Here is a 144,179-nt window from a genome sequence, read left to right as displayed (position 1 = left end):
ACTTTGCAGTAAGACTGAACAGATTTGACTCTGTCTAATAAAGTTTAATTTCTATTCCTAATATTGGACATCTTACCCCACCAAAATTAAATGTGAAGTGCAGAACTAAATCAGTGCAGAGCTAAATCCAGGATTTCCCTCGTTTTCTGGTTCACCTCCTTGGATCTCTTGCTTATGACTTTTGCCTTCCTTGCTGAAGAGCTTCCCAGCTTCCACCAAAAGCATCTAGATTTCCCTTCCACCTCACTCTTCCACTGCAAGCCTGTTAGTCAAGTGCCCAGGGCTTTCACCTGAAGAAATGCAGTTTTTATCTCACTCTGTCTCATGAGGAAATTGAGTCCGTGTCTCTCATTTCTTTGGTAGCAGCTGCAGCCCTGAGCTAGCAGCAGTGATGATTTGGGCAGCAGGCTACCAGATTTACTGACAAATGGCTGCTGAACTCAGAACAGGGGGAATCTGCTGCTTCTGGACCTGGCCATATTGACAGGTCCGCTCTAACAGGGATATATTATGCAAATCAAGGTCAGGGGTACCGCTTTTCCTCACTGAGCACTTTTGAATTAAAATAACCATGACTGATGTGTTTTGTGTTGAACTCAGTGCTTCCCCTGTGAATTAGACATGATCTGAGCATACACTTGATGAATTGGGACTCCCTGGGGACATCCTCTGTACGACTCAGGTTTACTTTGGCGTTTATGGCAATGGCACTACCAACAGGTCTGAGTGTGCCTGGATTCCTCTCCTTACACCACAGAATTACTGCTGAATATGAGGTCCTATGTGGAGCCACTGCTTGCTGTGAGTGCTGGTCTTATTTTGCTGAATCAGAAGCATTTTTCAGTACTCTTGTTGTTGTTGTTTTTTGGGGTTTTTTTTGTTTGTTTGTTTGTTTGTTTTTTTTCTTCTTTATATGCCAGCCCAAAATACATTGAAATGACTTAATGACAGCTGCAGTGGTGTCAGACCATATTACTGCATCCGCAGGTCTGACCCTCAGCTGTGACACCATTCTTTAGGTGTGTTATCCCATCATATTACCTCTCCCCTAAAATATCACTTACTACCAAATAAATAAAAGGCTATGGGACCATTTGCACACATTCATCTGTGACTGAACTTTTGATAAAAAAAATCAGTCATTAGGTTCAATCTTGTTCTGCATTATCTATCTTTCTAATAAAATTGTATTGCAAATTTGATACCATAAATTTGATTATTTATATTCAGGAAAAAGTGATATGAATACATAGTGAAAAAAGTGAGGAAAATCTTCTATTTAGAGTGGAGGAGTAGAAAAGCAGAAGAATTTTAATTTGCCTGAGTTCCAGTGAGAAGGATGTATTTACCTTTCTTTACCTTGGGCTATATCTCTGGGGCAGGGTTGCACCTATTATAAATTAGCTCAGTCAATCTGAAATCAGTGAAGTTAAACAGATTTATTTGAGGTGAGATTTTTATCTTTTATATCATTCATTCCAAGCACTAACTCCACAGGATCGTGTGACAGTTAATTTGCCTTGGTATTTTGAAGTGAAAGGATGGAGATAGTCTTAAGTAATCTTTAGATACTGAGTTCAATATTGTGTTTACTCTGTTCTTCCTTGCCTCTAAATTTTAGAAAAAAAAAGTCATTTTCCAGTCTGACCAGCACAACCTTCTTTGAATGTCCATATCACAAAATCAGAAAAGAGAAAATGTAAAGCTTTGTGAATATTTATACAGTAAATATTTATACAGTAAAGTTGTTCCTGGACTACCTTCCAAAATATAGACAAATAATTTTGATAATTGTTCTGTTTAATTCTAAATGAAATACGGAGACATATTTTAGGTAGTTTCATTGTTATTTACGTAAATGAAATAAATAAGCGTATTTCTCACAATGTCCAGATGAAATGGTACAAGCTCTCCATAAAACACTGGTTTTCAGGTGGTGATTAAGGCTTCTCTTTAAAGCTTTTCCTTACTGTTGAGTTGAATAAGGCAATATCTATGATGAAGTTTCTGCTGCATTACACAAAAAGTCAGAATTATTTTATGCTATCAAAATCTTCTGGAATGGTGTAAGCTCTGTGTCATCTTGGCTTCAACATTAATCTGCTGAGGAGCCTTGGTGGTCATCCTGCTCATCTCAGAAAAAGTGCATGCAGCCTTCCGAGCAACAGATGGCCCGGAAAGCAAAGAAATGCAAGAGAAGTGTAAATAATGCAGTCATTTCTTTGTTTAGTAACAGCAAAGAGAGAAGGTTTGGAGCTTTTTTTTTCTTAATGCACTGTGGAAGGTTTCAAAAAATTTATTAACTCCTTAAAAAACCCCAAACAACAGGCAAATGACAATTTTTATTTTAAATAACCCATTGATATGCTGAAGCTATTGTATTAAATATGATTTATTTACTGTGTGAAGCTCCAGCTGAAATTTTTCATTACCAAAGATAACAGGCATTGCCATCACAATCAATGGTTCAGCTTGTCAATAAGTACAGGGTGGCTGGTCTGCAAAAGGAATTTTAAAATATGTTTATAGTGAACATACAGCAGGATATCACAGTGCACCTGGACTAGGCAAGAGTCTGAGAATCAGTGGGTGGGGATCAGAAGATCTTTCCAAGAGAACTTTTAATCTACAAAAAATAAACACAGGAAGACAGAACACAGTAAGACCTCCTTCCATACTGGGATTTATTTTATATCACTTTATGTCAGTATTTTAGCTATCCATATCATCAGAGAATAATTCTCCATGCAGAAGTTGAGTTCATACTAATCTGTAAGCTTCTCCCTCCATTAAAGGTCCACGATTCAACCTCCCTATATTTAAACCACTTAAGGTTTTGCTTAAGTTGAAACATATGCCTAAGTCCTGTTAAAACCAAGGAAGATTTAGATGTGGGAATAACTCATTGTTACACTGATACAGACTTAATAGACCAGTAGACATATCTAAAGTGGATTAAGTTGATAGAAGGACCTCTGTTGATTGAAATGCTTTGCAGGGCAGCATCTATCTTCCCTCACTCTGTAGAGACCCCGCAGTACTTGCTAATTTAGCCAAATTCTTTTACCTGCTCCCTTGTTGAATGGGAGTTTTAATACAAAGTAACTAGCTGGGGACTCTTTTATCCATGCAACTACCACAAGTCTCCAAGTGCCACAGCACAGGACTGAAAATGCTAATTTCTTATAAAAATAATCAGTAAAAAAAATTAGCAGTTTGGGCTGAAGTTCTGTTCTAGCAGTTTCCAGAAATTATTGCTTCAGGTACTGACAGAAGTGTTTTCAATCTGAATATTTTATTTCTTTTCTCTATATTTAAACCAATCTGACTAACATTATTAAAAAGATATAGAAGCAATTACTTAATAAGAAAGGCACTTATCTACATACTTACCTCTGTAGTCACTATAATCTGTCTTTGTGGTAACAGGTGTTTTTATAAAGGCAGTAAACACTAAAAAGTTATATTTTAGTAATAAAATAGGATGAAGAAACACTATTTACTGATTACACTATATTTCCATTTAGTAATATTTTACCTCTCATTTCCACATGAGAAATTGGAACCAACAGTAATTCCACAAATAAAGAAAAGGTCTGAACAAAAATGTATTTTTCCTGGACCATTTTCCCTGCAGAATGGGTTTTGGGTGATGTTCTCAGTGTGGAATGTGCAATCGAGATCTGCACTGTAGAGGAGAGATTTGCATCTGCAGGCAGACTGAAAAAGAGTGTTTTGGCATGAGTTTCTAATTAGTCCTCCTTGGGCCAAATTTTTCTCAGGTGCACTAGTGATCAATTTTGCCATTTGCAATTTATACTGAGGAAAGTGAAAGAGGACATCTGTTTTCTTAATTCTGTCCTCATTTTCATACTTTGTTGACAAATAACCTGCAACAATCTAGATGTTATTAAGCTTCCCCTGTCTGGGATTTCTTGAGTTTTATTAGTACCATTTTTTTTGAGAAGTAGATTTGATTTCCTTCAGCATAAAACTATCATTCTCAAATTCTAGGAGGGAAGGAAATCCACACTGAAGCACTCTCTAGCTAGTCCCCTATGACGCTGAATTTTTCAGGATGAATTCGGAATTTATTTCAATTTTAGCCTTGCAGCTCTTTATCTTCTTGGGGTTCAGAAAATATGGCAGACTTCCACTAGACCTCTGCAACACTGAGCCTTGCAGCGTGGTTTAGGAATGGTTTTCATTTCAGGTTTGCAGACTTAAGACTCCCAGGAATGGGAAAATCTGGCGAGTTTAGCTGTATAACTCCAGCTCAAATTCCCAATGGTTTGTTTTTATGTTTGTTTTGGAGAAATTTTTCATCTTCTTTCTGTTAAAATGAAAAAAAAATCAAACATCCAAACTTTGGGTAAATGCTTTCATACTCATAATTCCCATAATGATGGAATCAGAGTTTTTCTTCTAATTCCAGTGGCTGGAGATTTGCAGGGCAGCAGAAGAGAAAAGCAAAACACATTTTTTGAAAAATAATGTGTTAAGTAGATCATGATGCCCACAGGCAAACAAAGGAAAATCAAGAATATGATGCAAATGACAGACTTTATGTGGCTGCAAGTGGAAAAGAAAATGGATGTTGTAGTTAAACACTTCTAGGTGTTAAAGAATCAGTGGAGTTAAGGGTCTGTTCAGAGAGAGCACTTAGTTTTTGCAGAGAGCAAAATGTTTGGAGCCTGGGATCAATTCAAAGAGAAACCCAAGAATATATCTGGGCCTATCTACAAATCACAGAATCACAGAGTGGTTAAGACTGGAAAGGACCACAGTAGGGTCGGTCATCTGGCCGAACCTCCCTGATCCAGCAGGGTTTTCCTGGAACACATTGAAGAGGATTGTCTCCAGATGGTTGTGGATGACTGCATCAATAAAACACAGAAGCTAAACACTTGCATCCAATTGAGGAGGAATGCTCAGGCTAGAAAACCCCTTCAGCCTTCTCCTCTCTGATCGTAATGGATCTAAATCCCTTAGTCTCCCCTCATCTCCCCTCACACATCATGTGCTCTTGTCCCAGCCATCTTTGTTGATGTTTCTCTGGATTCCCTCCAACATGTCAGTGATTTTCTCCCACTGCTGAGTCCAAACCCAGACATAACACTTCCCTGTGTCCATACAAGGGCCAGAGAGAGGAAATAACCATTTCCCTCAATGTACTAACTATGACATTAAAGCAGTATGTGGGTAAGCCCTCATTGCTGCAGAGACACATTGCCAGCTGACATTCAACTTGTTCAGCATCTCATGTTCTGCAAATCTGCTTTCCAGTAAGCCAGCCCCTAGACTTTATTTTACATGGGCTTATTCTCCATCACACAGTGTACATTTGGCTAAAATTAGTGCACTTTGTGGCAGTCTACTTCTCCAGCACGTTGAGACCCCTCTAAAAAACAACCCTGCCCTCCACCCAGACAGTTATTCATCCTTCCTTGGTTTGAATTTAGTTTTGGCACTCTCATGTCAACCTCCAAGTCATTACTTACAGGAAAATACATCAAAGCAGTTCTGATCACAGGAAAATGTCACTCATAGCTGGCTACCAGTGGGATTTCACTGAACCTGCCAGTCCAGTCATTTCGCTACACAGTTTTTTTTCAACACATTTAGTATATTGACTGGATTTAGACTTCTGAATGAAAAAATAGTATGGAAATCTAGTGAAAACCTTGTTACAGTTAAGGCAAATGATGTCTACTGGTCCCACATCCCCTGCAAGACTGCAGTCATTTATTGCTTTTCAAAGGCCTGGATGCAGATTTCAAGACGTTTTGCCCCATGACCTTCCCAGAGACTGAAGTGAGACTTAGAGTTTCCAAGATCCTCCTTTTTGTCCTTTTTGAGATGGTATTGGTCAGCTCCATCAGCACTCTCAGATGCACTTCCCCTGGTCCAATTATCTGGTTAATTGGAAGTCTTTAACTCGGATGCAGAAACTAATATTGGATTGACATTTTCCTAATGGACCCACATTTATAAATTTATCATATGACCTCAATATTCACCACATGGCTCTTTCTAAACTGTATCTCTTTCATCCTGTTAACAATTTTCAATTTCTGTTCTTCTAGCTGTCTGCATTTCTGTAAAACTTCTGTTACCTGACCTCTTTTGAAGAGGAAAGATTAATTTCCAGGCTTCAGATATGTGCGGCTTTTATAAAAATTTGACTGGAAAATTCGGTATTCCCTCTTCTGCTTCAAAGAGAAACTGCACACTACAAATCAGGTAAACCACAGCTAAACCTGTCTCTCTTCCCAAGCCATATGGCTATGCCCTTTCTTGTCCTCTGAGGTCCACAAACATCATCTCATCTAAAGTACACTAAGTCATTAAACTCCAAAATTAGTGGGGCTCGGATCTTTTTCTTCCTTTCATTTTTTTTTCCTACTGTTAATGCCACACCACAAGTACACTCACATTAGAGCCGTTTATTTGCTGAACTGAAAAATCAATGTGTTCACATCTAATTGACAAGCTTAATTTGAGCTGTTGCATATATCTAGTAAGACCACTTTTCATACAGGGCTTTTTGCATGTGAATCTCAGATTACTCCTAGAAGAAACTGGTGTCACTATCTTTAGCTCACAGAAAGCTAACTTGAACCATAGATGCTTACTGAAGTATTTCTGCAGGCCAGAAGCACAGTAAGGATGGCAGTGCAGTCTGACTATGTACTCAACCAATGTTGTTGCCCTTGACTGTCTTAAAGAAATGTTCTTTAAGGCTCTCCAAATCACATCAAATATTGTAGTTTTGAATTTTCAACCCGGACAGCATAAAACACACGGACTTCTGTCCCTCTGTATCAAAGAATCAAAGCCAGGCAGCTACATGGCAAAACATGCTGGGTAACAAGGACTTTCTTGCTTACTAAAGAAGAAAAAAACCCCACATTTTTCATACATTATTATATTTCATACAATGTAATAATGTTATGGGCTTTAACTTATACATTCTCTGAGTATTTTCAGCTTGACTGAGTTACCACCTCATAGATAGGAGACTCTTTTGGGCTAGTAGAAAGATTTTTCTCAAGTCAGGCCTGAATAAAAATAATTAAAACAAACAAACAAAAAAAGATCAGGCAGTATTTCAGGAATGATATATGGATGTAATTGAGGCTTTCTGATATATTTAAATGAAAATAAATACATATGTGTCTTAAAGAACTTAGTTTTAAAAAGACCTATTTGTAATGTTATTCATAAATTAAGTAGCTGGTTTAAGATATTTCTGACCAGATTTGTTTTCTACTGCTTGAACACATGTGAAATATTGTGACATTTTATCTCTCTTGAAAAGGTTTTATAGGGTGTAATTTTTGATCATAGCTATATAGTGCAAAGTCATTATCTAGCTAACATCTCTTCTTCACTCAGGGACACTGGTTTATACAAGGCTATTAAAGAAACTTGTAACAAGAACTTTTTAAAATTCCCCAGTCAATGTTGCCAAGACTTCTAAAATGACTTTTTAAACTTCTTCCTTTGCAGAATTGCTTTATCCTATTGGTCATTTCTATGTTGGATTCTACATTAAAAAATAAAGGATCTATTTATTCTCCTGACACCTTTTATCTCTTTTATCTCTTCTTTAAGAAAACATCTGGCCATTAGCATACTAATGGCATCTCTGCTGGTTCTTAATGGAGCTTCTTTTATCTTTATGGTACCATCTGGTTTCAAGTAACTTTTAAAGAAAAAATGGGTAAAAAAGTTAACCATCCCAAAGGCTGTCCTCTTTGTTGTTGAAAAAAGCTGTATGTAGGTATTACGTGTCATGCTTTGCTGAGTCTCTTCCCCCTGGTGCAGAGATACAATCCTAGCATGGTTTGGGTTGGAAGGGACCTTAAAGACCATCCAGTTCCCATCCCTTCATGTAATGGACAGAGACACCTTCCATTAGACCAGGCTGCTCAGAGCCTCAGCCAGCCTGGCCTTGTCCATCTTATTCCACTCTCATGTCTTCAAAAGTGTCTAGATGCACAGCAAATAATTAGGCATGTAGTGATACTCTGCCTCCCAACTTTTGCAGGAATCTGGGGAGAAGTGTCACATTGATAAATGTACAAAAGTGAAATTCACTTCTTCCCATCTGAATAACAACAGTGATGTTAATAACAACAGTAGTAATAATAGTGCTCACTACTTAGCAGACAAAAAGTTAGGGTAACTCCAATATTTGCCTCCTTTTCCAGCTCATTTCTTTGAAAAAAGAGAACCTGTGCTCTACAGCCGAATGAATCTGGATAAAGTGAAAATGGAATACATCCTCGCTCTTCATGACTCCTCAGGGTAGCTGAGAGAATCAGCTATATATACATATCAGATCTATCTATCTATCTATCTATCTATCTATCTATCTATCTATCTATCTATCTATCTATCTATTTATCTATCTATCTATATCAGTTATATATATGAATATATAACTAAGTACTCAGAAGAATTTTGCTTGCAATGTTTGCTTTGTTGTATCAGCTCTGACCTACACATGCCTATTTCTGTTGGCATCATGCTTGTTGGACCTCCTGAAATGTGGAATACAGTGCCTTTGTTTTTTATGGGAAAATACGTATAAGTATTTCATATATTTTTATTGTACCCTGTATTCTTTTCAGGTAATATCACTTTTGGATAAAAATAAAGTAAGGTAGTGCCAAATAATAAAACAACTGCTCTTGTAAAAAACCAAAAAAAATAAAATTAATCAAAGTCCAAAAGTTTATTGTTGATAAATGTGAATGTTCAAGGTCTTCATGAACTTGAAACATTTTTCAATGTCACCATCAGGCTTTTATTAATAATTACTTGTGAATAAATGTTTCAACAACTGGCTTCTAGGCAAAATCCTCTGAGGTTCATAGCCAACACCTTTAAAGTGTTGAGAGTACAGTGCTACAGCCCTTCAATTTGTACTGATCAATTACATATCTTTCAGTAAGTTCACATATTTTTGCCTGTATTCTGAAGAAAGATCTTAATTGAAAATATGCAAGCCTGTAGTGTATAAAAATTAGATTAAAACACAAAATCCAAAGGCATCTCAAAGACCATTGAGAGGTGTCATGGGCATGCTGCTACAGGTGCACATACAGCTGGGCAGTTTTCTTCTGAGTTCTGATTGTCAAGGAACCAATGATTTGGCAGACATCACTAGGTGGTGCTAGTACATATATCATTCATGCTGTTTTTCTTTAGTGTGCAAATATCGCCCAATCTTGATGAGAAATTATATTGCTGATTGGTTTGGTTATGAAAAAATCCCGGGAAGTGACTATCCATGGAAGTGTTCAAGGCCAGGCTGGATGGGGCTCTGAGCAGCCCAGTCAAGTGGAAAGTGTCCTTGTCTGAGGCAGGGGGATAGGAACAAGGTGATCTTTAAGGTCACTTCCATCGCAAGGTATTCTGTGAAACACAATTAACTGGACATTAGGGGAAATGAAGCTCTCCACCCCCTGCCTTTTCCACAGCTCAGTTCAGTGATGTGTGGGGCTCTGCTGTGCTGCCAGGTGCCTCTGTGTAGTCCAGTACCCCTGGAAGAACTGCCAATGGCTTCTGTCCCTCTGTTGTCTGAAGTGCATTTTCTTGGCCAGAGGCAGAAATATAAGAGGTCTTTTCTCTGCAACCTAAATTCACAAAGTACTTTCCAACCACATCAGGTCCAGTATCCTAACAAAATTTTTACTTTGTTCTATAGTATATTTCTCAACTTTTCTGTAGTCAGAAACCATATCTGATGGGAAATTCTGCACATCCATTTCTGAGGAGAAAAGTCCATTGTGAGGTATAGCTATAACCCAACAGATGCTCTCCAAATCTTGTTACATTTCTGTGCCATGTTTTTCAATATACTGCAGGCATCTGGGGAAACATGTTGCAGACATTTCGTATTTTTTGAAATCACATTAACAATAACTGGCGTATACCTCTTTGAGAAGACAAAAATGATTATGCTGTCTCTGTCTTTGATCCTTCAGTCTTATTATCCAGTCATTTTTTATACCATCTGTAAGAAAGATACTCTTATTTTTTCCTCCCCAAACAATGTTTCTTAAAACACTAAAAATTTAATTTTAGATCTTCTTAGTGCTTTCTGGTGTGCCATAGTGAGCTGTAATAATGATGTTGATATTATTGTCACTACTACTGACACAGACACATAAACAGCAGAAATTTCAAGCAAATTTCGCTGTGCATGTGTGGATATTTTTAGAACATATTGTTTGTAAACATGATTTGTAGAGTATTTTAAAAAGATAAGTTAAGACTGGAGAAAAACTGTGGGGAAGAAAGAAAAAAGGGTTTTTCATCATCAGCTAGTCCTCCATCAAATTAAAAAATATATAATATATAAATGTAAAAAGCACTTTTTAGCTTTCTTCAATAGTCTCTGGCACAGAAATAATAATAATAATATGAGAGGTTAACTGTCTGGTGCAGGGCCAAACTAATGGGTAATAAATTTGGTACATTTCTGCACTTGTCAAAGTCAGTGGTAAGATTCCCTCTGGTATTAGAAAGAAGATCTGACCTGCAGAGTACTCCTGTGACACTAAATACACAAAACTTCCTTGTCAATGTGGAGCTGTGAGATCAGCTCTGTAGATGGCAGTAAGTGATTAGCTGTTTGTAATTGTAATATCAGCATCTCAGACTTTCGAATCATCTGCTCTCAAAATCTGCCACAGTTTTTTTTCTCATGAAAAGAGCAGCTTTTCCCCATTGTTCATGATTTATTTTAATGAAGCTCCTGGAGTTTCTCAGCTCAGTATCACCCTTCTGTTTTCTGGTTTATTGGGTGTGGTTTGGAAAGCCATTGGAATGGTTTCCCAAGAGAAGTGTAGCTGGTTAGTCATCTCTAACTCTAAATATATGTTTCATTTCCAGAATTACCTAGAGTTTAGTGCATTTTTTGTAATTGCTAGTTCAAAGGTCTCCTACAGATCTGTTAGGTTTTTCCTATACTTCATCTCCTTTACTGGATCACAGCAAATGGTTTTATTTTTCATTTGCTGCAGAAGAAGAGCAAACATAATTTTTGTTTAATGTCAGCAAGCTTTAAAGGAGTTGATATTTAACTTGTGTTAATTAGGAATAGTTTTTAAACACATCTTCTATCTCTTTATTTATAGAGGAAAGGTAATTAGAGTAGATAATTTCTAAAGTCATCTCAGTTCTCTGACCACTGTCTTGATTTTAGCATAGGTCACATTTATGAAATGTCAATGTATTCAGATAAATTTGTTATTCTAGTCAGCCATTTTATTTAAATGGTCTCATGAAGATGTGACAGATAAGACTGGATAAAACTTCCATTGGTGTCTTGGGAGGAATTTAAATGGATTCTTCTTTCAAATCTTTAAGGAGCATTCTATATCTTCCTGCTAAAATAACATTCACACTAATCATAGGGAAGCAGTATGTTTGTGCAATTTATTGCTTAGTGTTACAACGAGTCAGATTCTGATGGATCTTATGCTTATTCTACAAATAACTCTACAAATTAACATTCATGACATCACTGGAGTCCCGTGTTTCCATTGTCATTGGTATTTGACACAAAAAGGACACCCCCAAAATTAGCACAGCGTGTTTGATCTGCACATGAAAAGGCACTTGAAAAGGATGACCAGTATCACTGTCCCTTCTCTGCAGATGGAGAAAGGTGGGAGAACAGTCTTACTAAAAAAGTCAGATGTAAGTTCAAATCCTTTCTTATATTTCATGTCACTTTCTCTTCTTTCTCTTCCTAATTCATTAACTCATAATGATCTTGTGTACTTGAACTGGATGATACCCTTCCACATTATTAGTGACAAAAATCTTGTTATAAGAGTCTAGATAGATTTTATGAAGTGTTTTTTCTTTAAAATTTTTTTGGTTGTTGTAATTTAATGTTATTTTGAAAGAAACAAAGATACTATAAAAATATTGCCTCAGTAACTGTTAACATTTTGTTCATTGATGAAGTTTATATTAGCTTTTGAAAACAGTAAATTTTATTAGTATGTTGTTTGTTGCATTTATTACCTTTTGGTAACACAATATTTATCTCTACTTGAAGTTAAACAAAATATAAAATTTATATCTGTCTTAAAATTACTCTCCTTGGGAGCTAATTCAACAGTTCTTCCAAATAGTAATTAATTTTCCTTCAATAAATTGATGAACAAAAAGACCCACTTGCATCAGAAATCATTTGCTCATGGAATAGTAAAAACATGAAAACATGGCACAAAAAATGCTTGTTTTTTTACAACCAACTGCTCTGGATACAGTCTATCTTTCATTCTCATTTTGGTACATATCTAGCAAAAAAATTCTAAGTGACTGAGTCTTCTATTCAGAAAAAACCTTTAATAATGCAGCAGAAAAGAATAAAACCCTGCTAAGTTCTTTAATTTCCTATGAGTCAAGAGATTTCCTTTATCAAAATAAGACTAAAGATCAGTGTCTTTACCTGTGTATGAATCCTTACGAGAATGTCTTATTTTGAGAAATTAAATAGTTTATATAGTTTCCATCAACTGTTTTTGTCCAATTTTGAAAAGTAAGACAAGCTATTGCTGCATGCACTTGAATTTTCTAGAGAAAGTACCCTGTCTCAATTATCATCAACTTTTAATAATCCACTGGAAGTAGTGACGAGATTTAAATTTTAAAACATTCTAAACTATGGAATAGGGGGACATTCTTCACTAATTTAATTTAGAAAAATAATAAGATTGAGGTTTGTCAGACATTTCATTCTGAGGTTGTCCTTTACCAGGTGCCACTGATCTGAATGGTCTTCCTGGCTAGATCAATCTATGGAATCTATACATATGTAGCTAAATATAATCCACAGAAAAATGTGTATGTGTACAGCATACTCTGTGTAGCCTCTAGGGAGAAATAATTTCATATTAAAAAAAAAAGGAAAAATGTTTTTAATCATCCAGTGTTCCACTTTTCAGTAGTTAATTATGATGAAAAAGGAGCTCTCCTCCAGCCTATTAAAAAAATATATAATCTACTTATGCAGATATATATGTTATATAAGATGTTCCCTTTTTAGGTCTAAAAAGAATCAAAGGAAATATATGCTTGCATGTATTATATAATATTTCTTTTTATACAGACAGTACATTGCAAGATATTCAAAAGAACAAATTGTCCCAGCGCTTTTAGCTTTTCAAAAGAAGAACATGAGGCCGTAATACATTTTGGGGTTTTTTTCTCTACTTTGGAAAAATCAGATTCTATGCATGCTAATTTTCCTAAACTCTAACTTTAAAAACCCTAAATCAATCATCCCAAAAAACCCCAACCATCAAATCAACCAACAAATACCACAAACCCAGTGGACCAACAGAAAAGTGAAGCTGCATGTTACAGTCTGAAATCTCTTTGATGGCCTCTGTTGAGAAAAGTGCTGTTGTAGTACCCATCTTCAGCTCAAAAGGGCACAGTCTGATATTAGATGAACACAGATTTTCAAATATATCTTTATCTCTTTAGTAGGATCATTGAAATGGTGAGACTGATCACACTCATGCCAAACTCTAGCAACCTTTTGTCCAACACTAGCTAAAACTACACGCAGAGCTAGATCCTTGAGTGGAATGAAGGATATACTTAAAAGTAGGAAGATATAACGTTCCTAGTGAGAAAAATTCTTCCAAAGTGATGAAAAACAGTGAGATACTCTGCTTTCCAGCAAGTCTTAGGATTTCCAGGCGACCCCTGTGTAATAAGGTCCCTGTCAACACATGCAAGCTGTACAAAAATGAAATTTTAAACCAAGTGACTTTGGATGGCTATAAATGTGGGCTGATGGAAACTGAGAAATACTTAGACACTGCTTTCAAGATAAATTTCTTTGTGCATTAATTTTCTTTCTGCTGAGCTGAACTCTTCTGTGAAGCCTGAAGATTTGTTCAAAACAGCAGGTGTCTAATGTGCAAGAAGACATGTCCTGAGACCTCTGGACTTTTTTTCATGGGGACCACAGTCTGATGAAAGTCAACCTTTAGCCTTTTAGTCCTACTTCACGCCTTCCCAGTCTTTAAACCAGAGTGTACATGGCCTTTCAGGGATACTTAAAAAAAAATAGTTGCTGTCAAACAGTTCAGAAAATGAGTGCCTTCCTCTTAAAATTCTTGGCAGACAGTCAGGTGTTTTTTTGGGTGTTTTTTTGGGGTTTTTTTGTGGTTTTTTTTTTTTTGGTTTTGTTTGGTTTTTGTTTTGGTGTTTTTTTTGTTTGTTTTTTTTTTTTTTTTTTTTTTTTAAATTTGCTTGTATCTATTCTTAGAGTAACTGGAATAAGATGTGCAAGTATTGAATCAAAGAATACATGAAGTGCATTTTTTGGTCAAAACAGTGCATAAATCACAATTTATGAACAGTTGGGGACATAAGTTTTTTATTAAGTCCTTCATCTGGCAGAATTTCACTTTACTTCCATGGGAATTTGCTTTGCTGGAAATACTAAATAGGGAACTGTTGCTCTGGATGAATCAGATGATTATTTCTTTTCTATGGCGGATGACATCTTTGTATTTTGGTGCATATTAACAAAGCATTAGCAGAAATGTAGATCAAGCCCTGGTTACCTGAATTTTTGAAAGCTGACAACATACCCTACAACTCAGGTTAAATTAGGAGAAGCAAATGTATAGGAAAAAATACTACTGCCTACACTTTACTGTGGTGCATTGCTTGTCTCCTGTGGTGTTAGCAGTGTGCCTCAGGTTATTTCCTCATTTACTGCTTGAGCTCAGGGAGGCAATTAGGAAACTTTATATTAAGTAGATTTAACTTCACAAAGGTGAGTATGAAGCATCCCTGTGCTTGGAAAGCCAAATGCAATGTTTTTTTGATAGGGCTAAATTTCTGCCTTTGGGAAAAAACCTAGGTTTGTGTTTGGTTTAATGAAGAACACATCTCATGCTTTCTGCCTCTTGGATAACACTTACTGTAATAGACATATAATTGAGCCAGCTAAGGCAGGATGAGGTGGGTGATACAGGAATAAGAAAACCTAGTCTGAGACACCTATTTAAAAGAGGTATCACATGGGAGGATGAAATGCCAAATTTCTGGACTAATAATCAAAGATTATTGAAGTGTGCTCCAGAGCAGTTCACTATATGGTCTCTCCTCAATGGAGGGAATGTGTTCCTTTAGCAACAAACAGTTTTCCTCATCCTTCAGCAACACCACTGGAAGATTCTTTGACCATAAAAACATTGTTGCGGGGATCTCAGCTGAGACCTGAAGCCTCACAGATACAAAGCTGTGAAGAGCAGAGGATTGAATCCCTCTGGAGATGCTTGTTCCCCTTGTCTATAGAAGGAGCCTTGGACATGTTCTCTGGTCAGAGTATTAGGAGACAGATGATGATGTTTTCTTTACTTTTTTTTTTTTTTTTTTTTTTTTTTTTTCTTTTTTTTCCTTTTTTTTCCCTAAGCAGGTGTAAACCTGCATATATCTCACTTCTTTCAAAGTCTCCTGCAGTCTCCTGCATCACTCTCTGGAAAAGTTCCTAATCTGACACTTTGAAAGTGTGTCACATTCCTTCACATGAAATACATGCATCTTCATTGATTTCGGAACGCTTTGTGTCACATGGCATCATCCCTAGCTGGGGTGTCCTTTACATCACAACATATCCTGCAAATTTACCAGATTCCTTTAATTCTCAAGTAAGGGAACTAGGCTGGTGTAAATTTTGTATATAGCCAGTGCACTGTATCATACCAAAGAAGCTTTCCTGGAAGCAGTGCTCCAGGTCTCAGGAAATTGCATACTTGTTTCTGAACATGTAAACAAATTAGTTGCTTCAGATTTCTGGTGATAAAAACTCTGTAAAAAATTAGTTAGTTAGGATCTACAGACCTTTTTTCATGAAACAGTATATTTTATGGAAATTAAGCCTACTTGACCAGCTCCACAAGTATCACTTTGCATCTGTTGAGAATCTGACTTAGTTCACTTCTCTAAAGTCATTGCTCTCCATGAGCCTTGCATGATACCAGACCACTGCAAAAAGCCGTTTAATTCTCCCTAGCAAAAATAGTTTTCATGCAGCTAACTTTACAGTGGAAAGTGGCATTATAATCCCAACTATCCTTGAAAGGTTTCTTTTTTTAGAGGAAATGAATGAGGTTTTCTGAGGTAAGATGAGGTCTAAGGTTAATGTGCCTGGTTGTAAATTCAGGCAAGGGATCATTTGTTCAGATGGAAAATGATAAGCTGTGGTAAGAATCAGTTGGTTTAAACAATACATTAAGTGACAACAGAAGTAGTATTGCCATCTTGTAAAATACTGCTCTGTTTTTAGTTCATTGTTTTTAATGGATAATAACATGGGTAGAGAAATTTTGTTTGTGGTATCCAAAGGAGAAAATTTATTTTCATTTATGATTTGAGCTATTGTATTTGGGGGGAAAAATGGGGAAAAAAAATTCTTTAAATTGGAAATCCTTTTTTTTAAATTAAAAGTAGAATGACATAGACTTTTCAATATTCTATACTATGTCTACATGAACTTGTTTTATACAAATAATTATTTTCAAACCTCACATACATGCAAACCTAGAAGTTTTTGTATGAGGCTGAATGACCTAATAAGTCATTCACTTCTATTCCTGAAGAAATTAGAGGAACATTTCCCCCCCCGCAACATTTCCCTTTGTAGGAAATGAATTTCATGTAGCTTGTAGCACTGTAGGAACTTGATGGTTAGAGAACTCTTTGCTGAGATGGCAGGGCAAAATCTGCTTGGGAAGCCGGATATGTTGTTACAGAGTTGACAAAAATTACTGCTGTTTTCATTTATGGGTCAGAAATTATATTTACTAGGTAAAATATGTTTACTAGGTAAAATAAATTAAATAAAATCACTGCCAGTAATTTGCAGATGGTCAGTAGGTCTGAGAAGAGTAGGAAATGCTGAACTAACCTGGTGGGATGATACTCTTTGTGAAGTAAGAGGGATAAGTAATAAAAAGGTCCATTTATATAGCTTCTTCTGAAAGTATTTTAAAGTGAGCAGAGCTTGCTTTTGAGTCACTGGGCCACAAGTAGCTATGACTGTTGCTTTCCTCATCAATTCTCCTAGTTCTATTTGTGTGATGTTGTCTTGATGTCTGCTGTATCTGGGCCAGCAGGAGCTATCTATGGCACTAGTGCCTGTTTTGTTACTTTATCTGCATTATTCATAGCATCAGATAGTCACTGAATGTAACTGATGCTCCTGCCTGCTAACACATCACAAATAGTTATAATATTCTTATCAACACTACTATTACTAGTCAGATGGAAGGCCATTTCTGCCTTCCACAGCCTTCCATACTCTGAAAAAAATATTTCACATTGGGAAAAGTGTTACAGTATAGGAACTCAGGCTTCAGTCATCATTTCTCTTCACTTGCTTCTCCTTGTCCTGCTTTCTATTCATTTTTTTACCAAGAAACAGACTCCTGTTGCTCTCCTTGTGCCCCATTTCTGATTCTCTCACATGTTACTTAATCCATAATGTTTTCTATTCTTCCTCCTCTCTCCTGAATCTTTTCATTGCCTAAGCAGTCCTGTCTCAAATATCCCCATGACCCCCATAATTCCTGTACATAGAATCATTTAGGTTGGAAAAGACTTTAAAGATCATTGAGTCCAACCGTTAACCCAGGACTGCCAAGTCCACCACTAAACCATGTCCCCAAGTGCCATGTCTGCCCACTTCCCTGAGCATGCTGTTCATACTTGAAAACCCTTCCAGTTAAGTATTTTTTCCTCATATCCGATATAAGCCTTCCCTGGCACAAATTGAGACCTTTTTTGTGTCATCCCATCACCTGTCATTTGGGAGAAGAAACTGGCATCCACCTGGCTACAGCCTCCTTTCAGATAGTTGCTTAGAGCAATAAGGCCCCCCCTGAGCCTCCATTTCTCCAGGCAAAACAATCCCAGTCCCCTCAGCCACTCCTCATCAGACTTGTGGTTGGGACCCCTCACTTTCTCTGTTGCCCTTTTTTTGGCCATGCTCCTCCACCTCAGTGTCTTGTAGTGAAGGGCACAAAACTGCAGGACTTGATATGTGTTGCTATCTGTCTCCTCCTGTCTCTATCTCATCATTTTAGAGTATAATTTGTTACTGTTTGATTTATTTTGTCCTGTATTTAAATTGCTATTATCTTGATCTAAATTAATCCCACATCAGAATAAAGAACGTTGTGGACTGCGCTTTCTACCTAGGTGTTATGTATCAGTGAATTAAGGAAGCTCCACAGAGGTCTAATCCTGGATCCTGGTTTCCTCCAGGGATAATAATGGTAACAAGCAATGATTAATCTCATTCATTCACACATCACGTTTCTGCCATGAGCTTACTCAGCCAGAAGCAGCTGGTCTGTGCCTCAAATCCACCTTCTGTAGAGGTCCACCATAGTGACTCTATTCCTTGCTCATACAGTGTGTTTGCTTTGGGCAGGGAAGGCTCAGACTCACCTTTTGCTTATCCTCTTGCTCTCCATAAATATATTAGCATGTGCTTGAGAGCATGATCCTAGACAAATGTGAGAAGCAGATGTTACTTGTGATTATAAACTTTGAGAACCTGTTTCAACGGGATGTTTTTCAGTTATTCTTTGCGTGTAACATGTAAGTATCTTAACTGAAAAAATGGGCAATTTACACAGCATACACATCAACACTCACATTTTACCAGCTGTGATTGATCCTCAGAAACCATGAACTCTCTGGGGTTTGGAGGTCCCTTCTCCTTGCTCTGTGCAGGGTCTGCAGGTCAACGTGCAGACACCTACAAGCACCCCAGTAACCACATTTCTTGCAGCCTCTGTGTCACACTGGGTGGGTTGGATCTAACGTGCAGACTGGCACTTTCTGGTGGCTGAAAAAAGCTGACAGAGTGATAAAATAAATGATCTGGCTGCTGGAAGCATAATAGTGTGCAGAATATGCATCTACATATGTTGAATCTTTCTTGGTAATGACAACAGAAACATTTCAACTTGGAAGAGTATGAAAGGCTGACACAGGGTGAACTTGTGCAGCCAATCTTCGTCAGCATTTCTAGAGGGCAATGTCATAACAGAGGGGGAAAAACCCAGCATCTACAAGAGGACAGTCTTCAGGAAGTATTTAAATTGAAGGACAGTTAAAATTTATGACTGAGGCATTTAGGCTCAGGCTTTTCTGATCTTATGTGTCAGAACAAAGTCAGCTGTAAAGCGATACCACAAAATCGCTGCTAATGAATGAGATGCAAGCGTCAGACAACAAAGTTTAAAACAGAGTTCAAGATAAAGAGAGAAATAAATTTATGGACTGAGTACTTGGAGATTTCTGGTTTTGTTTGGCAAGGAAAAAAAAGAAATGTCATCTTTAAAACTCATGGACTTGAAGTGGTTTTAAATGGAAGGGGAAAAAAACAGAAAAGCTGCCAAAAACAATAAAGTTTAAAGCTTCCCAGACATATTTTATTATCTTTTCATAATGAGCATGTCTTTTCCCTTTTTCATTTTTTTTCCCTTGTGACCTCATAGGAACCTAAAACAAAAGATACAAAACAAGTATTCTTCATTGTGATATATTAGGAGAAAATAGTTATAAACTTGTGAGAACTTTATGGAGGCCACATGTCAACATAACATACATAACCAGATATTCATGTAACTGTTCTGCTGCAAAGTATTTCAGAAAGTTTTTAACAAGTGAGTTGAAGAGAAACAACTTTCATGTAGTTACATATATCGACAATATTGCCATGTTGCCATGTCCAATGCCTGAAAAATGGAATATGAAATGAAAGTTTCACAGTGTGTTAAACCTGATGAAAAGGCACACTGAAATCATTAAAGGGCAAATGAGAGCTGCTCTGGTTTGTATTAGCTTGTGATTCAGTCCTTATATTCCAGTGCTTTTTTTGTAAAGTCCACAAAATTTTGATGATAAATCTTGCACTTCTAGGTCTCATTCTTGCAAACATGTATTGCTATATTATGAGATAAAAGACTAGAGGGGAGGTGTCACTGCTTAGGGGGTGAGACACATTGTGTGGTGGTGGGAAGAACTTTTGGGGATTATTTACTAGGAAATGCTTGTGTAATGAACCAGAGGTGGAAAGTGAGGGATCAAGGTGTTTGGGAGGGGTGCTAACATGGAAAAACAGATAAGGGAAAAAAGGGTGAGGGTTGTGTGGAAAATGGCTGGTCATTGTGTGCATGTGGCCATGTCTTGTGCTTGTGTGCATAGCCAGTTTTGTATTCTCATTAAAATCCCTTTCTGACTCCTTTTCTGTGTTACAAATTGCCTATGTCATGGGCACATGAGCAGATGGAGATCCAAGTGCCAGCACTTGGAGAGGACACTGCAAAAGTGACTTCTCTCAGCTAAGTTCAAATCAATTCATTTTATAGTCAATATAGATAAAATTACCTTCTTTATAATGTGAATGTGATGATTTATTTCAGACATGGAATAGTAAAAATTTTTAAGATAAATGTACCAATTTCTCTTCAAAGCAGCCCAGGATGATTTTCTCACTGATATGCAGTTACAGTTGATAATCTGATCCTACCCTAGAAGACAAATATTGTGTCTTGTATTAAGGACAGATGACAGAGAAAATCACAGATCATGATTTACCCTGCTTACAAACAAGTGCTAAAGCACTCATATAAGATTATGCCAGTTTGAAAAATTGTTTATATTTATTAATTTAATATTTAAATATTTTCATTCTTATTCTTGGTATTGGTGCCCAGCTACTCATCAGCCTCTTGAAGGTTAGTAAGATCTGGGGGTTAACATGACTTGTACTACATGCTGAATTGTGCAAGCTTATCTGAAGGCAATAACAAAGGCAATGATATAAAGAATCTCTTCTTCCAGGTTAAGACTTTCCATAGCTTTTCCTCCTTGGTTTCAGATCAGCATTTGCAATAGAGTTTTAGAGAAAATGAGCTGGCTAAACTCCTTCTGTTGATGAAATACTTTGATGACAATATTACAGCTGAGCAGCCAGTGAAAATATTCTTGCTGAATTAATGTCATTGTCCACTTTTGTATGCTCTCCCTTTCCAACCATTAGATTTTATTTTTAATTAATCATAGTTATTAAACAAAAAGAATTATTTTGTTTTGAGTTTTACTCCTAAGCATGTTAAGGGTATTCAGAACAGGGTTGTTTTTGTTTTTGGTTGTTTTTTTTTTCCTGTATATGGCTTTGGATATCTTCAGTATAAACCCTAGAAAGAAGCAAGTGAGCCTCCAGCAAAATACTTGGAAAATATAATAAGCTACACTGTCCTGCCTCTGTGTTTCATTAGGGAGTAACAAAGGGGGGAAATCATACTTCTAGACTCTAAAGACCATGTCTGTTCTCCCCAGAAGTCCAGTTAATTTGCTTTTTACCAGGTGCTTTCAGCTTTTAATCCCTTGTTGTGCTTGTTTCCATCACCAGAGATCCTTCTTTGCAGAACTTTTGCATTTAAGATGCTTCTTTTCAATAGCCTGTGTTTGTTTGTACAATTCTTTCAAAGACAATTCTTGTTTTCTTGTTGAAGAATAGGAAATTTAGTGTTCCAAAGAGAAGCAAAAAGAGTTTCAGCATTCAGAAATCAATGTCAGCAACAATTAAGTAAACAGTATGGTTTGATGGGGGATATTCAGGGTAAATGAAGAGACTGCTTAATTTAGGGAAAATGCGTCTTTATGACCAGTCTTTATGTCTGTGAGAAATCCCAGACATCCACCTAATATTAACCTCCTAATTCCATGTCATCATGAGAAATTTTCTGTATTCTTGACAGAGACGAACATTTAAGGCTCAGATCTATACATGCTTTCTGCTTTACTTCTATTGTACCTACTTAATTAATATCCATGTTTACATAGAAAGTCACTTAAATATCCATGTTAATTAGCTAACTACATTAAGATAGGCAAGGAATTTTAATTTGTCCTCCTGCTTTTACTTTCCTATTTCCTGTGAGATTACTTGAAATGTAGATACTGTGCTTTAGATACTGTGTCTGATGTGGCAATATTAGCAATATTGTAGCATGTAGCAACAATATATGCATGCAATATATTGCATGCAGGAGCAATATAAGTAGCAATTGTAGCAACAACTTTTAAAATTTAAACAGTGATGTCCATCAAGCCTTTGCCTGGATTTGTCTGTTGAGAATTTCCTAACACTTTTCTGCAAATTACAAGTCTGCAAGTGAGAATATGAGATGAATTTATGCAAATGGTATTTCAAAACCTGCCCTGCTACCAAACACTGTATAATAAAGCAAAAAGATTGATGCTCCTCCTGTAAATCCTTTGGGAAAATATGGGCATCTGTTGTTAGATGTTTATTCAGCCTTCAAGAACCAGAGTCAGGAGAACTATTTTACAGTCAATGGAGAAAAAAAGGAACACTTGCAGGATATGTTTTCACTTACCCAAACAGAAACGTGCAAAATGATTCACATGAATCATGTATTTAAAACATTTTGATTTTCCTCCTCTTTTGTAGGAGCCCAGAGTGACTATCTCAAAAGTTACTGGGATAAATGTCCCTGAAGGAATTTGGTTTTGAGGGTCAGGCTGCTGTTTTGATAACACACAAGTGTTCACCTTGAGTTTGGAAACGTGATTTAACTCTCTGCTTCCTGAGTGGAACATTCCCTTATGAAGCAGAGCAAATAATTTTGAGTGGGGAAATACATAGTATTTTCACATGTTGTCCAGCAGCTCTCCAAAATGAGCATACATTTTGTGTTAAGTAGGACAAACTTGGAAATTACTAGGTAATAATTCAGTATGTCCTTCCAGATAGCCTGGATGTTATTCTTAGACCCACTCCCACTATATTGAAAGGTAAGAGTAAAATCATTCAGTCTTTAATGCTGTTATTTAAAATCTACATTCCCTGTGTTCCCTGACTATGGTCAGTCTCTTGATGGAAATTGTGCAATGTCCTACAGAATGGGATTTTTCTCAGAAAATTACCTGGCACCTGAACCTTTGCATTTGCCTATAGATATGTACCCTAAAATAAGACTCCTCTCCCTCAGGTGGAAAAAGTGGCAGAAGCAAAATGAACTGACTGTAACCCCCTTCCTCTCTCTCAATGCTGCGAGAGAAAAGGTAGAGAATAGGGAATAAAGTTAAGCCTGAGAAGGAAGGAGGAGTGCAGAGGAGGCATTTTAAAATTTTTGTTTTCTTCTCATTATCCTTCCCTGATTCTGACTGGTAAAATATTCCATTAACTTTCCCAAGTTGAATCTGTTTCACCCAGTATGGTAACTGGTGAGTGATTTCTCCCTGTTCTTATCTCAATCCATGAGCATTTTCTTATATGCCCTGTTCCCTGTCCAGCTGAGGAGGAGAGTAATAAAATGGCTTTTGTAGGCACCTGATTTCCAGCCAAGGTCAAACTGCCATAGTGTGCAAGACTTTTTCCTCAAACATACCTAAAGAAGATTGGGGCCATGGGGGGGGGATGGTGGTGTGGGGAGATAAATAGAAAAGGAAACGTGTATATACTAAGAACTTATCTACTGGATGTCTACTTGGACTTGCAGCATGTGATTTGCATTCTGACTGTGACAAGTATATTTAAGAATCTGTGAAGTAAAAAGCTGTAATAATTTTTCACCTTTTTTCTATGAAACAGTGATTATTTCCTGATTGACTGAGTTCCCTAAATCATACTGAGTCACACACCTGAAAGAGGGTGCAGCCCTGAATTTGTAGTTGATATGAAGCTATTGTGAGAAGATAATTGCTTCTAACAAAGGAATAACATTTGCTCTTAATTTCAATTTGCTTCTAGTAGAGCCAGTTCATGTAAGACATCCAACCATGGCCATTCTCTATGGAGCCAGAATTGAGGCCTTGTCAATAAAGTTTTGAATTTCTTGCTTTCCTGATGCTAATGATGGAATGAGGTTATAATGTGATAAATTAATCAAAATTATGAACTGCCAAATCATGAATGCATGGGCATGCTTAGTTCAGTGTTACATTCACAATTGCAGCGAATTGTCCCAGATTACAGTTCAACACAGGCCTCACCTGAAATCTGTGAGTTACTGAGATTCATTGTATGTTAAATTAGGTACCTGTCTGGGAAGGAGGCTCCAGTAACTGGAACTGGACTATAAACTATTGTTCTGATGAATTGGAAACTATATGAGTAATGTCTGAAATACAAGTTTTAATCTTTGTCTTCATTAAGTTTACTTATTTTAGACTTCTAAAGTGATTTTTTTTCTAATTTGGAATTTTTATTTTTATTTCAATAGTTTGTTTTGTTTTAAACACAGCTTTCAGTGCTCATAGAGAGAATTAATTGGGTTTTCCCCCCAAATTTAGAGTTTTCTTAAGTAAAACAACACTTTGGATTAGCAAGACGTTAATGAAAGCACATTTTTAAATGAGTTCTTGAAGTTCACAAATTATGTGTATTGGCTAAAGAACCTTCATTTAAGTTTCCTCTTTATTCAGCTCAGTTTTAAAAAAGACAGTTCTAGTTAGTGGTTCCACACTTTGTCATAAATCAGTTCCTTCTAATTTTTGAGAAAGAAATTTTTGTCATCCATTATTAACACTGAAGTATTATATTATCTTTCTACTTTATCTAGAAAATAATTTTTACCTTTTTTTTTTTGAAATTAATTTTAAATAATTCAATAAATAAGTTTGCATACTTGAATTCTGATTCTGAGAGAACTCTTAGAAAATATTATATTGTTCTGTTGGAAAGAGAACATGACCATGTTGGGAAAATATATGACATTCTCTTCAACTTGCTAATAAATACATAACTTCCCAAGAATTCATGAACCTCATAAAATGCATGTTGGTCTGTAAGTGTAGAATTAGCATCCCTCAGTCAACCAAAGGCATTTTTATAAATTGGTCTTTCCCATTAGATCCTTGAAATCCAGGAAAATATTTTATTGTGAATTGATGTTATTGTTTGAACATGAACCCTTCAGTGTTTGCTCCCAATCAGAGGAACATTTTTAGCTCCCCCTCCTTTCTCAAACTTGTCACATGATCTTGTAAAAAACATAACACAGGATTGCACCAGGTTCCTGAAGTAAGACTGAAAATCTCATTGAGGAAATAACATGCTCCTGCAGATGAATTCATCCTGCTGTGTAAGGACAGCCAACATGGAAGACAGATGTGATAGCTTAGAGCGGAATGTTCCCTGGTGTATAATGCAGTGATAAAATGTGGAACACTTACGATATTTGTTATGAAATATGAGATGCTTTTTTTCCCCTAAGGCAATGAAGTAGCTCTCTTGGCTGCCTAAGTGATAAGTTTTTTCAATATCACTAGACAATAAACCACTGGCAACTGCACAATAAATATCCTCTCCAGGTATTAGTTCTACTGAAATTAACCCTTGCAACTTTTCAACAGCCCTGTTGCTGCTGAAGACTGTCACAAATTGTGTATAACCTAAGTTCCTTCAGCAATCAATTGAAGTTAAAGAAAAGCAGTCTGCTGTGGAGGGACCTATATGTACAATTTGTGTGTCTGTACAACCTTCTTGTGGAGTATCCGTAGTTGTGACTGTTTCTCAGAACTGAAAGAGGGACACTTTTCAAATTTTCCATGATTGTATGCTATGGTTTAATGGCATAGCTTTTGGTTTATCTGTTTTAGTAATTTACCCTTCAGTGTTTCAAAAGCCGTGTGTTTTTCCTTGGTAAAATGCAGAAAATACAGTTTAAAACTTCTCTTGACCAGCCCTCATTAATGATGCAGACATTCTTGGCCCTAATCTGTTAAAATTTCAGTGAAAATTTTTCTCCATTCTGATATGTCATTTAGAGATTTATTACAGCTGACGTATTTCTTGGTATACAGATGTTTCAGATTATCATATCTTAATAATGCAAACACTTCTGATCAGATTAAGCATTTTACTTTCATTAGAGAGGAGTGTTGAATGCTCGTGAGTGGACTGGAGTGTCTTGTGTGTCAATTCTCTGCTTCTTATTACCACCTAAGTTCATGGGCAAACCTTACAGCTACATGTCTAAGGGAAACCAGAGGCACTCATGCACATACACAATGCCAATTTATTGTGTTTAATCTGAAAACTCTTCGGTCTTACCCTTGGAATCTGTACATTATTAATAATATATTCATAGTTGTGCTTTGTATTATACTTCCATAGAGAGCCCTAGGGAATAACCAGGTCCTGTACTGGACAGGTGACTGAAAAACTCCTTTGCAATCTTGACAGAGAGTCATCAGCCGCTTGCATATGTGGGAATAGGAAACAGAAATAATCCTTTCACCAGTAGAAAGCCTTTAAAATAATCCTTTGAAACTGGTAAAAGTTGTGTTCATAAACATGGCCCAACCATTTGTAATGTATGTTAATTAAAATGCAGGTTCCTTTCAAAATATAGCCATCTAATACATGTCTATGTATCTATACATACATAAAAATATAATTTCAGTTTCTGAGAATCCTTTTTGAGGTGTATTACATCAGAATGCTATTATTATTCCTATATCACAATAGCATGTTGTCAAAAGGTAGATCAGAGCCTGATGATGCTATGTGCTTTGGAAACACAATAACTGAGATAAAGTCTTGCCAGACAGATGGTTTGGTGAATAACCAAATCTGAAGTCTGAATCCACTGTTCATCTCCATCTTGTTTATAGTTTTGTTTCCATTTGAAAACGCATATGAAAGAACTGTGAAGAATTCAGAAAAGGGCAAAGCAGATGTTGAATGAAGGTACAGTGTGTTCCACTGGCAGAAGAGTGAAACATTGGATGGATGCACAGAGTGTCTTTCACTGAATAGAAAAAGCTAAAAATAGCAGAAAAAGACACGTGGACAAGAGATGCCTTATTGAATCTTTGGCCTCTGTGATATTGAGATTTTCCTTCTATACAAGACGTGGTTGTGCAAAAAGGAACAGTACCCCTTGTTACATTTAGAATGCTAAAAGATGACACGGGATCAAGGACTTACTGGAAAGATTCCTGAAAGAAAACCCTGTGCAAGGTATAAAAAACAAAGAGTCACTGTGATGGAATAGGTTGGAAGGCATGAGAATATTTTTGGGAAATACTGCTGGAAGTTCTTTCCATTCATGTTGCTCTGCAGTAGGCACTTGTTAAGCTAAGATAGACAGACTTTTGGTATGACCTGTCACGGGATCTTGTGTGTCTACTGATGATACAAGCATAATTGTTGACTTGTTTTAACAGAATGCCTATCTTAAATAAACAAAATTATTTGTAATGAACCATACTTTCAGCGTTCCATCACTCAACAAGACCTTAAACACGTGCTTGGTGTTAAGCCTGTGATCCAGCAGTTAAAAGAAAGTGAGAGATGTTTATCAAACTAGTTTTATTACAGTGAAATAGGTTGTCTGAAATAAAATCAATAGAAAGAAGTAAAAAAATTTAAAAATTGTTTTTTCATTTGAATTGTATGGCAATGTAAACAAGTTGCCATGGAGAAAGCCAGGGGATTTACTCCAGGACACTGATTCTGAAAAGGCTCTCATTTTTCTCTGCAGGGCAAGTGATGACAGCTTATTGCAGGATAAAATTGTTCTTGCAGCAAACTGCTACTCACAGAGCAACTGGTGTGCATAATAAATCCACACCCTACCTCATCTCATGATAACATATGTATTCAGTCCTAGCTGAGAGAGATTTTTCCCAGAACTACTGAGTAAAACAATGGATTTTTGTTACCCTGAAACCTCTTGAAGGAGCTTTATGGATTTGCTACCTGTTCTGCAGTCTGACTTATTTTGTTTTATACTGGAACGTATTACATGTGTTTCCAAATTTGAAATGTAGACGAAGCAATCTGAATTTATGTCCTGATGAAATTCACAGATTGTGGGAGGTACCCTGAATAAATCATGAGAGTTTTCCATATTACATTTTATGCTGGCCCAGCTACTATAATGTTTGATTGCTGTAATCACATTTCAGTTAGTATACCTAAGAAGTTAAGAAAGAAGAGCTGTAAAAGTCCATGGACCAGTATAATTCTTTTCCTACTCTGAAACAAAACTGTTAAAGAAATAACTAAACCAGGTAATATACCAGAATTTTGTAATAAGGCAATCAGTAAAATTACACTACAAAGTGTAATTTCTTGTTTCCAAGTAAAACATTCTACATCCACTGCATGTTCCATAAAGGATCTTAGTTGACAAATCTTAATTTGGCTGCGGGCAAAATAATTGTTTATTATTTTAGCTTGGGGCTGTTTTGTTTTAAAAATCAAACACTGATTCTGAAGAAATAAAGCAAGTCATTTTCTCTGAGAACACAGAGTTCCCACTGACAGTGGCTATTAAAAAGATTTAATGAAATCATCAGGAGTTGTTTGAAGCTGGTCTAGGTATATTTTTGTACTCAATCTGCACATCAATATTAATTTCTTAACGCAGATGGAGGTTTTATTGGTACCCAAGGAAGGAAGCAGAAAAAACTGTTTACTGGAACTTCAAATTACTAGCAGGGCACAAAGCCGATGGAAGCGAGTGTGAAATTAGACCTATGAAACACCATGAAAAATAGAATGCAGTAAATACATATGCAAATAGAAGGGGATCTGGAAAACAATTGTGACCAGTTCTATCTATTGAAAATGTATTTCAGTGTCACCTGTCTTCTTCATCATGTCTAAGGTTTGCCAGTCAGATCATTACAGACCTCTTTTTGAAGGTGAAATTATGTCTTTATTAAATCTGATCTTAAAATAAACAGGCCACAATTTCTGAGATTTGTGGAAAAAAAATACCAAAACATAAAATCTCAGAAAAAGGCTTCAAGTCTGATACATCTCCAGCTCAGGTCTTGTGTCTTGGTTTGGAAAAACAAGTATCCATCAGGGAAAACTGGAGTTTCCCTTGGAATGGAGAATGTAAAACCCCTCTCCAAACTACTACAGTTTTGCAATTAGGAGCTTTCAGGCAAAAATATGGGAATAGGAATAACAGCTATTTGCTAGGAATGTTAAAAAAATACAAATGCAGTAGTACCAAAAAAACCCAAACAAGCAAACAAACAGAAGTCCTAGAAAACCCTGACAGAGTCAGAGATATGACCTGACACCCTGTTGGGACACCTGACACCCTGGAAGCAGTCCAAATAATTCTTGGAGTAACAGATGTTGTTCTGTGAAGTAGAGATGATCCTGTAGAACAAAGAGTCCAGCACTGGCGAGATGGGTTCAATCTTCTGAATTCAGAATTCAGTAGAAAACCAGCTAACTTGGTGTTTGGGATGGCTGGTTTTACCCGGTGGAAAGGCTTTGGCTCCTCCCACTGGGTGGAGCATCTCCCAATGGAATGAGGTGATGTTATCAGTCACGTGAGAGGTCATTCACAGGTGATGTCCCTCGGAGGAGGATGGGTGGAGGAAGAGATAAGAAGGCACTGCCTTATCTGGTGTTATCAGGTGTCCCATTAACAGAAAGCATCCGCCCTCTCCCCCCCTAGAGTTACAAGAGATAAAGAGTAATACCTCCCAACTGGTTTCAACAGATGAAAATAGAATACACATTTTTGGTTACATTTTCCAGCCCAAGATGTCTTGTCTATCTCTTTTTTAAAATTTTTTATTTTTTATTTTTTATTTTTTATTTTTTTACCAATGAGATTCATTGTTTATCTTTCTGTTACAGAAAATTCTCCTGAAATCTCAGAGTAAAAAATATCTTTTCAAAATTTATAGTACCTGTTTTGGTTCCTGGGAAGGGAATTTCTTTATATTTGTTATAAATGCCAGGACAATTTATTACCAAATTCAATAATTTGGTTTATTAAAAATTCAAATCACAAAATTTGGAATCAAATTACAGAATTTTAAGCAATAAAAAAACCCCCCACAAACAGCGACACTTACTTGACAGAGTTTCTCCCGGGAAAAAGAGAGCCAAGGGTGACCCATAGACACAGACCCTGGCTGTCTGTGTCTCTAGCTGGGTACACGAATTTGTCATGTTCGAGGCTTGGTTTTTATACTCTTTATTCTGCCTCTGGCAATATTTCCCCATATTTCCCTTTGTTTCTTGGTTAGCTATTCAAACCCAAATCCATCTCTGGTCGGATTGAAAAGAGCTCCCCTCCCAAGTCCATGTGTTAATGTTCAGTTTCTATGGATCCTTATAGTTGATGAATGTTCGAGATATGGGTGATATTGCTTGATGGTCTGTGAAAGTGGCTCCCGAGGTGTGAGTTGCTGATATCTGCTCATCTCAACAGGTCCCCTCCCAATACTTGAGAAGGCTGCAAAGTCTTTTGTTCCCTTCTGAATGGAGAAACTTCCTAAAACATAGACTTTTACCTGATATAAATTTATACAGCTTTATAATTTTCCAATTTACCATAAGAACATGAATTAATCATCTCACGTTTTTCACATATTCGTATAAAGAAAGTAGCCTGAAAAGTACCAATGAGGTGGTGGTTAACATACATCACCTGTTTGGCAAATTGTATGTTAGTGGCAATAAATAGATTTAGGGCTTTTGTAGGGGTACAAACTCCAAGTCCATTCATAGGAGATGAAAGCTGTTCCCAGATTTACTTAAGTTAGCTAAAGCCTATTTAAATACTCTCTGTGAGTTTCACTGCCATTTATTTATTGAACGCTATACCTGGGCATCTCCAAAACCTTTTGTAGCATAGCATATTATAATGCTGCAATACTACGCCTGTTTTATAGATGGATATGTTAGAAACAGGGGTTAAACTCAGAGGCCTCTCAGGATACTTAGGTATCCCATTTAGACATCTCCATTCCTCTGAAAAAAACATTGAAGATTTTAAGAGTTGGTTAAGCTAATACTTCAAATTATCCTCAGTAGGAATAAGAAATAAATATCTTGGAAGGTCTAGATCTAAAGATCTAGCTCTGTGTTTTCAGGAGGAGTGGGAATATAAAATTTTCATCACATTAAGCTGTCTTCCCATGCTAATTCAAAAATTATTTAAATGAATGCCTTTCCAGAGATGGAAAGGAGGATCAGGAATGATTGAATTGTTAACATGTGTTGAATCATTGATGTGGAAAGAACGACCTTCTAAATATAAATAAATTGAAGTATGCCTTGACACTGGAAGACTTTGTATGAATTGAATCTGGGTGATCTCATTTTCATCAATTTTTATTTGGGGCACCAAACTAAGGGTGGATGGTGTTTTCTCCTATGGACTAAAATTCAGTTGTACAGGAGTTTCAAAGGATAAAAGTAAATTTATCACCACAAGGACAAGAAATATGCAATATTTCCTTTCACCAAAAGGACACTCCTGAGAATGACAAGAAAGGCTCTGCTGATGGCAAGTATCACTAGTACTATAGGACTCCCTTTCCTCTGTCCTGAAACAAGAAAAAAATAAGGAGAAAGCATATTAAAATAAGTTAGAAAAAACCTGCTATGAAATAAAAAAGCGCAGGTGAATATGATTTTTTTGCATTATGTGCTCATGGAATTTTCAAGACAAATGTGATTTCAGGATCCAAAAGCAATTTCCGAAATGTTTTGCAGGAAAGGTATGCTCCCAGTAGTAGACAAACCAAAATACCAAAGAGGTTTGTAAACTACTCATGAGGGACAGACACAGCACAAAATCTCACCTTTACCACCCACCCAGCTCAAGATGTCAGATACATATCTATATCCCTAGAAGTGTTCAAGGCCATATTGGATGGGATCCCAGAAACTTGATCCAAGGGAAGGTCTCCCTTGCCCATCGCAGGGAGAATGGAACTTTATGATTTTTAAGGTCCATTCCAATCCAAACCTTTCTACGATCCTGTGATCATATATGAACAAACACATAAAACTCAGATTTGTCTACTCATATAAAAAGCCATCACTGGTAGCAAAAAATATTCTTTTGGGGAAAACTATAAAGCTGTAGATAACATTGTCCTTTTGTGGAAATGATCTTATATTTACAAAAACTGCAGATTACAAAAGATTAGGCAATATAGGAAAAGGGAGAAAGGAAAACAGGAGAAGGAGCTGTAACTAGAGGTCACATAGAGCACAAGAACTTACAGAAACAGATTGCAGCAGCTGGAAAGCCAGGGTGAAGGGTATGGTGTAAGTATGTGGCATTTTCTTTCTCTACCTTTCTTGTCTTCCCACTCCTCCAGTATAGTATATATAATTTGAGAAATCGCATTCCTTATTTTGAATAATACCCAGGGAGCAAGATTTGTTTAGAGAATGTTTTGTCTTGGGTTCATTGTGTCAGTGAGAACTGAGAATCAGCATTACAGTAAAAAACTGTCACTTGATACACAACTCTCAGTGTCTCCTCTCATGAGAGTTCTCTAATTAATATTGTCTTTTAAAACAAATCACTTTAAAGGATTTAATTAACACAGAGTACTGACAGTTTCAGTTTAAGCTGAACGGGTTTCATCAATAAATGCTTTCATCATTCTTTGTTCTTTTTCCCTTTTTGCACTTGTTCCTTGACAGTAAAACGGTTTGCTTTTCCAGTTTAACAAATAGGAAATGTAGCAAGTGATGCTTTGGATTCCCCTTTAAATATTTCTCTATTTAAGGAAAGTACATCAAATTTTGGGATCAGATATTTTATTCACTTTTAACTATTTTTTAAGCATCTTTGCAAAACAGAAGTACTTCTTCATAGGTTATCCTTCTTTATCAAACTTGCTTTTCCATTTTTTTTCTCTGGTTTTCCAGAAAAAAGCTCTTGGTCTAGCATTTTTAACCCAGATAGTACAACCCTTAATGATCATTACGATTACAAAGTAGAAAGATCCACTTCTTTGTATGAAAAGAAGATGAATAGGAGTATTTCAATTGTTGTCTTTCAGATACTCAGAATAAGCTTTCATCTCTCCATCATCCTTTAAAAGATATAAGGGCAGGAAAAAGGGTTTTGTGTTTTCTTAGAAGACTTTTCAGCAGGTTATTAACATTGAGTCAGATTTCTCTTAACAAATATTTCTGCATGTCCATCTGTGATTCTGCTCTCTGTTCTAATATCTTCTATGAGTCAGTCTCATCATCCATCTCATTGCACAGTAGCAAGCTCCCCATCATACACTGACCTTCCTTCTCTTTCCTCAAAGCTTTTAATTTTGGACTGCAACATATTCTGCTTGCTTTGCCCATTCCATGGCCTTTCCATGTCTGCTCTTTTGTGGAAACTTTCTTTCTGCCTTTGTATTTCTTCCCCCTGTACATAGACTGGGAATTGGTTCTCTTGGTAAGTCTGCTTTTGCTTATTTGTCTTTGACCTTTTCTTTGACCGCATTTGTTCTGAACCAATGATTGTCATTGCTGGGAGCTTTTTCCGAGACAGTTTTGCTGTCCTTACTATTAAGATGAATTTCTGCAGGGTGAAATCTTCCTCTCAGCAGTCTCTCCAGTCGTGTAGGGTCAGACATCCCACAGCCCATCCTGTCAATTAATAGAGAATCTATAATGTTTTCAAATTTGCATGGAGATGATGGAGTTTGAATTTCCATCATTTGCATTGAGTTCTGGATCAGAAAAGACCCACACTTTGTCTCTTTGAAGTCTCATACTGCCATCCATAAGAGCCACTGGACACCCCTCACCACTGTTCATGGTAAAATTCCCATATTTGCCGATGGTACCAACCCATTTACTCCACTTACCTCATGTTCATTGCTACTGAGGGTCCATTTTTTAAAATAAGGCTTGGTTGCAATGCTTGGGTTCTTTATATGGGAGCTGTTTCTTGCATTTGTTTATTTTTCTCGTTTACCTCCTATTAATCTCTTTATACTGGCTGGTGCCACTGCACTTTGTGAATTCTATGTATGGGTAATAAGAAGGCACCATATTTTTAAACACATGCTGGTTATTTATTAAACAATGCATTGAGACATTTAGTCTTTCTCCTGTGCATGCCAGCAAACTCTCCTTTTGCAATTCCTGGTCCAACCCCAACCTTAGTTCAGATGATTGCATTGAGATAAATGACTGAAAAAATAAAGCATTTCACACAGAGGGTTAGTCCTGCATCCCAATAGTCTTGTTGTTACTAGGAAATCATTCAATTTAGAATTTCATTTTGGTCAGTGTCATCTCATTACAGTTAATCGCATCCCACAGTGCTAGTAAATTATTCTGTCACTCTTAATTTCAAGCACATCTCAGTGCTGTTATTTAGGATATGTGTGCAGCAGTGTCACTGCTGAGGAGTTTTCTCAAGCTAGGACCAAGGTGCAGTCCAAATGCTTTAATACAACACTCTGACCCAAGTATCCTCCATAATGTATTCATGACACTGCCATGCAGGTGAAGCATTACAGAAATGGAGCAATCAGCATTTAGACTGTAAACCTACCTGGGTGTACAGATTTGCAATTCTGTGATTTATCTTATTTCTATGTAATTTTATTGCATGCTGATACTGGTGTGGGCTGAGACATTAGGAAAAATGTGTAGTGGGAGACTGATTTGGGGGGTTAGAGACCTTGGTTTCAATGTGAATTTGGAATGAGGGGAAGCTAGAAAGCTGCTGTGGTATGCTAAGCACAACAATTCTAAAGGTGACAGGGACAAGAAGAGGTTATAGGCTCTGTCATTCCCTGGTCTGAATCTGACCATCCCAAGGAGGTCTGAATCTATTTCTAGCTCTAGCAGTAACCTTATACCTCACTTTGAACAGCACCTTTCACCTCTATGATAACTATTCTTCTATCCTTGGTCTGACATACCCATTTAAACTGTTAACTATCCAGGTTATTACAAATTTATACCATAACCAATGAAATCCTTTAAGCGGATAATACAGCATCAAATCCGAACAATCAACCAACCAACCAACCAAAACCAACCAACACAACCCCCCCCTGCCCAAAACCCCCAAATAAACAAAAAACTCATACAAACCCAAATAGGCATCACAAAACCTAGTCTTGAATTTTATCACAAGATAAGAGCAGGAAGAGAAAACAACTGCACTATCTTTAATCCTTGCAAAACAAAATTTTGCTAAGAAAGGTCTCAAGTCTCTATCAACTTTGTCCTGATAATATCACTTTTCTGCTTTTGCTATTAAGAAATTTGAGTCCTGAGAAAAACAAAGAACAAAAATTGGTGTGTGATTAAAGGAAGACAAGAGTGGTACCTTTCAAATTATTTTTATAATTACAACAAAGAATCAAATCCATCCATAAGGAAGATCACTATATAATGAAAAGAAGCACATGATTATTGACCAAACCATATTGCAACTTTGATGCCAATTTAATAATATCACCACATGTGTTGCAGTAAAACTAAAAGAGGAGATGAGCATCTGAACTAACAATGCTTCTGCATCTGGAAATGTTACTTATCCTGTTAGAGCCACCTTGTCCTTATGACTCTGCCCTCTTGATTTCTCACATTTTCATAAGTGATTCACATGCAGACTTCTGGTGAGTGACTGTAAGTAATTTTTCATAGTGACTGTAAGTAATATTTTCTCAGTTGTTCTCTCTTTTTTGGCATCAGACTGTGGTAGTGGACTGCACAACTAGCTGTCTCAGAAGTTTTGCCTCCCTCTGGAGCAAACCTGAGGACTCAAAACTTACTTTTTCCTCCATACATTATAGTCAACTTTGGGAAATGAAGTGACTAGGAGAAGATACCAGCAATCTCTAGGCTCTGCAGATGGTTCTGTCATTGCCTCCCTGTTCCGTGATTGAGTTTATTGTCCCACAGTTGTCTTGGTTTCTGTTGCTGGCTGGTGGATCTCCACAGACGTTTTGCTTCAGTATCTCTGCAATATGAATAAAAGTGAAATGCCTGCAGCTGTCTTGGCATCCATTTCATGCATAATGATTCCAATACCCATAGTAATTCTAGCAAAATGTCCCAAAAGTTACTCCATGATCCCTCTTAAGCCAGCAGTACTGTCCTTCACTGCATGATTCAGAGCACTTTATAGGAAGTGTAACCTTCCCTGACAACTCTAGGAACCTGACATGACACATTAAGAGTACTCCCTGTTGTGTCTGCTTTCTGCTTAGCATTAAGGATTTGAGTAAACTCTGTAGGCTCAGGGGCATTTTCCAGAGCTATTAGTGCATTATGGCATAAATATGGCTTTCCTTACTGCTGTAAAATTTCTTACTACATCCTGCCCTAGGGATGCTTTGGGGCTGTGTCCTCTGAAACTGGTAAACTTTGTGAGGACAGAACCTATTCCAGAACCCATCCACGAGTTTTTCTTTCACTGGCCTGTCTACTTTTCCATCTTGTGGTGAGTTTCAATCTAGGATATTACAAACCTGGTTATGTGCTGATACTTCAGGGTATTGCAAGTAAGTTAGAGTATGCAGCATGAAAAATATATGTGTGTGCCCTGGCATAGTATAACCATAAATGTATGATGAACACTGCTCAGCTGTGTTGGAGAAAAATGTTTGTTGCCTAAAATGCAAATAGTGCTGAGTGTTCCACTTCTCCTTCCAGGTAAATCTTGCAATTTCTCTGACGCTAAATCTTCTGCTCTTCCTCTGTCATTGACACTGCACGGCCTAATCTGCCCATGACACATTTTAACTATCTTCCAGGCAATTCAATCATTCCAATGGCAGGTCTTTTCAGGCCCACATTTATTGCATAACCAAATATCTTTGTCTAACTGCAGTTGGCAAGTAATCCCCATCCAGCTGGTCCTTCTCTTCCCCCTGGTGGGACAGGGAAGAGAATTGAAAGAATAAAAGTGAGAAAACTTGTGGATAAAGACTGTTTTATAGGGAAAGAAAAGCTGTGTAAGCAAACAGAGCAAAACAAGGAATCGTTCACCACTTCCTATGGGCAGAAAACTCTTCAGCCAACCCCAGGGAATCAGGACTCCATCACATATATTGGTGATTTGGGAGGACAAACACAATTAATCTTCCATCTCCCCCTTTCTTCTTCTCTTTACAGTTTTATATGCTGAGCATGATGCTGTATGGTCTGGAATATCTCTTGGGCCAGTTGTCCTGGCTGTGTCCCCTCCCAACTCCTTATACACCTCCAGCTCCCTCACTGGTTGGGCAGGGTGGGGAGCAGAAAAGGCCTCACTTCTGTGTGAGCTCTGCTCAGCAGTAGCAAACCCATCCCTGTGTGTATCAACACTGTTTTTAGCAAAAATCCAAACTGCATACCAGTTATTCAGTAGAAAATTAAATCTCTCCCAGACAGAAACATCATGCAAAGGCTCTCTAAAAATTCACTATGGAGTTATCTTGTCTAGGAGGAAAAGCCTGGACTTGATTTCCATCAGAAAGACTTTGTGCAAGTGAACAAAGAAATGAAACACTGCAAAATCACAAGATGCAACTGTTGAAGGAAGATTTCTCCCTGTGCTGCATAGTTTCATTCTGATGAGGACAATAGAAAACAGTGGCAGAAGCAGTGGAGGGAAAGGGAGCCAAAAGTGAAAACGGCTCTACTAATAGTAGTTGGCAGGTTTCTTCCACTTTTTATATAATCGTTATTATCTGCTATAAAGCCTTCTGTGAAGAAAATAATTTAATGCTATCTTTACAGACAACAACAGAGGGGAAATTGAAGAGCAACTGAGGGACACTGAAATTAGTGAGGTCACACAAGAAACTGGAAGCACAAGAAGGAAATTTTTGGTTCTTTTATTGCTATTTTAATTTTTTAAAAATTAGCAATGTGTTGGACTCCTACATGGAAAGAAGCAAAGCAATCTTTTTTATCTGTTTTCACTGCCCTCACAGAAAGTTTAGGATCAATTCCAGTCTTTTGCATTCATGGAATAAGTGGTAGGTCTCAAGGAATTCCGTATGTGACAGCAATATGGATATCTACGTGCATCTTGTATCCTACCAATTAAAAATTTAATTAAGCCTCTTGTGTTAAGTCAAATGACCTTGCATTTGCTGTGGTCAAAGTGTTTGTATAGTACATCTATAGCACTGTGTAGCTCACAGGAAAGTTTCATCTGTTTTTCTCAGGGCTGCAAGCCCATGCAAGGATTGATGGAGATAGATTAGGAGTAAACAGAATTATTTCTACCCTATGTAGGATAGCTCTGGGTAGAGTTGACCTAAAAACAGGTATAAGAAGATAAGCTAGCTCACAGTCAGCTGGGAGAGAAGTGTAAAAGTTAAGTGGTATTAATCACTGAGCAATTGATTTAGGTTTGGATCCTTACAAAAACTGCAGTCTCCTTGACTGCTCATTGGGGCTATCGTGTTATGATGGAGACAATTTTCACACTTGATCGGGTGATAATACCTTTTCCCTCTGTGAATTCTTTACATTGATGAGTTTTGCATTTATGCAAACTCCATGTGACAAACAAAAATGACAGACAATGCAACTTAAAACTAGAAACTAGACTTCACACATCCTCTGTATTGCTGAGACTCTAATGACATTTTTCTTGCCAGTCCTTGCCAAGCTAGGACCCACTAGGTGCTTTTTTGTGGTTTTTGTATTTTTGTTTGGTTTTTTTTTGTTTTTTTTTTTTTTTTTTTTGTTTGTTTTTTTAATATTGTTATCCTGTCTTGTAGAATATTTCAATAAATAAACTGTAAAAGTTTTGTAAGTAAATTTTATTATATGTGTTGTTCAAAAATGACCATAAATATTCTTCTTCTGAAGTCTCATTAGGGTATGAAATTTTGATGGTTAAGAGCTTAAGAGGCTTGTGAAGAAAATCTGGTTATTTTTATGATTGTCTGCTAAATTGTTAAATCTGTCAAATTTGATTACTTTTTATAAGTGTGCATTACTTAGAAGAAAACTTTATTAGCTTGTTCCTGATAGAGTCCCCATTTCAGTTCAACTGGACAAGAAAATAAGCACTAAAAACATAAATGTATTGCATTAAACAAAACTGGACCAAGGGAGTATGGCAAAATGAGTAAAGCTCATATATAATTTCATTATTTCCTCTAGCACAGTGGATAATTTCTTATTCCAACTAATCTATGTGTCAGGTCTCTAATCCCCTTACTGCCAAGAAATCAAACTGCAGCTGGTCGCCGAGGAACATTTGGTATTTCTTTTGTGAAATTCTCAACTTTATGTAAAGAAGTTTTGCCTGTATTTTATGCCCATTGACAAGTAATTATTTTTTTCTTGCCTACACAGTTGGTATAACTGAAGAGCTATTTCTAGTCTATGTGATAGTGTTAGTCTTTGGAAGGAGGGTGGCTAAAATAGATGATAATGAAATCCAACTTTTCTTAAATTTTTTTTATTTTTATTTTTTTAAATTTTGGATGGCATTTGCCAGGGCTTGTATGGGAGCTGCACAACACATAGAGGTGGTATGAATGTCTCTCAGGGTTTCAGCTCAGCCTATAGCAAATTGCTGGTCTGATCTGAGAATTAAAAATTACATAAGGGATTAATCATTGTCCTCTCCTGGAAAGTATGCAAAACAATATAGAGCTACTTCAGGGGGCTTGTTATAGCACAGACTTGTGTGACCAGGAATTCAGTTGGTCCTTACGCAAAAAGTGTTGCTTCAGCTCCTGATTTTGTTGATGGTGAATTCCCATTGACATTTTGGTAAAGAATCTGACCTAATAAAAGTTGTCTGCATTGTGTTATCTGAACTTATCACCGTGTTTTCCATTCTATATCAGTCTTCAATAATTTGGTACATGCTTTGGCAGTGCAGGGTAGAAACCCTGATCATAGAAAGGACTTCAAATTGGTATTTCACAGCTTGTCCAAGAATGCAGAGATAAACCTCAATCTGGACCCTATAAATAGTTTTGTGCAGATTATGCACAAAAATTCCCATAGTTCACAGAAAGGTGCCAGTTTGAACCTTGAGGTTCTGGACAGCAGATCTGTGTCTCAAGACCTGAAAATCTCATTGAATCCCACTGAGAGACTGAGAATTTTTTTTTTTTTTTTGAATAGTGGATGTAATTTCATCTAGCAGGTTTTATAGGAGTAAGAGGTATTCTTCTACCTAGAAATATAAACCTGAGTAATGTTGGTGTCTTTTCTGGCTTGCTGAGTTTAAGTTGCAGTGTTTTTCTTGTTCATGGATATTAACTGCAGCCAGAAATGGGGAATATGACAAATATTATTGCTCAAAGCTTCCGAGTGGAGTGCATACAGAGGATAATATGACCATACAAACTGAGTTCATTGCAACCAATGTTATTACTCTGAGTGTCAAAGCAACAAATAGTGGCTGGTATCTGCTGTAGTAATGCCAATATCTTTAACACAAGCTGAATGGAAAGATGTACTAGTTTTCTAGTTCCTGGATTAATGACAAAGGCAAAAATGATGCCTTGCCAAGATGACTTGGACTTGGATAGTAATGTTATTTACTACATATATTTCTAGGGCAAAGTAATAATAAATAAGAAATATTTGTCCTGGAAAAGAAAGATTTGCAGGCTGCTTCCTTGCCAGCAAAAGATATCTTTTTGCTAAGCAATGTAACTGTGAAAAAATGTTCATATTATTTGTAAAATATTCCCAAAGCAAGAAAAGAGGCTGACTCGGATAAAACAAAGATCTCTTTCATATGGTATCCAGAGGTACTAACTGGTGGAAGTAGAATTTTGTCCTTTACTTTTGAAAATAAAACAGCTCTTAATTGCTCCAAATGTTACAACTGTTACTAAAATGCATTTAGTTTGTTAGTATATCAGGGCCCTAGTCATTGATCTGGACCTCAGTATGTTATCTTGATAAAGAAAAAGGATCAAACAACTTCATACATCAACATATGCAAAGCAGTGCAACTGCTCATTGTCATAGAATCACAGAATGGTTCGGGTTGGAAGGGGCCTTAAAGATCATCTGGTTCCACCCTCCTTCCGTGGACTGGGACACCTTACACCAGACCAGTGGATCATGGCTGCACCCAACCTGGTCTTGAACTTCGAACAGAGTTAAAAATCATCATCTGGAAGAAGTCTGAAGGCATCAGGAACAAATTGTTGGAAAGATATGGATGAAAGTAAGAGGGGAAAATGGTAAAGACATGAAAAGTAAATGAAAGAGGCTGGTGTCATCAGCCAGTATGTCATGAGAGATAGCACTGCTGTTAAAAGAATTTTGCTCCCACCTCCGTTAGACAGGTTTATTGGCATAGATCTGTTGTGATATTTGGTAGCTTGAACTAAGTGCCTCAAACTGGGGATCACAAGCAAAGAAATCCCTGGGAAATTACACAATTACAATTTTGCTGACTGATATTGCTGATATTGCTGACTGATGGGGGAGGAGGCAAACAATGCTTTGTGTACTCTTCTGCATTTATGCTGTGCAGAAATAATCTGCAAAACTCACATATCACTGTCATATCTCTCTATATATGGAAATAAAAGAACAGGGTATAAAAGACAGAATAAAATGCCCTAGTTTGTAAGCTAAAGACTTATAAGGGAGGAGTAAATTCATTCTAACTATATTTGTTGTTCATGATTGAGATAATAGGTTTTATCTGGAATACCGTTTATTCAAATGTATTTAAGGACTGCTGCAAATTAATAATTTTACTGATAACTTATTGGGTTTTCTTTTTTAAAGCCTTTGAGACCTGACTGAACAATAGAAATGATATGGTTTTCCTGTATAACTATGTGCAATTTGATATGAATATACATGCTGCAAACTTTAAGTGAAATATTGATGGAGAAGCCATGAGAATTATTTCTCAACACAATTTGCTCCTTACTGAAGACTGGTTAATATATATACAGAGCATAATACATGTTCTCAAATTTTTTATTAACTTAGCTCCTCATATTAAAGAGGAATTAATCTCTGATCTTGCATTTATACATTGTGCAGTATTGCTCACAAGAGTAATCCCCACTTATTCCTATGAAAATGCTCTTTAACATAATAATATGTATCCATAAAATGGTTGAAGGACACACTCTAAAACAATACATGCTATATGGGGCTCTAACAGCATTGTAATAGAAAGTTTTTTCCTCTGAAGTGGGTATTCTTTATATCAGGATTATTTACTGGAGTACTCTTTATGATATAAGTCAGAGAATTTATCTACCACTCATAGTGGAGCTTATGGGTAGGTCTACTAAGAATCCAGCCTGAATCTTCATACTTGTAGGTCAGGTTTTATGCTTGTTGCTGCTTCTAATTGACGGAGTTGCTGTCTTTGACTAGTTGATCATGCTTTTATTCATTGAAAATTAAAAATTATTGTAATTGTAACTCAGGCTTTTTGCCCTGTGATGAAACTCAAAAGGTTAAATCATATCTTTGATGTGAGGGCTAAGTCATGTCTTTGATCTGTAAGCAGGGGCACTAAAACTGAAAGAGCCTCACCTGTTTGTGAGTAATTACTGTATATTAATCTGAAGTCAAGTCTGAAACTATATTGCTCTATTAGCATATCAAAGACTTTCAGAGCAGAATATTATTTGACTGGGAGTTAGCTATTTAAGATAAGCTTGCAGGATGCCAGCAGTCATATTGCAAACATTAAAAAAAAAAAAACAACCTAAAAAGGAATTCTAATCAGCAGAATATATAGTCAAACTCAAAAATATTTGTACACAAGATATATGAATATAGAGAATTTTATTATGCTCCATTTCTCACAGAGTAAGTCAGAAGAAAGTAAAGAATGTTGGAACTACATCTCAGTACTTGATGTTTTACTGCAAGTTAGAATGATCTGCTTTTGTAATGTATTTCTAATTTTGGTCAGCATTTTCATTTTTCACTCGAGGTGATTACTATTACTTTAGAAAGTCAAGAAGAATAGAAATTTTACTATCTAGTAAGCTCTAACTGAATGTGAATAAAAAACTTGTCATAAGAGAGAGTATATGGTTCAAAACCTCCTCTGGCTGCAGAGGGACCTGAGTTTATGTTGCCAGCTCTAGGATGGACTGAGCTGATGAGGATGACCTGGGCCAGTCATCTGTGCAAAAAGAAATGCCATGGGTTTATGAGGGGAAATGGAATGATGTGGGTCTTTGCCTGAGCCACCAGTCTGGGAGTCTTGTTGAGTGCCAGGAAAAACTTTCCTTTCAGTGCTTCCCATTGGGCTTTGTCAGTTCATTGTGTAGGGGGCTGTGAAACCAAGCACTGAACTCCATCTGACTCCTGTATAAAAGGAACTTAGGCTCCCACCTGAGATTACAAATTCCATCTCTAGAGCTGAGTGTGGCAATGCTGAGTGTCATGGTACCTGAGTGAGCCTCTTGGAAATCTGGATCTAAACTATGGCACCATGAGGTATGAACATTATTCTTACAGTTTCATGAAAATAAATGTTGCTGATGACTGAAAACACAATGTCTATAGCAATGCCTTGGATAGAAGTGGACAAACCTAAAGAAATGTTGAATAAAATCAACTTGACCTGGAGAAGAGTCTATTCTTTTCTGCAGTGTACCTTGTCGCCTCTGAAAATAAATGACTCCTTATTATTGTACATTACAGAGAAGTAGCAATGGGCATATATAGTTCTCCAGGGGATAATGACAGTATATTAGCCTAAAACACAATTTCCAAAAAAAAAAAAAGAAGAAAATGAAATAAAAAGATCAAACAATTCTTACAATGTTTCATAACTCTATATATTAAACTTAAATAAAAGTTAAAGTAAAAAGAAGAGCCTGATTCATTACTTAAAATGTAGACCATTTACTTTGCCCTTTGTGAGTTACTACGTCTTGTGCAGGTTATTTGCTGTTCGCTATAAGTCTATAGATTAGACACTTCAAGTTCTTTTTATCAGCTGTCCTGAGAGATTTTACTATGAAGACTCAGAGTTAAAAAACAAACAAACAAACAAAAAAACCCAAACCAAACCAACCAACCAAACAAACAAAAACCAACACAAAAAACCCCACAAAAAACCCAACAAAACACAACACCCTGATGCCTTTTTCTGGAAGAATAATCAAATTTTCACTAAGACAAAATTTAATTCCTATATACATTTTCCAGATGCCTGTTGAATAAAATTATTTGCCTCGGTTAGATAAAACTTGGAGTAGTAATATATAGAAAGTGTACATGAAAATGCTACCCAAGTGTAGTAATCAGAACCTGCTTATTTACTACATATAATGAAGGGTCTTTTAGGGAAATTGACTGATTTTTGCATGTTCGCCTCACACAAGTTTCAGGCTAGCACAACATATATTATTAGCTGTTGTCTGATCTTCAGTTTCTCATTCTCTACCATGCTACTCCAATTTTGTGTTCATATTTCTTTACAGATATCAACACATGCAGGAAGCTTTAAGAAGAAAGGAGGAATTAACTAGTAGAATTTAAAATTAAAGAAACTGACTTTATAAAGCTACACATAAATTATATATAGAGCCAAGAAAAGTTCAAGAATAGTGAACTTCACATGAAAATAAATGATTCTGCCACTTCAGAAGCTCTTTAGTTGAGATGCTAGGGATTATTCTACAATGCATCAAATTATAGTTTCTTCCCTAGAACTTCACTAAAATGGACCTATGATGAATGGAGTAACAGGACTTTCACCTATTTATTTTTGGTTTTATTGCAGGAATGATCATTAAATAATAGAGAAATCTAAATGCATATTATCATGGTGGTGTGCAAGACTTTCTCCTTTGGATGGGTTTTGGCAATTATATTTATATATAATGAAACTCAGTTGCAAGGTAAAATATATTAAACTTCTTTATCTCAGCAGCATAGTCCATGGGAACATGTGCAGTAACAGAAGTTCATATGTCAAGTCTAATAAATGACCATTTTTCAATTATTTTCTCCATAATTTAATGTCTTTAGTTTAAAACATGCAAGAGATTTTTTCTTCTTTCCTTAGACAACAGTTCTTATCTCACACCTGAAAAATCACCTAACCTCATTAAGTACAAAGGGGCCAATGTTTCAACATTTGTCCATGCAACTATCTCATAAAATATTTCCAAAGCCTTATAATTAAGACAATTTTTTTTTTTTTGATTTTATGTGTTGTAGTTACAGCCAATATTAATATTTAAAGCAGATAATGTAACTGGAACATTTATGAAAGATGTGAAAGAGCACCTTGAATCTTTTAGGGCATTTCCCATATATTCACTTCTATAAAGTTTACCAGAATGGATAATGGATCTGGAGAATGTGAGCAATTTGCATCCTTCTTGCCTAGACCAGTCTATGTGAATGAGTATTTTTGGGCCAGTATCTTGACTTACTGAAGTCTGATACTCAGGCTCAGAGCTCCAAGGACGCTATTAGCTGGCTCACAGCTTTGCTTTGATCATGTGTAAAAGCATTCTGGTTTTGAGACTGTACTTTCATACCTTGAAGTGTAATTCAGAGACATCTCTGAAATGTTGTGTCAGCATTCTTCATAGAGTCACCAGGTTTTAAAAATCAAAAGAAGTCTCTGTGTCTGCTTTTCACCTTTTTTAATAGAAACCTTTCCTGTCCGATTGCTATTGCAGAGTGATCTATTTTTGTATGAACATTCTCCCTCAATTTGTCCCCTTCAATGTTTGTTCCCACATTTTGTCAGTGCAGTGTATGTTTTTGTCATCATCACCATACTCTACGGTATGTTTGCTTTTTGACTTTAAAGACTGTAATCATCTACATCATCCCTACCTGCTACTTTTTTATATTAGGCTCAAATTTTGTATCTATAGCCTTTCTTCTATAACCTAGTAGAATTTTTGTCCTCATGGCTCTGTTTCTTCTGTGATTTACAGCACTGTAGGAAAGAATTCCTAGTAAAAATCACTGAAACTCTTTGTCTTTCAGCTAAGCCTTTCTTCCTATTTAATTCTCTGCAGCCTCTGTCAAATACTATGGCTCCAAAAGCTATTGTAAGATTTCCAGTTTCTCCACAGAAAGTGGCCTCTGCATATCATCAAGTCCAACTCCCCTCCCGGGAGAGCAGATGACACAGGAACATGTCCAGCTGGGTTTTGATTGTCTCCAGAGAGGAAGACTCCATGACACTTTGGGCAGCCTGTTCCAGTGCTCTGCCACCCTCAATGTAAAGTTCTTGGTATAAAGCATGTTGGTATGGATCTTGTATTTTAGTTTGTGGCCATTGCTCCTTGTTCTGTTGCTGGGCGTCATTAAAAAACATCTTCCTGACACCTACCTTAGAGATATTTGTATGTACTGATGAGATCACCTCTCAGCTTTCTCTTTAGACTAAACATCTCTCCTCATGAGAGGTGCTGCAGACCCCTCATAGTGACTCCTTGACTTTCCTGAACTGTAGGGACCAGAATTGAACACAATATTCCAGATGTGGCCTCCTAGGGTGGAGTAGAGGGACAGGATCACCTCCCTTGACCTGCTGGCCGCAGTCTTCCTTACCCCAGGATATTATTTGCCCTCCTGGCAGCAAGGGCACACTGGCTCATAGCCAACTTGTCATCCACAAAAATTCCCAGTTCCTTCTCTGCAGAGCTGCTTTCTTTTCCGGGTCAGGCTCTGACCTGTACTGATATTTAGGATTATTTCTCCCTGGGTGCAGAACTCAACACCTGCTTTTGTTGTACTTTATAAGGTTTCTCTCCACCCAACCCTTCAGCCTATTGAGGTCTCGTTGAATGGCAGCACAACCTTCTGGTGTATCAGCCACTTCTCTCAGTTTTTATCATCAGCTGAACATTATTCTACAAAAACCTCTTTTTTTTCTTTCCTACGCTATGCCAAAAGATTATTTACACTTGGTTTTGGTACAGTGTTAATCTGAATTAGGATATATTTCAAATTTCTGATGAATTAAAAACTTCCTGGATCCTGTAGCTCTTCAGAAAAACTGATTTTTCCATCACAAATTACACAACTTGAGCAACTGACAAGAATATCAAAATAAAAGAATTCCAAGGTCTGAAAATGCTGAAACAGAGATACCAAGAAGGAAGAAAGATTTCCGTCCATCTCTTGTTTTGAACTCAGGGGAAGGCTGTCTAAACCTAAACATGTCAAATGAAATTAAATGTTCCAGGTTTCATTAATAAGCATTTTCCTTTATAGGTTGATAAATTGAAAAAGTCAGAAAGTTGTACTCCTTCATCCTAATGACTTTTACTAGTTTTTTGTTTTTGTTTTTGTTTTGTTTTTTGGTCATAATTTGACATTCAGCATGATATCACATGCTATTCTGATATTCCAGAATGATAAATTTGATAATAACTAACTATTGTGAATACTGGAGAAATAAAGGATTAAAATTCACTCTTAGCATTATGAGTTATCAATAAACATATGTAGCCAATGCAAACTTATAAAAATGGCAGCTCATATATGATTAACTAAATATTTTGAAACATTTCTCTACAAATTCAATGATAAGTTAGGCAGAAAGAAGAACCTCACAACAACATTCTTCATGATTAATATACTTCCAGCAACAGGAAAAGAACCTGGATAGAAATGGCTCTGTATAACACATATCAGATAAGAGATCTTGCTGAGGCTTGGCACTAATGTTTAAAAAATGAATTATCTGTAAAATGCAGTGCTAGTGGAAACATCTTATTTGTCTAATTACACTTGCAGCAAAATGCTGTGTGTAGGAAAACAGCATGAGGTGGGGTTATTTAATTTTATTTAAGTAAACATTATTGCATATTTTTCCTTTTATAAGAGCTTTGATTTGCATGTGTACATATTAATTAGCAGATTAACTCAAGACTGGTTATGAAAAAGAAAATGTTCTTATATTTAGCATCATGGACCATTCAGCTTTATATACAGAGAAGTTTTAGAATATGAGAAGTTTTAAAATATGTATGTAATGACCAAAATGATATAAACTCCTTCAGTTATATTCATCCTTCATGACCTATAGATTTTTAACCTTACAACACAATTAATATTGAACTTCTAGCATCAGTTTTAATGCTTGTGCAGACTTTATGCTAAAATTCTACTTAGTTACTTGCAATTATGCTGATTTGTTACTAATCTGTGGCAGGGATTTCAGTAGGTGATTTGGGGTTAAGACTTGCAATTTTGTTAAGGCTGTGAGTGAACTCCATTAAATTTATAAAGATGTTTATAATCTTATAGTTTTAGTCATGGCTGAAAATATCAACAACAAAGCTTCTTGGTTTTTTTTTTTTTTAATAAAACCCAAAAGATCAGTTTTATAAAAATACTACTGAATATCAGCCATGTCTTACAGCTGTGTATTTAAAAGGCCATATATTTAAAAGAGATCTTAATTTACTTAGCAGACACTACCAGCAGACTGATACATTCACTAATTCACTCAACTACAAGTATTTTCATGGACTTAGCTTTTGAAGAGTATTATTTCTATCTACATGATTTTAATGTGGTCTCAATCCTTGCTATTTTAATATTAAAATTGTGGATGAACCAGGAAAGAGTGAATTTCATTGTCTCAGAGCACATTCTCCATGCCCACATAGAACACTTCCAGAAGGTATCTGTTTTATCTTACTCTTGAGAAGATTTGTTATCAGATGTTAGAAGTTAATGTCTTAGCCCTACAAATAAGGAAATCTGACTAAATCTTCTCACAGCTATTATGTTCTTCACTTTTCCATTCATTATCTTCTTGATGACCCTGGCAGTGGAGAGGTATTCTACCAAGATTTTCCTGTTTTTTCCACTCTTTCTAACCCAGCTTTGTCCTTTCTTACCCACTTTTGTCAACAAAGCCAGCTGTACTTCAGCCCCTCAGTCTTGGGGCAGCAAAAATGCCTTTACCTGCAGAAACTTTGAGCTAGTGGTAGTCTTCAGAAACATTTGTGCAAATAAAAGATGTTCACACCAAAGCACTTGTATTCATGGCAGCAGTTAATTTTTGCTTGTAAAACTGATTCAACCATTAGGAAGTATCTCAGTTCGTGCAGAATGCTGATGCAGCCAACTCATGATTCAGAGCTCAGCATCATTTGAGCTGATTTCCTTGTAATAAGAATTCTTTTAATTGCAATTCTTTTAATAAGGCTACAGTTGTACTGAAAAAATATTTCTAAATAAGAGAGGCAATATTGGAAGGAATTATCTAGAAAAGCAAGCTGATACTGTTTTTTGAAGGCAAAGATGTGATGATCAAAGTACCTGCAGGACCCAAGCCCTATATCTTTGGGCTTATCAGGCTTTTTTATGCATAAATACACCTGCATCTTCTTTAATTTCAGCCTGTAACCTATTTACTGAGAAAAAGAACTGCAAGAGCACAGTCTGCTTTGAAGACATTCCACTGTGAAAAGAGCAATGAGAAAGTCCACTGTCAATGATTTACATACCAAACACATTCTTCTCCCAAGTAAACAAATGCTTGTTAGATTTCCATATGCAAACACTGCCAGAAATCCTAAAAATTATGGTTTTATACCGCTAATCATCCCATTTTAGTTAGGATTTTTAGTTAGCTTTAAGGTTGGAACTGCTACACCTGACATTAGCTCTATGTTTGTTACCTATATATGTCTACAGACAAGGCTTTTGTGCTCTGAGTCCTTCATGTGGATATAAAGAACATATTCCAGATGAATCAAAAGGAACCAGTTTTGACCAGGGAGCTGCAGAGAAGAATTCCCTAAAGGGGAAAAAGGTTAATCATTACCCAGGCTTGTTCAAACTGAGGCCTCACAGCACAGATAGCCTCTTGCTGTTCTCTCTTAGGCAGTGTTTCATCCATGAGAATAATTCTAAATTCACTAAAAACTACCCAAGCTTTCTCTAGCTTGCCAAATGTTGTTATTTAAAATATTGGACTATACTGGACAAAATACCGTTAAAAATGTTTTAGATTTGTGGGTGCTAAAGAGGAAGTTCTATAAAACACAGAGTCATTATTGATTTAATTGCTGTGCAGGGATAACTGGCTAAGTCCAATTATATTAGTACAAGAAAAAATAAACATAATCAAAAACATCTGACAAAGCACACCAACAAATTTTATTTGTCCAGAGGCTGTATTTATGCCTCACAGATTTTATGGGACAATAGTTGCTTTTTTTCCCCAAATGATATTTTTCCTCTTTCCTATTTTCAATAATCAGATACATTTCTGTTTCAGAATGAAATCTTCGTTTATGACTGATGCTGTGTTCCTCAGGTGATATTTTTTAATTCACTAATTTAATTTCAATATTTAATTAAATGCGTGTGCATGTCTTTGGTGAGAAGTGCTGAGTAAGCAAGTCAAATGCATCTGTTTGCCATGGGTTAGGTCAGGACAGACTTAAGTACATGCATTAATTACCCTGCAATTACAAGGTCCATGTGAAGGATTTTTGAGTATTTGTTGTCTCTGTGACAGAGTAGTTATTAATATGCAGAACAGTGCACAGCTGCAGAAACTGGTTGCTTTTAATTCCCTTCTCCTACTTTGCTGGAGATACGGTTGTTGGTGTTCAGGAGAAGCAGGATGCTAAATTTGTTACTTCTGTCCATGTGAGCTTGGCCCCAGGTGTTCCTGGAGGTCCTCTGTGGTCAGGTGTCCCCAGCGGGGGACATGGTGGATGGGGTATATGAACTGAAAGCATCTTCCACTTAATTCAATTTTTACTACTCAGCAAAAGACCTTGGAGAGTTGCCCATTGGTTGTCGTAATGTTTCAATTGGCAAATACTCCTGTATTATTTTATTTCTCATACCTCTGCCATTTATGTGCTTTGGTTTGGGGTATTTTTAGACTTTTTTTTAGGTTCCATTGGGTTTTTGTTTTCTTTTCTTTATTTTTTGTTTGTTTGTTTGGGGTTTTGTTTATTCATTAATTTTTAATAATGGCTAACTGTCCTTTTTGTAACCATATTTACACCCCCAAAATCACAATATTCTGAAAGTCAAACTGCAATAAACCTACTTATTGGTGTGGTGTCAGATCATGGCATTCAAGGCCACGATGCCTTTCAAAACATAACTAGCTATTTTCACATAGACTAACCAATAGTACGTAAGCCTAAGCAGAGACTGGAGAAATAGAGATGGACATAACCATTTAGGTTGGAAAGGATCTCCAAGATCATCAGGATGACTGCATTTCTCAGGCTGAGGAACTAGAGACAGGTCTAAGGTCTGGGATTCAGCTCCCAGTTCTACCCTACATTCCCTGGATAAAATTGGCCCAACCATTTACCCTTATAATTTTGTCTCTGATTTCTAAATATGCTGCTAAGAAACACTTATGTCCCTAAAGTTTTCTATTGTCAGTGTATCTATGAATCTATCACACTGTCTGGAATAATCCTTTTTCAAGAGGAGAATGATCACACTGTAATTAATTCATAATCACACATAGCAGGAGTTGCCTTTCCTGGACTGCTGCTGGCTGTGTCTGATCCCCTGCTTGTTCTGCATGTTTTTTGTGATGGCACTCAAGATAATCTGCTTCATGACCTTCTCTACTATTGAGATCAGGCTGACAGGGCTACAGTTTTCCACATCCTCCTTCCAACTCTTCTTGTAGATAGACTTGGCAACTTGCAGTCACACGGGACCTCCATGGTAGCCAGGGCTGCTGGTAAATGATAGAAGTGCCTCAGTGGGCATTTGTGTTGGCTCCCCTACCCCTCACCCTCACCCACTGAGTGGATCCCATCCAGTCCCTGAGACTTGTGCAAGTTTAAGTGGTATAGCAGGTCACTGGCCATTTCCTTTTGGATTATGTGGGCTTTATTTTTTTCCCTGTTCCTGCATTTCAGCTTAGGGGACTGGGTACCTGTAGACCAACGATTAAAGACTAAAGAAAGTAAGGTATTTAATATCTTACCCTTCTCCTCATCCTTTGTCATTATGTTTCCATCTGCATACAATGAAGGATGGAGATTCTCCTTTTCTCTCCTTTTGTTGCTAATGTATTTTTAGAAATGTTTTTCATAGTCTTTTACGACAGTAGACAGATAAAATTCTAGTTAGGCTTTGGCCCTTCTGATATTTTTCTCGCATGACCACACCACAAACCTCTTTGTACTTTTCCTGAGTTGCCTGCCCCTTCTCCCTTCAAAATTGGGCACAAATGACTCACCATACAAATAAAGCCTCAGCTGCAGAGGGAGAAACAGGTTGGCTAGAGGATGCTACTTCAGAATAGGTGTTTATGCATAGTAACAATAGAATTTCAGATATGGAGCCTTGGTTCAGGATGAGCAAAAATAACAAGCTGGGTTTGTACTCCTCTGCAAGAAGTTCTGTAAAAAGTCATATAGTAGAGCTTGCTATAAATAATCTACCCCTGTTATCAATCAGCTTTCAGCATGACAAGTATGCTGCCAGTCTGCTCCACTGGCTCAATCAATGGCACATTGAGAATACACTTCTTGTTTGTGGCATCCCAGCCTGCATTCCATCATTTCAGCAGTTCGTATTGTCCTTGTTATGATAGTTTGATGATTTAATGATGTAGTGTGCTAAGGGGAAAAGATGACTTTTAGTTGAATAAAAACCTACAGAGACCTATTTCCATCTGGGAGATAGGAAATTATTTGCAGATTTGCTTTCCTATTTTGGAAGTAAAATATTTATTGTTTTTCTTATTCAAAACTTGCTGTTAAAAAGGACTGGGAGATGCTGTTTGTGAATGATAATGTTCAATGCTGTCAGTCACAGTTAAGCCCCAAATTTCTGAAATAACATTTGCCTGCTGGAACTTGCTCTCTGATTTATCTTTCACTTCCTCTCTCCCTGCCATCTCATGTTTTTTCAGGTGCATATTTTTTTCCCTAAATCCCTAATTTCACTTCATTTGGCATACACATTTTAAGCTTCAAGGAAGACCTTAATATTTTTTGGAAGCTTGGTGGGGTCAGTTCTAAAGGTGACATTGTAGGTTGCTCCTTGCTTCCATTATAACCGTGAATGTTTCATACATATTCTTGATTATGTCTGTGCTACTCTCTTATATGCTTATTTCTCAGAGTGTCCCTGAATTAAGAGGAAATAAGTATAGGTAGGAGTTGCTACAGTGAATGATATTAGATTGGAGGTCATGAGAAAGTCCTCCACTGTGAAGGTGGTGAGGCCCTGGCACAGATTGCCCAAACAGGTTGTGGATCCCCCATCCCCAGGAATGTTCAAGGCCAGTTTGGATGGGGCTCAGAGCAAACTGGTCTGCTGGAAGAGTGTCCCTTCCCATGGCAGGAGGGAATCAAAACTAGATGATCTTTTAAAAGTCTGTCATTACATAGTTATATTCTCTTACTATGAGAATGCAGAATTTTTGTTTGCATCATGCCTTTAACCATTATTGATGGGTCTTCTATGTTCCATGATTAATGAGAAATTGCAGATATGCTATGTTGATGTGAAAAGCAACCAGAAAGTGGTTATTTATCTCTGCTACTTCAGAATTTATTGCATTGTTTCCTGTAATGCATTTTCCAGCAGCAGAAAGAAAGAATCAGAAAAGCCTGATTTATTTAGAGAGAGATCCTGAAATCCACTCTATGCATACAGATTCTTGCAGTATTCCATGCCTGCTAGAGTTATTCCAGACAGACAGCTGTTTCCAACACTTATCAGAAAGGTGCTCTGGGTGTGAGGTCTGTCTAGCTGGGTTCTATCATGATAAAAAGATTTTTTTTATCTGGGTTATAACCTCTTCAACAGAAGCTCTAACATGATCTTGGCAATAGCCTTGTGACCTCCATTGATTCTTTCCAGTAAAATAAGAGATACAGCTCTGTACCACCAACATCTCACAAGCACCGACAAATATTTAAGCAAAAACTCACCTTTTGTGACCATACACACCAAAAGTAGCAAACAAACTCCAGAACAAAAGATGATTGAATCCTCTCCCATAGTGTTTTGGGCAAAGATTTAATAGTCTTAACATAATATTCAAACCCTGTATTGTCCCCTATACATAGAAGTAAAAACCCTGTCTTTTCAAATTGGGGAAAAAAAAATTGATTTTCTTTCTAAACTCCATGGGGAAATTTTGAATTTTCCATTCACTTCTCAAACATTACTCTTTAGACCTTCTGCACAGACTGACTGAGACCTTCCAGAGTTGATAGCTGGTCTGCCCTACGCATAATACATGTCCAGGTGTGAATACTTCCATGTTCAAACCAGAAAAATACCCAAGATGCCACTGGAAGTGACAGTGCAAATGTCCTGTATGACCAGACAAGACGGCTCCAATTGCAACCGTCTGGTCAAATGCAGCTGCAGAACATGACTGCTTCTTTCTTTCCTCCCACCTGTCACAGGTTAGCTTGCAGATACTCTGCAGATTGGTAGAATACAGAAAAAATTTGGGTTCATGAAATCAATTGGAAACAGATAAACATAGGGGAAAAAACGATTTTTTAAAAATTATTTTCAACGTCATTATTCAAAACCTTAAGCTAACTTTACTTTGCTGTCATTATCCATGTGAATTTGCAGTGGTTTATGATGACTGATTTGCATTTTAATATCCAGGTCAATTTATTGTAAGAATGAGACATCTCTCTTGAGCCTGTTTCTGTGATGAGTGATTGTCCTTGTTGACTAATGGGATAGTAGGTGGAGGGAGTGGGAGGCAGCTCTGCACACCCATGATCACACTTACAGAGCACCTATTGATACGGAAACTTTTGCTTCCAGCTTCTGGTTTTGTGTACCTTTACCTTCTAAATTGTTTCGGCCAACAAAGCTGTGATTATGCTCAACAGAAATATTAAACTTAAAACTTGAGAGGCATTAAGGGAAGAAAAAAATAAATAGGAAGAAATTTGGGGAGGATATGAGGATTAGGATTTTCTGTCTTTTTTCATTCTTGTAATTTTTTTTTCCTCAGCCTCTCTGCCCTCTTCCCCCCTCACTCGCTGTTGGTGATATGGTACTGAGTTACCTCTGTTTAATCAACAGTCTAATGTGGGAACTCTCACCAGGCTGATTCTTCACATCTCAGACTGTCTGGAGCCTACTTCCATCAAGCAGTGTCTTTGTACTTAACACCTTAATGGTCCTGAGGCGAGAGAGAAATAGCAGTTCTTTGAAAGGAGAATAATTACACCCAGACACACAAATGCATTTGGTGCCAGATTTTGTTACCTCAAATAAGCAAAATTAAAACAAATGCCTTCTCTTCTACACTTACAGCACTTGTCTCTCTTCAGGAAGTTTAGGACAAATGGATTAGGAGACACTAATGACCTAATCCTGTGCCCTTTAAATCCTAGATAATTTTGACATTGACTACAGTGCTCAAAAAGTCAGGCAAAATGGAAAAACCTCTTGATGGAAATTATTCTCTTTTTTTGACATTGCTGATGTTTTACTCATCAGCAGTTGCAGAGTGAGATGTTTGGAAGGTGATGAGTCACCAAAGGGTTATGTGCCAATATTTATTATTAGTAAGCTCTTCTTATTGCCTGAAATTTTTGAAAACAATTGGTGATTTTAGTGACCCAGCTCAGTCACATCCCATGGGCATGAGCTGCTTCTCAGAAATGTTTCTGTACTTGTGGTACACAGCCAGAAACTAACCCAAATCACTCGACACAAAATTCTGCCATTTCATACAAGCTGAAACAGTATTTTGTAGGCCATGACAGAGGCCATAGATTCATCCATCCTAACTGTAGTTATTTGTGTTTTCAAGCATGAAAGTTTTTTCAGATGTGCCTCTGAAAGTATAACTGCGTGTATGTTTCACCTCTCAAAAAACAAAATTTGTGCTAACTAAACAGATCTGTTCAAGACTATATGTAATTACGGTCACCCGAAGACGAGGAGTTTGAATTTCCTCAGTAAGGAGCTTATGCACTCCTGCCTTTTCTCACTCCTGCAAACAAAGAAGAATCTGTATCTCCTGCACTGGGGAGCCAACTGCATTCACATCCAGCTTTGTGCTCTCTTTGGGTCAGGAGCTGCTTGTTCTTGCCACCAGAACTTGTCACTCATTTTCCTGTGCCAAAACCTTTGACCTATCCCAAAACCTAATTCCTATACTAATTAATAAATAACTGATTGGGTGTGAGCTCTGCCCTGTGATTATCCCATACTGTCCTATACTGTCCTGTACCCCCTGGCATGGTTTTAGCTGATGATGGCTAATGGTCTTTCACCACATTCAAGCACAATGCAAGGGCAGTAACTTTTCTCATAAGAGAAGAAAGAGGCCTTCATGTTTTCAGAAAAATATACGTAACTAATATCACACCAAGTGGCTCAGGTCTAAGGACTGTCTGGAGCCTGCTTTATTTACTAGTCTCTGTGTTGACCTTGTGCAGGCATGTACCATTTTCATTTTCAGGACATTTACATTTTCAGGAGCATTTTCATTTTAAGGATGGTAAATGAAAGAAGAAGCAGAAGATAAAAAATCCAGTAGTGCTTTCAGCTTTTACAACCTGTAAACAAACTTAGCTTCATGCTTGCTGGATCTGTGTCAATGAACACCAGCTAAAAAAGCACCAAACCTCCCCACTTTCTTTTTTAATTAACTTCCTGCAAGATTCTGGTATAGAAGAAATAAGGCAGAGAATTTAACAGGAGGTGGAATCTTTACCCAGTTTGAATGAGAGAGTTGCTGCATGGTATGTTTTTATAAAACCTCCAGTAGATTTAAGCAGCAATAAAGAACTTTATGTGCAATTTATCCAAACATATTTTTATTTGCAATAAAAGAGAAAGTAATCAACAAAAGAAAAATGGAACCATTACACATGAAAAAAAGTATATAAAAATAATCTCTAAAGGATAAAAAATGATGATGCTGATGAAATACTTTTACATACTGGTCTTTTAAAAGGAATAAATACCTCCAAGTACCTCACGCATGGGTGCAAGAGGAAAGACATTTTTCTTAAGAAATGTTTCACTAGTTATAATGCCTAATTTGTGTCTCAGACACATCTATTAATTATGAATATACATAAATTAAGCATAAGAAGGGAGGTTATGCCCTGGCCATTTTTGTTAATTTATTTTCAAATTAATAAAAATTATTTATGATAGTGGTATTAGGGCAGAAGACATGCAATACAACCTAAATGTCATGGTAACAAAGCAAAGCAATGCATAAATTTTGTGCCTTAAACTGCTGGTGAACAAAAAATAATTTAACCATCATATCTTGATCATTTTAATAATATGATCAAGAGAACAGGTGTTCACCAAGTAGTAAATGATGTCTTTCAGAAAACTTTTCTCTTTTTTTATTCTGCTTTATGACCAAGAGAAAACACAGTTCCTTTTTGCAGCTGGATAATGGCCTAATTATTTACATTTCCTTGATTTTATATAAAGGATTAATATTTTGACAGATACATTTCCTGGATTTACAGCATTAGCAAAAGAAATTTTCTTACAGCAACAGCTTTATATGGATATATGGATATATGGAGTCAGAAGGTAGGTTAGTAACAACTTCACATTTTTGCTCTCTTTTTCCCTTGCTTTTCTATTTAAAAATAAGCCTTTGAATAAGGACTTCCTTAATACAAAATTGTTGTTTCCCCCTTAGAGAGTGATACCAATAATTTTTCTCCTAGCTGACCATTCACAATTGTACATAAATCTAAAGTAATGAAATGCCTTCCTTTCATTAAAAATAATTTGGTTTGAGTTTATGAAAATGATTGGAGTGTTGTTGCATGTGTCATTTAACTGGAATGTGGAACCTGAATACCCTTGTTGCATACTAAAGTAGCTTCAAGAAGAGGTCTCAGCTTCTTCTACTTTTCCTAAGTACAGACTTCTGAAAAAAACCTAGAAATTTCCTTTATAAAGGAGGTTAATGTATTGAGCTTTCAGCATCTGTTATGAAGAGTAGCTGGCAAGCTCATAAACTAGTATTTATACAGCATGTAAATAGGCTGTGCAAGTCACATTTATGAGTACTAAGCTTATATGAATTGAAAACATTACTGGAAACACTCATGGAAGAAAATCTGTCACCAGCTATTGAGTAGAGAGATATTGCTCCCATCTCAGGACTTCATGGATAAACAGTTTATTTGAGTTGGGAGACTGTTTTAGGGAAGGATTTTCCTTTTTTTATTGAACCTTCTTCATAACAGTTAACTTGTTTTGGCTGCTGTTGAAAGGATGCCTTTTTGCAAACTATGCTTTGTTTCCACAAACTAGAGTTATTAACAACCTGATGGTCTAGATTCTCAGCTGGTACAGAGGAACTTTAGACTATATAGGTACTGCTATGGTTTAAATGCAATGGAACTAGACTCAAACTCATATACTTTGGAAAGTTAGAACTCTGCTTGACAGATGAATTGACACTAACTCTGCTGACACATTAGTATCTGCTCTTCCTGATCTGTCCTTAAAAATATTTGCTTACTAGCAGAAAGAAGTTTCAAGAAGTGTATCCAAGCTGGGGATGTTCCATCTTTTCTATTAAACTTCCAGCTATGACTTGAGGTATTACGTTGCATGTCTTATTCATTCCTAGCTCTGCACTTCTAAATATTGGATGAAATACTTGGCCAGTAAAACTTACATAGGATCAAGACTTCAAGACTTCCCTTCTATAAATTCTCATGATTAATAACATCCACTAATTACAACAGACTCCTACACAACCAAAAGTCATGACAGTGGAATCACAGAATCATAGAATTGGGTTGGGAAGGAGGTCATCCTGTCGATCTCCCTGCAATGAACAGGGAAGTATTCAATTAGACTAGATTGCTCAGGGTCCTATCCAACCTGATCTTGACTGTTTCCAGGGATGTGGCTTCTCTCTGGGTAGCCCATTCTTTCCAGTGTTTCACCACCATTATTGTATAAACTGTCCTGTATCTAGTCTAAATCTACATTCCCTTATTTTAAAACCATTACCCCATGTCATATCACTGCAGATCTGCTAAAATGTTTGTCCCCTCTTTCTTAGAGGCCCCCATTACCTACTGGAACATGCTGTAAGTGTCACCAGAGCCTTCTCTTCTCCAGGGTGCAACCCCAACTCTCTCAGCCTGCCTTCATAGCAGAGGAAGCAGCCCTCTGAACATTTTAGTGGCCTTTTCTGGACCTTCTCCAGCAGGTCCATGTCCTTCCAGTGCTGGGGGCCCCAGAGATGGTCACAGTACTCCAGAAAGGGTGGCACCAGTGCAAAGGAAAGAGAGAATCACTTCCCTCGACCTGCTGATTGTGTCTCTTGTGATACAGTCAGGGACATAATTGGCTTTCTGGGCTGTGAGTACATGTTCCTGACCCATGTCCAGCTTTTCATCCACCAGCACCCTCAAGTCTTTCTTCTCAGGGCTACTTGCAATCCCTTTTTTCCCCATCCAGTATGGATACTGGGGATGGTCCTGACCCATGTGCAGGCCCTTCCAATGGGCCTTGTTGAACTGCATGAGGATCTCACTTTGTGAACTTGTCCAAGTCTGTCTGAATGGCATCCCACCCTTCAGGCATGTTAACCACACTTAGTATCATCTACCATCCATATTTAGGAAAAGTCTGTGTTTAGAAAAGCAAACCCACACATTTCTCTATTCTCTCCAGAAGACCTTTAAAATTCTTAGTCAACCTCAGATGATTTTAAAAAGTAATAGGAGCGATCAGCTTATTACTTTTCAGAAAAGCAAAGTGCTGCTTTAAGTCATTGTTTTGAGTAATTTTTGAATTAAAATAGCCAACAAATTTCATTTGGTCTATTAAACTGCTTTCTTAAGGAGACAATAGATGAAAAAGTAATAAAACTTCTAATTAATTAGTCATACCATATTTATAATTTCAAAGTGGTAATATGGTAGCTAGAGCAATCAATACCAGTGAAGACTGAGCTGTTCTCTCTTCAGACTAAGATGGGATTACCATTTAACAGGATTGCAGATATAACTCTGCTCTTCTTCTGATCTCAAGCTCTGTTGAACCCATATTCAGAGATGCAACAAATGCATGTGATGGAGGTGGGTTAAATAAATACTCAGAAAGTGACTCATCACTTAGTCCTTCATGGTAAAACAGAGATTTTGCTGGTCTTAAATAACCTTGAAGCAAGAGTACAGTGCATGCCATGGTGATTGTGTTTGAATCTATATAATTATTAAAAACATTGGTTTGGCCATTATTTGGACAGATGGTGTTCACATCCGCAGTCCATGGTGTATTTGCAGGAGAGCTAAAGTTAAACCGCTTTTTTGCATTTTAAATCACATTCTGCATTCTACTGACAGCAGTTTTAATTGGAAAAGCTTCAGCTTTTATCCTAGCTGGTATTACTTCCCCTCTAAGATGGATACATTTTGCAATTAATTTTTCTCTGTGGACTATATTATGGTGTAAGTAATAATTAAACAAATCTTAACAGCTCCTTCCCATATGCAAAGGCAGAAATCACCAGTGATAGACTCTGAACTGGGCAGTTTCATTTGTATAGTTCTGTCCAGAATATTTTCATTTCTGCTGTGAGTTCTTTAGAGAACAAAAATATTTCCTCTTCATTTTGGCACAATGAGTGGAACAAATATGAACATGGGTTTTTTTTCAGCAGTTCTGTATAAGATTTTTTCTGCACAGGTTTTAGGAATCCAAAAGCAAGAATGTAGCATTATGGAAAAACAGTTTTTGGTTTCTATGTTTTAAATTCATCAAAAAATTAATTCTGTTGAAGGCAATGGATAAATATAATCCTTTCATTTTTATGCACCAGAGGGAAAAGAATATTTCTCACTTTATACCATGTTAGAATTCTGAACTCATGCACAAAGAGGCTTTCAATTTATCTAAGGGCAGTAGTGACATGGAGCAAATAGAATGAAACAATTGCCTATGGAAGTCCAATTATAACTATCCCATAATAAGAAATGAACCCCTGCACACTAAGGCTATCTTAAGCTCTTCTTATTCCAAAATTAACCCAATGAAGTAATTTTTCTAAAAGATCTCACTTGTGGGGTGAGATAAGTTTAAATTACATGCATCAATATACCATGGTAAAATAAAAATGAATTTGGATTGCAGAACCTTAGGATGTTCTGTCTTTGAATGTGTGTTATTTCCCTGGTGGAGAACTCAGAATTGTGGGGCACATTCAGCAAAACATTTGTGGTTATATCCAACTTTGAGTCATCAAATATTTGCAATACTCTTGCGTTTGAACTAGATTTGTACTAAAAAGTGTTGCTTGTAGGAGTCCTAACAAACAGCATTTCAGAAGAAGTCATTACACACCAAGACTTTTATTTTCAGAGTCTGAAACTGGACATATAAAAACAGAAGCTTAGGATATTACTTTTTTCCTCAAAATACTATGTATTACACATATTATGAATATATATCATGTATGGCATAGGAAGACATAAGGTACATCTAAAAAATTTTAGATACACTGTTATATGCTTGTGGACACCCTTTAACAGTTACTTCCCAATTGTAGACAACTAGACTCAAAATTCTGCAAATTTACCTTTATGGAATTCTAAATCAGTTTTGTTAAAGACCCTCATCATGTAATTACTAAAGGCTAATCAGAAAAGGTTTTGAATAGCTCCTCAGCACTGTGCAATATTAATACTCTGTGCCATGACAATGAACTGGGCACCAGGAGGAAATTAATTAGGAGGAAAACAAGGACTTGTTTTGGCTCCACTCTTTCTGTAGACTGGCAAATTCATCATTATGGTGAGACTGAATTTTATGGCTGACTTGAGAGTGAAATTGGTGAATGAATAGGCTGTCTCACATTTCATTTATCTTTTCAATCTAGGCCAAAAGAAGGAATCTCATTTCCTTTAATGAGCTTTCAGTCTTCACTTTGCTATAGACATCTGCCCAATACCAAAGCATATCACTTGGAGGTTGATGCTAGACCCTAAAATATCATAATTGTTCTTCTCTGTTCTCTGGTTTATCTTCATTTTGTCATGGAGAGGCAACCATTATGAACGCTCTGCTTTTACGATGCATCCAGACAGTTTTCTGAATTTATTGATTTTGATCACTCTTCACCCCCATCTGCAACTGCAACCCCCATCTTATTATTATTGTGTTGACACTTACAATTTCATACTCCATAAAACATTTGACAGCGTAGCATTTTTACACACTCTTATGATACATCCTTCCTGTTCTTAATATACACAGAAACATCAATATACAGGGTGGAAATACCTTTGTCAAGGCTTTCCATTTTTCCATTTTTCCATTTATTCCAGAACTCAAATACTGAGTTCAAATTATTTTTTTTAGAGATTACTTTAGGCATAATAGAGCTGCCAATTTTCTATGAAAAGATGTATCAGATTTTTCAGTTTGTGGTGGCTTTAACACTCTGAAAATTCAGGTTACCATTGTGGTACAAATAGGGTGAGTGACTGAAAAATTATTTAAGATCATAAAAGAGCTCCTTGATGACTGGGAGAGACAAATCATTCTCAGGTCCAAACATCATTCACTTTCTCATCCCTAAGCACCTCACACCTTGCTGACATTGTACTGGGCATTTGATGAAAAAAACCAAATCTATTGAAGAAAGACCAAACACTTTTTCAGTAACCTTAATTTCCTCTCTTTTGCTTTAATCCTACTCTTAATTTTTACAAACCAATTTTCAAAGGCACCTACCCTCAAACACAACACGGTCAGCTAGAAAAGATATGTTCTCCAGGCAGATCATCATCTGAAATCATTAAACTGCATTGCTTGATAGAGATCTCTTTTTTCCTGCTCCCATAATTCAGGACTCATACTTGCCCAGTTCTCCCCTGAAAAAACCTTTTCCCACAACACAACTCTGCCATTTTTTAGCAAACCAAATAATATGGTTTAAGCACATACTTCCAAAAACAACAACTTTTTATTTTTTAGTGGAACATTCAGAGCAGTAATTGTCTGTTTCACTTTCCATGAGCCTCAACAGCCATCAGATTTATATTTTATTAACACCTCATTAGCTTCAATTGTAAATTATTTTCTTTTTCTGTTTAGAAATTATGTGCTCTGAGTACTAAGCAAATTCAAATAACTACCATAGAACAAAATGTAATTATGGAGCAGGATTTGCTGTAGTCAACAAATTGCACTATTCATTCCCTCTCCTTTGCAACTTGTCTTGCTTTCACCCTTGATTAAAGTAGAGACAACCCAATTCCATTTTCAATAACTCCACAGGAACAGCAAGGTATAAAGGTCTGCCAGAGTCAGCACATCATGTAGCTAGGCTTACTCATATGTAGGCAGAGGATGCTGATGTCAACTCTAAAGTGAGCTGTGAGGTCAAATACCAAACTCAAAATCTGGGATTGGGGTTCAGATCCATCCTGTGATCTAAGTGAAAATCGAATTCCCGGAAAACATTTCTGACCTTTGGGTCATATGTTTAACTGAAGTGGATATCTGAACTTAATTAAATTGCAAATTGACATGCAAAATGGAATAAAAATATGATTATGATAATGATGACTATTATTAGTATTATTACTATTATTACTATTGTTATGATTATTACTATTGCTTTTAAAATTTAATGACTGATCTTTGCTTGTGAACTTTATGATGAACTGAGTTTTACCCACTTAGGATTGATACTTTCATAAATCGTCAGAGATTCTTATGCATGGCATCTCCAAAATCCACTAAATATTTTTATTCATGATTGTGTAGTTTCAGGAAATGTGCAAATTGATTAGATTAAAAAAAAAATTACTGACTTTTTCCTCAAGAAAAAATGATTACTGGTCAAAGAACATTCAAACTGAATTAAAGTCAGTTTATTTATACAGTCATTATTTAAAAATTACAGATTATGAAAGGCAATACAGCAGCAGGATCTCTTGAATCTCACTAGTCTGTTTAGAGCATCTCTTCTCCATACAGAAAATGAGATTGCACAGAGATAAGACACCTGAAAGTCTGACAAAGAGTAAGAGAAGAAAAGTAAAGAACAGATGAGACTAAAGGCCAGATCTCCATCTTTCTTAGGTACCAGTATTCAATTTCTATGGAACATCTTGGCATTCTTCAGTTAAATTTGAAGAAAATATATTTCTATCAAGGTCCATGACACTTGCGGGGGGGGGGGGCAAACAAAAAACCCCCAAACCAAAAAACTAGCCAACCAACCAACCAAAAAACAAACCACGACCACCCCCCCAAAAAAAAAAAAAGAAAAAAAAGAAAAAAAAAAAAAGAAAACCCAAACCAAACAAACCAAAATGACCCCAAAAACAACCAATAAAACCCCACCCCAAACCAGAACCCCAAAAGACATTCCCCCCATCTCTTGGGGTTCCTTTTTTGTATCTTCCTGTCGTGACTTTGAGATATACATTTGGCCAATCAGTGAGCATTCAGCAAGACATGAACACTGAAACCTGTTTTTGTATATTGTAATTCGGGCTAAAGAAACCTCAGGTTATTGTAGCTTGTTCCTTTTCCCAGCAGATTACAAAGGATATACACATTAGTGATGGTTATCCATGGTTGTAATTAATTTTTATTTTATGTTTTGAAATAATATTTTCTGATTTTTTCTAACACCCACAAGTTTTCATCCTCTTTTTGTCTCCACTTCTCTTATATAAAATGGCAATCAGAGTGATGCATGAGAGATATAGCAAGTGGGTACTTGCTGCACATATGATGCTGTTCCGGAGGAACTTGTAAATTCTTGCAAGCTATCAGAAGTTGTCTTTAACAAGTAACAGGAATTTGAAAGTATGGATTGTTTTAATTGCAAAACAAAAAAAGTTAGACCTCTTAGAGAGTTTAGTGTATCCTGAAATTAAGTAATTTCCACCTGACTTGCTGTCTTTTCCTAATAAGCTCCTTCACAGTCCTTTACTGAGTCTGGTCTTCGGAGGGCCATTACAGCGTGAGGCATTTTTCCACTGTGATTCTTCAGGATAGTGTCTTTGAGAAGCATGTAGCCACCTTAGCAGGGAAGAGAAATATGTTGTCAAAAGTTTTATATTTATGGCTCAGCTCCTAAACAGGATCTTTATATGGCTGTGCATGTGGTGGCTGACATAACTTGAAGTTTCTTTTCCAGGTGTGGTATCTGTTAAGCTGAATGCAGGTGTGTCTAGATGCAGTCTGGAGGTGAAAGAGCTTTCCTTGCTTTACTTACTGACCAGAAACCAACAGAAGTAAATGTTTCTGCCAGCCCATCAATTTCATTCCAAAGAGGTTTCCTTTACTTTTAGCTCAGTAATATAGGGAAAGAGCATGAGCATGAAAGACCAAACTATTTTACAGAAAGACCAAACTTTCCCTTACCAATAACCCCACATACTTTGCATGAAATATTTCCTTTATCTAAGGAATGTCTATTTTTCAGAATATTTCCATCTCCAGATATTTCGTCTGTTATTCCAAACTTCATAACACACATAATATGCCAAATAGCTATACTGGTACACTCTCAGTACACACTTACGTGAAAAATACACAATGCACATTCGAGTGCCTCCATTGAACTTTTTAGTATTATTTTTTGTATGGATTTTCAGTGTAGCAAATTCAAGCCTGAAGCACATTTTTATTGTTGATTGCAAACATATTCTGTAAGTAGAAAAAATAATTCAAAATAAATTATCTTTGCTTTCTCATTACTGATAACTGAAACATCCTTGAGTCAAAGATGAATCTTGGATTTGTTTTCACGACTAACAATTGCTCTTTAGCACCAGAAGCAGTTGAATATATTGAATTTATAGTGCAACATTCACACTGTCTGCCTTCTCATCCCAGGCTCTTGTAATTTAAGGGGAAGTCATTATTCTCCAGTGAGTCTTCTGTCAGAGCATTGTGAAAGCTTTCAAAGGCATCATTTAATCAGGGCATCCATCACACCCCGTCAGGCTCCTTAGCCTGGTGAGGATTTTTACACTGTTGTGCCTAGGATGTAAACAAAGATAATGCATTTGATTTTTTCTATTGATCCTCTTTGCTGTGAGAGCAGCCTTCCAAAGAGGGCCTTCCAAATCTGAACAGCCTGCCAGAGCACTTACTTTTGCATCTGTCAGGCAAGGGAGTCTCTTTCCTCCAGACTTTTCTATCTGATTGCTAATACTTTTTTGTGTGTGTCTGGCTCTGTGGTGATTAATGACAGGTCAGGAATAGGCAGTAACCTGATATTACTCAGCTCAAATACAGGAGAAAAGTTCTCTGGTTGGTGTGACTGTCACAGAGTCATAGGAGTTTCCCTGAAAGGTCATTTATAACATTTATCCAAGCGGGGATGGAGCTATCTGGAAATTGTTAGCTTCATGAATCCCATGGTTTGACTTTTAATGTGAAATTCTAGGAATAAAGGTGGCTTTCTCTTGGTTAAAATCTTCCCAGCCATGTCAGACAGTTCATATGAGCACAGTTTACTGAGCAGTAAAGACACTTGTTTCCTTTGGAAATGAGTTCTCTCACTTTTTCTTTCATTAGTCTTGCAATGGCAATAGGAGTAGAAAACCTGAGCTGAATCTTCAGCTACGTATAACTCAAACACACTGCATTTCATTTCAAATTCATGCTAGTCAAGCCAATTAAAACATTCTGAGCTTGTCTGACTATGAAATCAAGTAAGAGCTACATGTTTATACACTGAAGTACCGGCACTGCTGTGGAATGTGGTGATATTTTGACCACATATATATCTAGTGCTATTTCTTGGACTTACCATGTAGGTCCAGTCCCTTAGCTGATACAAATCAGTGCAGTCGTGTCAGTGAAGTTAGACTGAATTTACCCTTAAAAATATTTCCATATCATCACATTAATACAAGTTTCCTAATTGAGTGTGTTTTAATGTATTTTCATGCATTTAATATATTTTAATGTATATTTTTTATGATGAAAAGATGCCGATGTTCACTATCTTTCAACTTTGGAGAAGAAATTGAGCAAATATCTTAGATAAACATAATAAAATTACAGTATTGTTCTTTCCTCTTCAAGTAGTCTTATTATGATAATTAGAGGGGGTTAAAACCAGGGAAGCTTTGGGGAAGAATTTAGTGGGGAAAATGCAAAGTTTCTCCTAGTAACTCAGATGTTACTCAGGGCAGTGTTATGAGCCACAGTGAGAGGTTTTGTTTTCAAGCATATCAGTGTATCTGAAGGGCTAAAATTTATTTCTGCAGATGTATAGAACATAATGCTCTAGAAATCTTTAGCAAACTGAGTGTGGGATATCATATGAAATGACTAGGAAAACCAATCTGGTGTTTCCTCACTTTAAGTTCCTTGGGTTTGTAATTCTGCTTGTAGTGAGCAGAGAAAAAGAGATGTAGATTTTGCCATCTTTACTTCCAATTAGTGAACACTCACTGATGTTAATTTTGATATTATGTTTTAGTGATAGAATGTTTTACTGATATCAAATTTCACATGCAAGGTTTAAAAACTAGCATCAAACGTGTTCTTATCCTGTTATGTTTGATCTTGAAATTCCTTCAGTTTATCTACATGCAACATCAAAACATCACCTATATATGAAATGTGGTATCACCAAAAAAAAAAGCTTTGCATAAAATTCTGAAAATACATAGTTTGTTTCCCTCCACCTTCATTATTGTCAAATATTCAGTCTTGCAATATATAGATTCTCATGATTTTCTTAGATTTCAGCAGCATTTCAATGGGATTTTAATGTAAAAAATGGACATAGAAGAGGCCTTACATCTCCTTTATACATCACATTACTCTGGTCCTAGTGGAGATTAAAACATAACACCCTCAGTGTAGGACATAGTTTGTTGTTGAGAATTGATGATAAATGCTGAGAATATATAATAGTATCAATACAAAACCAGTTTGTAGCTGTTAGCAAGCTGGAAGTACTTTACTGTATGCGCATTTTTATAGGAAGAATGTGACGGCACCTAGATAGGAATCCATTATCCTGCTCTTGTTAATGTTCTGAGTGGGAGTAAGGAACAACAGAATTGTTTCTTTTGCTACAGAAATCCTTTGGATGAAATCTACGGCAAAGATTCTCTCAGTATAGACATTCAACTCACAGCAAGAGAGAAAGCAAAGTGAAAAAGTGGCAGAACATTTCACGGGTTGGAGAAACAGAGAAATATAAAATATTGAAACAAAAAACAAACCAGTGTTAAATTATCATACTGAGCTTCCTGTGAGTTGCAGCCAGGGTGTCGCACCCTACTCTCTGCAGGCCTTATTCTCAGATGGTATGAAGGCAATGACACTCTGCCTTCCCTTCCACTATGACAGCTGAGCATTCTGTGTGGAAGCCCTGGAGCTTCCTGGGAGGTTGTTTTAGGATACAAGATATGAAAGAGAGTACCTGGAGAACAATGCAAAGGCATTCCAGCCTCTCCAGTCAGTGAGTTGGCTTCATCAGGGACCTGACTTGCAAACAAACCTCTGTGGAGATACATTATTATAGGGTATCAACAAGGACTGTTGGGAGCTGTGTGGATGTCTGCAGGGCTGTGATCTTACTGACATCACAGAGACGAGTTGGAATGGTGTCTATGACTGGAGTTTTGGAAGGGAAGGAATGGAGCAGGAAAGGAAGATGAGAGAGAAGAGGGGATGTCACCCCACCAGTGGCCAGCTGTGATACATAGAGCTCTTCCATGGAGCTCTGGGATGATGAGCCAGTTGAGGGTTTATAGTCAGGACTCTAGGGAGAGCAGGGATAGGCAGTGTTACAGTGGAGGTCTGCTAAAGGCTTCCTGATCAAGAGGAATGAGCAGATAACTCTTTCTGTATAGAGAAGAGCAGCCTCACATTCACAAGTCCTTTTCCTCCTGGGGGACTTCACCCAACTCCATATCTGCTGGAGGGACAACACAGGGCATAAGCAAACCAGAAAAATCCTGGAATGTGTTGATGACAGCTCCCTTTTCCAAATGGTAGAGAACCCAGTGATGAGAGGTGCCATGCTGTATGTCCTTGTTCTCACCAACAAGGAGGGTCTGGTGGGGAGTGTAGAGCTCAAGGACAGCCTGGGCTGTAGTGGTCAGGAAATGGTGGAGTTTAAAACCCTTATGGCAGTGGGGAGGGTGCACAACATGAAGAGGAAAGCAAAATTTGACTTCTTCAGGGATCTGCTTGGGAGAGTACATGGGATAAAACCCTAGATGGAACATTCCAGAGAAATCTGGTTAACACTCAAGGATAACCTCCTGCTAGCTCAGGATCAATGTGTACCAACAAAGAGGAAGATGGGCAAAAATTATCTTAAAGACTTCTTCCAACCTTAATGATTTTATTCTATGATTCTAATGTCTGTTGATGCTAAGTCTAAAAATACATCCGGGATAGTTCCACAAAAAGTTGGGCTTCTGCTTGAGTTGCTTACACGACAAACTTTCATCACTCTAGTAACTTTATATTGTTAACATGTATGGACAGGTACCTTCAGCAGGCAATTATTATCCTAACAGACTTCATTGCCCTCTAGAGAAACTTGTATTTATCAATTGCTTATGAATAGAACCTATAGCAATTAATCTCCTTAGATATGTGACTTCAAGCTAAATAAATTTAATCTGGGCAAGCAAAAACTTTTGGAACTTTTTGGCACTGACTTTGCATAAATTAGATCAAGATACATGTGTCCCTCTTGGACTTGGGACCAACATGGCAGCCCTGGCAGTCAGCTCCTAGTTTTCTAGCTGAAAGAGGTCAGCTGAAATAAGTTAGATGTGTTTCTAAATAGAAAGAAAACAGTTTGCACTGATACAGGTGAACCATATTTTTGTCTATTCTCCATTTTCACAGAGTTAATTTCTGAATCCAAAGGAATTTGGAAGATGAAAAAGCAGTGAAATAGATCTTTGAGTAAAATGCCATCAAAGCCAAGGGAGGCTGAATTGGAACTTCAGAGAGCTTTGAATCAAGATCTTTTGGCTACAGCAGCATCTTGTAATTGACTTGAGATGGAATCTGCTTGGCTTCACGACCTGATGGCCAGGCCAGCCAATCAAGATGACTCCTCAGAAAGGTGTAAACAGATAAGAGCTCCATTGTCCATGCTGTAAAACAATAACAGTGCAAGAGCTATATGTTAGTATATTTCTGGGTCTGCATTAATAAGTCCTACTTACTCTGGGGACTCTAAACAGCTTGAACTCCAAACAATTTTTGAAATACAAGAGGTAATACTGGGTGTGCAACTGACAGTTGATCTGGGATCTTCACCCTGGAGAAAGAGGGTGAAACCAACCTGTAGGAAGAGTATTTTTAGCCAGGCTAAGAGAGTAACTTGATTTATTTTAAATTTTATAGCAAGTACTCATATAAAATATTTTGTTTACAGTTCCACCTCATAAGGAACAAGGTGATGAGACATATGTTATCTCCAAACATTCATGAAGAAGTTATTATTACCCAGCAGTAAAAGGCTCAAACATGACCAGCATTAAAATACAGCTATTAACAGTCATATATTGTACTTGCTGCTTTGTTCCTCCCTTACCATAGGCATCAGTAAATAAATCTCAGAAATTAGAGGTGGAAAAGATCTACTGCGTGTTCAGAGATGGCTTAAGTTGATGTGATGTGAAAGAGGATAAAGAAATAGATTCTGTCCTTAAAAAATGGTTTGATAGGGAAGAAGATATAAGATCAAATCCCTCCTCACCATAAAAGTTAATCACATATACAACACAAACAGACACTTGCACATTTTTGTTGCGTCTACACTTCTAGACAACATCACTGGTTCAGTCTTAATGATCAATGGAGAAGACTTCTGCTGTAAAAATTAATATGAATATGGGTAAAAAACCAGAGGGACTGGAGATTTAGCTGCTTTTGCTGAAAGGAAATAAGCAAACCTTAATGCTGTAAAGGTTTTATGCCATAGTATAGCATGCTTAGCATGCTGCAGACATCCAGAGCTAGGAAAGAGCTACGTACTCCCACTTAGTGGCATGGTACACAATTAATTTTTAGTAAGGTATCCTTCATATGTATTAATACTTTTTTCCTTCGGGAATAATGCTGGAACGACTTTAATAAAGGCTTGGGAAAACAAAAATGAGTGCAATAAAGGGAGGCAAAGGTAGCTGAAAAGTTGAATAGCACAGTATCTTTCCTCCAGAAGGAAATCGGAACTAATGTGAGTACTCTGGAAAGGGTGGCAGGAGCAAAATGCACTCACCATGTGAGGTTACCCACTTCTCAGCTGGTAGATAATTTGGGATGCAGCTCAGCTGTACAATTCCAGGAGGGCAATAGAACAAAGAGGAATAACCCCAACGTAACTGAATCCTGAGGAAGAGCACCATAATTTTCAGATCATAGTAGGATTAGAGGAAAGCCTAAAATCTAGTCATGCCTGTATCCATATGACACAGCTGGAGAAACTGTGGAATGTCCTTAACATGAAGAAAGAACACTTCCATTTTAAATCTCTCTACAACCATTTCAAAGTATAGTGTATATAAGTACTGTCTCTCTAATATTCAAATATTCAACGAGACAAAGTTTCTCTGCAGCTAAATATATTCTTGTCTGGAACAGCTGAATGTCTGAGCACAGGGAAGAATAAAAAGGGGGAAAAAAAGGTGGAGAACTACCCTGAGCAGGATTTATACAGGCAGATATGGATGTCTAAAGCTAAGCTGCTTGTCTAGAAAGTCTTTATAGTCATTAGAGAGAATTAGGCACCTTGGAGATATGACTCAGCTCTTTCTAAGGTAAATGTAAAAAATAGCTTGAATGAACAATGCTCCACAAAATCCTGCCTTTCCACTGCTTAAAAAAAACCCCTAGGGAAATGAATTTATGAAGACAAACATGGACATCTGTAGACATTTAAGTCTGTAGCAACTGATTCTGGCTCAAGAATGAATCAAAGTCACAGATAAGATCAGAGTCAAATTTTCCATCCACTGATCCTTTCAGCTGGTATTGTTCTCTTTTATACTTCTGTTAAGGATTATTATTCTAGGTTATCCAAGGTAGAAAGTAGAGAGGCAAAAAAAAAAGTTTAAATAATGATTTTAGACTGATGGACATGTAAAGGAAATTTAATTGAGACTTTTTTCATTTCTTTTTTTACCAACCTGTAGTATTACTGGAACATTTTGTTCTATCAAACTTGAAAAATGGATTTTCTTTCTGACAAAGATGGAATATTTTCTAGGCTTTGGTACAAAATGCATTGACCTCTGAATAACACTGTTTGTATTCGTGTAACTCTGATCAATCTGGAAAAAGAAATCTAGAATAAAATTCATTTTTCTGCGAAGACAAACTGAAATCCTTTCCACCACTTCAATGCATTTCAGTACCAATTTCATTTATACTAATAAGGAGCCTATTTACTGCTTACAGAAATTAGTAAAGGTTTCCTGGGCTCTTCATTGTAATTTGGATCCACTCTGTGGGTCCAATCCATCTTCTGCTAAACTAATTGGAATGAATCCTTTTGTGTGAGAATTGGATCGGACATAGAAGAGGAAGAATTAACAGCTGTGCCATTATGTGCATTATTCTTCTGACATATCTTCTTGTGGTTCAATTAAACTCATATTAATCTTGTGAAATATGATGAACTATGTTTCATAGTCAAGATGTGCAGCCTTCCTGAGGAGGGTCTATTACATTTAATCTTTTAAATCTGGGACCTAGCACTGCAGTCCTTCAACTCCCCAAAATAAGAAGTATATGATCCTGAACAGATGAAGTAATATTTTGATGACAATAGAGAGCAGAATGAGGTAGATTCTAAAACCATTTTGCATGCTCATTTTTCCCTTATCCCAAATTTGTCACTCAGTAACAAACTCATTGCCAGGGATGCAGGACAAGCTTCTGGAGAAACTTCAAGTTCCTGATGAGAAGTAGCAGCTCTACTCATGCCAGTAGCTATTAATTATTTGCTGCCAATTCAACCTTGAAATATCCACAAGGAAGGTAGCCAAAATGTGTTGTTTAGGTTTTATGGCTTCTGTTACAACAAGTAAGAGGTTATAATTAAGGTGCTGTGGGTTTTTCCTTTTTTTTTTTTTTTTTTTTTTTCTTTAAGTTGATATTGGCCAAATTAAAAAAAATAGGGAAAAACATCTCATAGGTCAGATTTGAAAGGTCCTTGTGAGTGGAAAGTACTTCTTTCTACTCTGAAGTGAAAGGGACATAAATTTTGATAATATTTTGGGAAAATAAATGAATTATTTAACGGCACTGCATTGTCTCAAAGGGGAGTACCTCAGATATCACACTGTAGACGTATATGGCTCTGCCATGCATAGTTCTCTGCTCTTGCTTTTCCTCTACCCTTATTTTCTCTTCATTGAGTCATGCAATGACAGGTCCAAGCTCCTCTTGCTCTCTGGAGCGTCACATTTTATCTCCAGGTCAGTACTAACTATGGAGGTCTTACAGCTCTGAGGATTCTAGACATACTTTTAAAACAAATGTGAGCCCTTTTTGCTTTCAGAGAAAAGTCTGTGACATATTTACGTCTCAAAAAACACCTTAAATATGAGTTCTTTAGTGACAAAAAATTATCTGCTTGGAATAAGCCTTAAACAGAGTGTCATAACTCCTCTGACTTCAATTTCACTTGAATTTCACTCAGCACTTGAACTTCACTCAACACTTGAAAAACACCTTTAAAGTGTTCTGTGGTCTCTCTACTTATTTCTTGCCAGGGTATGCTGAAAGTATCCAACTACCTAGTGGGCCATTTGCCTCTCACATTCTGCCAATGCTCCTAGATTCTTTTCTAGGAAGAGACTGTAGGCCCTTCACAGTGAGGAGGATTTGGATGCAGATCTTCATATTCCAAGAGACTTTCCTAATCATGAGATTTTATTTTAGAGACCTTTTATAACATTCTGCCTTGCAGAATTACAGCTAGGAGTGGATACTGGGATGCAGAAAGACAGGAGATAACTCCAGTCTTAGAGTCTGGATGATTCTTTATGCAGAAACCAAACTGTTCTGCTTCTGGCTTAGTTTTCTTCAGATTCAATCTTATGAATAATAAAAATGCATAGTGATTTGCTAATGAAAACTGTGCAAAGTGCTTTGAAAGTCTATATTTCCCCATGTGTTCCCTCCTGAGGTCTTTCCATGAGATGTTGGATAGTTCAGGGCCTGTCCCCTGCTTCTTCCCAGGGGTGGAAATGTAGACTGCCACAAAAATTTCAAATTTATGCACTTAGGTGACCTATAGTACCACTGAAGAGAGGACCTCCTGCATTCAGCCTTTAGAGGTGCTATGAAATCTGCCAGCAGAGGGACTAAGTTTAAAATATGGTTCAGAAGCAATCTGAGGGCAAAACTAGGGTGGTGAGAATTACCAAGTGCTAAGACAGCCTGCCAGATCCCACTCTGCAACTGAGGTTTCAGACCAGTCCTTCTGATTCTGTAGATCCTCTGCAGAGAAAATGGAGGACTGTACCTTGCTTAAGTCAGTTCTGCAAGTGCGATTCAATATCACAGCAGGAAATATGCTCTGCTGCTGTTGAGTGAGGGATCAGCTGTGGCCCAGGAGGTGTTGCTCTGTCAATACTAACAAACTGCAGAGGCTGGAAGGTGATTTTTTAGGTTTGTAATTCAGACCCCCAGATGGAACTTCTTACCCCAAATTTGTTGGAACTCAGAGCATACTGCAAAGACAATCTTTTCACCACTCCTCTTGAGGAAAGAGGGAAGCAGAGATGAATGTATTTATGGCAAGCCCTTTGCCTGTGTTGTGATTTATGGGATAAGTATTTAGGCCCCACTTGACAATAGCTCTATTTTGGAGATTCCAAATATTCAAGGATATTCAAAACATCCCAGAATATTCAGAATATTCTGAGGATACTAAGAAAGCTAAGGTGAATTAAAATATGGGTGACAGGTCTTATTTAAATGTGTAGTTAGAGTTAACCTGTTCTTGCGGGAACATATTCTTTATTGAAGAAAGGGAAACTGAGGCAGGAAGGAAATAAGGTTTTTTTTCTGCTTTGGATAGAGCCAGGAGGGGATCTCAGTGCACCTACAACCAGCCTAAAGGCATCATTTAGTATAATACAATGCCTCCATGCCTTGATAAAAATAATTTTAGTATAAAATGTGGGCAGGTGTGAATGCAGTATGTCAACAGAGTGCAAAGGACATCCGATTTCTCAATTGGTTGCTTAAACTAGTTTGAAGTGTTGCTTCAACACACACACGAAAAACCCCAAGGCAAGATGTTTCATGTAGAAGGAGGAAAAATGGCTTTTTTCCCAGCAGCTACCCATTTCCACCGATAGTCAATAGAGAGGAGCACAAGTAGACAACAACTGGCAAGGAAATGTCAGCATACAGCAGATCAGAGCCATAATGCTCATTTATCTATATGTATATATACAAGAATATATGTCTACTTAAGGTGTTTTGCATGGGACTAGGTTTGAGTCTGTTGGTATTTGTCCTGTTTGGGTTCTTTTGCTTTGATGCTGAAGGACCATGAGAGGATTAACTGGCTTTCTTGTCCATTGCCTCTTCCCATAAGCTTCTGATATTCCAGAAAAGCAGGTGAAAATGGAGAGAAGCAGCCTTAACACAAATGCTAAGTGAGTTCCTTTGAGGGTAAGCAGTTAATTAGATTAAGTGTTTCAAGTCTGAAATTTATATGAGAATATATATACTTTTATACATTGAAAGTCACAGAATTTTATAATCTCTAATATGCAAAGGGCCAGAAACTGAGCTTTACAGTATTATTAGTACTGTCATCCTCACTATCTTCCATATTTTCTTTTAATGGGAAGACCTGTCTCTTTCTGTCAGTTAGGATCTGTCAGCACTATGTTATTATGTCTGTTATTATTCAGAAACTTCTTTTACAATGTGAACTGCTTTTTACCAACCTCAGTTACATAATGTAATTGTACTGTAGCAGTGATGCAGTGCTTGAAGAGGAATGGTGTGGATGACTTATTTTTCCTGCTGTCTAGTCTAGTTAGAACTGAGAGTTTAAAAAAGTTGGACCACGGCACTGCTTAACTTCTGTTCACACATTAAAAACTCCAGAAAGAGTGTGTGTGAGAAGACAGAAAAAGTAGGAGAAAGCATAAATCTGAAAGATGTATAGGAAAACAAGGAAAATTAAAAACGGGGAGAGAACTTGGGGGTATATTACACCTATACAAAATAAAATTTATTAAACACTGTATTTTGTGTTTATTAGAGACAGAAATGGAAAACACATCAAATTAGTCAAACTTATTTTTAGTTGATCCCAAATGATTTTGTTTCCAGTTTGACTCATCAAAACACAAAGAATCCATATTATTTTTTATGCTCTTTGCCTCATTTAGAGTGAATGTATTCAGTCTAAAATAAAATTTCCCCTTAAAAAAATGAAGAAATATGAGTGTCTCATTTGCAAATTTTCACATTGCATCATTAAAATTTGTGATTTGTGAAAAATCTTATTCAATCTTAAACGGCATTTTTAGAGGATGAAAATACAGAAGATACTTTTTTGGTTTTATAGCATGACTTAATCTAGTCCCTGTTCAGGGACTTATAAAATGTTCCCTATTGGAAATCAGAGATCAAGGAGAACACGGTTTTCAAAAGACCACCATTTCATCAGCAGGGAAATGTGCATCATGAGATGCCTGAAGCTTTGATGATATTCTGCAATGTAGTGACTGGCAAAGCTGAGCTGGATCTTAGGCAGGCGGATGAAATAATTTGTCACTACCATAGGTCATTAAAAGGGCCCTTATCCCTTTGTATATATGCATTATGATACATCCTTAAACCTCTTTTCCATGCATGGACAGAGTTTGCTGACTGAGAAAAAGGTTACTGAGGTCCCTTGCAAAGAACAGACCAGTAAGGATCTTCTTTCCTTATTGCCTTGTATTTCCCTTTTGAAGACATTAGCTAAATGCTACTGCCTGTGCTTGCATTTTTCAGATTCTTAGACTTCTTAGACTGCCAGTTCTTTCATTTAACAACATTTTAAAAATGGGATTTTTCTTGTTCAGTGTGGTACTGGAGAAGAAATGGATAAATCAAAACCAGCAAAAACCATATGAATAAGCAAGAAACTCTGTAAGCAGATTTTGCTTCAGAACTTGCCTGGGTGCTCTTGTGGCAGTTATCTTAAAGCACTGAAAATTCACATCATAAATAAAAAGGCATTTTACAGACAAGCAACCAACTTTTGATAAAGCAATTGTAACAGAAATAAATATGATAATGATAATAATAATAAAAAGATGTGAGTACTTAAAAAGCAAATTGCATGGCTATGGCTGTATTTTTGAAAAGCCAGCTGTATAACAGTGTATCTGTAATTAGTATGATACTGCCCATTGCTGTGTTCCGGCCTCCTGCATAAATTCAGAAGGCTCTTCTGATGCCACAGCAGATGATGTGAAACAGATGATGATGCAATACATCAGGCACTGCACTTCAGTGCATCTCCATTCCAAGTCTGCACTGGGCTTATTTTGCTGTAGCTCCTCCCCAGTACTGTGGTACCAGTTATGTGAGCAATAACAATAGCAGGAGCTGTAGGAAACCAGCAATGGCCATGAGCTTTCAAAGACCTGCTGGGAGACGCAAGGTGGGAACATGGAAAGCAAAAGGTTCAAGGATGATCAGGACCCTTTATTAGATTTGCAGCATTGAAGAATAACAGGAGATGAGAGCATAACAGAAAAACGAGTGCTGTTCTGTCTTGATGACTGAAATTGTTATTGTCTAGATAAGGAAAATAATAAAAAAGTATATTTACCAACAAATATGTTAAGCTTTTTCACTATAATCTCTCCCAGTTGCACTTTTAGTTTATTTTAAAAGTTTTACCAAGCCAACACTTAGAAGCAGTGTCAGGTCTAACATGACATTAAAATAAGTTAAACCTGAAAAGATGTTTTATTTTTAAAACAGCAAGAGCTGGAAGAGCAAATTGTGTGCTCTGCCTTTGAACAATTCATTGAACTTCAGTCTAACAGCATGATACTCTGAATATTTATTTTTTTCCTTAGGAAAAAATAGAAATATGATGGTTAGGTTAACTGCTGTGATAGAGATTGATGACAACAGAGCCCTGCCTGTGAGGCTGAGATTGCCACTTTCTTCAGCTTTGGCAAAATGCATCCTTCATAGGCTTTAGTCAGGGCAGCTGTGGGAGTGGTCCACAGTAGGCTGCCACATGAAACAGCAATCACAGCATCCAGGTGCTGGGCAAGGCAGCATCTACTGTGTGCCCTGTGGAAAAAATGCCGTTTGCTGTGACAAGTAGACGGTGTGAGACTGGGATTTAAGGGATAAAATATGTGCTGTATCACAAGATTCCTGTGTAATGTTGGAGCAGCTTGCTTTACAGGAGTGGTGTCTTCAGTAAGCTAAAGATAATTCTTCTCTTCAGGAGCATGGTAAAGAAAAGATAACTTGGAAATGATACTATGTCTTAGTGTTATTTTCCTGTAATTAAAGTGAATAATGTTGATCACAATTTTCTGCACAAAGAACAATGGATGTGAAATCAAGTGAAATCAAAATATTTTGCTCTTCCTCTGTAAAGAAATGAGTCTTTGTACAATCAAGGCTTAGAAAACATTAATTTCTGAAGTTTTCTAGAAGACAGAAGAAGAGTAGAAGGATTGAGAGTTAGGAACAACTACAGTAGTTTTTAAAAAAACTTGAAAATAAGGCTCTGATTGGCCCAAAGACAGGTAGAAACATCTAGATAAAATTAATAGGGTAAAAGAGAGAGTTACATAAAACCTGTAAAATCACAATAAATTAATTGAATTTGTATTCTAGAGGGAGACGAAATTGTTTCAAATCCTCTGGAATATGATGGTATTTTGAGTGGAAGTTTTGTTACTTTCTCAGTAAAGAAGAAATCAACAGACTATTGGAAAGTTTCACCAAAATTTGGATACTCCAGGCTTGCTTGTAATTGGAGAAATTAACTCTGCCAAGGGGAAACTAGAGCGAGCAAAAAGTTTTTGTAAGATCCTCTACATATCTTGGTGTCCTTGATTGACAAGCATACCCAGCATCCTAACATGCTTACTGCTTCCCTGAAAAGAGAATAAAACAAAATATGACCAATTTCCTGGCTCCAGCTGTCTTGACAAAAGTGGCAATAATTATAATAAAACTAGACCATCATTTGCTGCTAAGAAAATTTAAGGATAAATTATTATTGCCCTAGTGGAACTAGAAAATAAAAAGTGACAAATGTAATGATTATATGTTGTTGTCTGATTCAGATTTCTGAAGATATAGGTTGAGGTCTTTGCAGCACTGAACCAGCACCCAACCTCACTAAAACCTGTGTAAATGGGCGTGTGAAGAGGAGATGTTTGGTCATTGAGTCTTGCAGGTAAGAACCTGTAATTCCTGCTGGAACTGCAGAAAGTATAATCTGTTCACAACTGGAACCTACAATTGCCTCAATATTTTCAGTTGTGGCCGAGACCCTGAAGGTAAAATTTCCTTCAAATTTTCTCTGTAAGATTATTGTTGTAGTACATCAATGTATTGTGAAAAAAATTACCTAATCTCTATAGAGCAAGATCGCTAATTCCATTCAGTGATCAAACCCCCGAAACAGAACAATACAAAATTAAGGCTGAAACAAGGAATTCCTTCTATGTATAGGAAGTTAGAACTTCTGACAAGATAAAGGGTCAATAACTGCATGACTTGAAGCTGGGAAGACAGGCAATGTCAGCTGGGAGATAGCAATTCACTGAAGACATTCTCAGTTTATTGTTTAAGTAGAGGTGAAAGTAGTCAAAATAGTAGGATTCCCTACAAAATCTACTTATTAGTGGGGGGAAAAACCCCCAATAGATAGTATTCAGGGCAAGTTCACATTCTCATCCACAGTTTCTACCTCTCACTGAGTAACAGCTTTAAGGTTACAATTTAGCTAAAGAAGAACAATAGGTTTGAAAAAATCATCATAGATTCATAGAATTATGGGATGGTTTGAGTTGAAAGGGGTCTTAAACGTCATCTAGCTCCAACACCCTTGCCGTGGGCAGGGACACCTTCCACTGGACCAGACTGTTCAGAGCCCCACCAACCAGACCTTGAACATCTCCAGGGATGGGACATCAGTGGCTTTTCTGGGCAGCCTGTGCCAGTGGAGAAACACCTTCACATTAAAGAACTTCCTCCCAATATCCAATCTAAACCTGCCTTCTTTCAGTTTAAAGCCATCTTTAAAAACAAATATTTACCATATACACTTGAAGACAATGGGTCAAACCTGTTATTTCCCCTTTACTCCTCAAGTTTTCTTTACCATCAAGGCCTCATATCCAGCAATGTGAATGCTACTGTAAATAAATGTTCATTTATCCTCTCTGGAAAAGGTGTTTGAAGGAGGGAAGAACTAAATCAAGCATTGGTTGAGGCTTATATGCCAGGGTGTGGTAGAAATGGAATGTATCCTTCAGAAATAGTTCCCTGTTTTTTACTATACTTGGATTGCATAAAAATCAAGCAAAAGTTCAAAGAAAATATTTTCTTTTTAGTTGTTTTGTCTTAGCACATTGCTGAATTTTCATGAAAGCATAATATTGTAAAGCTTTATCACCTCTTTTTTATTTTAAGAAAAAAATATCTTTTCAGAAGTTATTCTTTTGGTCTTTACAATAGTATTTTCTTTTTTACTAGAACTGTAACAGGACAGAGCTGTTATCAGGAGTCTAATGTATTAAAATTGCATTCAGGATTCAATTTTTTACAGTTCCTGTTTTCAAATTCTAACAACATCTATACCCAGCACACTACTGGTAAATATGTTTTCTTTGATCATTTCAACATTACTGATTTGGGTGATAAATATTACATCAACAGATACTTTTGCTTTTGTTTGCTCAGTATGAGGTTTTCAAAGAGGAGACATTTCCTTTAAGGCAAAACAAATTTTTGTCTGTGGTGTGTACTTTGCTTTTATTTTTTGGCTGTTTTCACCATTAAAATTGGGTTTAAATCTAGAGTATCAGGAAGAGATGGGATTGGAGCCTGTTGTATTTTTCTGAAAGGGAATGCATCTGGAATATAAATTATTTGGGCATACCACAAGTCGAAGGAATAATATTTAATGTTATGTTTAATAACATTTGTTCCCCTTGTGTTCAAATGAAATCTATTACCTAGAACTTTTTGGGGAGATACAGATTTTATGGAATCAAGATTTTCTTACAGTAAAAACTGACTTACATTATGTATGGATCTTATATTTGAAGAAATAGTGAAAGCATGTTCCAAGGATGGTAGCTCTCCCAGAGAGCATTGGGGGCCTGCACCTCAGTAGACCTGCATCTCTGGCTCACTCTAGGAGTATTTTTTTCTATGACTATAGTGCTTGCTGACATCAGTCATGAACTGGATCCTCCCAATAGAAGTATACATTTTAAAATATTAAAAAATTTTTCCTTGATCTATGGGTAAGACAGAAAAGTGATGCATATTGATGCAATTGGTTCCGTTCCGAGCAGTTCCGAGTGGTTCCAAACCGGTTCAAACAGCTTCTGACCGGTTCCGACCTGTTCCGACCTGCTCCGGAGCAGTTCCGATCAGTTCCAGCTGGTTCTGACCGGTTCCGACCACTTCCGAGCAGTTCCAGCGCAGTTCCGGAGCGGTTCTGGAGCGGTTCCAGTTCCAGATCGGGTCCGGATTGGTTCCAGTCCCGGAGCAGTTCCGGAGAGGTTCCAGTTCCAGAGTGGTTCTGGAGCGGTTCCAAATGGTTCCAAGTGGTTCCGAACCAGTTCAAACAGGTTCTGACTGGTTCTGACCTGTTCTGCAGTGGTTCTGGCCTGTTCCAAGCAGTTCTGGAGTGGTTCCGGACCGGTTCCAGAACGGTTCCAGTTCTGGAGCAGTTCCGGTTCTGGATCGGCTCCACTTCCGGATCGGTTCCAGTTCTGGATCAGTTCCGGATCGGCTCCACTTCCAGATCGGTTCCAGATCGGTTTCCAGTTCCGGAGCAGTTCTGGATGGGTTCCAGTTCTGGAGCGGTCCGGCTCTGGAGCAGTTCCGGAGTGGTTCCAGTTCCGGATGGGTTCTGGTTCTGGAGCGGTTCTGGAGCGGTTCCAGTTCCGGATTGGTTCCGGACCGGTTCCAGTTCTGGAGCGGTTCTGGAGCGGTTCCAGTTCCGGAGCGGTTCTGGTTCTGGAGTGGTTCCGGTTCTGGAGCGGTTCCAGTTCCGGAGTGGTTCTGGAGTGGTTCTGGAGCGGTTCCAAGTGGTTCCGAGTCAACAAGCAGGGACGTAGATTGTTTTTCTGTGGCAAAGATGAGACTGAATGACAAAAATTTCTGTGGGGCAACAGATGTCTCGGGGGCTCAGCAGGACTCTTCTATCTCTTTTTTACAAATAATAATCACATAATAATTTTGCTTCCAGACTTGAGGGGTCAGAATTCCTGTTTCAGTCATCCTCTGGTCCACAGAGCTTTGCACAAATCCATTTACCATCTCCTTTGCCTGTTGTGTACATTTTCGTGTTCTTTATCCCTCCTTCATTTCTCCCCTTCACTAGCTGCATTCCTGGGGTCTATCCTTACCACTGCTGTCCAGTTATCAGAGAATGTCCAAAGCAGGGCGACAAATACTTTGGAGGGCCTTGAGAGGAAGCCAAATAAGGAGTGGCTGGGGGCAGTTGGTTGGTTCAGCCTGGAGAAGAGACTGGGGAGACCTCACTGCTGTGTGCAACTTCCTCGTGAGGGGAAGAGGAGGGGCAGGCACTGATCTCTTCTCTCTGGTGACCCAAGACGTGACGTGGAAAGCCTGAAGCTGTGTCGGGGGAAGTTGATGTTGGATATTGGAAAAGGGTTATTACGTCAGAGGGTGGTTCAGCACTAGAACAGGCTCCCCAGGGAAATGGTCACAGCACCTGGCAGAGTTCTAGAAGAATATGTACAATACTCTCAGGCACAGAGTGGGACTCCTTGGGTATGCCCTGCGCAGGACCAGGAGCTGGATTTGATGATCATTATGGGTTCTTTCCAACTAGGAATATTCTGTTGTTCCATGATCTGAGACCTTTCAGACAGATCATCAAAACTCTTGTTTTGTTTTCCATAAAAATCCAAATATTTTTGAAACAAATGCTGCAAATATATGTCATGGTAGTTAGAACTCCCCAAATAAACAATGCAGGTCAAAACAAAACAAACAAGAATAAACTATGGCACTTAATATGTGGATCTTTAAAGGATCTTTATATAGATCCTTTTATTTAATTTTAACACTACTTTGTGGTAAATTTAAATAAAAGAATCTATATTAAAATGATTTTTTTTTTTTAAAAAAAGAAGTTAAAACCCGTAGGCAAGACAATTTAGACTTATCAGGTAACACAAAGACTTTTGAGAAACAATGCATGGGAAGTGCAGTGCTCATGCACATAAACAATTGTGATGAACTTGAGAGAAAATAGGAATGACAGCATCAGAGTTAAAGGAGATATTTTAGAATTCATCAGGTATTAATAAAAATCCCTGAAAGTTGCATCCAAATAAAGAAAATAGACAGTATCCTAAGCTCTGGAAGACTGATTAAGGGTAAGTAAGAGATCAGACTTTTCCATGGAGGAAGGTTAGCAGTGAAGTCACACAGCGTGCTGTTCTCCAACTTGCTGTTTAACAGAAGCACAAAGGAGCAGGAAAAGGGGATGTGCTGTGACAGTTTGCTGATGACACAGGGTTCTTCAAGGTGGAAAGGATGAGATCCATTGCAGCAAATTGCAAAAGGTCCTTGCAAGTATTTGAGTAAAAAAATGGCAGATGGGAGAAGATACAGGTAAAACAACATAAGTGTAAACCAGTTGTAGATTCACACACAAAATGAGGTATGTGGAGCTCCACACACACTCACTCCAGCCACTGGAGAATGAAACCTTGGGGCTGAGATGAATAGTTCCTTGAATATATCCATTCAACACTGGTAAAAATAAACCAAAAAATATAAAGAAAATAATAGAGAACAAAACAGAAGCTATTTACATAAACCCATGATTTGCCCCACAGCAAACACTGTCTAGCTGTTATGGTTCCTTCATGTCCAAAATTATATATGAGAACTGAAAAAGCTTGGGAGAAGTTAAGCAAGGATGATCAAGGGGTTTGTGGTCTTTCAGGAAATGCCTGAGCTATCTGACACACTTTATCATGGAATGGACATGGTATGGGGAGCTCCACTAAGCTTTACAATGTCATGAATAACACAGAGATCCCGTGTTAGGATCATGTCTTTGCTCTGTCCGCCTGCACAACCACTAGGGCCCATGAGAACCCAGTGAGATACAGGTTATTCACACAATTCACAACATTCAAGAAAGGGAATTCTCAAAAGAGATTCTCATCTTAGATCTTTATGGAGTTGGGGGAAAAAATCCATGGTTATGTAGTAGTAATTAGTTCAGAAGTGTTTTTTTCTAATGATTATTGAAACCAAAAACTAGACTTTGAAGCCAAACAGTCAAAAGACAGATTTTGCAAGGTGGCAGGTCTCTTCTGTGTTTGCTTTGCTCCTCAGTCCTGCAGTAGATGTCCTGAGCTGCAGGCAAAGTAGCTGAAATGAAATGCAGTGCTTTCAAATTTTGTACCAACTTGATTTTTGCTTTGCAGTGACATTTAAGATGTGTCAGTATTGTGATCCTTCTATGTTGAGGGACAGAGAATTAAGACCTCTGCATTACCTCCAGAGGTAAATTGTTTCTGTCAGACAGGCACACTGCTTGGCACTCTTCTTAACTGGACTGATATTTTATTTTATATTTTATTTTATTTTATTTTATTTTATTTTATTTTATTTTATTTTATTTTATTTTATTTTATTTTATTTTATTTTATTTTATTTTATTTTATTTTATTTTATTTTATTTTATTTTTATATAATAAAATATGATTTTATTTTATTTTATTTTATTTTATATGATTTAATGGAGAGCCAGATTTTAAAAAAATGCAGTAGCTGAGGTACTAGCACTCCAGTCTGACAGACATTTCAGGATTAAAGTAATGGTTTGGGCTATTTAAAAGCTCAAATTCTACTTCTATATGCAGGAATCTGTATCTCCAGCATCCCAGAAGGTGAGTCTGGAGGAACAGGCTAGTATTTGAATAGAGGAGTGTAAAGATTTTAGCCTTTGGTTAATGCAGTTCTTTGCACAAATTATCATCAAGAAAGCGTGAGAATCCAGGCATCTCTCTCACTAGCTGAGACACTTGGTGTCTGAGCTAGTGAATTATCTTAACTGTTGTCTCTGGTAATTTAACATCTTCCACATAAACTGTAAATGATCCAAAGAAGAGATTAAGGGGAACCATTATGGAAAGATTTAGAGTGAAGAGAATTGCGGACAGCTGGGGAGGTGTGTGAAAAACACAGATGTGGTAACAGTGGTTAAGCCTTTCACACTCTGAATAATGTTCAGTATTGGGTTTTTGTATAGAAAGAAATGTCTCCAGTTTTGTCTTACTCCCTTACATACAAGTACTAAAATACAAAGGTGCTTTAAAAATATTTATTGAATTTCTTTTTCTTAAAATTCATTTTTTATCTGATCCTGTTTTCTTGTTAAAATGTTCATTTGACTACTAAACTAGAAACAAAGGATTCAGACAGCCCACTGCTTAACTGGCACTTAAACACAAAGAAATTTAACTGCCTCAGCACCTACAAACTATCCTGAGTGACAATTTTGCATGTCTATTTGCCTAAATGCCTCTGAAAACTGGACCTTTTTGCTTGTGCAATTTATTTCATAGATATCAAAGCACTGTAGCTAATTGCTCTAATTATTTGCAATAGTAAGGCATGTGCATCTTTAGCAAAGTATCCCTTTTTCATTAAGGTTAATTAATTGATAAATTAAATAGCAAAGGCATAAAATAAGAAAATGGAAAGTAGTTTATAAAGCCTGGTATAAGAAATCTCTTTCTGTCTTAGCTGTTTGCATGATTCCTCTTCCTTTTTTAAAGACCACAACTTCAAGTTTTAGCAGTGCAAAAAAAAAGGACAAGTTTCTTGTCAAGTCGTTGTCAACCATGATTATACAAAAGGGAAACTGCTTAACAGCCAGAATGGCTCTACAACAATGACTCAATACTGAGCTTATGGGTGACTAATGTAACGTGACATGCCATAAGCTGCCTAGGAATGCAGATTTTGAGTGCCAGTGGATGATCTGAGCTGGTGGCTGAATTCTTCTTGAGAAACTGGGAATAACTACAATGGAAAGAAAAGTCCAGAGAAATCATGAGAAGTACAGCAACTTAGAGAACAAGTAGATATAAAGTGCTGCAGGGCTTTGGCTCTGCACTGCACAGGTTAGCATCTGATGAACACCACCCAGTGAGTAGGTTTGTGTTACCCTAAATCTGCTGCAGTTCAAATTCAGGCTTCTTCTAACCTTTCCAAAGCCAAAGTCAGGCTCTTCCAAAGCCCCATTCCTATGTGCAAGTATTAGTCCCTTTTCTGGCACAGTATTTAGCAATCATGGAATGGATTTGGTTGGAAGGTCATCTTGTCCTACTACCCTTCAGTGAATAGGGATCTTTAACCATATCAGATTGTTCAGAGCCTCATCCAACCTGACCCTGAATGCTACCTAGGATGGGATCTCCACTACTACCTTGGGCAACCTGTGCCAGTGTTTCACCCTTCTCATTGTAAAATTTTTTCTTCCTCATATCTATTCTAAATCTACTCTTTTATTTTAAAACCATTGTCTTTTGTCCTATAATAATAACAGGCCCTGCTAAAAAGTTTGTTCCCATCTTTCTTATAAGCCCTCTTACCATTTTGAAAGGTCAATCATGCAATGAATTTCTTCAACTCATTGATACGATGGAAAAACCACGACCAAAAATAGGTTTTGTGTTTGAGCACCAAGCTGAACTGACTCACCTGGCAGATGTGCAGCTATTAAATCCCACACACCTGAAGCTGAGGACAGAACAGAGCAAGGCTGTGCTTTATGATGAAACTGAAAGTTACACTGAATTGTGTGGGACATAAGCAGCACTGCCAGGTTTCATTTTGCCCTTGTTTGGGTTGTGAGCTCTCACTGTTTGGCTCTGAGGACACACTGAGGCAATGCTAGCTGTATCTGCCAAGCACACCAGCTACAAGACTCTATTTAACTTTTTGTGCAAGCGTGGTTTTGTGTATCCCAGGTTTTCACAAGGTATTACACATCATTACACCTCTTAGCTACTGTATGATGATTAGGTGTAACACCCATAATGATTAGGTGTTACTCAGCTACAAAAGCAGACTCCGTATTTTTTATTAATTAGAAAAAAACCTGGATATAGTTCTGGAAATAATAATTCTAAATATAAATGCAGACCTCAGTTACATAAAGAAGATGCCTAGGATCTTGCCTGTAATTTGCTTTTTGTTCCTGTTAGACAGAACCCTGAACATTGTGCTTGTGGGTTATAAAATGATAATAGCTTGAGTGGAAATATTTAGGTAATTATAGAAAAGCAGGAGGGAGAGGGAGCACTTTGCTGTCACCCAAGTCTATGGTCCCATGGTGAAGAAAAAGAATGGTGATTCAAACATTACAATGGGAAATGGAAGGTAGCATTTACTGGACAAGATTTGGATATTTTGAATAGCTGTATGGGTCCTCTAGTCAATGCAGATTATTGCAAACTTTGAGACATGACCTTGAATCTCCAGTAAGACTTTTGTACAACAAGTGGGTTAACAGGGATTAAAGGACTGAGGAGAAAGAAGGGAATGGAGAGGTGAATAGTCTGGCTTTCATATGTATCAGAAGAATCTCTACTTACATTAATGCTAGCAGATAATACAGAATGAATGTATTCCTAGCAGGTAATAACTGGATGAATCTCTGATGAGATGATATGCACATCTGAGGATTTGTATTATTGAATGCTGGTCTGAGAGAATTTCTGTTCTATTTATTCTGGGTGGCAGAGGATGAGAGAAAGAATTAATTGTTAGTATATAATATATATCTTTTTAATATCATTGTAAGTGGATTGCACCTTATTGAACTGAAAATAATATTTTTTATAAGCCGTAATGATGCCATTGGAGTAAGAAAAAAAAGTGTTTTCTCCATCTAATCTGCCAGAGTTTATCAGGCAACATGCTAGAATGAATAAGTTCTGGTCAGCTTAGTGCAGCCTTCTTCTTATGGTTTGTAAGAGGTGCTATTACATCAATAAAAATCTTGATAATACATATTTTTTACTTAAATGTCAAAGTCATGAAAAACAACCAAAATCTTGATCTGACAAAAGGCAGAGAAATTCGAAAAAGCCTGAACTTCTTACATGAGCTCTTTTGGGAAGGTGAGAATAGTTGAGACAGCACAAAATGGTACTAATTTCAGATTTTTTCTTGCCCAGATTACTGTATATCCCCATTTGTTCTGAAGAAAGATGCCTGTGATAACCTCTGAAAAACAAGACAGACACATTTCCTTGTTATACTTCATCACATATCTATTCCTGTATTAAATGCTTTGCTACTATAATGAGATCATCTTAATTAGAGAGCACAATTGCAACCATGGTTATTCCTTTTGCTGTGATAATTCTGTATCTCTAATGTTTTTCAGGTTTTATTTTTTCTCCTCCAACTTCTCAATAAATAGTCAATATTCAAAGTTATATTTGGAAGATTTATTAAAAAGGTTTATTTGGTTATCTGTCCTTTGACATGTTGGTTGTTCCTCATTTGTACAAAAGTGTCCTGAGCTGAAGATTGCAATGACAGTTACAAGAAAGTCATCACTAATAAATGTGTACAGTCCTACTAGTTTTTTTAACTGAGATACTGCAATTTATTTGCTTTATGCAAACTGATATTCAGTTCGCATAAAGCAAATAAAGTGCTTAGAGAACAAAAAGTGTTGGCAGAAAAACAACAAAAATATCCTGGATTTACATGGATATGTTATATGATTTTATTGAGAATGTGTATTTTTATTAATCCTATCATTCATAGACAACTTCCAATCAAAACTTATCTTCAATATTGTTTTTTCAATAGCAGAAATTATTTCAGTATATTATACTTGTAACTTGGCAAATGAAGCTGAACTAGACTATTGAGAAATACCCTAAAGAGAAATTATTGGTTCATTAACACTAACAGATCAATTTTGCTAAAATTTTATTTTAAATAAATTACTTGTGACAAATAAGTAAAAAAGTTTAATTCTGATTATTTAAAAATGTTATTTTCCTGTGTTATATGTTTAATTATGCTCAACATAAGGAACCATTTAATACTAAAACCAATGAAAGATGGCTAGACCACCAATTTATCCACTAGAATATGAATTTCAAAATTAATTACCAATTAGACTAGCAAAGTAGATATGTCATATCCAGCTATGAGAAACATGCAATGACATAATAGTAAAACATTAATTTTTTTTGTGTATTTCATAGATTAAAAAGAAGGTAAAATTTGTGGTAAAAATCAAATCAATTATTTTGTTTCTTGATATTTTCCCTTTAAGATTTTCTTAATTTGTTATCACTCAAAAAATGTATTCTTGAGGAATGTTCACCTATTTTTTATCTATTCTCGTAGTGCTTGAGTATACTTCCAAAATCTATTGAAAAATACAGCCCCTTTTGGGATGTGCTAAGGCCTTGGCCATAGCAATGTCATGCAGAAAAGAATTCTGCAGTTTACAACAATGTTGAATAGACATTTATTCAAGATATTATAATCAGATATCCTCTTATTCTTATTTTAATCTCAGGGAACAGAAACTTCTTTAGGTAATTGGTTTCTTATATTTTTCTTGTCTTTCCTCATTTCATCTCAAGAAAGCTGAAATATAGGCAAAATCCTTAAATATGTTTTTGTAAATTTTTATATGTGTCTGTATTTTTATATATATATATGTTCTGGTGCAGTTTTAATTTCCTGATCACATATTGTCTTCTTCAACAGGTCCTTTTTTTTTTTTTCATGAAAAAGTGGGAAAGATTCAGGATTCCTGGGCGTAACTCCAAGTTTTTTGGTAACATGCACCAAGAGGATCGTAGACCTTCTGTTCATCTCATAATGTCTTCTCCTTCTACAATTCTCAGTTAGCATTTACACTCTAAATGTTCTTTTACTCTGTTCCTTCCTCTTTAGATTCTATCCTTTTCTTGTGAGGTTGCCATCAAATCCCTGTTCAATACATACCTTCTTATGTGAAGGCCCTTCATTCACTGTTTAATATGGTGGACAAAAAAATCCACCTAACTCCAAAGATTCTAGAGGGTTTAGGGTTAATCCATATTCATCAGCTGTCAAAAAGTCAATCAAGCCCAATCAAACTGCAATAGATCCTCTTTATAAGTCTGTATCAGTCAGGAGTGGTTTCATAATCCAGTTACAGTGCGCTGAAACCAGACGTGAATGACAAAGTTACACCTCTAAAGAGATCAGAAGAGATTTTTTCACCAGTTTTAATCAAAGCGTGAGAATAACATATGTTATCTTACCTCTAAGTCATTTTAATTTCTAATTGACGTCTCTTGGGTTTGGAATTCTTACCCGAACTTATCTGCACCCCAGTTTGAACCATGGGAAATTTTTACAATGAAACGGAAAAAGGAACCCAAAGAATATATTTCACTCTTGTATTACATATGGACAGTAACATAAAAACACTCAAAACCTAAAAGGATACATGTATATTAGTTAGCCTAAGTGTTTCTTTGAATGGTGGGAGAATGTTGAAATAGATGAGTTGTTCTTATTTTCTTCACAATGAGTGTTCTCTTTTCTTGGGAAATACAAGGATATGATAAAGCTGAAAAATTATCTTAAGAATGGGTTTCTTTCTCAGGTTACCCAAGTGAAGCAACTTCTGTATGAGGGATGGGCAAGTATGCTTGGCCTCTTCAGTCTGGGAAAGGGATATTTGACAAGAGGCTATGACAGAGATCTACAAAATCAAGATGAGCTGTCAGGAAAATGACTGCTGATTATCTGTTGCACTTTAAGAGCTTGAATCATCAAATAAGGTAAGTGGCAGGTTGACAATTAATAAAAGCAGATCTTCTCACAGTTTGGAATCAAGCTATGGAAATCCTTGTTACAGCATGTTGGTTGAGCTTGCAAGGTTGTAAAACTATTGCATAAAATTTGGAAACAAAAACCCACAGACAAAGAGAGGGATACATATAGAGAAAACATCTATGGTAAGGACTCTGAGAAGCAACTAGAGCCTGTGATTGCCCTCAGATTCTGGAGAGCTTTGTTGTTGAAGAGCACCATATCTGTAAGCTACATAAGCTGTTAAGCATTGGCACACTCTGATAACCATTGACTATTAATCATTAACTCCAAGCTCCACTTGGAGTCATGAATCAGGCCAAATGAAATACTAGATAGGGCTCAGGTTCTCCACATTGTTTGGTTCCCTATTAAACCTTCTCAGTAAGCTACAAAGGATGGGTTGAAATCCAACAGTTGAAATTCTTTTCTATTAATCCACTTACTTTGCTCATGTGTAGCCAAATAAAAGCTCCTTGCTCTCTCCTCATTCTTGCTAGTGAGGGTCTGCATGGACCTGCCATACAAAATATGCACTTTTAGCAGAAATCTTTAGGCATACCTGTCTGATAAACTACTACAGCAACAAATTACTGCTTAGAGACCGTGTTCTTGGGGGAATAAATTCCTAATAAATATGTAGCATGAAGGACCAATAAAATTATTGAATTGAATGCCTTGGAGATAAAAGACTTTATCAAATAAACATCTGACCCAGTTCTCATCTACTGGGTCGTGGTACAAGGAAACTCACAGAAGAACACACTTAAGGGAGTAGATGTACACAACATTGAGCAGGATATTTTGTATGTATAACAAAGACAGGAGAAGCAATGTGAAAGAGGTACTAAATTTTCCTGAGTAAGACGAGGTACAGAAAAATGCTGAAGACCCAGCAAAGAAATTGTGGTTGAGGAATTCTGATCTGCCTTGTAAAAAAGTGTTAACAATGCAGACCAGCCTTATCAGAGGGTGTGAACAATTTGGTGCAGTCTTCATCTGAGAAATACTCAAATACAGTCATATTCTGCACACCAAGCCCATTGGAGGTGTTATATCAGACAGTCTCTGCCTCAGTATCTCCTCTCACACAGCTGTCAGCACCATACCATATGGTTATAAGGAAGTTGAAAGCTATTTCCTCATGGATTTACTGTCCCCCAGTGAAATCTCTTTCAACCTCCGTCACCAAAATCACAAAATTAATATCAATCTTAACTTTTCACCCTAGCTAATTCTACTGTAGTTGGTTGGCACTTTCAATAGATATATATGCATTCTGAAAATGTTTGCTGGGCCTTTGCTGCACCCCAAACACTCCTTTCACAAGTGCATGGTGTGAACACAAGGTTGTATTGAGGTGCAACTCTGAGACCAGCTGGGTAGTACTCCAGCAGAAAGTGTCTGCATCTATGCAAAAGCAGAGTGAGGATCCATCACAGCAACAAGGACAGGGCAGGCATGGCATGACCAGCCCTGCAGTGGTGGTATAGCCCATCTGTCCCTGTACTATCCCATCGTGTCACCAGTACCAGGCAGAGATACCAGCTGTGGAGCACTCCCGAGCTCTGCTGGCCTTGACTCAGCCTCCTGCAGGGGGAAATGAAATCAGTGGGTGGAAGGAAAGCCCTTCAGTTGTGTGGAGTCTCACAGTGAGTCTTACTAGATCAATCAGTACATGCACAGCAGCCTTGCTCAGATGGGATTGTGAACCATGGAGAAAAGCATTTGCTCACTCCCATTCTGTTCCCTGCTCCTTAGCCAATTAAAACCTTTGTAATAGGACCTAAATCTACAGCAGCAGTACAATTGTTGCACAATTTCTCTATTTAGCCCTAGGTTTGATTTTTCTTGACTTCAGAGTGCTGACTATTGCAGGTTGACTAGTATAAACAGGTTTATAATTGAAAAATATGACCAGTGAATTCCAACTTGTATGAAAAAGTGATCAGTGAATTATTTAACTAAAAATTTAATAATTACTTACTTTTGTGTAAGTACAGATAAAATTATTATCTATCAGAACAAAAAATATTTTCTATTATGCAATATTTTATTAGAATCCTAGTAGTTCCATAGAATTTCTCCCTGTATTTAGTTTTATCTGATATGACTAGTTTGAACACTGTGAATAAGATGTTTGAAGAAATTATAATTTTGTAGGTGAGAGGTGGATACCGGCTGAGCTATCTGCCTTTCCACACTGTAAAAGACCTTTATGTGTCAAAGGGAGATATAAATAACAGGACAGCAGACATGTTTCCTATTTTGATTGTAGAAGGCTTAGAAAAAAATTCTTTAGATTCATTGCAGACACACATGGGTTGGATGCATATCTGTACAACTGCATAAGATGTTTTAGATTCCCAACATAGCTCATGGATGACCTCTAAGATGCTTTTTAGCTGTCTTAAATGTCACCCAGTGACATTTCATTTTGCATCTTTTGTTTTCTTTGAATGCAAAGGGGTATAAGGCTCGTTCACATCTGGTTGTCGACACTGCACAAATCTCATATTTAGGTGTTATGGATCTCCCTGTAAGTTCTGCCCTCTTCAAATGCTCGACAGAATATACCTATTAATAAAAAAAATTCCTATTTTGTAACAGTTACTTTATTTTTATGCCAACATGTAGGGCAAGGATTTTTAAATTTCTTTTGAGGTCAATAGGCAGTTGTCTACTGTCTACTCCTAAGTTTAACCTGGACCAAAGAATACAGTTTAAAGTCTTCTACAGTCCAGCAGAGATCCCAGCTGGTATGAAGAAGGTCACTGCATTAAAACCTTGTTGGTATATGGATGACCCAGGAAACCAAGAAGGTCCTAAATATGACTGTAAAGATCTCATAAGCTACATGACTTCAAGATCTCATAAACCACTGAGATCTTGAAAAATTTCAACAATGTGGAAATCACTGCTTCAAAACATAAAAGAAATTTTTGTTAAAATACAACCTTTTTTTTTCTTCAAAGGTTTTGTTTTCTTTTGTACTCTGTATGTTATTACTCTCTTGTTTAGTTATTAATATAATCTTCAGAGTGTGCTAATAATTTCTTGGACTGTAGCTTGTTTTAAAAGCCACATTAATCCTGAAGCAACTGTATATTCATCTTACCTCCTCAGAGGCAGCTTCAGTGCACTATAATTTAACCTTTTTTTCTGGATAAAAGATGTTTAAAGGGTTCCTGGAATAGAAGTCCTTTGTTACTATAAGATTCTAGTAAGATCAAGTACATGCTCTGGCAAAAAATATTTAATCATTCTCCATGTAATGTCAACATGTAGCCCCAAACATTCCTTTTAGAAATGGTTTCTTTTTCCCCTTTATATAGAAGACCTAGTACTAGTTTAGATGCAAAATAAGCATGATGAATAAAAGGTGACATTTAAACAGTGTATACAGCCATGAAGCTTCACTTTCATTTTAAATTCTATGGTTGAGATGACACTGACTAAGAGGAGTCATTGCTTATAAAAACAGGCAAGTCTCTGTGGAGACCTCCTTCAAAAATTTCACTTGCAAACAATATGTATTCCTGGATGTTTCATTTGATATTTGGCTAAATGTCATTCCTGTCACTGCACAACTTAAAAAAAAGGCAGTAGAAACAGAGAACTTATATTTTTTTATTGCCCCTCTCTCTCAAACCAAGCATTCTGAGCTTCACAGAGAAGGGCTGCTGTTCAGAGGAGCTGATAAGAGCTGTAAATGTGTAAGAAAGGAGCTGTGATAGGACAGACAGATTTAGTGAATTGACAGATTTGATTTTTTTATCTGAAAAGAAAGATTTTCTGCTGGTTTCCTCCAGGAAAAAAAGTTTATTAAGTATATCCTCTTCTAGAAAGATGTGGGCAAGCTTTTTAGTGAAGATATTAATTCTTCCATTTTCACCACAAATCAATTAATACAAAACCAGCACAGCCAGTGAAAGACCTTGATATTCTATTACTCTATTACTCTATTACTCTATTACTCTATTACTCTATTACTCTATTAATTCCTCTACCCTATCCTACCCTATCCCATCCTATCCTATCCTATCCTATCCTATCCTATCCTATCCTATCCTATCCTATCCTATCCTATCCTATCCTATCCTATCCTATCCTATCCTATCCTATCCTATCCTATCCTATCCTATCCTATCCTATCCTATCCTATCCTATCCTATCCTATCCTATCCTATCCTATCCTATCCTATCCTATCCTATCCTATCCTATCCTATCCTATCCTATCCTATCCTATCCTATCCTATCCTATCCTATCCTATCCTATCCTATCCTATCCTATCCTATCCTATCCTATCCTATCCTATCCTATCCTATCCTATTCCTTCCAGAGACTTGTCTCCACTGGTACTCTTTTTGGGAAGTACAGGCCATGAGCATCCCTTCTCCCTGCACACCCCAGCCAAGGTGCTGTGCAAAGCAGAAGTGTGGGATGGTGGCTGCTCCCCGTGTCCTCTGTTCACAGGCCTGGCCATGGAATTTAGTGCCTGCCAACGTGCCAGCCAAGGTCAGGTCAGTGAAACCTGCAGCTTTGCTGATCTACACACTCAGGTCTCCAGAGACAAGTTTGTTTTTTTTTTTTCTTGATAATTACACACTCTAGAAGGGGACCAGCAACATTTGGCCATATAATTTATCCAACATTAAATTTTCATGTAGAGGTCTGGAATCCCGCTTCTTCTGCAGTCCTTTCTTTAGAAAAGTTCATAGAAGCTGACAGACATGGTGGGTCTGTTGGACAATACTTACAGGGATAATTAGCAGGGGAAACAATAGTTTGCTTCTTTACTTCTGTACAGAGACATACTATGACTTACCTGAACATCCTGAAATTTATTTTCAGTCACTCAGTGCCAGGCAGGATCAGTCCCATGGAAGCATAGTTTTCTACAACAGACACATGCATTTAGTCTTCTTATTTACCTCATACTAGTGTGTTTGCCTTTGAAAGTCTCCTTGAAGTGTTCCCTGAAATGTTAAAAATACTGTATTCAGCCAGGCTGGGAAGGCATCCTGCTGCCTATAGGGCTAAAGATAGTGTTCAACTAAACCCATGATGATACAGTAACTTCAACCCTTCAAAGCAAAATAACCCAAGGTGAGACATCTTGCAGAGTGTGTGGAGAGAATAAAGGTTGACACCCAACCTGCTGAGACAATAAGGCCTATGGAACGGTTAATTTAATGTGATAGCTCAGTTTGATTCATAATTTTCATTCAAATTCTAAAATCTGTTAACAGCATCAAAATCTGCAAACTTTTATTCATTATCTGTGTACTGGAGAGCTATACCAATAATAGGTTCCTTCCCTTGATTTAATTGAAATTATGCTCTAATTGTACTGTAATTAGTGTTCAGATAAGGTCACTGGGACACCATAGAAAGACACAATGCCAATGTCAATTCTGCAAAGGCTGCATTGCATAAATAAGGGTTGCAGAACCTCCCCCTGTATTTATATTTAGCTGTCATACAAAAGAGCTGGTTGAATACCAGAGAAAATTAATCCACAAATTTTGCTGTTATATATATATCTCTCAAATAATACGTTCGTTCAGGCAAAAAATAGTAAGACCAGCTATCCATTGTGTGCTTTATCTAGGAACAAAATGAACATTCATAAAAATAAAGTTGTCATCTTACACAGGAAAACCTCCTACTGTATTTCAAATTCTTATAATGGAAACAATTCTGAAAGAAAATTCCATGTGTAACTCTAACTGTATTCCCCATTGGCAGGAAAGCATTAGATATTTGCACAATGCCCTGATGTGTATTGATTGCAGTTAATTTTCAGAATGAGGCTTTCTTGGAGATTCTTGGCTGTAACAGGATACCTATAAAGTAGCTCTATTGCACACATAGATAAAGGATTTAAAATCTTCAGTCATAATGCCAGGACACAGGGATATTTAAGGAGAGGGAAAGATCAGTAAGGCTCAACCTGTGTAGCCCAAATAGCTCTTCACAGTTTTATTGTAATATCCATAACATGTGAAATCTGCTTCAGCCCTGAAGATACAGATCCTCACCAAAATGTCTGGGTTCATATTCTTAGTAAAAAGAGTTTTGTTCTTAAGAAAGAACATTATTTGTATCACTCAGCAGTAGATTTTTAGGAAATCTAAATCCAAAGTGCAGAAATATAAGAGTCATATCTATTTTTCACTGTTTTATTCTACTTTGTTCAGTTCCTTAGTCAGGTCTCAACAGCTTTGTTCCTTCTTCTGAAGGGGCTCTGAAAGAAATTACTAATTTTAGTTTCATGACAGCCAACTACAAGGGAAATTACTGAATTCTTCCACCTTTAGTACAGTTGAATAAGTCTATGAAACCTTTTGAAAAATGTGCTTTAAAAAACACAAGTTGCTGGGGTTTTTCCAGGAAAAGGTGTCATAGAATCTTAGAATATCTCCAGCTGAATGTGACCCACTAGGATCATTAAGCCTAATGCCTTGATCTCAGGAATTTCTTATCTAGATTTACCTAGAATTATATCGTATAATGTTCAGCTTCTCCTTGGCCTCTGCCAGGCTTGGTGCTGCGACCATGTGCCTGGGCAGCCTGGGCAGCCTGTTCCAGTGAGTGACCAGCTTCTCTGTGAAAAAATTTATGCTGATGTTCAATCTGAATGTCCTCTGATGCAGCTTTATGCCTTTTTCTCTGTGTCCTATTGCTGCTCACCAGAGAGAAGATGTATATCTTCTGTGTGTAATGTGTACAAGAGCCTAATAAATAGTCTCATTTAATGACCCTTATGGTCTTTAAATTGGGAAAAATTGCAAATGTTCAGAAATGTTGAAAATGTCTATTGTATTCTTCTCAGCACTTATGTTAATCCCATAGGAATTTGATTATATAACTGTGACTGTTGCATTTTTACATGAAAAAGAACAAGAGTTTCCAACTCCATATCTTTGGATATGGAGAGAGAGTAGAGAGAAAGGATTGAGGATCTCCAGCCAGATGGACAGATGAACAATTCTGTAAGTGTCAAGTGATTGCTCTTAATGGCTCTCATTCTTTGAGCCAAAACTAAAATGGGATGATTACTTTTGGAATACTCTGTATCAGGAACTGATACTGCCACAAGCAAGTCACACTGAAGGTCATCCTTTTTATGCTTTGGGAAGTTTAAGAACAGTAGAGTGAGCTGAAATTCATTGCACATCCACTGTTTCTCTTCCCTGTCATGTAATTCCTGTTTCCTCAATCATGTGAGTGCACAATGCTTTGGCTGGACTGTTCAACCCAATCAAACCTGCTGGGCGTTTCAGAAGCACCCCTTGGTTCATAAATATTTATGTATTTGTGGGTGTTTCATTTGTTACATTGGGTGTTTTATGGGTTTGTTTACCTCCATATTTTGATGTATTTATTGCTTCACTACTTCCAGTGACTCTAGCAGAGACCAAAAATATCTGATAAAAGAGGATATGTTACAGTGTAGTGTGGTCTCTAAATGGTTCTGCAAGAACCTGTTATTTATCACTTCTGCCTATTAACCTAATGACGGAGCATTTAATTTTCAGCGTTTTCATTGGTTTGTTTGTACAATGCAATGAAGTGCTTAGAAGAAAGGAAGCCATGTCTTTGCTTTGCCGTTTGATCTTCATTCAAGAGAATGGGGCAATTTAAACAAGTTTTTATTTCTTTATAGTTCATTAAAATGAAAACAATTCAAATTACTTATTAGGAGGAAATGGATTTGGTGATTAGGGTACAGGATAAGAAATCAATAATGGTGCTTTTTATTTCCATTTTGGCATCAGTTAAGTGATGTTCTGAGTGGTACGAGTTCTGTACCCCAGTTTCCCATTTATAAAGACATATTGTAATTTCCAATTATTTAATTAATTTCTGTTTTCAAACACCTTGTAAGTTTTTTGAATGAACAGTTTTGTACAAGCCCAGCAAGGCAGTAGTTGTCTTCCATGCTGAAAACAATTTTGGATCTTTTAATAGGAAGAATGAATATGACAAGCAGTTGAATGCAAAGTAGTATTTATAAGCTTTCATCTCATATGACTAAACAAACTTTATTCCTGGTTGTGTGACCATGCATATGCATTTTCAAGATATTCTCCTTTAACACAGTGTGATGAATCTCTTGAGTAATTATTATTTTTCCATTAAAGACTTGCAGAAGAGAAAACAAATATCTCAGTTGACTGGACTTATGAGTCAGGATCAATTTTCTGTTCTGCTGCAGAACTGAGACAAGTCCCTTAGACTGAAACAGTCCAAGTGTTCATGTGACTAATGTCCTCCAATCTCCTTTACAGAGATTTAGAGCCTCAAATATCTTTGAAACTCTGTGTCTTCATCCCTCTCTGCCTCAGTTGTTCCCATCAGAGGGGGCATAGCAGCACCTCTGTAGGTAGCAGAAACAAACCACCACAAGGGCTGATCGTGCACGCCTGGGCAAGGACAACAGCTTCTGTTGCTAACCTCCCACAGGGGAGTGACGTGGCCAATATCCCTCCAGATGCCTTGGATTTCCTCAGCCCCAGTGCTGTAGTACTCATTTATAGCCGAGCTGACTAGTAGTGATGTTTGGAATGAGTCCAGAGGGAGGTATGAGCTCACACCTCTGGATCTACACCAAGACACCTTCACCACTCTATCATCACTCTCCTCTGAGGGATGTAATGAGGATACATCAATTAATGTTTATGAACTGCTTCACTGCTGCCATATTCAGACAGTTAGAGTTGCCTCTGTAGGAAGAAAACAGTGATGAGAAATTCCACCTGAAACAGAAAGCAGGAATGGGAAGATGAAACAGGGGACCCTAGAGTGGTTTCCCCCTAGGACATGCTTTTCCACACTACAGAAATCTCTCTGGAGTTGACAGCCCTTCAAAGGCCTCTCAGCTCCAGAGAAATCCAGGATAATGAAATTTTGAAGTACATGACGGAAAGTCTGCAAATAATTTAGCCAACTTTAACCAAAGTTTTTAGTAATAATTTTTCATGTAAAAAGAAATAAGCTTAAGATGGGTGAGAGATTTATCAAATATTCCAAAATATTTCAAGGTTAGTCTGGTTGGTCGTGGGAGTTCTTTAAAAGATTGGATGCTTTCTGGAGCGTGTATTTGTGAAGTTTCATCTATCACTCATTGGATTTTCTCCAGAGAAAAATACCTTGCCTCCTTACTTTGCTCATAAGGTAATGCAGAAATTCAGAACTTGATGGATGGATATCAAAATGCGGCCTTGCTTTCACCCTGAGATGAGAATGGGGAGCAGGGAATGAGACATGAGTGTCTGAGACACTTTGGCTTTATGAGATAGTTTCTGAGCAAGTGCAGCTGTGAGCTCCGGGGCAGGATCCACCCTGACATGAATCATGAGATGAAATTTCTCTGTAGGTAGCCACTCATTACCTGTTACAGTCACTTGTTTCAGGGGCACTGTAACTATCCCTGGGCCATTATTTCAAGTGTGTCCCTTGAACTTTTTGGGTACTTTGACTTACCCAGAGTCAAAGAGCAGTGATTGCAGCAATACTATTCTGACTACTGTTTTTGCCTTTTGGACAAATCCCCACACCAAAACTGGTTTTAGGGGGAAAAAAAATGTTATTAAAACAAAAAACCGTTCTGTCTCTAGGCTCTCAAAACAGGGAACCCAGGAACAGCTCCTGTGCATGTTCCATTCTCTGCTCTCTTTCCCATGCTCATAAGGGGAGAAGGTAAAACAAACATTTTATCAAAATGAATGTTACTTTTCTGAGAGACTTCAGCATATCACATCTGGAAGGTGATCCAGTCCGCCTGTAGCTTACAAAGAAATTCACCTTTTACTTTTTCAAAATTTGCTTGAAAGATCTACATATTTTTAGTTGTCTGTATTTTTAAAAAGTGAATAGATGAACAGAACATTCTTTCTTCTAAACATCAGGATAATTTGGTTGAGTCTGTAATTTAGTAAAGATTTTTAGGCTTTTTGATTTTTTCCTTCATTTTAATATGTCTTATGCTACTGAATTTGTCGTAAGAAAAGAACTGGAGAGGGACTTTTCATAAGGATATGTAGAGATAGGACAAAGATGAAAGGCATTTCAACTGAAAGAGAGCAGGCTTAGACTGGGTTTTAGGAAGAAATTCTTCCCTGTGAGGATGGTGAGGCACTGGCACAGGCCGCCCAGAGAAGCTGTGTCTGCCCCATCCCTGGCAGTGTTCAAGGTCAGGTTAAGTGGGGCTCTGAGCAACCTGGTCTAGTGGAACATGTCCCTGCCCATTTCAGAGGGGTTGGAACTAGGTGATCTTTCAAGTCCCTTTCAGCTCAAACCATTCTGTGGTTCTGTGATTTTTTGTCCAACTGGCCTTACCAGATTATATACACAATATAGTTCCTCAACCTGAACATTTTCATCTGAAAAAAGAACAGATTCTTTCAATATTTGTAAGATGCATTTGTAAATATTGCAGTCACAGATTATAAAAAGACAACGACAGCTTACAACAATTAAGAGAATAAGTAAATGATGTAAACAATCAGTTTTCTTAACATAAGGAAGGTAGAACATGAAGTTGGATAGGAAAAAAATTTATATGATATACCACTGAAAGGGTTTGCAAAACAGTAAAAAAATTACAGCACAGGATATATATACCAAGTTACATATTTAAAATTTAATGTTTTTCTGAAGACTTCTGAATATTCTAAGATCTCTAAACAGAACTTCAAATGTTTCAGGGTTTGTTCTATTTATTTTTAAGTATGGGATTTTAGTCATTGTTGAATACAGGAAATGGAAATTAAAAATGTTTGGTCAGTCATTGAGAACTATGTATCTAAAGCATCAACACATTTACATTATATATGATAACACTATATAACGGCTCAAGATATCCCTTGCACAGTGGAGATGAGGAGGAAAGACAGATTTAAAACTGATATTACACAGGGAAAGGACTAGAGCCTCAGTGACAGGTTTAATCTGACTCATGTAGTAAGCAGGACCCATAAAATTTTCTTTGACAGACTCAGATTTTCAGAAAAGGAATGTAACGTGGAGGTTCAAATTATGATAATATTCTTGGTATAATGTGTATATGGATGATGTGCCTACATCCTTAAGTTCATCGTGGCCCTCTCTGATCCAATGAGCATGTGCCAGTGCCTCTTAATCAGTGGAATTTAAAGAGATATTATCCAGGCTCTAGCAGAAACAGAGAAAAAGAATAATAGTATTGCAAAGTAATGCATTTCTTGGCAAGAAATGCAAAGATTTTTGGCACCTTGCAATGTTTTGGTGCCATCTGGTGACTCCCCAAAATGTTACAAGAACATTTGCCAAAATGCCTGGATAAAATAAATGTATTTACCATAAGAAAATTTTGCATTAGTAGTTATGCACTGAAAATCTAACTATCAGAAACACATTGCTTTAGTGAAAGGATACAATCTTGTACCGCACCATCAGAATATGAATTTTAAGCATATTCTGCATGATAAAGCTGACAAGCAATCAAAATATCTTCCCAAGAACTTTCCATGAAAACTGAGAAAATTAAGTTTCATGTATAACTGCAAAAAGAAGAAGTAATTTTGATTCTATAAATGACCCATTACTAACTTTTCGTTTACCTTCTTTCAGGACAACAATATGTATGCAAAGAACAGATGAGAGTTATAGAAAAAGGAAACCTACTGGAGAAGAAAAGGGGTCAAAAACTCCCGAAATCAACTCCATACAGAATATATTCTTTTTGAAGTAAGATGTGTTGAATAATGCATTTGCTCTTAGAATGAGGATTAAATTTCTCCAGTAATAAACACATCAAATAACACCAATTAGCTATTGTTTTGATTTTTTTTTTTAATGGGAAGACTCCATACAGTACTTATGTACTTCTAACCTTTGCTCAAGAGTTTTAACTTATGGTTCTAGAGTGAAAAAAAAAAGACTGTAGAAATAGTTCCTTCTTATTCAGCAGTCCCTTTTCTGGGTTCAGAATCAAATTAGCTGACTTTGAAAACATTTTCCCTTACTTTTCATGTATTTTAACTGTGGAACACTGACATAACTAAGAGAGATTAATTTTTTCCTCTCTCCTATCTTTCACATCCTGAGTTTTGCAATTATTTACTAAATTTCAACCAATATATGCAGTGCAAGTGTCTTCTTTTTCCAGGCTTCTCACCTGTCACCAGGGACATAATAGGAACACAATTAGACTTGTAGAAGTGATCATAAGCTTCTCATTTTCAGCTTCACGTAGGTTAAATATTTAACTTCAGGCTTTAAAGAAACCAATTCTATTAGCTCTCATGCCTTTTTCTCTTCATCAAACAGGTATTGGACTATGGCATCTTTGTTCTGACATTCAGAGGTAGAGATTGATACAGTAAGGAAAGGCAGCATGGGATGAGATATCAGAAATAATGTGTGACTAGACTTGATGACCTAAGAGATCCTTTTCAGCCTTGTCCTCATTACAGAGATCATAAATCTTCAAATATGTCCAGCAGAAACTATACATTGAGGGCTTTGCCCTCAGAACTTTCAAGTCACTACAGACATTTGTATTGACTTCAAACCAGTTTGGATCAGGCAGGTAGTTTCTTAATTTGTGAAATTCACTTGGACTGCTATGTCCTTTGAACACATTTTACACTGTGCTCTGTTTTTGCAGTCCTGGCTAAATGCTGCTTTATTGCCCCTGGTGTTTCTCCTGTCTTTAGGAAGGAGCTGCAGAAGGTTTGTTGTCTCCTATGAGTTGGGCATCTGCTTTGGTATTGTAACAGCGTATTCTGAAGAATAAATCTGTGAGGGGTCTGCTTTCCTGTACAGTACTTGTTATCCAATGAAGTATCTGCACTTTTTCCCACAGCAAAATTTAGCTCAAGCACATTTTTTGTTTTTATTTCATATTTCTCACCACTCTTTCTGGGTGAAGAATGTTGCTTTTAACTATTTTTTTTTTAATTTGAAGATCTGATTGGAAGGTAAATACTTTAGACAGTTATCAAGATTCAGAATTTCTCTTTATTCCATCTGTGGTATTTCTGTGTGCTTTTGCTTGGGAGAGGAAGAAAAGAAAAAACAAAAAAGGCCTTTGAGGTGAAAGGAGATGAGGGATAAGGAAGAAAGAGAAACAAGACATCCCAGTTTATTTTTTTGTCACAGCATAACCATGCCTCCTGGTGAGATACTCAACAGTGAGCAGCTTTGCCTTAGTGTGGCACATTAACACAACTGCAGCCTGTCTGTCACTTGATTCTCAGTCTGCTTGACTCTCGAGTGACATCCAAATTCAAAGCATCCTTTCCCCTTTTGACAGGTGTTCTCAATATAATCTGTTAAAACTCCCAGTTATTCTTTACTTCCTCTCCTAAAAACTGTGTGGAAGTGCTCTGGGTTTCTGGTATAGGAATTTTTTACCTCACTAACAGTATTTTTAGTTCTACGTGGCATCCACCTTGTAGAGCAATATCAACCAAAGCACTTTATCCCACAGTAAAGGAGAGTCCTGGATGTCTGAAGCCACTGATGATCCTGTGGAAAGCACAGCTTCAGTTTTTAGCACCAAAACAGATTTCCTGTGCAGCTACATTTGGATCTCAAGGCACAATGGCAAATATTTAATGAACACTGTTAGCTCTGTGGGTTGAAAGAATTCTGACTGATGCCAATGAAGTGCACTCTTGGAGATGATATGGAGGGGTGCTTCTTCTTCCCTTTTAGGCACTTTCAATCTTTTGTAAAATTTAGAAGATTATGTTCTGATTTTCTTTCCCTGGCAGAAACGTCCTTTCAGTATTTCATGTTCTTTGATGGGCTGTCAGAATAGAGAGGTCAAATATTTTTGCCTGAAACAATTCAGATGCTTGAAAAAAGTGTTATCAACAATATGCCAAGTCAGAAAAACAGTGACCTTAATGACAGGAAAGAAACATATTTAAAAATTTCTGCACAGGAAGACAAGTTTAGTAAAAAAATCAAGCAGTTCCATGACAGAACAAAGACTCCTGGAGATCTGTTTGCACTAGGATGTACTAACAAAAAGAGCAGGAGACACTTGAAGGCACAAACCCCATCTTTGGTACACAGCATTTGGTGCATCAACAGCATCAGATAAAATGTCTGATGGAACATGACAGGCACAAATAATACATGAACACTTAGAGAGGGTTGCACAAGCTCCCTGGTTGGCAGCTGCAGCTGTTGCAGTGCAGTGTTCAAGTCAAAAAATGAAAAGCATTGCTCTGTCAACACGTTTTCCATACCCATATTGTGCAAATCTGCTGGACTCCTTGCTATTCATGGTACCTGCTGTCTGTCAAAGGCTCCTGGGTAACTCCTTTCAGTCTGTGATTTCGTCATAAAATTGAAAGAAAATGCATTTTTCTGGCTTCTTTGAGGCACAAATTCATCAGAAGTAAGATTAAAGTGACCCTTCTGAGAAAATTCACTGTTTGGGAAAACATTCTCTGATTTCAGCTCAAAATTTGTTGTTATAAAAGCATGAATCAACTTCTATTTTACAAGAAGAATAATTTGGACTTAACAAAAGAGCAAGGAAATACTGATAATTACACCCATTTCAGCCAGATCTTACATCTTAATGAGGAAAATGTAGAAAACATCTGTGCTATAATTGCCAAACACATTGGAACCATATAAAAACCCTAGTTTCCAAACTTATTTAATATTCAGACAAGAACATAAAGTAAAAATTGTTCAGAGATACCACACATTCTCCTGCAAATGGGATGACTATTTAACAAGGAAGTACATGAATGACGCTTATTAATTACAGACGATGATGATAACAGCTTATAAAAGGGAAGGTAAAAGAAATGGTTTTTAGGGGTAAGTTTCTAGGGTTTACAGCAGTACTCTTTAGACAAAGTGAAGTTAAGGTAGTTTTGACAAGCAGATTTGTGTGTAATCTCAGCTGGGAAGACACTGGCTAGGAGAAGAATACACTATTTTGAAGGTAATGTTATATTTAAACTGAGATTTAACTGTCAGAGGGCAGGTTTAGATTATACATTAAGAAATTCTTTACTGCAAGGGTGGTGAGACACTGGCATAGGTTGCCCAGAGCAGCAGTGGCTGCCCCATCCCTGGAAGTGTTCAAGGCCAGGTTGGATGGGGCTTTGAGCAACCTGGGATAGTGGAAGATGTCCCTGTCAAGGGGATCATAACTGAATGATCCTTAAGGTCCATTCCAACCAATACTGTGATCCTAGGATCTATAGTAGTGGTTGTAAAAAGTAGTCTCAGCTGCAGCTAGTAGTTCTAACCTAGCTTATTTATCCTCAAATAAAACCTGTTCTTCAAGTACTCAGAGAGCTGGTGTTTACATACTACATTTTTTAGTGGAAAAATCTATTTTTGCCTGTTGGTATGAGAACTGGATGAATAATGAATAAATGTATTCAAGAACATATTCACTATATTCGGTTTCCAAGTATTGTTTAAATTTTTTTTGCTTTTATTTTGTTTGCTTCTTCTGCCTTAGCAAATCATTTTAGCCTGCCATAATTTTGAGCATAAGCTGTATTTTAAATCACAGGAGTCAGAAACGTTATTCTAATCTGTAACAATATATAAAAAAATTTGGAAGTCCAAAGTGTGTATAATAATTTTTTTTTATGTGAGCAGGCCTATTTGTCCCTCAGAAACCTGTGGGTCACTGCCAGTAATGGTGCATGCTCCTGGCAGAAGTTACAGATCAATGGTTTGACAGAGTCCTGATATGGTAAAATCATTGCAGGAAGAAAGTTGGAAGAATCTTGAAAAAGAAATTGAAGTCCAATGGCTGGGACTGCTGAAGTGGCAAGAGTAGTGAACAGCCACATTTAAGCACATGATTACTATGATATGATAATTCAATTGTCAAGTGTTGAAAATACGGAAGTAGAAGTTACTAGAAGCAGAGTAGGTAGTCAGCAGTGGAAGGTAATTTTTTATTTTTTGATTTTTTTCATATAATCCTCTTGAAATGTTGGATTATTGAGGTTGGGCTTTTTATCATGTTTGTTACACAGAACAGTCTGCAAAAATTTATAATGCATTATATATATATTTATATACACACATACACATACACATACACATACACATACACATACACATACACATACACATACATATACATATACATACGTATACATACATATATATCTATGTGCACATACATACAAATCTGTGTGCCTGGGTGTATATGTATTCTTTCCCCCAACCTGTCTGTATCTGAGTTCTCCATTCCAAACATTCTTTAAAAGATTTTCTTTCTCTGACACCTGTGGACCTTTTCATGACTATTCTTCCTCCAGTGCTCAGGCACAGTGAATTTGTCAGATTAGTTTTGACCCTTCCTCAGGGGGTGAGAAAATGCCTGTCCTATCTGGATGCTCATTAGCACTCAGAACCATCCCTGTTATACATGCAGTGTTTGAAGCCTTCTCCTGATAATGATCTTGATGGTTTCAGTTCGCAGTTCTTGTTTTGCTATCAATTTTTTGTAGTCCCATACTCCCCGGTGTTCCCTGAAAAGACCTGTTTTAATGAGATATTCCTGGGCTTAGACATTGGGGAAATAGGAGGAGGAGAACAATGACATCAATAAAGCCTCTAGTATTCTTTGAGTATCCTGCCAATGATCCATACCTTTCAGATGTGCAGTTCAGTGTTAATTCTGCCACTGACATATGCTATAAGCTGTGTTACTCACATTTCTCATGTCCTCCTCTCTAAGAACAGCGTGAGGGCAGAATTTTTCTGACATCTGTATAATACCCACTGTTTTTGAACTTGGTTTCTTTTTTTTCCCAGCTGAGCCCTGTTCAATGTACTGATAAAAGGCTGTATCAAGACACATTTTACCCCACTACCTACAGCAATGTGATAATGAAATGAGTAACTCTCAAACACCTTCCTCTCCCGATTTTTCAGAGCACCTCACAACACAGCTCTTCAAGCTCATGCCCCACATAATAAGGCTTCTGACCTCCAACCTCTAATCCATGGTCAATAACTGATAATCCTGAGGGGCACACCAGAATAGAAGGAGATTAAAGTGGAGGTATCTCTGATACAGTTGAGGGACAAGGCTCCTGCATGGAACAAGTGTTTTGCCAGATAGAGCAGCTAGGACCAGAGTCCAAATGAACCCTATCATCTCACACTTTCTAGAGTAGTTTTCAAGCACTTTGTAATTAGGAATGCATTTAGTCCCAGACTATGAAGGAAAACTGAAGGAGATAGGTCCTTTCTCTCCAGAGAAGAGGGCTCAGGGGGACCTCATGATAGAGTTCCAGTATTAAAAGTGTAGCTACAGAGAGGCTGGAATCACTCCACAAAGAACTACACAGAGGGGATGAGAGGCAAAGAGTACAAATTGCACCAGGGAAAGTTTCACTTCCACATAAGAAAGACATTTTATACAGTTTAAACAATCATTCACTGGAATAACCTCCACAGGGACATGATGAAGTTCCCATAACTGAAGGGTTTCAAGATGTGGTGGGGAAGGATGGTAATCTCTCCTGAAATCTCATCTTTGCACCCATTACCATGAAAGTTTGGACCTTGAGCTCTCAAGGTCTCTTTCATTCTGGGCTATTTTATGATTTTATGATCAATGATTATTTATGTAGCCAGCAAACAGTCTGCCCCGGCTTCTTCTCTGAGTCTCACAGTCTCACAAATGAAGTTCTGGTCACAGCAAGAGACTGAATCCAAGTCAGAAATCCTATGAACATGATCTGTAGACCTCTTTTGTAGACCTCAGGTCTCTCAGACCTTCTTGGGTCTGACTTAATCAAGTTTATTACTTGAAAATTTTATATTATAATATTATTATATTATTTATTATATTATTTATATTATCACTACCAGAGTTACAAATGCAGGACCTTTGGAACTGAAAGAGGGAAGCTGAGCCACAGTAATCAGATTGCTGGCATTTACTGTGTCTTTTATATTATGTTATATACAGTGTAGAAGGGGTGAATTTCAGCATTTTTCCCTCTGGTAAGTGCAATGAAAACAAGAATTAACTGGAATATAACAGTCAGTATACTCTTGAGGTAAAGTTCAGAAAGAGGGAGGCACTTGGCTCATCCACTGACATCAGAAAAGGTTCTATTACAAAGAAGAGGTGGGAAGGTCAAATAATGCCTTTTCATCACAGAATCTCCAAAACTCTCCAGATGATTGTAACACACCATTCAAGAAAATAGTGACTACTGAAAAAAAAAAAAAAAAACCCAAACCAAACAGGATATGATTTGTGGATACATTGATCCTGCAATGTGCTGGTTGTGGGTCTGGCTGAGTTGGAGTTCATTTCCCTATAGCAGCCCTCACAGGTCCTTGCTTTGCTTTGATACCCAGAAACGTGCTGATGACACACCAGTGCTCTGGCTGCTGCTGCTGAGCAGCACTGGCACAGCACCACTGCAGCTCTCAGCATTGCCCCCCACCATCCAGGGCTGGGCAGAATCTTGGGAGAGGACACAACCAGGCCAGCTGTCCCAAAGTGACCCAAGGGACATGCCATACCATATGATGTCAGCTCAGATATAAGTGCTAAGGGAGGGAGGAGGAAGAGGGGCGTTGCCTTCCAGACCACTACTTATGCTGAACTGCTGAACTGCTTCCAGGGAAGTGTCTGAACATTGTTTGCTGATTGGAAGTAGAAAAAAACCGGATTTTTTTCCCTTTCCTTGTGCATGTGCAAACTTTTGTTTTTGCTTTAATAAACTGCATTGTCTCAACCAACAAGTTGTTTTCCCTCTTATTTTCTATCCATTGTCCAGCTGGAAAGGGAGCAATAGAGTGGCTTCACAGGCACCTGGCATCCAGCCAGGGTCAACCCACCACAGCTGGAAAGGGATGTCAAGAAACTTTTACATATATCAAGAGTTCTTACATGAACAAATGAGCCACAAGAGTATAAATGGATAATATAATCAATTACAAAGCAGTTTAGATATTAGCAATTTATGTTCTTTATAGCACTTTAAAATACTTTTCTAGATAAAGATGGAAGATTTACCATACAGTAGTTATTAAAAACTTGAATAATGAATTGTGCTTCATTATGGAAGACTTAAAGTGTAAAGAAGTTAAAACAAACTCAAAAAGGGTAGATTTGAATCAGATACAAGGAAGAAATTCTTTACTGTGAGGCACTGGCACAGGCTGCCAAATGAAGTTGTGGGTGCCCCATTCCTGGAAGTGTTCAAGCCCAGGTTGGATGGGGCTTTGAGCAGCCTGGTCTAGTGGAAGGGGTCCATAGCAGGGGTTGGAACTGGGTGAGCTTTAAGATCACCTCCAACCCAGACCATTCCATGGTTCTATGATGATTCTATGAAACTGCTTACGTGGAGGAGCTCACAGTTTAAAATACAAGAAGAAGGCAGAGGAGAAAGATGGGAAAGGGGTGGGAGAAGAATGGAAATTATTAATGCAACATCATGCATTTGAGAAGACAACCCAAGCTGGCAGTTTCCTCTCAAACTTTACTGTTCCTTTTACAATATTCCTTTGTCTGTAACATTACAAGTGCTTCTGCAATATTCCACTCTGACCAAATCATCCATCAAGGAACCTTCTCAGTACAATATAAAGTTGCCGTCACTTCAGTGGATTAAACTCTAAATCTTGAAAGTAAATGGAGGTACTTGTGAGAAATATCTTTTTAGGTGACAATGTGATAAAAACAGTTTTTATGACAACAGTTTCCAGTGCCACTTTTCAACATCTTATTATAAATTTTTAGTTTCATATAGACCAAGAGAAGTTTTCAGAGGGTTTCTACTCAAATCCAGAATATTTTTGTTAAAAACTTCCATGTTGACACAAAAGCTGGAACAAAGTGAGTTTTTTTCACCACAATCTCTCTTGAAGGCTGCTTTGGGGTTTGTTTTGCTTTTCTGTTTAGTTTTTTTCTTTCTTACAGCATTTCTGTGCTGAAAGTACACCTGTGAAAGATGTAGCCTGAATTCTAGATTCCAAATAAAAATCTGCCCAAATACCACCTAGAAAAATAATGACTGTTCTTGTAAATGGTGTAAATCTGATCAGGAAAAGCTGTGAAGGAATAATATGGAACCATGCAATCTCATTTGTACAGTCAGTTTTCATTTATATATCCATCCTTTAGGAGGTCACCGGGGAAATGAGTGCAGACACAACCACCTTCTAGTCAGAAAATTAAGGGTGATTAAGAATTTCCGATCAAAACCCAGTTTAATTAGTGGACTCTGTGAAGTCATAGGCAGGCCTGTTCCAAGGTAGTTCCTTGTGTGCAGATGGTGAAATGCCAAATGGGATCAAAAGAGATTTTAATTACGAGAATGATGAGAAAAGTCGAGCAGCAAGGTAAGAAGTAGTTCTGTAAAGAAGACTACATAATAGTACAGGTAACACTGCATGCTGAGTTCCCAGAGAATTAGACATAATCATAATAAATGATTATGGGCTGCACAATGTGTACAGTTGCATTTTCAGTTCAAAGAATTAAACAACTGCATGCACTACATAAGCCTGTGGTTGATTTTCATGTATCACCAAGCACTGTGTAGGGGTGTAATTGAATCAAAGTTCCAGTCACTGGACCTGTAAATCTGAAGAAGAAAAAAGTGACTCTGGTTCCTCACACATGCTCATGTGCTTCCTCCTGTATTGTAGAATCGCAGCATCACAGAACATCCTGAATTGGAAGGGACCCACAATGATCATCAAATCCAGCTCTTATCCTTTCCCAGGACAGCACCAAGAGTCACATCATGTGCCTGAGAGAGTTGTCCAAAAGTTTCTTGAACTCTGTCAGGCTTGGGGCTGGGACCATATCCCTGGGGATTATGTCTCATTATCCTCATGGAATCAATTTTATTATGGTCCTTTCATGTTTATTTTTAGAATGATGTCTATATCTATAAGATCTTTTGAAGAAAAAATGAAGAGAGCCCACAGCTGCTTAAATTTGTTTGACCATTTCCTTCTGATTACCATATTTAGGTATATAAAAACATTTCTATCTGAGCTCCTTAATTTTTTTTGTTTTTCCATTTTTCACAGTTCATAAAGTTCTTAAACACTGGAGTCCTGAGTTGCTCCTGAATACAAATGCATAAATAATATAATTTTTTTTGTTCTAGAGCTCAGCTTATCTCTTACACACATGCATCCTGTTCATTACCAATGCTGAACTAAAGTTTCAGGGCACAAATCAACAGCATATTACCTTTAACCTGGCACTCTGCAGGTGCACTGAATATTTTTGAGTCCTGGAAAGAGGATGATGCCTTCACAGCTGGTTGTGTGGCATTCTAAGCCTGCAGGATTAATACTGTGCTGCAACAGCTGTAGCCACCACAGTCTTTTCAATTATTCACTGAAAGTATTCTATGAAACGTTTCTTGCAGCAACTAGATCAACATGTCCAAAGAAATCTCCTAGTAAAGATTAATGAAAGAAAGCATATAAAAGAGTTCAAGACTTGACTAGACTTGCTTTACGTGTGACTGTGAACAAATGATGGAAGGATAACAAACTTCATAGAAGGAAAGCAAGCTCCATGGAGAAGTTCTTACAAGTCCCTGTGGTGATAAAAATAAAAGAAGGAAGGAAGACATAGATATTTGATAACAGCTGTATTGACTGTTTTCAGGTTGGCAGAATCATTTTAATATATTAGTAGAATAAGAACAAAGGAAAGCAAAAATGATTTAAGACCAAGGTCCCAATATTGGTCTGAAACATAAATAGGTAGACATAACCTGACATGAAACAGAGCAGTTAGAGCCTGAAAAGCTTTCTAACTTGGGCAAAACCTAGCTAGTTTTATGGCTCATATTAACAGCTTACTGAAAGATTTGTACAGACTCTTTACTGCACTACCAGGATGCTGAATTTAATGGCTGGGATGCTCCTTCCATTTCCATGCCCTTCCCTCCTAGACAGTATGTCAGAGAGATTATGGGCAATACCAGTCTCATTATGGGTAATTATAGGAACTTATGCTCTTTCTGAGTTATAGAAGATAGAATTTATCTAGTGATTTACATGCAAGAGGTTATCCAGAGCTCAAGGATAATTTTAATTGAGGTTGTAATTAAAATATCTGCTTTATAACAGCTTTTCCTGTTCTTAATGAATGTGTTCCTCTATGCTTATTGATTTATATATTAATAAAGAAAAATCTAGCGTCAGGTTTGTTTACTGATTCTTTCAGGATTTGTTTAGTGCTTTAAAGCAAAATCAATGTTTGGAAAAAAACACTGCCGAGGCAGAGACGTTGGGTGTCATGAGATGTTTGGCTTGAGGACTGCAAATCAGATCAGTATAAATGTGACTACAGGAATCTGTAATTATTTTAGAAAGAGAACTACCTCTGATACCAAAAGTTGAGGGGACTCGCAGCTTGTAACTCCAATTCTTGAGATCAGTTTGCCTTCTACAGCTTCTCATCACATGCTGGAACTCTAAAATTCTTTAGGGAAGTTTAAAAGTCTTAGGGAAAGATGCAACAATACATGTATTTGCCCCTATGCAGACGAGATTAATTTTCCCTGAAAAGGGCCTGGGATTCTGAAATTAGATTAATGTAGATGTAAGAAGTAACAAAACTATATAGGGCAGAGGCCTCTTCTCTTAAATTGCAACGAACATCTCTGTGGAACTTGTTCCATTTGAATTTGAATAACCTGAAGGTTTAAGAGAACATTTAATATGGAGAATTTAGAAACTGAATATTTCTGAGAAAAAATGCCACTAAATCTGGGAAAATTTTGCTTTGAATCAATATTATGATACAGGAACAATTTTCTTATAAAAACCATAGTCTTCCTTCAAATATAGAATAGATCTAGAAAACTACAGAGTAAATATTGCTAGATTTATCCTCAAATTTATCTTCAAATAGCTAGTTCTCTTCAGACATATCACAATGAGAAGGAATGGTGCATTTAAGTTCACAGAATCTCTTCATGACTTTTAAAGTACCTGCTGTCCCAGAAATTAAGGAAATATTGAGAAAAACCATGTGGAGACGGTTACCTAGATGGTGGAAAAGAATCTTTCCAATTGTCTTTTCCATGGTTTAGGGATAAACAGATGTAAAGTGAACCGCCAAACCACTGGCACAGCTCAGATAGTTCAGTACTACTGTAAGAATATTTGATACATTATGCAACATTATTAAAGGTTATCTGCAAAATTATAAAATAGACTCCCATTTATCCCCTGATTGCAATGTACAGCCTAGAAAGAAAACAGCATGACTCTCATATCCAAGAATCTGTTTTTATGCTTGGGAGTTAGAGAGGGAAAAAAACCCCTCTTGTTTTTTACTTGTAGTTGTCTAAAACTAAGGAGTAGGGCTCACTGTAAATTTTGTTAAAACTCTTTCTTTTCTGATCGAAAAGTTGATCTTTGATGAGATATCTTCTTACTGAAAGGAATGTTATTTTTAGGGAAAGTTTTTGTTTCTTCTTTGCAAAATTACTCCCAGACAAAATATTCTGAAAAAGAAACTAAAGTATTTCCCTGTGAGTGTTGTCCAAATGAATAAGAATCTCTTCACCTAATTATGTCTCTGCCTTTAGGGATGCAGCCATTTAGTGCAGGAGTTTAGTCCACCCTTGCCATTCCCTAGAATCAATAAACATCAGAAGAATTACCTGATCAGCTGTAGATGTCTACAATGAAATGGATCTCACTCTAAAAGTGCTTGTTTCTGTCTCTTTGGCTACAAATAAAGCTGGATGTCTAGTTCAAATGTGGCCATCTACACTGCAGATCTCTCAAATCAGGTTAAATGAATCCAGCCCTAGCTGTGACTTTTGTTCTCTTTCTATTAAACAGAGCTGGTTTTGGCTAGAGTAGAGTTAATTTTCTTCAGAGGGGCTGGTATGAGGCTGTTTTGGATTTGTGCTGAGCACAGGGTTGATAACATAGAGATGTTTTGGTTATTGCTGAGCAGGGCTTACATGGAGCCAGGCCTTTGCTGCTTTTCATACCGCCACACTGGTGAGGAAGCTGGGGGTGCACAGGAGGCTGGGAGGAGACACAGGTGACCCAAACTGACCAGAGGGATATTCCAAATCATATGACATCATTTTCAGTGTATAAAGCAGAGGGAAGAAGGAAGGAGGAAGAGGAAGCATATTTGGAGTGATCTTGTATGTCTTCCCAAGTAACTATTACAAATGGTGGCACCCTGCTCTCCTGGTTGAACACCTGCCTAGAGAAGCTGTGAATTAAGTCTTTGTTTTCCTTTTGTGTTTGGCTTTTTCTCAATCCACATGTTTTCTAGCTTTTACCCTTCCAGTTCTCTCCCTGATCCTTCTGGCAGGAGAGTGAGTGAGTGGCCTGGTGCTTGGTTGATGGCTGCCGTCAAACCATGACAAACAGCAGGGAAGATCTCCAGGACTTCGTCGCCCCTAATGTATGACAGATGTTCAGCTCATATTTGATGCATTACCTCCTCCTATCAAGACTGAGAACTATGATGCATTATGTCAGGGAATTAATCCCAAAAATGAAATTAGGGATGTGAAGTGCCTGAACCGTGGCTCCTGCAAGACTCTTCAAATATATATTTTGGAACCCAATAGGTCTGTTTGAAGTGAAAACATTTAGGGGGTTGTGAGGAAATTGTATGATTTGCCATTGAAATTCCAAGCTTGTGGAAAGTGTTTTTTGAGGGCAGATTTTTGTTAGTTTTTTTGTTCTTTTCCTTTATGTATTTTGGGAGGTTTTCTTTCATCCAACCATCTCAGGCAGGCATTGGCATTTTGAGTCCTTCCCCATATCTTCTGACAGGATTCCAAATTTTCCAGAAACTCCTTTTGTCTCAGGGAAGAATTCAGAGCACTCCAGCTAAGGTCCTGATGAATGTGTGGGTTATTCACTCTGAATGGTTGGCCAGCCAGCGAGGTGGCAGCATTCACATTTGAGGTCAGTCCAGAGGGAGTTTTAGGTCAGGCTGCACAGGGGGTTCCCATTCTCAGGAGTGTCAGTCAGGGTGGTGTGAGTGTGCAGGTTTGCGTGGCAGTTCACACAGGCTGGGTGAACAGGAAGGTGCAGTCTCCCTCCCATCAGCTCAAGAGGAGAGTTCAGGAATGGTTTCCACTAAGCAGGGTGCCAAGTCCCTGGTGTGTGTCAGAAAGGACACAGCAACACAAACAGAACTGCCATGGAAGCACACAGGGGTCCAGGTAACAGTCTGTAGGGAGTACCAGATCCTGGCACTGGCATCAGAGTGTAACAAATTCCTTCCTGAAAGAAGGTAGTGGTGCCACAATGCATGATACACATGAACAAGTCTCATGCCTTCAAAGATGCTTTCAATAAATCATATTTTCAAGGTTATCTATAGTAAATAGTCCACCTGCACAGACAGGCAAACCTGGGCTTGAAGGACTCAGAACCACAAAGATTCATGTCTAACCTTCAGCTGAACAGTACCATGCCCACTAAACCATATCATGAAGTGCAATGTCAGCTCCTTTTTTGAACAATTCCATGGATGGTGACTTCACCGCTTCCCTGGGCAGCGTGTTCCAATGATTAATCAGAGCCCTCAGCCTTGTACATAACTGCAGGCAGGCACGACACTGTGGTGTATAGCATTTACTGTGCATTATTCTGAGACTAAAGCATCCAAAACTGTTATTTCTAGTAATCTGAACATAGCATATCTCCTTCTTGTCCGGTGTTGTTTTTATTACATCACTTCCAGGCCCAAGGAGGGCTTCTGCTTTCCCCAATGTGGAAACACCTACATTACTCCACATTCCTTCCCATACTTGTAGTCTAACGAGGAAAACACTTCTTGGATTTATACTTCTGTCTGGGAGATTGCCTGTTTTCCCCCTCTCTCCAGTGCTTTTGGCTCAGAGAGAAACAGCAATTAGCAGTGACCCAGAATGCAGTCCTTGGAGTGCATGGCTGTGTAGTTTTCTCAGACCTGACTGGTATCCCAGGTGGTGAGTTTCCACTGGCTTGAGTATAATGTGGGATTTTTACTATTTGGAGGCTGTTTTCTAGCAGAAAATGAAAATAAACTTCAAAATTATCACACTCATATTTTGTTATAAGACAAATATGAACTGTGTCTGCATCTCCTGAAGGTAGATATTATGAAATTTCTGAGTCTGTTTGAAATATTTACTTTTATTTTTCAAAATTATGGACTCTTACACCCCATTTCAGGGTCATGTGGTCTTGTTAGATGGAAACTTATGATTTGTAATGTGTTGTCATAGACTATGAATCATAAAAACTTGCAATCATACAAGCATAGAATCATATAAACATAGAACCATAGAATTGTATAAGCACAAAATCGTAGAAGCATAGGATCATATAATCATTTCCACCACTATTTCTGAAATTAGTATCTTCTGTTGTGCATAGTCTGATGAATCTTCGGCCCCTCATGGGATCAATCTCAGATATGATCTTCAATTTCATTGATAAATGGGGACTTACAGTCTTTGTCACTTCCTCCTCACTCTCTAATGCTCCCTTAAGATTTAGTTATTTCATACCTATTGTATTTATGCATATGCATGTTTGTTGTGATTTGTAAATTCTTTGACTATTTTTTCACCAAATTTGATAATAGTTTAGAAGAGCTCGAAGATTCAAAGATAATGAAGACATCACAAGTTTTGTAAAGATGGGTATGTTGATAGAGAACTGAAATTTTAAAAATGCTCCCAATACACACCTTTGTGAGGGACAGACTTCAGCATCAGCTCATCTCTTATCAAACAGTAGATATCAAAATGAACAAGAACCTCAGTCGGTAAGTGACCAGCTCTGGAAAATACCATCCAGTCAGGTCTAGAAATGGATCACTCATGTCTACAAGTTGTGGAAAACCAGATTTCATTAGTTCCCATTCCTACTAGAAAAAACAAACCAAAACAAAACTACTTCTCTTTCTTGATATCAGTTTTTAAGGCTGCAAATACTGCTATTTGTGATCACTGACCTAAGAGCTTTTCTGGTATCTTCACACCATGCTGGCAATGTTAGGAAGTTTATGGGGTTATTTTCTTCCTTCTGAAACTCCCCTTGTTTTCATACTTCTGTCTCTTTTTTTTTTCTTGGACAAATACAGTGAGCTGTTGTTGATGCTATTTATTGTTAGCAGAAGACCTTTAAAAACCTTTCTGAGGGCAGTTTTATGAAATGCCATGCAGGGAATGAATCCTGATGACATAGAGGTGAATTTGAAGTGAGTCACAAATAGTTACTTGTTAGGGCATGCTTGGGTTTCCCTACAATATTTTTCAAGAAAGGAAGAGTATAAAATAGAAAGCAGAAAGATACATCTTTTGGCCATGCCTCTGGAAAATAAAAGACAAAGCACTGTACATTTCCCATGTAGTTTTTGACTGAAAGTCTTGAAACTTTTACTTTGGAGAAGCAGTTTTGATCTGAAACGGAATGTTAAGGACCTGAAACATGGGAGCCTGGTGATGGATTCTGTTGGGCAGAGCTGGCATTTATTTTCAGCTTACTGTGGAAATGGGATAGGATCCTGGCTGCTCCTTCTACCTCCTTCTCAGAAAGAAATTTCAGCATTACACTGCCTATGCTCCTCCTACAGAGTGTATCTGACAACAGGCCTCTTCCAGTGCAGAGGACAGCTTTCAACAACATACTCTTACAGTTCACAGGGGAAAAAATGGTCTGAGGATCAGACACTGTGACATTCTAAGAATAAGAACCCTCTTCTGTCAACATGTCTCTAATTTGCTTTTCTTTCCTTTCTCCTGAGCTCTGTTTACCAAGTAGAAACAAATAGAGACAAGTGTCTGATTTCATGAATGTACTTGTAACTTTGAGTGTTGTAAAGCTATACCTAGGGCAGCCCAGAAAGCTAATTGATCTCTGGAGTTCCTGGATAGCAAACAAGACATCACTTTGGTCCTTCCTAAGACCAGAGTGAATAAGGAATGCACAGATTTGCTGCTTAGCAACCGGACATAAATCTCCGTGAACAGAGATATTTTCTAATAGAATTACAGGAACTAGAGATTAACAGTACCTACTTATTTATCCAGTCCTTGTCCTGGGGCTAAGGGAACACTCCTGGTGATGCCTTACCAGCCCTGTTTGTAGTGTCTTAGACTAGTGAAGTCTCCATATTTGCTCTCTTGACACAATCCACTGTTTTGAAATCACAAAATCATAACGAATGGAAAAGATCATTAAGATCATTATGTCCCAAAGTTCTTGCTCAACTCTCAGTAAATAAAACAAAGAAAAGAAGGCAAACATTTACATAATGTTTTTCTTTTTTTTTTTTTTAAATCTTGACTGTGACTTGGATTTGTCTTTTAAGGCTAAAAGAAAGAAATGTCTGCATGTCAAGGATTTTGAGCCACACCGCAAACCACTTCTGAAGATTTTACTCCAAACCTCCCTCCCACCTGCTGTGCTCTGTGCCATTGGCTCACAAGGAATGGCTTTATGCTCTGCACTCTGACTGCCCAGTTTGCTGATGGAGGGGAACCTGAAGCCCAACCAGGCCAGCTAAGCATCTTGTTCAAACAGCAGGGACTGGAATGGCTCTGCCACCTTTACGGTAGCAATTTTCGGTATCAATGACCCCACAGAAGGCCACTAGTTAGCAAGAAGTGTCAAACAGTTCGTGTACAAGTCATGTACATTTAGGCAACAAAACTTACCATTGGTTTTTTTGGATTGATTTGTGAAAGAACCATGTAGAATCATTGTTTTTCTCTGTGTTTTAGCAAAGACATTATCAGCCAGGTCCAGCCTGGGAGTTTCTGTACTAGTCTGCAGCACTCAGTCTTTTCTGTTTCCTTTGATTCTCCCAGTGTAATGATTTACTACATCAAACGAAGTTTGAGTCCATTTTTTATATCTGTTCCTAGAGCTCAGCACTCATTTGTTCTAGCTAAGACTCCTGCCCTTCCTCTGTACTTAGCTCTGTTTCTCACCACGTTTTCTCACCCCATTATCCAATTAGCACCTCACTAACTATCCTGTTAGTCTGCCTCCTTCCTCTGGTCCAGCACTATTTACACCAGCTCAGCTGTGCTTCCTATTGACACTCCTCTATTGAAAATAATGGGAATGCTGTCTTGTTTAAACAAAAGAAAGTCCATAAAAATATTTTGCTGTATAAAGATCTAAAATGAACAGCAATAAAATAGCACACTATGAGTATCTTTTGGTGTTGGGCATATTTGGTGCTGTTTGAGTGCATAAATGATGTCGAATATGAAATGACCTTTTGTTTGCATTGCAGAGATGCATCCCAATTTACAACAGAATGCCATGCTGACCCTTCTTAATATATGAAATTCTCAATATCTGAAATATTCTACTACTGGCTTTTGGACTATGGTAATAGGTTTGATGGGCTTCAACTCATATCATGAGTTTCAAAGCCAGGACTTCTATATTTCTGTTCAAGAAAAAGCTTTTGTAAGTGTGGTTACTTATTTTTTTTAAGAGGAGTCTCTGGTTAAATGTTTTTTGGGTTTTTTTTTAAGATGAAAATGCCTATTAGATTAGGGAGTATGGAACAAAACTGAGAAACAAAGTTAGAGAATAAGTATGGTCAACCTTTTATTTATAGTTCAAGGCAGATACAGATCAAGTGGTTTTAACTCTGTAGAATATTGAATTACTTAAAGCCTGGGGTTGTGATCTCATCCAACTTTTAGAAATTACGTTAGGTCAGGAGAATCTGCCCCATCTAAACACACATACACCTCCAGTGAAAAGTTAGAATTGTCAGTAAAGAGCATTGTTCACTAAAATCTGCTTGCTTTTGTCTGAATTAGTGTGGCTGGAGACAGCTGTGCTTTCTGACTCTTATGGATAAGGAGGTAAGCCTTTACTTATGTTTTCTTACTCCCACAGGTATTTGAGAGAAAGACTTTAAAAATTGTTATTTGAATGATTCACATAGAAGAATCTTTTTTGAAAGATCAAGTACTTTGGTCAGCATTCAAATTTAATCTCTGTTTAGTAATTAGTTGAAGCACGGGTAATTAAGATATGCATATTACAGAGCACACATGACTTAGAAGCACATCTCCTCACACATCAGTGGGATCTCTGCTCCCAAACCAATGGTATTTTTTGAAAGGTTTTTCTGAAAGTTTACACATGCACCAGAATGCTTCACATCCTTTCTATCTATGCATTTTTCATTAAACATATAGACATATGGAAGTCCACAGCCCAGTACAGCAGCGCTTCAATATCAAAGCAGTTCAGTTTCCTTCTCAAAAGCACAGTAAAGGTTCACAGAGAGATTTAAGGCACAGATGGGTGTGCACGTTGCTGTTCAAGAGAATGTATGACCTAGCATCTTCTTCATGTCTGACATTTATGCCTCCAATGGCTGCCTTACTAAGGAAACTATATGCTGATGCACGTTATCTAGGGCAAATGGGAAAAACTAGATCTCTTGCACCTGGTCACAGAAACATGACTTGAAATTAGAAAGAGAAGAAATCTGTACATGGACAACTACCTTAAGACTATGACCGACCTTCACTAGTGATCAATGGAACCTTAACTTTTGCCAGTTCTTCTTGGAGAAGATACAGTGTCTTGTGGAAAAGCTGGAGAATTATACCTCTGTGAAGCTGGTTGTGCACAAGACCAGAATCAGTCCTCTGAATTGCTGCCTTTTTATCTTTGTGACTTCAGTCTGAATTGACTTTCATCTTGACTTTAAAATGGAGACTGAAGGATAGATCATAGGCATAAAGAAAAAGAATTAAAGGTAATCAAGCAGTCACATCACATTTTCTCAACATCTCTTTTTTATGTTTGACTTTTGGTGTGAATTCCCATTCACAGGTCTTTGTCAGGCACTAATTTTCATAAATACAAATGTTACTGAAAACTCAAATATAGTATTAAAATCACTTATTATTAATAACTTAAGAAAGCACAGTTTTCTATGTATAGACCACATTCAAAGAACTTTGCTCACAAAAAGAACCTGGAAGACTAGCTGTCACATACAAATCTTGTAAAAATGTAAGTGGAAGTTGATGCTATTCTAATATCTTAGAGGGTAAATTATTAATGTTCAGCGTTAAAGAAAAAATGTGTCTTCTGGGTAAATACACAGTCTTGCTCGAATGACATTCATATACCCTCGCTCTGAAACTATGAGGAGGAAAAAGTCAATATCTTTAGAATGTGAAATGTGGAATGCTAAAAGAAATATAGTTCCAAGATATGAGCCTTAAGATTCTAAATACTATCTATTCTATCTATACTATCTATCTATTCTCAGGCAAGAATTTTTCCATATTGCTTTCAGACAAGTTAACAGATATCAAAAAATCAGTACAGTATTTAATTTGAATATATATACCCATAGTTTGTTTACGTGCAAAACATAAATAAGCACACACATACCTATGGGAATAATTTATACACAGACTAAATGAATGTAATATACACACACACACACGTATATACGTACATTTATATGTAATCATTCTGATCTTCAAGACTATTTGTACTGGATTATTAATATTATGCATATAGGTATCTACACACAAAGGTACATGAAGTGTGTGTACTATACAGAACAATTTTTCTCTTGCTATTAAGGGAAATATGATTCCCAGGTGTTTTCCCACCTAAAGTGACTGGGCTCTGGGCTCTGTAATGCAGTTTTTGGGAATCATTGCATCTTTGCAGAACAACCACTGTGACCTAGGGAAGGAGTCAGAGCTTCTTTATATGTTTATATTTGATAAATATTGAAAAATGTATTTGTGCAGTCATTTGTTATTTTGTTGTTGAAGGAGGGGCAGAAATTCCTGTCTTGGGGGCTTCAATCTTTTTGGGGTATTTTTGGTTGAATATGTGTTGTTCCACTGATAGGTACAGGCTAATCATTATGTCTGTCATTTTCAACGGAGTTGAAAGACAGTTTCTAATTTCCTGAACTTTTTTTTTTTTTTTAAATTTCTTTCCTGAGTGTCATTTTCTAGAGAGCCTGTTCCCTGGGAATACATTGGCACCTTAGTAGCCATAAGGATATGGGCAGTGTTGTGGTGACTTCTGTCTGTCCGTATGCAGCCTCAGAGCTCTGAGCACATGAAAGGCATGAAAGCTCTGTGCAGATATAATGAAGTCCTCAGGAACAGAAACGGCCTCTGCTGCCTTTCATGCACAGTTTTTATATTAGTTTCCGAATTTTAGGAAATAATAGATTGTGGATTTTAGGCAACACTTTTATAACACTTATCTACTGTTTCAAAGTAGTTTTATCCCTTCTTCAGCCTTTAGAAAATGTTTCACTGATATACAATCTTCCAAGAGTATCTCAGTCTTCAATCTTCCACAATAAACCTCAAATGACTGTTAAGCAACCATTTCTAGTCTTTTCTTGGGTTGCCACTGTGGACCAGCCTATATATAGGTTGACATTCAAGAATACTAGCTACCTTTAATCCATTCTTTTTAGAGTTAATAATTTATTTAGGAACAAGTACATTTCCTAACATTCATTTAAGGATTGGTTTAGCCTGAAGTTAGAGGAAAAATCAGGAGTGGATATATCTTGTTATATTGTATCCTGTGTAAATTCCAGACCTTATTTATTAAGGAGGTTTGATAAAATATTTAAGAAGAAAAATATCATTCAATTGTAAATCAGTGGGATAGGAATAGGACAGAAAGGTGTTTGTCTTCTTAAATATATTGAAAGAAGTATAAAATTAAGATTTTCAACACTAGTGGTGGTTTTGGGCGTCCCATTTGCACTGTTTGGAAAGAGTCTGATTTCCAGGGCAGGTGCTGATTCTGCAAAATCCTGTTTCAAAAAATTGCCTAAAATCAACTACCTAAAAGAACTGAGTTTTGAAAAGGAGACCCAGACAAAATCATTTGGCCTTTTGCTGTGTTTACTTTTTTTCAGTCTAAAAATTATGAGAAAAAAGTTGTTTCTTTTCCTCATCGCACTCAGATAATAATGTATTGAATGAAAAATGTAACATCCTGTGAAGAAAGATTGTAGGATGTCAGTGCTGTCACTGGTTTGAACATTTCTTAATACAGCTCAATATGCATCCTTCTTGGTGCTGTTCTAGACTTCTAGACTAGGAGGATATTTGATTATTTTCATAAAATTGGCTATCTTGCAGAAAAAACTCCAACGTTTTCTATGGGTTTTCTCATTCTATAGAGATATTGCTTCGATGAATATTCAGGTATTTTTGGAGCTTTTTTCCCCAAATCACTAGTACTTTATTTACTGTTTAATATGACTTTTAAGTACTATTAAATTCTTAGAGATTTGGCAACAATCCTGGAACACCCAGAATCCTTTCTGAACTCAAATTAACATGCAATAAAACTCATTCTCTGATTTTTTAAATTTATTTTTTTTCAAGTTGTAACAATAAAGGTGTAGCAGTAACCAGAAGAACAAAGATCCATGATGTGGTAAGCCTGACACTGAGCTTGGGTGACTCCACACTGTTGAGGAAGCATTAACTGCCCTGAGCATGGTGCCATGCTGACAACATCCACACCAATTTAAGTCCTGCTCACACAGGACTAGCAGCACTAATTAGGAGTGGATTTTCCTGGAGATGTTAGTCAGCTCAGAGGGAGAACAGGACTTCCACTCTTCATGTGAATTATGGGCGGTTTGGAGGACAGAGACATCCAAAAGCAGGTCTCATGGAGACATCATAGCAACCTTCCAGTGTGTGAAGGCAGCCTGCAAGGGAACCACAGAGGGACTCTTCACCAGGAGCTGCAGGGATGGGACCAAGAGTAAGGCATACAGATTGAAGGAGGGAGATTTCCATTAGACATATGGAAGAAACTTCTGTGAGAGTGGTGAGATACTGGAACTGGTTCCCCATGGAGGTTGTAGATGCCCGAAACCTGGCATTTCCAAAGCTGTTTTTCAGGGATAAAATTCTTCTTCACAAGCATTTCCATTGTCAATGTAAACCTGAACTGAGCTAATACAGAGTGATTTTACTGAGATAATAAAGAAATTAATTATAATAGAAATGAAATATTTCTAAAATATATTTAGAAAAAAAACCAAAAATAGATGTAGAGTTTTTAATAAATTTTAAGCATGAATTTGTTTTTTTCTCCACTATTGTGCTACAGTGTGTCTGTCTTTTATTGTTTGTTCATTAAAGTTGCTGCACAATGGACTTAAGGCTGTTTGTTCTCCCCACTCGCCTGTAAATAACAATAACTAAAAAGGAAACTTTTCTTCTAACTCAGAAAAATATTCCCTGTAGATGTTCTGCTACTCTGGAGGCTACATGACTCCATGCAGATTTTTCATGTCCTGTTGTTTATAGCCTGCAGCCACACCTCCTTGAACTGTGATCTTATCACACCTCCCAAATAAAGCAGTATACAGTCAGTCCCTGGAAGAATAATCTCCAGAGCCATATCAGGGCTACTAGACCCTTGTGCTGATTACTCGTTTTATGTTTTGAGGTTTTTTTCCCCATTAACCCATGAAGCCAAATACCACTCTGCTGCCAAGAAAGGGACCTTTCAATATTGAGAGAGTAGAGCTTGGTAAGACAAAGGAATTTTAATCCTACAGTTTTGTGGAAAGGTGTTCAAGGTAATGTGACAGCTTAGTTTCCCCAGAGAAAGTTGGAGAACATTCCAGAAGAGTTAGCTGTCAAGTCTGCATGATCAAATTCATGTGAAAACATTAAACAATTTAAAAGACATGAAGATGCCACTTTGAATTTTTTGGTTGGTAGCAGGTTGGGCTGTTTTGTATTTTGATAATTTGCATCTACAGAAGCAAATTGGTTTTATTGGTAAGAAACAGGAATTGGATGCAGGAGATTTTGGTTCAAATTCCACATGTGACCTTGGACATACTTCTTCCCCCTTGAAGCTCATTTTCTCCCATGAAAAGTAAAGATGTTGATATTTCTTTCATTTGTCCTATCCTACCTGACCGTGAGCTCTAGATTTTAGGGTGAGTCTGTATACCACCTTGCTCCGTGGGGCCATCTTCACAGTTGGCTGCTGTACTCCTGGAACAATAATAGTTCTTGTTAGATACTCCTCTTAAAAATGTGCTTTATCATGGCTAAAGAAATCCTCTTTCAGATTATTAATTAAAATGAAATCCAATTCCTTTCAACTATGGACCATGACATTTGCAGTGGGAACGTTAAGGGCAGAGAAATTTAAACGAGCTATCTTGAAAGTTTTATGTTTGAAGGCTTGAAGATGTTTTTGCCCTCTTCTCTCCCCTCCCTGTGAGCACTGATTCAGATCCATTGCTTATTGACTGATAGACTTATTGGTGAATTCTGCAGCAGTGATCCAGCCTGGGGAGGTCAGCAGGGTGCAATTACCAGCAGAACAGGCTTGGGTGTGCTTCTGAACTACTCCTCCCTGCACAGCTCTCTCAGTATGCATATCACATCTCCCTGCTTGTAGCAGGCTGATGAGTGTGTGCAGTTAGTGCAGGCACACACATACTTCTGCGCTTTCCCTGAAAGTGGAGCATTAGCAACTGCAGTCAAAACGCACCGCTGCTTCTTCAGCTCTGATCCGAGCAGCAACAGCCTAATTCTGCCTGGAGGAACTAGGAGACAGCACTGGAGGCAAGTTTAAAAAGGACCTAGTGACACCCTGCTGTCACATCTGGTTTCGTGGACCTACTTATTAGTAGTCCATTTAAAATTACTTCCCCAGTCCCATGTGTAGTGCACATCCTTGAGAAGTGGCAGCCCGGGATGGAAGGAGCACACTGCTGAAGGTATGTTGCAATCCTCTTTACCTTATGTCTTGTGCTGATTGTTTTTATCTGTGCATCTCACTTGCAGACATTCCTGGTATATGCAGTTTTGCACTGAGAGCTGATGGAAAAGGGCTTTAACAAATCATAGCATTAGGAATAAATAGGCAGGTAATTAGTTTTGTTTTGTTTTTCCCTTTCAATTAGCTATGCTAATTGTTTGTTAATGGGTAAATTTAAATGTCTGGATTAAACTTTCTGAAAAGATGACAACTCTGACAGCATGCAGCATCACAAGCAAATAGACTGCTGTTATTTCTATCAGGGAAAAATGTCCATTCACAGTTGTTTAACTGTGGACATGGAACACTGCTTTCAAAAGGATGTGTTTATTAAATATGGGCTATGTATACACTGCCAGCTGAAATTTGCATACATGTTTTGAGATTTGAAAAAAGACTATTTCTTTAACTTTCAAAATGCTCTGGACTGCAGCACACTTCTTTAGAAAACAAGAGTGAGCCAGGCTTTTCATTTCACTTGAGTTCTTTTACTGGCATATATTCATCTGGTAAAAAGTCTTTGCCAAATACAAGAAGTTTGCTGTTATTGCATTTCCATAAATGTAACAGCTGTGAAGAGCATGAATATTCATAGTGTTTAGATTTTTGCTCCAAAGATTTTTATGATAATTTTGACTTTTCAAAGGGACTGGGATCTTAGATCAAAGAATTATGCAGGTTGAGATATTCTGATAAGCCATATATAAGTGTTTCTTCAAAAAATAGATAAGCATATACTGCAGTACATGGCTGACTGTACCTGTTATTTACTCTCAGCCAACTTCCTCTGTTGCTTTTACTTGTGGATTCTTTTGCTAACAGGTCATCAGCAATGAAAATTAATCAGATGCTGGTCTCTGATGGAATGTTATTTCCCTAATGCTATACAGCTTTAAAACGCATCCAAGACATTGTTAACATTATGATGATTAAATTTTAACATGGTATATCCTGCATTTTCACTTACTGAAAACTTCTTTGGAGATATTTCTAAGGTCAGAGAAGCCCCCTACTATCTCAGTGTATTTTAAGGATGTAAAGTGATTTGAGTAATCTTACCTTAGGAAAATTCTTCTGTCAGTAGTTTATAAAATTTTATGAGCAGCAGAGATGGTCCTCCCCTGCAGGTAGAAGTAGAATCGTCTTGAAAATACATAGGCAGCATATGTTCATGTGTGTCTAGAGATAATTCATCTAAAAAACTCAAATAAGCCTAGCTGCCTCTAGATCTCAGCAACTTCTCTATTACTAAAAATATTCTATTGATGGGTCATACTGCAGATTTCTGTAACTTCACAGTGAAGAAAACAACTAGACATATAAAACCATCTCAGAAACCCTCTTAAGGCTTGTTGTAATGGTTTCTTTAAAAATCCTCCAAGCATTTGGGAAGTGCCGGGAGCTGTGGAGTACCTGCCTCTCAAAAGTGTGACAAGTGGAGCTGTCCATGCGTGCTCAAAGTGCATTTAACATTCCTAATGTCCAGAGGCACCTCTTTGGCAGACTGTCCTCACTCAGGTTGGACTGTGCTGCTCACCACTGGTAAGGTCAGCCTGGCTGGAGAGCTGTGCCTCCCAGCTGCTCCAGTCCTCAGCCCAAGCTGGGCTGTCACCTAGTGTCTCCTCCTCAGGGGACAGGGAAAACTGTTTGTCCCTTTCATCTGTCATTTTAAAGGACAGCTGAATCAGTCTGGGGCTTAGGTGGAAAGTTTCTGTTCACCCTCTCCTATCCACCCACCTCCACATGAGAGATATGCAGGGGCTGCAGACATGAAATACATTTAAATATGTATGAGAAAAAGAACAATTTAATGGGTCAGATCCTGTTTCCAGGGAGAGGAAATCAGACTACTCTCCTGAAATCAGTAGGAAGTTGTTTACGTGAACAGAAGTTGTTTACAGAGGTGTAAACTGGTACAAAATCTCACTTTCCCTTGGTGTTGTTTGAATTTTTGTGACCTGAGAACCTGGTCTGTTCTTTTAAAGCTTGACTTTTTCCCAGGAAAAGTAGTCAAAATGGAGAATTAGTCTTTTCACTCACTAGGAAAAAACCTGTCTATATACAGTGACAACAACAGATACCTGAGAACAAACACCTTTTTTCTTTCCCCTCATCAAAGCCTAGGAGAAAAAAACCAAAAAAAAACCCCCCCAAAAAAGCAAACCCACATAAATATATCCAGTGAGAAACATCCTCTCAAACACCTCTGTTTAATTCCCTTTAAGACATATGAGGTCTCCTCTTCTGCTTTAATGTGTGTCAGGCTCCCTCCTGACCTCCACGCTGCGTTGGAGGATGCGAGAGTTAATTCACTTTGACCCCTCGGCTGCCTCACCCATGCTCTTCTCCCAGGCAGATTTGTTGATCATATCAAAGGCAGCCGCTGATGCCTTTCTCTGCTGCCTTGCCGAGTCAGAGCCGGCATCTGGAGCCTCGGGTGCTTTTTGTTAAGTTACTGTCTCTCAGCCCCAGCACCGCCATCCCCAAGCCCACCGGCCCTCTAGTGTTCCGAGGGGTTGGATGCAAAGAGGTCTCTGTAGCTGTTTCTTGCCTCGAGCAGAGGCAAAGAGGGGGATTTGAAGAAGCTCACTAAAGCTTAATGGATTTATTGGAATCTGGAGTGATTGGTAAAGCCGTGCAGCATCCAATCCTCCTGTCTGGAAAAAGCAGGAGCTGGGTTTTGTGTACTTTTAGAGCGCCAAAACCTCTACAGTTCTATGGCTGTGAGTCTACCAGAGGCTGCTGACGTGCAAACTGCTGCGGAGTTGTTAGAGCAGACACTGCCTGTTTACACACCGTAGCTGGGATTTTTGAGAGCATCCTGTATCACACACACACACTGCAGCACTGGGGTGCTGCACAGGGTCCTCAGCTCTCCCAGGGATGATAGCTGAAAATGAAGATGAAGGAGAGGAAATGCCGTGAAGCCTCAATATTGTAGCAAACTGGGATCCAGATGGCAAACCTTTTTACAGCAATATGGTGGATTAACTTTAAAACTCCCATGGCTACTACTCTCCTGTTTAACTTGTCTTTCCTTAATTCTTAGTGTTTTGGTGTGATTTTTTTGCAGGGTAATGCCAAAAAAAAGTGTGGTTTCAGGCACAGTCTTCTATCAGGAGAACTTTCTTTCATCTCTGTTAACCCTTTCAGAGCTAATTACCTGATTGCATGGTCAGCAGCAGTTATTTGAACAATATGTGGAAAAATACATTCACAGTACAGGCACAGTATGAAATCAGATGATTTGCACATAAAGGAAGAGAAATAACCTGTTGGAGGGAGATCAGGTTTTCACTCTTCTGGGCTTTATATCTCTTCGGAAATAATTTTTGGTACTTCAGCTGCAATAATGGCTGAATTTCCTCACAGGGGAGATGCAAACCTCAGGTCGGTGTTGTACATATGCCAACATTATTGAGGCTAGATGTCAGGTAGCTTTGTTTCTCCCTGTCTTCTCGTAAGCTGCTACTGGTGTTTGCCTATGTTGCTCCCTCTTGGTGCAGTCACAGCAAGCATCATCACTGCCCACGCCTCCTTCAAAAGGCTGGTTGGTGAGACACCCAGTGGTGACAGTGAGCACCCGTGACTGGACACTGGGACCTCCTGGGTGCCTTCCTGCAAGCTATCCTTTAGCAGAAACCTTGTCAGAAAGCCACCCTCAGACGAGATGGTGCTTAAGATTCCCTCCCTTTACTCTCCAATTCTGTCACTGCCTGATGCAGGCTGAATGCAAATTATTAAAAAGAAATATTGTTTAAATAAAGTGTCTCCAGAACACCTCTTGATAATCTTGGTCTAGATTATGCCACTGTGGAAGTGGGTTTATAACTCATTCTCATATGTGGACATATGGGAGTGAATAGCAAGTTCTACTCCAATTCTGTATCTCACATGACAGTTACATTCAAAACCTGATTAAATGGGAATTAAAAATCCACGTCCAGGTCCCACACTGTGATACAGTTCATCTGCAATCACTGCCAGCCCTGCCCCAGCTGATGACTAAATTCATTATGTCTCCCTACTTAGCCTGAAAATTCCTTTGAGCTACTTTTACAAGAGCACAACTTATAACCAGAAGCCAAAAATTAAATCCAATTCCAGATTAATCCCACAAATAATCCTCTGCCTAGTAAGTAAAATATTTTTTAGGCTCTACAGATTGTATTGACCAGCTCACTGTTAACTAAACTAAATGAAACACTGTTAACTAGTCTTCTGTCACCTGCTAATTTTTCACTGGTTTAGTGAGTACTTCTTTGTCTCCTGTGCTCTGGAATATCAACCCTTGCAAACCAATAATTAACTGTTGTGGGTCTCCCTGGGGGTGAGGAGCAACGGTTCACTATAATGAAATAGTGTTTTTTCCCCATAAAGTTACTAAACAGAGCTACAGTAGAGTGAATAATGCAGGAAGTGATTTGCTTTCAGGAAGGTTACTAACAAACCTTTCCACTAGTTGGACATTTGGACTTGGCCAGAGTGATGTTTACATTATTTTGGTGATATAGAAAGCAGTTAGGGAACAATAATGAGATTCTCTCATATTCTAGGACTCTGGAGAAATGTCATTATCAAATTTACAAAAATGAATTAAATAATGAGAAAACCTAAAACTACTCCAGTTTCAGATGCATGGGTAAGTTAACACATGAATTTAAAAGACCTACTATAAAATGCTGGTAAGTTTTATTTCACAAGAGAAATGCTGCTGTGGTTTCTTTAAATTCAGGGGATAGAAAATAATTTATAAATTATTTTGATTAAATATTTTAACTGACTATTTATAAATAAAGATATAGTGCTTACTAGTTTTCTCTTTAATAAAACCCAAATTCTGATATCTCTAAAAGGTGATGGAAGATGTAGCTGGGCTTATTAAAGATGAATAAAGCTCTATGATTTTTTTTTCATTGCACCAGATTTTTTTCTAAACAAAATCTCTTATCTCAGAAAGCCATCAAGTTCTCACAAGGAACATAAATCACAGCAGAAGAGGCAGCCTCCTGCTTCATTCACTGAGCTCCATATGCTTATCTACCTCATGTTTCTGTATCCCAGGCTCCTAAAATGCTTCAGTCAACATTCCTTCTGAATTGTGATACGTCATGTTAATCAGGCTCTACAGTGTCCCAAAAATATATGTAAATTAGACTTTTGATGAAGCAGAATATTTTGACAGAATTTTTGCATAAATCATATACACAAGCATGCTCACACACAGAACCTTTGCAGAGAGGACATCTTTGGACCTCATTTTTTTCTGGAGTACATTTTGACCAGCATGCTGCTGCTGCTTGTGAGCAGCAACACGTTTGTGGCAGTATGCCAGATCCTATAGCAAGAAGCAAATCAAGTTTAAGTCCACTCTTGGCAAGAAGAAATGTACCAAGGAGAAAGATACAGAACAGTTTACTCTTCCTTTGTCTTCCTTTCCCCCACTCCCTTTTTGGCACTTTGTTTGTTCTCTGGGTTGTTTGTTGTCAGCAGTAATATCAGCATTTTAGTGTTATCATAAGATAACATCATCCTGTTATGGTAAATTAACATTTTAACTTAATCTGTTCTTCCAGAATAATCAGAACTCAAAAATCAAAATAATCTATTTGAATTTAAACCAATTTAAATAAAGTTAAATTAAATTTGCTGGCTTTCACATTGCTTATAAATTACCTAGGTCCACTGAATATATAGAAAGCCATACTGAGGCTTGTAAATATTAGCACTGCCTGGCTGCAAATCTCTCGGTTTTTGTTCTCTTCTGACCTCCTTTGGGGTAGTTTTGTGTTCCCCCCTGTCCTTCAGGCTTGTGTTCAGACTGCTCACAGGTCTGAAAGCGCCTGTCTCATCTGTCCCCCTCACTGAAGTGCTGAGGCTGAGCAGAACAAGAAGGATGCAGGCAGTGCTTTCTGTCTCCTCTGGGCAGCCCCCAGTCCACAGCTGCATGGGCAAAGACCTTTGGCTGCATTGACTTGTTCAGCTGGGGCCCTGGCTGACATGTTCTGAGGTGCCCCCCGGAATCCACTCCACCTTCTACATCTTAATCCAGATGGGAGGCAAAACTATTTCTGTGACTCTATTTTTGCATACTTAGAGTACTTTTTTGACATAGAAGCACAGTATATAGAATCATAGAATGGTGTGGGTTGGAAAGGACCATAAAATTTACCTGCCCATGGGCAGGGTTGACACCCCTTAGGTCAGGTTGCTCAGGGCCCCATCCAACCAGGCCTTGAACTTTTCCAGGGATGGGGGGTGTGTCTCACCATGAAGTGTCATACACCTAAGAAACTGCCAGACCTCACCAAGAAAGTATGCAACCACATCTATTCATCTTTTCAAGCAATGTTGCAGTCCAATAACCCTGTTGCTCTAGTTTCTTTACAGAGCTTTCTCTTATCTAAAAGCTGCCGTTCTTTCATCAGGCTTATATGGGCTATCTCTGTGGCAACTTTTTCACAGTTGGGGCTCAAAAAACTCCTCTGATATTATGCAGTTTACATTTATGCATCCTGTATCTGCAATGGTAATGCACTCTTTATCATACATACTGTGCACTAATTAAGAGAATAATGGAATATGCTGAAATGGAGCAGAACCCCAAGAATCCAACCCAAGTGGAGCCCTGCTCTGGACATCCCCAGGATGTCACCATATACCTGAGAGGAAATACTTTAACTCTATTTTCTCTAGATAGATATCACAAAACTGTGTATGTCCAATAATTACACCATGCATGAGATAACACACACAAAATCAAACATATTTGCAATCATATATACAATTCATGTTTCACAAAACACACATTACCCACAGAGAAAAGTCAGTGATTTGTCATCTAGGGCAAATCAAACAGAGTTTGGAGTATCAGGTTAAAGCATCCCATAGCTACAAAGAAATACAGGTTGACTGCTGCCTTTTTAAAGAGGTAAAAGGGTTTATAACTATGTGCAATTTTATGGCTAAATATAAACAGAAGAATGCTTCAAAAATTATAAATACAGCTGTAGAGCCAAATTCTCCTAATGATGCAATAGCCATATATATAGATACACATATATATTCTATTTCACAGTTTGAAGTTCTTAATTCTCAACACCCAAGTCTTAGTTTCCTGCCAATTTTCTATTTTTCCTGTTGTCAATTGCTTCCTAAAATAAGTTTGAATCAGGTAGAATTTAGTTTAAAGTTTAAAATATTAGAAACAGGTGCTGTGCCTATACCTGCAGCCATATCCCTTTCTTTGTGCCTCGTATTGCTGCTTTCTGGAACAAGCTGTTTGATCCTGTCTCTTGCTGCTAATTTTGCACTGTCTGCTGGTGGAAGCTGGGGGAGGGGGACAAAGTCGATGAATATTAGAGCAGTGAGAGAGCTGAAGATGTTCAAAACCAGGGAAGTTTTGCAAACGGAGTAGAAATAGGATAGTATTGCTCTTTGCAAGCTGAGTAGAAATGAAGTAGTATTACTTGTGAGAGCTTTAATAGCAGCCACACAATCACTGGCTTAAATGTGTTTTGGTTTTGGGTGCTTTTAATGGCAATAATTAGGTAATCAATATTGTTTCAGAATGGAAAAATATCCTGCTTAACAACAGAATAACATTGATTAACTAAGCTAGTACCATTTTAAGGAACATTAAGTAATCAAAACTGTTTCCATGATGACATCCCAAAATGAGAGAAAATCAGGAAACTCCAGTATTGGATGCAGCTGGGACTGCATTTGCACTGTTGCTGAGGAGACAAGGCTGCTGCATTTGCCTGTGCAGTACTGTAGTACACATGTCTGAGGGAGGCACTGGGCTCATTTAAGTGAAACTGGATCTTATCCAAGATATTAGCTGGATGTTTTCTGAAGCTACGGATTTCACTCCACTCTTTTCATTACCCTTTATACACTTGTTAATTCAAACTGATATCTTTAATTTGAATATCTCAAATAATTAATGATTATATATAACTTGCACTTTGAAATTAACTGAAAGGCCTTAGGAACTTTTCAGGAGATGCCACTCTTAATAGATCTACTTTACATCAGAGTAAAATTAATGGTGGGGTGGGAGATTTTACAAAGAAACCCTGTCTGCTGGTGGCATGAGTAGGAGTAGGGTCGACAAATCCTGGGTGCTAATTTGTTGCTATATCTACTCAGGCATCTTGAACTTTTTAAATTAATTAACCAGATTAATCCAGAATTTACTTAACTTTCATATATTTGAGCAACCACTGTTACAGCTGCAGCTTTTCAGACACTGCAAAGAAAGTTTGCAGATTTAGTCATTCTGATCAGGATTCACTGAGAGCAATATTTCTCAGAGATAGGATGCTGATTTTTTTTTGTGTGTGATATTGGAAGCAATGACACTGCACTGCTTTTACTAAATCTGGGGATGGCACAAAGAGCAAGGCCAGACTGGACAGGGCTCTGATCAACCTGATTTGGCTCAAGATGTCCCTCCCCATTGCAGGGCTGTTGGACTATATGACCTTTAAAGGTCTCTTACAGTCCAAACTGTTCTATGACTCTATGATTCCATAATTATATGATTTGACCTATAAGTGACTTTTCATGAGTGGAAGGCAGTGAGCATTTGGTAAAGCATATAAAATCTTCAAGGACTGATCCAGGGTGCCAAAAAATAACAATAGTGCTCAGAAATAACTAAAAAGTGTAGGTGGTGAGCTGGTGGTGGTTGAGAATTCTTGAATATACTTGAAATTGAGTGGGGAGGCCATGAAGCTCTTTTCTAGGCATAAGAAGAGTGAACATCTCTTCTCCCAAGGGTTAACTGAGCAGACACTCTGTGTTTCAGGATGCATGAGCATGTCCTTAAAGCATTCACTCCTGGAGGCTGGTCATTACATATGAATCACAAGTTTCAATAGGGAAAAATAGTTGCAACATTTAGAGCACAAAGGACAAGCTTGTAAATACGAACATTTGTATTATGAAAACTCAAGAAAAAGAAAAAAACCCAAAAAGAACAGTTCTAAAATCTTCTTCCTCAGAAGTGACAGCAAATCAAAAACCAGAGTATTTTCATTCAGAATTGGTCTTGCAATAATCAGGCAAAATAGTGTACACACTTTTTATTTTTCAGGTGTAACCTCACCATAATTAAAGCAGAAATGTTGGACAGGTGAGAATTCTTATTCTTGAGGGTATCAGGAAAGGTATTGCCCCAAAACTGAATTTGAAAACCATTTTCTATAAAGAGGATCAGACTGTACTTGCATGGTAGTCAAATTTAGTTGAGAGGTGCAACAGAGATTTTATCCATTAGGGCTTTGGATTAGTCTGTGAAATCAAATATATCATTACTGCATTACAGCCGAGAGGACTGAAAGGGAGAAGCTCTGCTTGCATGTATAAAAAGATGCAGCAGACACAATCTGTGTCTCAGTTTTCAAACCCTGATGCAGATGATTCTCACAATGGTTTTGTTTGCTATCATATGCCATGCTTGTAGTATATAATTATGTGGGAGGTATCTTTCTACCCAATATCTTCTCAGTCAACTGGTGTTTTGTGTGGGTTGATGGCTTGTATAGTTTCACACTCACAAAGGGGGTAATCTCTACAGATGATTACAGGAAGTGGTTCAAGGGCATAGATCTGACTGGTAGGATAACATGTGAGGTATTTTGGCCTGCACATGTTCTCACACATTGTCTTGATAGTATTTTGTCTGAAGCCAATTTACTATATTCAGTACTCAAAAGGATTTGACTTGATCTTGCCCATCAGAATTCTTCTGACAGGTGCTATAGTTATTTTCTTTCTTTTGTAGATCAGGAAACAGAAATTTCCAAAAATGGCTTTCTAATCTATAGTTCTGCACTAGTGGATTCCTTTGCCAGAAGACTAAAAGCAAAATAAGGGCTGGAATAAACTTTACTTTTTACTGACATGCAAATTTAGTTTACTTTGAGTAACCACTAGAAAACAGGCCTTATTATCCAAGTAGAAATGTTCAATGCACTCTTTCTGACATTGTCTGGTCAACTTGAGAGGGTTAAACACTCTGGTAAATTAAATAAAGCATGAATTTTTAAAAAAATCTATTTTTTAAAATATACATAATTTATTGTGTGGCTGGGTATACCAAATAGTCTCACTAAGGCTATCACTGGATCTTTTAAAATGCTCACTTAGTGATTTGTGAATTTTACACTTATCCTCAGAATTACTTTACTTTGATCATATCCATACGTTCTGCAACAATCATAATGGCAACAGGCAGGAAAGGTATCCTTGTTCAGGACAGGTAAATGTAGCTGGATAATTTTGTTATTCATGACATGACAGGCTGTGTGCACACTGAAGAGAATAAAAAGGACAAAATAGGAATCTGTGTTTAAAAATTTCTCTGGTAAATAATGGAAGGGATGGTTCCAAGAGACTTTGTGGAACCAGAAGTCTTCAAATTGCTTCCACTCAGTACAGAAATTCATACCCCTGGTGGAGACATTGATTTTCCAAGTACTGGGTGCTGTTAATGATAACAGGCTCTGTATTTCTAGATGCAATGTCAGCAATGAGTTGTGTTAAATTAAAATTGAATAAGCAAATGTAATTAGTTTTAATGAAAGTGAATATACATCATCTACAGCAAATTTGGCCTTGTTAATTTTTTTAAACTTTGTTTCTATTCTGACTGCATCTCTCTCACAAGTGATATTTTTAATTTATCTACCTTCTAGAGTGAAGATTTTTCTCTTGTCTGAGTTTTCTTTCTCTAATAGGTCTATATGACACATGATCCACTCTCTCCCTTGTGGTCTGTATGATAAGTTAACTGGATTGATCTCATCGCTTTTTACACAACTTTTTATATTTTCCAGTCCATCAGTGATTAAGTTGTTCTTTTCTGAATCTTTTCCAAGGGTAGAGGCCTTCTTTTCCCTTCCATCTGGAGGCCTGTAGTCAGTGGTGTTCCCCAGGATTTAATAGTAGGTTCATTATTATTAAACTATTTCAGTGGTGCCCAGCAACAGATCAAGGAGTAATGGTCAAAAGTTAAATCACAAGAAGTTCCACCTCAACATGAGGATGAACTTCATTACATTAAGGGGAGTAGAGCACCAAAAATGTTGCCCAGGAAGGTCATGGATTCTCCCTCTCTGGAGATATTCAAAACTCACCTGGACATGTTCCTGTTTAATCCGCTCTAGGCGACCCTACCTTGGCAGTAAAGTTAGACTGGATGATTTCCAGAGGTCCCTTCCAATCCTAACAATCCTGTGATTCTATGATAATTCTGTGATTCTGTGCTACTAGAATTCCTAACATATGGAGACCAGAACTGTGGCCAGACTTACAGCAGGAATTATAACTTTGACAAACATGCTCTGCTGGGGTTTTTTATCATGAAGAATACTTCCATGTTTATAATATTAACCCTTTTGATTGCAAAGTTGTACCGAGAAGCTGCTCTGAGTTTATCACACTTTGTCATCTGAAGACTGCTTCAGAATCACAGCTTTCAAGACAGACTCTGCCATTGAACTACCATGGCCTATTTTATTGACACTGGTTTGTGGGTTAAGATTTGAAACACATATGGTTTGTTTAAAGCCCATAGGGATGACCTTTCCTTCTCCCTTATTTACTGCTCCCTAGGCATTTGCTTATCACCAAAATCTAAGTCTTTTTGACATGTGGTTTTTTATTATATATCTATTCCTAAACCATTGATAAAAAGATTAAGACATACAGAGCAAAAAATAACTAAAAAACATCAGAAAGTTTCTACTTGAAATGCAGCTGGTTGGCACTGATTCAGATGTAGCATTGTGTTTTAAATCTTATTATTTAACTACTTCTTAATTAATTTATTATGTGAATGTTAAATTGTTCAAGCTTAATCATTCAAGATGTCATGTGGTCTCAATTCAAGTGCAATACAGAAATCTGTTTCAGCAACGCCATTATTTTCATCACACAAAGATGTAAACAGCAAAATGTTGCAAATATATTTAAATTTCCTACAGATGTAGAATAATATCAACATTGCTGCATTCTTTTATTTCTTGTTAGTTCAGTTTTATATTAGCTATTCTATAATTTGGTCTGGGATGCTTTTGTACCTACAGATCTATAGTTTTTCACACAAAATTAAAAAAAACCCACCAGTTTCTTACATGATTTTAAAGCATGGCTATATTCTGGGACATCTCCAGATGTCCAGAATATTTTGGAAAGTGAGAATTTGTGATTGACAGAATTTTTTGCCATGTGATTTAGGATCTGAGTATTACCTGGATCTGCTTATCTTAGAATTCTCATTTTTAGTAACCATTGATAAATATTTGTATTAGTAATGGTTCTAGTCACCAGTTTTTCTCTCACTTTACATTTTATAACTGCATTATTAACTCTCCTTGCCAATATGTAAATATTTACTGAAAAAAAAGTCTGTCCTCCTTTGTTATTAGTAATTATTCTATTTCATCCTCCTATAAATTTATCATTTTGGTTTGTTATTTATCTGGAAGGAACTTATGTTTCAAACTTTGAATAAGGTATGTCTGTTTCTTGACAGCCAACATTGTACCTTTTGTGGTAAACACCAACTACAACAGAAACAAAGATTTTCTCTCTGATAGCATCAGTTCTAACTTCTAAGGAAGATGATTTTTCATAAGTTGTAAAATATCATCTGATCCTCCCATAGTTAGAAATTGCAGTGAAACTTGGAAGTGACACTAGTCTGTCAATAATTGGATTGGAAAAAGAGTAAGGATTTTTTTTAAATAAGCAAATGTTGCCATTTATTAAGTTACTATTAATATTATTAATATTATTCTTTAAAAATGGGGTAGTGTTTTCTGACTAGAGGCAGAACTGAAATGCTACATTTTCTTACTTATTCTGCCAGTATTTGATGTTGATGTCAAACTCTTTTTTGTGCAGGATCAAACTGAATTCTTATAATGTTTAATTGTCAGAAAAAGCTCTTTAAAATTCAGCATGAATATTTGAAGGTAAGAAATTATTAAAGAAATCAATGCTACCTCACATTTCATCTGCATAAGAAAGCAGAAAATAGAAAATAAGAAGCAGGAATACATGGGCCCTCTAGTAAATCAGCTGAATCCCAGAGTATAGGCTAGACTGCTGTAGACTATAGCTGTTTATGTTATTCTTCTCATGCTTGGATTAAATTTGAATGAATTTCAGAAGAAATTCCTTCCCAATGAATGCTGTTTATAAAACTTTGCTTGCCTTTTTAGTTTTCCTTCCTTAGTCCCTTGTTTGAACAAGTAGAAATTATTTCATGCTTTTCCTGTTTAATCTACTATTTGAAAGACTTCAGTGACATCTGCCTCTAGATTAGATAGATGTGTCTTGTTTTCACCTGAATGAGCAGCTCCCCACCAACTTTTCAAGAGAAATTCAGTCAGCCAAGAACTGAAGGGAAGCAATCCTTGAGTATGAATCTAGGTCAGCTTGGAGCAGGAAGTTCCTTGGAGGATGGCACTCAGAAACTCCCATAGGCACACTGGCTGGGGGGCAAACTAAAAGGTTTTAGATTAAGACATGGGATTATTCCAGGACATCACTCCTTCTCTTTCCTCAGGTCGTGTCTCCTCTAAATAGATCTACAAATAGCCAAATAAGGTAAAATTTCTTTTAAGTCTTGGCATCAGCTTTCTTCTGTAAGTCCTTCTGCTCTTATTATAAGGTCTTCTGGTTTTACCAAATTACTCAAACAATTCGACCACTGTCTTGACTTCCTATAGACTTCCTATATTGTTCTTCATTGTCTCTATTTTTGAAACTGCTGATATTGCCTACCTCACAGTCTTCTGTGGAAACATTCCAGAAGTTCACTAAGTCCTGTGAAAAAAGGGCTACTTTAATCTATTTTAAGCCAGTTTCCCAAAGTGCCCCCTGAATGTTTGCAGTAATGTGTAGGTGAGGATTCATGGTTCCACATTCATTTTGTACAACACCTTCACCATGCAAGGCTAGAACACATTTTCCTCAACTTTCTTCTTGTTAAACTGATGAAGAAAAAAGAAGAAAGCAAAGATGAAGATGGAGAACAAAACTCTTTAGTCCCTTTTCACAGAGCTGTGTTTTTTTCCTCTTTGTCATTTTAGTAGCTCTGCTCCGTACCCTCTTTAATATGTCACTGCTGCTCTGCAGAGATGAACTATGCATGGTAACCAAGGCTTTATGCTGTTAGTACCTTCTTTTCTCTTTTCAATGCCCTTCAAATGAGCTGCTTTTTTTAGCTGTTGCTTTGCAGGGAGCCATGATACTTTGAAAGCAGCTGTATTTTCCTTGGGAACAGTACTTTCACACCTTGAGGAAGGTTATGGTATGGCAGCAGAGGCTGCCAGCTCTCACTCTTACAGCAACAGGCAGTATAAAGAGGACTTCTGTTCTTGATGAAAGGTTTCCACTTTAGTACCTAAAGGTGGCCTGCAAGAAGGTTGGAGAAGGGCTTTTTACAAGGACATGCAGTGATGGGATAAGAGGGAATGGCTTTAAACTGAAGAAGGGTAAAATTAGATTAGATATTAGGAAGAATTTTTTTGCTGTGATGGGGGTGAGACACCAGCATAGACTGCCAGAGAATCTGTCACTATTCCAGCCCTGCAAGTGTTCAAGGGCAGGTTGGATGGGTTTTGAGCAACCTGGTTTAGTGCAAGGTGTTCCTGCCCTGGCAAGGGAATTTAAACTAAATGGTCTTTGACGGGTCTTCCAACTCAAATAATTTTATTATTCTGTGGGTCTATGATTAAGAAGTAAAGCTCTTCCATGTTTTGTATATTTCATTGGACACAAAAGAAAAAACAACTTGTTGTAAATATGAAGCATACAAAATTATTTTGCCTTTATTTTTCCAAGAATTTTGATGCACACCAAATTTTTCCTCTTTCAAGTTTGAAAAGGCCATTTACAAACCCCTTTCACCTCATAAACTTTTTTTTTGAGAGATAAATTTCTCTTATAACTTTGATACTCTGTAACCCGAACCCACTGCTGTACTCTAAAATTTCTTTCAACTACTGTAACTCCCAGAACTCACTGCCAGGGGCTAAAGCCATATATTATATAGTACTGAAGTTGATCTTTGTCTCACTGAGAAGGTTTTATTTTATTTTATTTGACACAATAATATTTATTAACTTCAAAGCCACTCACAGCATATATAATACTTGAAAAATTGCACCTGCAGCACAGAGAAAGGGGCTTTACTTTGAAGGAGATTGAACCAAGTCCCATAGTAACCATTAGAAATCTGGATTCTGTGCTTTGATATCTCTAGCAAAGCTATCTGCTGTCTGAATATCAATCAGGACACAAGAAAAATGGATGTTGAGTCATGCAGAGAGATAAAACTGACAGCAACAGATATTTACAGGATATATTACTCCTAGTTGCCTCATAAACACTGGAATTTGTTTTCATATGGCTAAATGCTTTAATGATCTTTAGAAACATTTCTAGACTTCTGAAACAAGCATTTCTCTTAGTTACAGCCTGGATTTCAGTTCAGTTGTGCAATCTAACATAATAAAGAGCTCTGTGGATGTTAGTTATGAGAAAGAATATATTGATAGTTTTTTGTGGGCAGGTGCCTAGCAATAGACATAAGAAAAAAACTATTGTAATAAAAGCATCCGGATCCAAGCTGGATCTTGACTTTAAGTGGAAATAATGAGGATACTTCCTCAAGTGGAAGAGAAAGTGTGCTTACTGCTGGGTATTCTTGTTCCCCTCACCCTGCTAACTCATTAAGGTTCTGCACTAAGAATTCCTGCAGTAATTACTCCTGGGGGAAGAATGTTTGGAGTTGTCATTTTACTGTGAATGAGTACTGAATTAAAAAAAAACCTAACAATCCGGGGACATTCTGAAAGTTCCAAATGCGACCACTGAGTGGCAATCAGAGTATACTCTTGGAAAGCCTGGGATTCTTTCTCTTGGGCTGAGCAGGATGCAGACAGCCAGGTTTCCTGTGTCCTTCTAAAGCATTTACCATGGCTCTCGAATTACACGTGGTTTGTGAGAGGTCTATGTGTTTCTGTACAGGTAGAGGAATTGTGCTGGGATCAAGGTGCTGGTTAGTCCAAAACTGCTGCCCAAAATGAAATAGGACAGCAAGGCATGAGGAAGGTGGAGCATCCAGCACACTGTCATGCATATGCAGCCTTATCCAGCAATGGAAAACTAGGGCAATGGGGAGATGCTCTGTTTTCTACCCTGGATCCCTTATAAGGCTGCCTCCAGTTTTGTATGTTCATGGTGTGTGTGTTGAGGCTGATAATCAGCTCATAAGGTCAAGAAAATTTGTGCTTAGTTTTCAAAAACTATATGGCACCCATCTATATTACAACTAGTTCTGGAGAAAACCTAAACCTCACCAAGTTGATCATGTCTACTTGGAAGCCACCTATCAAAGGCTTAGTTTTGATTTCTCCTTGCTCATTTCAAAATTGCAGTGGTGCCCAGGAGCCTAAATTCTGTCCAATTCATGAGGTCTGTGGCTCCTGATACCAAGGAACTTAGGTATGCATAGACAGCTATGGAACACTGTAGTCTGAAGTAGAGGGGATTGATCAACTTTAGGCTTCTCTAGAGATTAAGTGATACATGAAAATATAAATGTTCATAGTCTGTTTCTGATATTTTGGCCACTGAACTGTTTAACTGACTGGGCATCCAGCTAATGGTTGGCCGAACAACATGATTTGGTAATTTGGGTTGAGTAATATTCAGTTCTTCATAAAGAGCAGGACATGATTATTATTGTGCTTATGGTATTATACTCCAATTTTTTTTAAATTATGGTTTTTAAATTTATTTCCTTCATAAATTGTTTCTAGCCAATGTTCTACTGAAATGAAGAAAATGGAATGATTGAGAAACTGAAGGTACTGCTTTCAAATTTTAAGGTCTTGTATTAAATACTTTATTGGTGAGAGACTTGCTACATGACCTTTACTTCATTGATCTACCTGGATTTCCATCTACTATGTGTAAAATAGACATGACTGCTTTCCTCTTCTTTATGGAGTTACTATAAATGTTGTGGTGAACAGAGTAAAGTACTTTCAATAAGGAGAATATGGAAAAGTTTGGGCTGGACAGGAAAGGGGTTTTAGCTGTCCTAGAAGCTGTGTAAATGGAATTTTGTCAAATGTTTCTCAACTTTCATGTTTTCCCAGCAACATGTTCATGATCAGTATTTCAGAAGTAGAATGGACTTTCTCTTACAAGTTACAGTAATCTGGCAAAGTCATCAAGCATTTTATTTACCCAGAATTTCTTGGAGCCTATTCCATGACACATTTTCTTTCAAAATGCAGAATTACACTCTCAAAGAAACATCTAGAACAGCTTTATTATGTTCTGTACTTTTTCACACACACACATTCATACTCACACTCACACACATATTAAAAAAAATTAAAGAAAATATAGAAACCTCTTCAAACACAAATATTTACAATGTTTTT

Source organism: Prinia subflava, chromosome 3 (assembly GCF_021018805.1).
Source record: "Prinia subflava isolate CZ2003 ecotype Zambia chromosome 3, Cam_Psub_1.2, whole genome shotgun sequence".
In the NCBI taxonomy this organism is placed as follows: domain Eukaryota; kingdom Metazoa; phylum Chordata; class Aves; order Passeriformes; family Cisticolidae; genus Prinia; species Prinia subflava.
The sequence above is the reverse complement of the archived record's forward strand: the minus strand, read 5'-3'. Positions refer to the sequence as shown.